The sequence below is a fragment of the Rhamphochromis longiceps genome, linkage group LG5 (assembly GCF_057381845.1).
Source record: "Rhamphochromis longiceps isolate RC_006_pf linkage group LG5, R_longiceps_female_GT1.1, whole genome shotgun sequence".
Lineage (NCBI taxonomy): Eukaryota > Metazoa > Chordata > Actinopteri > Cichliformes > Cichlidae > Rhamphochromis > Rhamphochromis longiceps.
The window spans coordinates 29,045,401-29,189,579 of NC_140561.1; the positions used below are offsets into that span (position 1 = coordinate 29,045,401).

General features: G+C 40.0%; 2 protein-coding genes across 2 annotated transcripts; one reads left to right on the plus strand and one right to left on the minus strand.

The window, feature by feature from the left end:
• The first annotated feature begins 32,227 nt into the window (after positions 1–32,227).
• On the plus strand, positions 32,228–93,414 carry rims4 (regulating synaptic membrane exocytosis 4). Its single transcript, XM_085407108.1, has 8 exons — positions 32,228–33,043; positions 36,054–36,251; positions 40,300–41,474; positions 76,534–76,678; positions 83,728–83,840; positions 85,511–85,612; positions 87,941–88,080; positions 92,059–93,414. Exons 3-8 carry the CDS (start codon positions 41,378–41,380, stop codon positions 92,275–92,277), a joined length of 816 nt encoding a protein of 271 aa, XP_085263234.1. The 5' UTR covers positions 32,228–33,043; positions 36,054–36,251; positions 40,300–41,377; the 3' UTR covers positions 92,278–93,414.
• A 15,517-nt stretch (positions 93,415–108,931) lies between these two features.
• Positions 108,932–114,129, minus strand: abraa (actin binding Rho activating protein a). The gene is made up of 2 exons (XM_085407109.1): positions 113,079–114,129; positions 108,932–110,617 (listed from the first exon to the last, which is right to left on the minus strand). Exons 1-2 carry the CDS (start codon positions 113,709–113,711, stop codon positions 110,180–110,182), a joined length of 1,071 nt encoding a protein of 356 aa, XP_085263235.1. The 5' UTR covers positions 113,712–114,129; the 3' UTR covers positions 108,932–110,179.
• Positions 114,130–144,179: the final 30,050 nt, after the last annotated feature.

Here is a 144,179-nt window from a genome sequence, read left to right on the forward strand (position 1 = left end):
GGACCTAGTTTATGCTCTTTGTAGCCATATTATTTGTCTTATGTAAACTGAATAATTTATGAAATAGAAAGAAAACATTGGTGCTGAACACAATCCAACTACACCAAAAAGCATACTTGGCACAATAACTTTGTTTATATAAACTGAAGGTACTGTTGCAATCTAATGGTCTACATCAGCTGCAGAAGAAAAAGCTTTGATGATTACTTCAGACAATAAAAAGTCTTCAGCACATCTGAGACTCTGGAACTCTTGTGTGACAAAAGAGAGATAAAAAAACTTCTCGCATCTCTTATACCTTAGGTAAAATTAAAACAGGTCCACAGCTTATGGTTTCTGCAAAATTCATATACTTTGTGAAAGCCACGTAGGCTATTTCAACTAATTCAGTTACAGCAGGGAAAAAGGTCTTACTTAGCTACTGCTTGGCACAGTTTTTAGACCTTATAAGGTAAACATGAAAATCTCAGTCTTGTAGGCCTTAATTTGCATTCCTGTGTTTATAGAATTCACAGCGTCTCTAAGTGATGACTAAATAAAGCAATATTCAGGTTCTGTGACCGCTTCCCTACAAAATATGTCATGGCGAGATTCTTAATATCAAAACAGTGTCAGTGGCCTTCTGGGAAATCAGAATATAGAGCCGATATCCTGTTGATTCAGCAGAAAACACAATGGACCCCTGAGATGAGGAGCATACGGAGCAGTGGGACAGTCATCTAAAGATTGTGTGGGAGTTATGATTTGACTACTTCCCAGGGCAAAAAAAAATTTACTCTGCTTTTCCAAGCAACCTACAGGTAGTTTAAGGGTACATGCTCCCCCAAGCACCAGCTATGTGTCAGTGACACCTATAGTAGTGACAGGGTCGAGGTAGTAAAAGTAGCCTATACTTTGTGTTAGTGAAGTCATTCTTCTTTTTCTTCTTATTGTTCACAGTTATCGTTATTGTGATTATGATAACATATTAAACATATATATATATATGCATATATAAGATGGAGGATAGCACTGACCTCAAAGCAAAGCAGGAGCCACTCTCAGTGTAGCTTTTATCTCCTGTCTGTTTGGAAGGAAACTGATGAAGCTTAAAGGCATGCTTTTTCTTAATTGGCAGTTGGTATGGATGTGAGAGTGTGTGGCCGTGTGTCTTGCTGTGTTGGATTGATTGTAGCTTGACTTTTATACTGTGACAGCTGGGATAAACTCCAACTGTACCTGACAAAATATTGATGACTCATTGATTTGTGCATGAAGCCATGCATATGGGTCATTATTGAGGGCAACTACATTTATTTCACCTCCATTTATTTTGTTTACTTTGCCATAATTTTCAGAAGTCTACTATCACCATCAGCCTCAGCTGTACTTTTTGTTTTGTGTAAATCAGCAAGTTGAGCACTGCTAGCAACAGCATATTTGCTTTATAAGTGTGAACATGTTAGCATTTAGCTCAAAGCACTTGTGCCCACTCTTATGTTCATTTTAAACTCGACCCAGTTCTTCATGTGTGAAAAAGCTTCAGCCAGTATCATATTTTAATAGCAGATAGAAACTATTTTTTCCTTATCTTCCTTGCAGGGACGTTTGTTCCAAGGTCAGGGCTAAAAACTAAAGGTGACCCTCCTTCAGTTATGCCCCATGGCCTCTGAAAACCCCCCAGTAATACCAAATGAGGACAAGCAAATGAAGCCTCACTTTTTTAGTGGCTTTAAAAAAAAAAAAAAAAAAAAAAAAAAATCTTATAACAGTTTTTCTTTTTGAGGCATTTAGAGCATTACTATGTGAAAATTACAAAATCTATTCAATAAATGTTACAGTGTTAGAAATGATCTTGTATATAAATGGCAATTGGTAAAATTCATTATGTGGTAATAAAAAAAAGTAAATGGAAAGTTTATTTATTTTACATACATTATATTGTAAAAAAAATGCAGATTATGTAAGTTAACAGACTTGTCAATACTCTATCATTAACACAAAGGAGAATCCGATGGATTATACATCCATGAAATACACATTTAAAGGACAGTTTTAGTTCTTATTTTTTTCAGTTTCAGCCTTCTGGGCTCTAAACGCAAAGAGGGTCAATGCAGGATAAAAACTACATGTACAGAGTTCCTCAAATTCAAGAACAAAAGTTTGAAGAGTTTGTTGACTTTGCCTGAAAATAAGGATGAAAAGCAAGTTAGTTAGCTACAAGTTACAAATGGGATCTGATCAGCTGAGAGCCCAAGCAAAAAAACAAAAAACAAAAACAAGGAGCACCAGAGTCCAAAAAACGCAGGAAAGCTCACCAAGAGTCTACAAAAAGTCCAGGGGGCCGACCGTGCACACGGCAACGGTGGCGACGTGCGAACAGTTCTGGAGGCCGACCGTGCGGACGGCAACGGCGGCGAGGAAGCAGTTCTGGGGGCCGACCGTGCGGACGGCAACGGCGGCGAGGAAGCAGTTCTGGGGGCCGACCGTGCGGACGGCAACGGCGGCGGGAATGCAAGCCTGGGGGCCGGCCACGCGGAAGGCAGTGGCGGCAACAGAAGTCCGGAGGGCGGCCACGGTGGTGATGATGCCCAACAAGCGGCCTGGCAGATGACCGACAATGTGGAGGTGGTAGGAGGGGACCTGAAGGCTGCGTGGCCCCTGCAGCCCCAGGCGAAGCGGAGGTTGGATCAGATGAGGCAGAGGCTGAAGCCGAAGCTGGGCCAGGCGACGCTGAAGCGAATGCGGAGGCTGAACCAGGTGAGGCTGATGCAGAGGCGGGGCCAAACGAAGCTGGTGATGCGGGAGCTGGACCAGACGAGGATGAGGACGCGGGAGCTGGACCAGACGACGCTGAAGCGGATGCGGAGGCTGGACCCGGCGAAGCTGAAGGCGAAGCTGAAGGCGGAGCCGGACCAGGTGACGGCGTGGGTGGAGACGCGGAGGCTGCAGCTGGCGTGGGTGGAGACGCGGAGGCTGCAGCTGGCGTGGGTGGAGACGCGGAGGCTGCAGCTGGCGTGGGTGGAGACGCGGAGGCTGCAGCTGGCGTGGGTGGAGACGCGGAGGCTGCAGCTGGCGTGGGTGGAGACGCGGAGGCTGGGCCAGGCGAAGCAGGTGATGAGGATGCTGACACGGAGGCTGGACCAGACGAAGATGAAGACGCGGAGGCTGGACCAGACGAGGATGAAGACGCGGAGGCTGGACCAGGCGAAGCAGGTGATGAGGATGCTGACATGGAGGCTGGACCAGACGAAGATGATGATGCTGATGATGAGACCGCAGCGGGCGAGGATGATGAGACCGCAGCGGGCGAGGATGATGAGACCGCAGCGGGCGAGGATGATGAGACCGCAGCTGAAGGCTGGACGGGCTCCTCGGGCCCCCCAGCTGACGAGGGAGGAGGCTGGACGGGCTCCTCGGGCCCCCCAGCGAGAACAGTCTCAGGACCAGTGGGCACAGGGGCCCCTGGAACACACAGGACAAAACCAGCAGGCGCACGGGCCTCTGGCAGGGACAGAACAGGACCAGCGGGCGCACGGGCCTCTGGCAGGGACAGATCAGAACCAGCGGGCGCACGGGCCTCTGGCAAACACATAGCAGACTTCAGCCGCCCAGAGCATTGACTCTGCTCAGGCAGTGACAGCCGGGTGCAGTCCTCAGCTGGGTTCCTAGCCTCCAGGGGTCCAGAGTAGGCTGAGGCCCAAACTCAGCCTCTGGGGAGGCCCTGGAGCGCGTCACAGTCTCTGAACTGGCCAGCTTTTTAGGAATGATTACATTATCATGAGGTTTGTTGCTCTGCTTAGAACAAACTGATGAAACACAGTTCCTTTTAGATTGATTTGACTGAGCTTGTTGTACCGGGGTAGCAAGTGACACAGGGTGCAGGGCTAGTGGCTGCTGAACAGGAGGCTGAACTGAGGGTGACTGAAACAATGGTTGGGATGACGACGGTGGTGGAATTGGAGACTGAGCTTGAGGCCGGGCGGCTAACTGAGCTTGAGGCGAAAGTGGTGGTGGTGGAGTTGGTGTCTGAGCTACAGACGGCTGCCGAGCAGGGGACACTGGAGACTGAGCTACAGACGGCTGCCGAGCAGGGGACACTGGAGACTGAGCTACAGACGGCTGCCGAGCAGGGGACACTGGAGACTGAGCTACAGACGGCTGCCGAGCAGGGGACACTGGAGACTGAGCTACAGACGGCTGCCGAGCAGGGGACACTGGAGACTGAGCTACAGACGGCTGCCGAGCAGGGGACACTGGAGACTGAGCTACAGACGGCTGCCGAGCAGGGGACACTGGAGACTGAGCTACAGACGGCTGCCGAGCAGGGGACACTGGAGACTGAGCTACAGACTGCTGCCGAGCAGGGGACACTGGAGACTGAGCTACAGACTGCTGCCGAGCAGGGGACACTGGAGACTGAGCTACAGACGGCTGCCGAGCAGGGGACACTGGAGACTGAGCTACAGACGGCTGCCGAGCAGGGGACACTGGAGACTGAGCTACAGACTGCTGCCGAGCAGGGGACACTGGAGACTGAGCTACAGACGGCTGCCGAGCAGGGGACACTGGAGACTGAGCTACAGACTGCTGCCGAGCAGGGGACACTGGAGACTGAGCTACAGACTGCTGCCGAGCAGGGGACACTGGAGACTGAGCTACAGACGGCTGCCGAGCAGGGGACACTGGAGACTGAGCTACAGACGGCTGCCGAGCAGGGGACACTGGAGACTGAGCTACAGACGGCTGCCGAGCAGGGGACACTGGAGACTGAGCTACAGACGGCTGCTGAGCAGGGGACTGAGCTGAAAGTGGACGGGCAGCTGACTGAATAAACATAGCTCCAGAATAAACAGATCCAGACGGAACAGTCTTAACTCCTGGATCTAAAAAAAAAACATCAGGCGCACAGTCTTCTGAACCAATGGGAAAATAGTCATTCTTAAAATGAAAACTCTTATTTTCCCGAACCGGAGAAACACGAGCTGTAGTGTTCATGTAGCTGGCGTTCGCAGCTTTGGGGGAAACAGTCTGTCTATCCCTTGACAAAAAAGGCGAATGAAGGGAGACTCTGTCACTCACCCTAGGCGGTTGTTTAAGCTGAATCCCAGGCTCCTGCTGGAGCTGTGAGTGCTGGCTGCGTGTTCGCTGCCTCCCTGTTGAAGAGGGAGCGGCGCTGGCGGAATGTGACGAGGGAGGACTCTGCTGTGGCTGCTCCTGCTGTGATGTGGAAATGCTGGGTGAGTCAGGTGGCACGATAATAATCCCTAACATCTTGTAAAAGGCTTGTGCAGGCGTGAGCTGATTGCTTGCAGGCTCGTAGTAATCCTCCCGGGACCGGCTGGAGCGTTTTCTGCGAGACCTGGGCGTCCGCGGGGAGGAAGCAGACGAGTGGGCCGAAGGGTAGGCTGCCAGCGAGGAACGGCAGCACGGAGGCCCTCCAAGCGCTAGCCGAGTCCCGTCAAAACGGGAGCTGCGCTTCCACGGTGAGTCCGCTGGATCCATTACTGGTCGCGTCGTTCTGTCAGGGCTCTGTGTGCGGGCAGGCAGAGATGAGGATCCAAATGCAGGACTCGAACACAGAATTGAAACTCAAAAAAACCTCAGCTTTATTGCTGGCAGAAAAACAAACATGGAGTGAGGATGGAACACTGAGACCAAGGACACACAGGCATAATTCTGAGGGTACGACATGACACTGAGCATGGGAAAACACAGGGCTTATATACACAGGGTAGTAACGGGGGAATCGGCAACAGGAGGGAGACACAGCTGGGAGAGATCAGGGCTAACGAGACGGGGGAGCTAAGCTGCACACACTAACATAAGACAAAGACTTTCACAATAAAACAGGAAACATGAATTACTAAACAAGCATGCAGACTTTACACTGAGAGACAGACAGAATGACACATGGAATCTGAACTAAACTAAACGTGAGATATAACTGAGAACAAATCCTTAAGCACGGATAAACAGAAACAAGAAATAATAATCATCATCATCACTACGAGAAGAAAACAATCCATGAAGCAGAAATAAACCAAAACATAATAAACTCAAAATACTGGGTCCAACGGACCCAGAACCGTGACATAAACCGATCCAAGAAAAAGCTCAAAGCTTTACAACAACAAGGAGGGGGATATGTGCAGGCTCACACAGTTAAGATCTAGATAATCAGATTGATAACCTCTTTGAGGGCAGGCCTCATTCAGGATTATTTGCGTGCCATGTCTCCTCCTTATATGTCTGCCTAAGAATATTAAACAAAGCTAAACTGACCAATCTAAAAGAATGTCCCAGCGCATGAAGAGTTAAAGAGTCCTTTCAAGTGCTCACAATGGACACTCAATGCAAGAAAGTGAACTGAACTTCCCGTGAAACAGTCTTGGAGAAATGTTGATACTTGACCAAGGCACTCATCCATCCATCCATCCATCCATCCATCCATCCATCCATCCATCCATCCATTCTCTCCCGCTTATCTTTTTTTGCTTATCCTTATAGCTCAAGTGACTACTAAAGCCTTTTTGTTTGTGGTGGTTTTTTTGAGAGAAGATAAAAAACTCAAATTATACGTTTTCAAAATGTATTAAACGGATGACGGTTCAAGTTAACACGGCGTCATGGATCTTCCTCTGTCCATCAAACCAGACAAAGGGTGCCACAAAGGGTGAGTTTTTATATGATGGTACGAACATGATAGGACTGGTTAAAAAGTTTGGGAGGAGCCGCAGCTTAGGCTTGGCTCTCCCGTATTTACTTCACTTGGTCTGGCTCCTAGCTCATCTTCCATCTTCACTCTAGTCTTCCTGTGAAGAGAAAAAGATAAAAAACTCCCTACTTACACACACCAGTACACCCTATGGTACACTGTACAGGCTCCACTACAGGCTTGTGTTGTGGGTTTATATACTGCCTATTTAACAAAATGTTTCTTACTTTTGCACGAAGAGAGCAAGCTGAACCAGAGTTAAATTTCTTGTTTGTCTGATTCAGATCTCCATAAATCGTGTTCACATCTTCCAAATAATCTATCCTTGCACTTTTAGCTCGATTCATAAACATAAATCACTTTCTCAAGCACATTAGACAAAATGATGGCCAAATATGTGGACAGAGGGAGGAGATTCTGAAGAACGGAAAAAGATGAAGGGACACAGTCAGAGATAGAGAGGGGAAGAAGCAGCAGTAATTGTGAGTCTCAGTTCTAGTTTCTATATAAATGCTGTCTGAGGCCGCGCCCCACTTTTTCTCCAAACTAGGCTAAAACGTCCTAAAAGGAATTGACTGCTGCACTTCATGAGGTCATCCTGGCACACACATACTCATGTTTACTTCAAGACTTCTAAGAATCTTTACTGACAACCCAACTTAAAGTTCAGTGTAACCTGACTTAGATTTGTTTGAGGAATAACTGCTTTTCTTTCCAAACTAATATATGATGAACGTAACCTGGCTACATAATTGAAATGCTTGATAGTGTAATTATATCTCAAATAGCTAATATTTGTATACACAGAAATAAAACCAAAGGGGACACTACCTAATGAGCACTTTTGATACTTTAATGTGTTGTTTTTTAAAAGTTTTTATTATCATTACTAGTGTTTCTGCAGTGTGGTTCATTTTATGGTTACACTCATCACTGACAAGCACATAGAAACAAACAAGCGACAAGTCAGAATATTAATATTTGTTCTCTATCATTCTTTATTCTTGTATCCTTTCATGTACATTATTTACAATGGTGAATGTTTATTTCAATTTCACACAGCCAAAATTGCAAAACATAGTGTTTAACCCTTGAGCAAGGCTTCAGGCAATGGTTTTTGCTCCTAGACCTGTACGTTGAGAGAGGAGAGGATATCTCTGTTATATTTGTGTTTATATGGTGCAGCCGGAGAGAGATTTTAAAGGAAGACGAGCTAAAACATTTTGTTTCAGACACAGGCTAAACTGACGGTCTGCATCAAGGCTCAGTACAAGATACAATAAAGATGTTTTAAAAACTCTGAATCATGCAAACCTACTTTAGTAGAGTCCATGAAAAACATATGAATCTGGAAATTTACATAATATAATTTTGTCCCTATTTGAATCAAGAATCTAAGGACATAGGATATTGTAAAGATTTAAAACCCTCTCGAGGTAAATGTATGATATTCAGCCATATAAAAAAAAAAAGATTTTTCCCAGTGATAAACCATTTACTGTGTCCTTAGGAGTCTTCAGCTGTCACACCTGCATCAGTGCTAGTTTTTCTAGTATGACTGTTAAAAGCATATGGAGTTTATTCCATAAGATATAACTTTGCATTAAAGTCCATTCTGACACCTCAAACAAAATAACAGCATATTCAGGAGCACAACTCGGTTAAAACTTTTGAATATCTGCGTGAAGGCATGTAAACTGCAGCGTACCTCACAGAGTAATCCATCTCAGAGAGAAGCCGCCTGCAGGCACAAAAGATTTTAATGGGCTAGAGCTGCTTGTCCAAAATTAGAAATACCTCATGATCAAAATCCTGAGGCAGCAGTTCCACAGACTGCAACCTTTTGTTTAGACTGAAAAATATCCAGTTTGCACAGTACTGAGGTACTTGTACTTTAGGTATTTCCTTAGCTGCAAATTTATACTTATGTATGATACTATTTTACTTGAAAATTATTTCAAGGTGTTAAAATAAACTAGACGACTGAGTTTCCATAATTCCTTAATGCTGAATCATTTAAAGAATTCAGACAAAGTATAGGATTTGTTTAATACTGTACTTGTTGTGTCCTTGTCCAGGACATATATTGTGACAATGCTTCACTCCAGGACACATTAGGTAACAGGTCAAATGATGCATAGTCTGGCTGTCTTCTATCAGCATTACATAACTTGTACATGTGGACTACAGCAAAGATCAAAGATTTAAACAAATAATGACAACAGCATTATGAAAACCATTTTCAATCGAAGCGAGGACAACCGGAGACATAATTCAAGTCTTATCGCCACTGCCACATCTCACAAATCACACTGGAATGAAAAGCATTACCACAAGAACACAGGAGAGCAGAGAGAAGAGCTATGAGACGAATGCATTCTACAACATCTGCAACATCTAACCTTTACGATGAAAATGTCACGCCAACAAACGACAACGACCTGCGAGTTATTTGTGGTGTGGTGCCGAAGCCACCTGCACTGTTTCACCCACTGGGGGATGATTCTCCTCTGCAAAGATCATGTTTTATATTCACAAAGAAGCACTGACATAAAGGAGCGGTGGATACTAGAGAGCGACTTCAGAGAAGTGTTAAAACCTGAGCTCGATGCTTTGCAAAAATGTAAAAGATTTTACGATTAAAGGGATTATCTGAGGATAAGAAACTGGAAGTTGCCCGGTGGGAGACAAGGCCCTTGAGTAACTTGTGCAAGCTCTTGCTATGAACTATGATTAAACTTAAAACTTAATGTTTGTGTTAATAAGTGCATGTCAAATGTTCAGTGGTGTCATCACCTTTAGATCAGGTGGACCTCGTCCCCGCCAACCTGACAGCCCGGGAATTGAAGCTTTGTAAAATATTTTTTAAAGCTGTAAGATGATGTATGTTAACCCAAGCCGTGGCCTTTTGTCAACCCTTGCTAATTAGTGTCAGCGACTACACCAAACCACCAGTTAGTAATAACAAAGCCCTCAACTACCTCCTATCTTTCCCCTTTTGCTCTTTTGAAGCTTTTGTTTCAGGAAAGGGTTTATTCTGCCTTGTTTGTCAATTAAAATATTTAAACAGACAGTAAGAATGAGTGAGTATTTTTGGTTTTTATTCAGCAAATGTAGTTTTACAAAACTCAGTGACACAAAGGTGGTGAGAGAGATTTCTGTTTATGATTCTTTGCTGAATCTTTTGGCTCTCAGCCTGTCCGCGGTGAAAGCAAATTCTTTGACTAAGCCAGAGTAGGAGGAATATTGTATCCTGAAAGGATGATGGTGATGAATTATTTAGGTGTAAGCTTTCTATACTTAAGTGAAGTGGAGAGAAAAACTTCTAAAATTAATAAATCTATCTGAACTTATTCTTTAAGCTTCTGTGGGACGAAATTTTAACATCAGCTTCGTGGGTACAAGATTTACCAAGTTTATGATCTTTGTTTTTTTAAATTTTTCACATTTTGATGATTCAAATGGTAAATGGCCTTTATTTATATAGCGCTTTTAATAGTCCCTAAGGATCCCAAAGCGCTTTACATATGCAGTCATCCACCCATTCACACACACATTCTCACACTGGTGATGGCAAGCTACATTGTAGCCACAGCCACCCTGGGGAGCACTGACAGAGGCGAGGCTGCCGGACACTGGCGCCACCGGGCCCTCTGACCACCACCAGTAGGCAACGGGTGAAGTGTCTTGCCCAAGGACACAACGACCAAGACTGTCCGAGCCGGGGCTCAAACCGGCAACCTTCCGATTACAAGGCGAACTCCTAACTCTTGAGCCACAATCGCCCCGAATGCTTTGGTTTAACACTAAAGTGAAAATCTGATAGGTGTTTAGTCATTTTGAAACACAATCACAAATGAGAACCTAACAAAAGTCAAAAAGGATGATAAAGCAGGCTATGCTTTAGGTCAGGCCAACTTTGTGCTTGACAAGTTAGCTTTGGGTACCTGTACCTTCCATTTCCAAAAGATGTCGGTGTAAACGATCCCTGAGATGTAAAACCTAAACAAATAATGTAATAATTTTCTTAATCCCCTTGAATTAAGCTGAAAGTCTGCACTTCAATCACAGCTTAATTGCTTGATTTGAAATCCACTGTGGGGGTATCTGGAAGCAAAACTACAAAAAATAATAATGCATAATTTACTGGAAACATATGGAACTAATTATATACAGCCTATGGTCTGTACTGATAGATCTTACAGTAGCTATACTGCTACCATGACTAAAATTAGACAGACAGTAAGCAGTCAAACATCGTTAAAGGCTGGAATGCCATGATGGTTCATCATACACTCTGGCAGGGAACTAAGTGACTGACAGGAATGAGGGACAGGTGTGCTGTCTGGCTAAAATGCAGTGAATGGGGAATGATGGAATAACTGGGCCTGAAATTACAGAAAATATTAGAAACAGGCATGCATGGGAGATGGACCAAAACATGTAGAAACGTTACGATGGAGCCGTCACCATGACAATGTCTCATTGTGATGTTAAAGGCGTCTGCGCTCTTCTTGCTCCCTCACATTCGGTACCTGAATCACACAGCTACACAGCACAGTGTGGCTCTGAGCCTCTGTAAGCTCCCAGAGATCATCAGTCATCTGCTGTCCAACCTGCTCATTCTGTGCTTCACACAGATTCATCCCGCAGCCCTGTGTGCAAGCGCCTGTGTGTTTGGCGGGAAATACATTAAGCCGAAACCAACTTTACAGATTTATGTTGTGTTAGGGACACTAGATCACAGTAATGCTTCTAACACACACACACAAATCATGCTGCTCTGGGTCTTTCTCTGCTTTGTTTTCTCCTTTTATTGTATCTTTTGTCTACTCCACATGTCCTAACTCCACCCTGTGCCACTTCAATTCACAAAGTGTCATTGGTGCAAATGAACTTTTACAAGACACAGGTAAGTTAATCATGAAAATCAATTGATGATGTAATGTTACTGCTACGCTACTTATTGACAAAAAATAAAGGATGGTCTTTGTCATACTCCTTTCTCATGTGCTTCCTTTAGGTTTGTGCAGATGTGAACTCTTCCACTGGAAACAAATGCTTTTTCCATAATATTTTGGGTCAGTTTGACGCCGAAGTTTTCTCTCAGCACAAATCTGAGGTCTGTAAGTATGTGCAAGTGGAATTGTATTGTATGTGCAAAGGAGTGATCCAAATGAAGAAGGAAGTTGTTCACAAGGTGTGATGCTAAGTGAGACTGTGACCAATTTATAATCTGGTATGGCCAAAACTAATTATAATAACTACTTCTGGTACTTCTGTACTTCACTTTTTAAAAGTTTGCTAATTGGTTAATAACTGATAACCATCTATCAATTATTAACCATCTAACTCATAATCATCTATGAACATTAGGTGGGCGATATTATTAATAAATAATATGCAGTGTACCTATAAACATTATTTGGATGGTTATTTTTTATCAAAACTATTTGGTTAGGTTCAGGCAACGTTGCTGTTAATGGATGTTAACAACATTAATCCTGCACATTAACCATGTGAAGGCAAATGATCCTGTGACATTAGTCTTACTACTGTTACAACTGAAGAGTCAAAACACCAACACCAAAGGACATTTGGTAAAAAGAATGGGCTTACTGATCAGTAACAAAACCTTTATTAGAAAACTACCTTTAGTAGTTTAACACTTTAGTAAAAAAAAAAAACCTTTAGTAGCTATTAGGGCTCGAGGTGCAGTAGGCATCTGCAAGGCATGGTGGTCTTGGAAAATCAAAATCAGTATGGTTTTAATTCAGCATGACAGTCTTTTCCATAAGTACTCCTGACATTCTTTGGTATCATGCTCTCATCTGGTGGTGAGATAGGAGTGATCTCTTCAGGGCGCAGGCCTGGGTGGTGTAGCATAGAGGCTTTGTGCTGACCAGACAACAGGAATCCCTCTTGGGCCAACCAACAAGATCATTAAAAGAATACAAATATTACACTTGGGGTCGACTTAGCAGCAGAAATCGCTGCCAAGTTGACCCCGAGGGTAAAGAAAGATCTTTACAAATTGCGTTCCCTGGATGACTAGCTCCATCTCCCCATTAGGGTTGTTCAGATTAAAGTATATGAATGGTTGTGTGTGCCAGTGTCATTGTAAATGCAGTTGTTTCTTATCGAACATAATATAATATGTAAAACAATGCATATTTAATTTACTAATTTCGAGTGCACCTTGCGTATGTAGGGCTGCTGGACCTGGAGATCTATCATCCAGCTTGTAATCAAGCCTTAAACTGGAGGAACCTGAGCATTTTCCACTACTGCTGATTCAGCACCACTGATGTATGTCTCGCTTTCCCGGGTGAGATGTTTCGACCTCTTGATATCTGGTTGTATAAATTGTAATCACATCTTCACTTGAGTAGAAAAAAAAAATGCTTGCCCCCCCTGCCTTATAAGTTAGTAAGACATTGTGATTTTCTGTATTTTTCATTTGATGAATATAATGGCCTTCCTTCAGTTACTAAAAAAACCTGTCTGAGGTAAGTGGCACATTTCAGTCGCTTCATTTCAGTCACAGTTCTTGGCAATTCAAGACTGGCGTGTTAGTCATTAGTAGTAAAATTCCCAGTATTGGTCACATGCTGTTCTGAGTATGGATTTTGCATCAAAAGATCACTGGACAGGTCATCTGCTCCATGACATGGTAAAAGTTGAAAAAAAGGACAAGAAAAAAAGGCTTTAACAGTTTGTTTGTGTGCGTGTGTGTGCGTGTGTGTGCGTGCTCGTGTTCCAACATAAGTGGAACAGCTGGGTAGCATCTGTGTCCTTGACAAGAAGGTATGTTCCTCTGCCCCTATAGGACCTGCTGTCCCTTTGTACCTGCAGTACAGTAGACAGACTCATTAACTGAACAAAAGGACACACACACACATATATACACAGAGAAACACACACATTGTACTCCACCTGGAACATCTGTTAATTAATGACGGTTGCACTGACATGTGAGTGGATCAGGTTGAAAACGTGCGTTGGTGCGTGCATGCCTAGACACTCTTACACACTGAGTTATCGTGTGATGTGTATTCAGATAATTTTGTACAAAATATCACTTCTCAGTGTTTGAACATTGTGCAAGTTGTCCATTTTTTGTAAGTTTCTCTCTTTTTATTTTTGCACAAAGGTGACTAAGTGACTTTGTGTGTGGATCCAGTCGGTATTTGCTGGGTTCAGGAGAGAAAATCTGTTTGTATCCTTTGCCAGCTACAGAATTAGACCAACAGACAATGCACAAGTCTGCCAAGCACCAGAGAGGCTGACACACTTTTCTGCTTCTTATCTTCACATCCCAATACTCTTTATAAACAGCATTTCTATTTCATTATGAAACAGTTTATAACAAATACATTATGCAAATAACTTGCCTACTTAATCTCTTGTATCCAAAGCAAAGTTAATTAATCAGTCTGACCAGCTCTCTTGTGCACATAAAAATGTTTCAACATGAACAGTTTTGGCTGCTATTAAAGTTGCCACCACATGAGTGGGCAGTGTCCCTTGACTTCCTAGTCAGGGCCACTCTACCCGAACACTAACACTAACTAACAGTCAAAATGTTCAGTTCCAAAATACTAAATGGGATTTCACTAACCAATGAGTGACATAAAAGACTGTAATTGTACCAGGAGCATGCTTGTTGTGTTTTGACATTCACAGAGTTACGCACCATGAAGTTTGTGAATTTTCGTGGTTTATGAGGGAGAACATTTACTCACACGCTGCTCATCAAAGTTCTTTGGCTACACAAAAAGCATCAAATCTGCCCCATCTGCCAGAATAGGCTCCCTGTGACTTGGCCCTCTTCTCCAAAATAAAATTAAAGTGTCAAAGTATTGATAGAGAGAAGCAGCTGTCCCATGTCAAATCTACAAATGCAAGGAGTCATAATGAGACTTGGAGTGGTCCAAACTTAGCAGGAGGGCTAAGCAGTAAACAGTAAACTGTTTAGCAGTAAACACATAACACTTCACAAAATGTTACTGACATGATAAACTGCTTAACATGTTCCCATTACAGGTAACCAAACCTGTGAAGGGAGCGCTGATGCCACTCGCTCCACAACCTTAAAAGGACTGTTTACCAAAAGAAGACTTATCTTTAGACTTCCTTGCTGTTGCACATTTTACTCACCAGGCTGAATTTTTAGCTCTGATAAAGTCTGTTGGTATTTAATGTTTGCCAAATATACAAAAGAAAAAAGCACATCCTGTCACGTACCAACAAAGCAAACAAACGGTGCTCTCTTTCTCTACTCCATCTGTGCCTGCGTCTCCTCTGTCTCCTATTGACTGAAAAGAGGCAACACACAATCTTGCTATTTTTTTTAATGTCTCTCTCACACATTTTTTACAACAGCCATGTTTGCGCATCATAGCCTTTGATGGCGTCTCAGTGATGTCAGACATTCGATGTGTGGGCCGTTACAAGCTGCCACATTGGAGGTGTCATGTTTGCTTGCTGTTATGTTTTCACCCTCTTTAGAGGATCAGATGAGCTCAGAGTGAAAATAATAATGACCTAACAGGAAATTGGCAGATTTCTTTTTGTTTCTGATCATTTAATGTGGTATGATTTATTAATTCTAATGTATTGTATCTGATCATAAATGTGAGTTAAAATATAAGAATAATTCTGCTTATTTTATGCTAAGACATTTTATTTTCATTTTTGAATAATGAGTAGCAAATTTGAATGAAAACAACAGAATTTGAATGAAAACAATGGAAGTTTAAAACAAACAACAGAATTAGAATGAAAACAACGGAATTAACATGAAAACGACGGAATTTTAATGAAAACAACAGAATTTTAACAAAAAGAGTAGAATTAGAATGAAATGAATAGAATGTACAGAACAGAGTTTGAATGAAAACAACAGAATTAGAATGAACAGAACAGAATTTGAATCAAAACAATGGAATTTGAATGAAAAAACAGAATTAGAATGTACAGAACAGAGTTTGAATGAAAACAACAGAATTAGAATGAACAGAACAGAATTTGAATCAAAACAATGGAATTTGAATGAAAAAACAGAATTAGAATGAACAGAAAAGAGTTTGAATGAAAACAACAGAATTAGAATGTACAGAACAGAGTTTGAATGAAAACAATGGAATTTGAATGAAAACAACAGAATTTGAATGTACAGAACAGAGTTTGAATGAAAACAACGGAATTAGAATGTACAGAACAGAATTTGAACCAAAACAATGGAATTTGAATGAAAACAACAGAATTTGAATGAAAACAATGGAATTTGAATGAAAACAACAGAATTTGAATGAAAACAATGGAAGTTTAAAACAAACAACAGAATTAGAATGAAAACAACGGAATTAACATGAAAACGACGGAATTTTAATGAAAACAACAGAATTTTAACAAAAAGAGTAGAATTAGAATGAAATGAATAGAATGTACAGAACAGAGTTTGAATGAAAACAACAGAATTAGAATGAACAGAACAGAATTTGAATCAAAACAATGGAATTTGAATGAAAAAACAGAATTAGAATGAACAGAAAAGAGTTTGAATGAAAACAACAGAATTAGAATGTACAGAACAGAGTTTGAATGAAAACAACAGAATTAGAATGAAAACAACAGAATTAGAATGTACAGAACAGAGTTTGAATGAAAACAACGGAATTAGAATGTACAGAACAGAATTTGAACCAAAACAATGGAATTTGAATGAAAACAACAGAATTTGAATGAAAACAATGGAATTTGAATGAAAACAACAGAATTTGAATGTACAGAACAGAGTTTGAATGAAAACAACGGAATTAGAATGTACAGAACAGAATTTGAATGAAAACAATGGAATTTGAATGAAAACAACAGAATTTGAATGTACAGAACAGAGTTTGAATGAAAACAACGGAATTAGAATGTACAGAACAGAGTTTGAATGAAAACAACGGAATTAGAATGTACAGAACAGAGTTTGAATGAAAACAACGGAATTAGAATGTACAGAACAGAGTTTGAATGAAAACAACGGAATTAGAATGTACAGAACAGAGTTTGAATGAAAACAACAGAATTTGAATGTACAGAACAGAGTTTGAATGAAAACAACGGAATTAGAATGTACAGAACAGAGTTTGAATGAAAACAACGGAATTAGAATGTACAGAACAGAATTTGAATGAAAACAATGGAATTTGAATGAAAACAACAGAATTTGAATGAAAACAATGGAAGTTTAAAACAAACAACAGAATTAGAATGAAAACAACGGAATTAGAATGTACAGAACAGAATTTGAATCAAAACAATGGAATTTGAATGAAAACAACAGAATTAGAATGAACAGAACAGAATTTGAATCAAAACAATGGAATTTGAATGAAAACAACAGAATTAGAATGTACAGAAAAGAGTTTGAATGAAAACAACAGAAATAGAATGTACAGAACAGAATTTAAATTAAAACAACAGAATTAGAATGTACAGAACAGAGTTTGAATCAAAACAATGGAATTAGAATGTACAGAACAGAATTTGAATGAAAACAATGGAATTTGAATGAAAACAACAGAATTTGAATGAAAACAATGGAAGTTTAAAACAAACAACAGAATTAGAATGAAAACAACGGAATTAGAATGTACAGAACAGAATTTGAATCAAAACAATGGAATTTGAATGAAAACAACAGAATTAGAATGAACAGAACAGAATTTGAATCAAAACAATGGAATTTGAATGAAAACAACAGAATTAGAATGTACAGAAAAGAGTTTGAATGAAAACAACAGAAATAGAATGTACAGAACAGAATTTAAATTAAAACAACAGAATTAGAATGTACAGAACAGAGTTTGAATCAAAACAATGGAATTTGAATGAAAACAACAGAATTAGAATGAACAGAACAGAATTTAAATTAAAACAACAGAATTAGAATGTACAGAACAGAGTTTGAATGAAAACAACAGAATTAGAATGAACAGAACAGAATTTGAATCAAAACAATGGAATTTGAATGAAAACAATGGAAGTTTAAAACAAAAAACAGAATTAGAATGAAAACAACGGAATTAGAATGTACAGTGTAGTAGCAAAAGCACAAAACGGCCAAAACAGTTTTGTTACAATTAATATATTAATTGTATATATTAATATATTAACATGGTTTACATTTATTTGATTTCCCACCAAGAAAAAGTTTGTGTTCAATTGTTTCATGTTACCCTTTATAAGTTTTGCATGGTGAGGCTGTACAGTACATTATAGTATATTATAGCAGTGTTCTGCTATAATGTCCTAAGTGTCATTGGTGGAAGTGATAGAAGTTGTGGCCGGTGCCAGCATGCTAGCTCACTGCATTGAAAATCCAGATGTTTCTTGTCACATTAACACAATCTTTGCACTCGCTACATTAAACTCCCTGCAACTTTGTTCTTTTTCCAAAAATGAAAAACAAGTTGAGGTCGTCTTTTTGACACACTGGAGGACATCCAGCGTTCTCCTTCAGAGCTACAGTGCAAGGGCATATGAGAGGCCTTTCAGTGAGCAATGTAAAAATAGTAATGGTGCTGAAAATTGTTCAGGAATATAGAGAAAATTACCTTGGTGCTGAGAATGGCCACATTTAAATCAGGTGTAGCTTTTCATTTTCATGGGACTGGTCACAGAACAAGAGACACAGGCAGAGGTTAACAACTATGCTAACAAGATGCTGGAAATACAAAGCCAGGTGTGTGGATCGCACATTGTTGATAAAAGATAGACATCAGTTTCAGATGGATGTGTAGTAGTGCAAAGTCCATTTGTGTAAATGTGTTACTGAGCATGTGTATTTATTGCATTACTTAGCGAGTATAATTCTGTGCCATAGTACTCGTGTCTGTGGCACAGTGTGATGAACATTTGCGCAACCAATAGAAATGCAGAATGTCAAATACACGAAGATCGTGAGGAACTGCAAAAAATTACATATTATTGGCAATGTTCTAGGTTTTTTTTTACTTGTTGAAGAAGAAGGAGGCATGGTACAGAAAAAACTACTATTGTGTTTGGAAAGTGGCCATTGTTTGCAATGGCTAATATTAAATGCTTATGCTAATAAAATGTTACTGTAACAGTAGTAGGCTACTCGCTAACTTAACATTTCAGTCTATGTCTCATCAGCAAAATCTCTGATTTTTGTTGTTAATTAAAGTCAACACTTTAATGAAGTTTATACTTAAGTATGTGGGCTGATTACTTTGTTTTGGTTTCAAACTGGATAAACTAAATTAAATTTCATCTGCTGATGACAGGAATGAATTACATCGTCTGTTTGTGCTGTTGTCTTACATTAAGTTTTTAGGCAGTATTGCACCTTTTTCTACAGTCAGTGCAGCTTATGTGTTTGTGTAAGAGCCTAGCTGAGCAGCACCCGTGGTGAGTGGTGATGGCATTAGTTATTCACAGAGGGAACCGGCTGCTCTCGCCAAATGTAGTTCTTTGACATTTTGTGAAATAATTACATACACAGAGGCAGAGATTCAGCATGTATGTACAAACCCTGAACATGATGTACTTTTTATTCAGTGTACAAATTCAACTGACCATTTCACATATTATTGATGAAAAACTTTGCGTGTGTCTGCAAATAGTTGACTAGATGATTAAATCAGTAGTCAGTGTTGGAAATACTGGTCATTTAAATGAATTATTCATTTGTTTAAATTGAACCATAACAGCAGTCAGCAGTTCTGCATCACTAGAACATTGGCGGCATGTCTCCCTGTGATTGTTAGTTGTGAAAGGTGAAAAGTAAGATAGGTGACAGCTGTGCTAACCAGCGCTAACCAGCACAGTTCTGCAGTATTTTGATGTAGAAAATCGGTGCTTCTGTGTTGGTTGTGTCAGAGAAAACTGGCATGTAATCACTGTGCTGCACAAATATCCAAATGTTAACCTGCAGGTAAAAAGGACTGCTGCTGTAGCACTGCTAACCTTAACTTGGTAAACTAATCTAAAACTGTATGTGTTTGCAATGCTGCACTCATACTCTAAAGATTTCAGTTTGAGTCACACAGCGTCACTAAATTATTTTACAAGATTTTCAGTTTGGGTCGATCTATAGAAGAACCATAAAGGCAATTTTTGGATGGCTTGAAAAACAACTCTTAATGGAAATGTGAGAACCCATTACTCTTTAGAAGCAACTCTTCTTTTTGCTATCTCACGTTCCTACTCAAGTCTTTCTTTACCGTTCTGTTTTTCACTTGCACTGTTTTCTTCCATTTACTCTTTATCCTGCTATTCTTCTTTTTCCCTTGCCTTTGGATGCATACATACACTTGCAGAGACACAATATCGTTATTAACATACCTCGGAAAACACACACACACACACAGGTACACACAGTGAGTGATGGAGTAGATAAAAGGCTGGAAGGAGGAATTGAACCTGCAGTCTCTTGAGAATGTCTGATTGGTATTCTGTGCGCAGAAAGGAAGACCAGAACTATTTACTAACATTTCCAAATACACATGTACACCCACTGACATGGGCAGTCAAATACCCACGTAAACCATCTCATATATTCTCTATTAAGGCACAAACATGGCTACACAACAAAGATGTGTTTGAGTTTAACAAATAAACACATTAGAGGTGCTGAAGGGTCACTACTCTGGTTACTGGCGACAGCAAACAATGGTGAGGGTGCTGCTGGCTGACATGTCCAGGACCTTTGATAGAATGGACTGTGCCCAGCTGCTGCAACATCTGGCCAGCATGGAACTGTGCCATACACATTTGGCCTGCAAACACAGCTACATAACCAAAAAAACAGAGGATGATGGCAAATGGCACTTGACATCCTTGGTCAGAGATGACATCTAGAGTCCTCCAGGGGCCAGTGATCTCACTTTCCTTTGTCACTGGGCATACAGATGATGAAGGGCTTTTTTTTTTGTTTTGTTTAGATTATCCCTTTAATAAATATATGGTGTGAGACTTCAATAGTGAGGAAAGCTCAAAAGGGACAGGATTTCTGGTAATTCAGTCTCTCAAGAAAATGTGCTTTCCAAGTACATTCACCCAAATGAACTCCACACAAAACTCAAGAGAAACAGTTGATAAATAAGGTTTCACCAGTTGATTTTGGTCAGAGTGCTACATGGCCGAAACATTAGCATTGCCAAATTATATTACATATTGGTGAGACTGAACTTTGTCAGCTGTTTTCCTGATGTTTTATGCTGGTGCTACCTTTTTACTTTTGGGGACTTGATAGTGGATTTTGAGTATCAGACAGTTTCTTTGGGTTTCTGATTGTAGTCTATTTGTAGTTCAAGCAGGTTTTGTAAATTGTGATCATGGTGACTTTGGTTCCCTACAAACAGTCCATGTGGAGAGCAAAAGAGAAACACATTTGATTGAAATGCAATCTTGACACCGTAACAAAGATTTCATATCTCATGAGCCACTTGGGGAAAAAGTTCATTAATCAGACACTGACCGATGGAAAGGAAACAAACTCATAGCCGCAATGCAACAACAGAATATATTATCAATTCAACCTTGAAAATGTTAGCTGTTGCCCCAAGAGACTGGTTCAGCAGATGATAGCTTAAGGATTTTTTTTTAATTGTTCCCCATATGATGCTAAGTCATTAGTTAACTCTGTAGCAGTAGATTGAAATTTGGCCCATTTATTAATGATTATGATTTTGAATAATCACTGATAGCCATATCGCCAGGTAAGCTCTGTGTATATTTTTACTGTGTAAACAGCACATTGCATTTTGGAATTGATAGCTAAAGTGCATACATTAAACAAAATGCATCAGATAGTACATAGAGAACAATACTTGCATTTCTCTGAGGCAACAGTTTGCCATCATCTGACCCGATGAGGAGAGTGGAAGAAAAGTCTCAAAATTCAAGTCAAAAGAGTCAGAAGAATCATCCTGAGATGGATGTGATTGTGTTTAACAGGCAATCTAATGATCATTGCGCTAGTTCACTAAAAGCAGGTGAGCTCATTGAAGTATTAGCATTGTGTTTCATTCTGGGATGAAATACAACTAGCTCCATTTTTCTTAGATGCCACATGTCTCTTTCCTTTGCAGACAATTTGCTCTTGTGCATCAGTTTGTGTTGCGCAGGGAGAATTTGCCAGCGAGAGTTAACTTTCTCATTTTAAAGATGTCCACAGCCTGTGTAATACACCACAGTTTTGTCATCCTGAAGACTGTTGATGGCATCTGGGTGGGATTTCTTGTTCATTTTCTGATTTGTTGATTCTTGTACTCACTTTCTACTTTAACTTTTACTTGGTGGTTATATTTAGGCACTAATAATAACAAAGACGTTGGTTTAGGGTAAAATATAGTGCTTCACAACAATTACCCTGCATGGTGAAAAATGACAAGTTGTGAGACAGACCTCACTATGGCATAACCCTTCAAGTCAAGCTCCACTGCCAAAGGACATGTTGTGCATAAATGATGCACAGAAGTGGCTTTCATGAAACAGCATTAATTGACACCTGGAGAATGACTACAGGCTAGTGCTAGAGGAAAACTCATCAACTTGGAACCTACAAATATCTAAATTTTCCAAATGTTGCTAGTAGATGTTAATTTATTCAACAGAATGAATGAGCAATTCAGGTTGTCACTAGAGGAAAGTCAGGGGAAACCTGAGGGGAAAATTTAAGCAGGCATCAAATCTAACAGCTAGCCTGGACCAATGGATCAACTCAGCTCCTAAGAATTTTCATCTGCAACAATTTTTGCTGTATATCGCACACATAAAAGCATTTGACCCCTTCCTGGTTTCCCAGGGTTTTTCTTTTCTTTTACAATTACATCTAAATGTTTCAGATCATCAAACAAATTTTAATAGTAGTAAGGTAACCCAAGTAAAAACAAATTTAGTTCTAAAACTGTGATTTCATTTATTAAGGGAACAAGCTATTCAAACCTACTTTATAGAGGCCCTGAGTGGTCACCATAATACCAGCAAATAGAAAAAACACTGAGAAAGTGCTGAAGTTGAATACAATGCAAAGAATGTTGAAAAAAACCCCAAAACATGTTAAAGGGAACCCCGACTATTATGACAAGTTACTCTAAATATGTTACAAATTATCTCCACTAGGCCTATCTCCGCCCACCACCACTTCCCCTGCCAGTGGCGGACTCCCTCAGGTGTCGGTGCGTTGGTGGTTCTTTGTGTCTGGGGATGGGCGTCCAGGTACACACCGGCTCACTCCTTGGCGGCTGCTTATCGGGGCCTGGAGCCTAGGGCTCGCTTGGGCCCCTTCGGAGGTTGGGTGCCCCCGGCCTCTCGGCCTGGGGCTCGGTCACTCAGGCACAGCTGGGGGCCAGCGGAGCTCATGGGCGCGTCACTGCAACTCCCCCTGGCTTCTGCTCCGCGGCTGCTGAGTGAGCCCTCATCGGGGACTCTCCTCAGCTCTTACTGGAACAGTGGCGCGGCTGCCCCTCTGTTGGTCTTCCATGGTTTCTTGTGTTCTGGGGGCCTCTGGATGTCTGGAGTTTTGATCTCCTCCATACCCGCTTCACACCCCGGAGGACGGGGCTGTGGCCCCCACACACTCCCTAGCAGATCATTACATGGAGAAACCTTTGGAATGCAAGCGCGCTGATCCACACAGGTATGCACACGGGTGTTCACTGCTCGTAGACCCAAATTACACCTTTCTTGGCTGCTACTTCGAAGCACATCTGTCCTGCGTGCTGCACAACAACATTGAATATTTAGTATTTACTGCTGTTTACACTTAGCTAGATTAATGCGATGGTGTTGTGTTTAGTATGTTGCTTTGTTTTTTTTTTCTGCTTGTTTTCTATTCTTCTCTCAACAGGTGATCCAGGAGATTTTTATTTTTTTTCTCCCCCCCTTTCTCACTGTCCCTCTCCCCTTCTGTTTTTCCTTTCCTTCCTCTTTCTTTCTCCCTTTCCTATCCCTCACTCATGTCTGTCCCGTCTGTAACATCTGAAAATAAAATATAATAAATAATAAAAACAAAGATCGACCAAATGGACCAATACGGCAATGCCACGATGATCCATTTGGCAAAGTAAATCCATTGGGTATCCTTGTTGGTCTTCAGACAACAATTCTGATGGCTAAAGAACCAAATGGGACAGGCAAAAAAACAAAAACAAAAAAAAAACCAAAAAAACAAATTATCTCCACTAAAAACATACTTTAGAATAACTAAAATTTTTTGTTATTTATTAAATCTTTGTTGTTTAAAACTATTTTGGATCCGTCGGAGCAGCCATGTTTTTTCGCACACAATGCATTCTGGGACGATGACGTGTATTGGTTGTCGGTAGTATAGGTGCTTTCGTTCAGCTAACCTGTGTTGTTTTTTAAAGTGTAGCAAGCGTATTAATTAACTTGCCTATTAGTGACCTGGTTACGAATTGGTAGACCAGCACTATCCGTCTTTGAGTCTGATGTTATTAGCCATGTCTGGGCCCAAACTCTGCTGCAAAAGTCAAATGATCACTGCAGCATTACTCAGAGTTTAAAAACTGACTAAATTTGTTCATCTGTAATAAAATGATCAGTGTGGCTGCTCTGCCAGGTGTAACAATTAAGTTTAACATCCAGGCATCCATGAAAATGGAATTTATGACATTTAACTGAGTTAGAAGTTAGCAGGGATTTACCTCGCTAGCTTCAATCTATCAATTTATCAAATGAAAATGTACAGCTCTGCTATCACTTCCAACATAAATGACGACAGGAATGTAAACAGCAGTGACGTTTGTAGGGTTACTGAAGTTGGGCTAGCTGGTATGTAATGAAGTGCTACGTGATCGCTAGTGCGACAAGCCATGTTAGCATAACATAAACAGTAAAGCTGGAGGACGAATGCTAACGTAGGGAGGACTTTTTTCCACTTGATAAAAGTTAATATGAGGGTTTCCAATGGTTAGGGGCAAATGCAATCGCATGGTAGGATCCTGTAAACCAGCGGTCTCCAACCTTTTTTGCGCCACGGACCGGTTTATGCCCGACAATATTTTCATGGACCGGCCTTTAAGGTGTCGCGGATAAATACAACAAAATAAAACTAGTACCGGTACCGAAAAAAAGAAAATTTATTCATAACACACGTGAAAAGACCCAGGAAAACCGAGTAAACGATAAAAACGATAACAAAATAACGCTGAAAACCGATAAAACCCCTGAAAACTATACATTTCACACCTGAGCCTCAACTCTCGCGGCCCGGTACCAAACGACTCACGGACCGGTACCAGTCCGAGGCCCGGGGGCTGGGGCCCAATGCTGTAAACGGACCAAGCGTCAGTCAGGAGAACCACCGAGATAATCCATCCACAATACAAGGTTAGTCATTAATATACTGCTGCTGCATGGGCTGGGCTAGTTACATCGTAAGGGTTTAAAAACTGAGCTTTAAACTGATTAGCGGTAATAAAAACCGTGAGAAGCTGACAGTGATCACTGACTGTTTTTAGGGGATTGTTGACATTAAATCGAACAAGATACAAAGCATTGAAACATGTTAAAAACACAACAGTCTTATTAAATGCAGATTACTTTGGCAGCCATTTTAAGCCTCATGGAGGCTAACAAGGGCTGCTCAGAGAACATCTGGATTAAGACATACGGCTTCAAAAACTTTTGGTGCTTTACATATTGGTATCAATGCGGCTACTGCCTAAACTTTCAAGAAAGTTCAGGCCCTGTTAAAACTAACACCAGCATTTCATAAAAAGAACATCATACCAGCAGTCAAACATGGTGGTGGTAGTGGGATGGTCTGGGGCTGCTTTACGGTTTCAGCACACTGAATGACTTGCTGTAATTGGTGGAACCAGGAATTCTGCCCTCTACCAGAAAATCCCGAAGGAGAATGTCCGGCCATCAGTTTGTGTCCTGAAGCTCAAGTGCACTTTGATCATGCAGCAGGAAATTACCCAAAACACAAAAAAATCAAAACTTCCAGTGGTTAGGTCAAAGTTCAGACTCAAATTAGATTGTGATGGTTTAGAATTGCTTTAAAATAAAGTTCATCCATGCTTGAAAACCCTCAAATATGGCTGAATTAATAACAATCTGCAAAGAGTGGGCCAAAATTCCTCCACATCAATCTGAAATACCCATTGCCAGTTATCACAAACACCTTGATTGCAGTTCTTATTGCTGAGGGTGCCACAAGCAGTTATTAGGTTTGTAGGGCAATTACTTTTTTACAGCCAAGTAGGGTTTAGATATATCTGGTGGAGGGGGGTGTGTGTGTTCATAATCAATAAAATCATCATTTAAAACAGGATTACTTATTTACTCTGATTTTCTTTGTCTGATATTAAAATTACGCTAACGGCCTTAAAAGTTGAAATCTGACAAATATGTAAAAACTAAGTAATCAGGAAGGTGGCAGATGATTTTTCAAGGCACTGTGTGTGCTGAGCCAAAGTGGTAAATTTGCCTGGATAATGATGGGATGCTGCCCCAAGTGAACAGTCAATTACCAGTAGCTACAACATAATCTCCATCATCCATTAAAAACTCTAATTTCTCTTCCTTCCCTTGAACTAAATCAATACAGTAATCACACGCTTCTGAACAATCCCCACCCTTTGCCTTTCCCATTACCCACAACGGCCTCCCCGCCCGGACTGATTAACAATTGATTTGCCATCCTGCTGTTGCTAACTCCTGCGTCAATCTCCGGTTTCACAGGGAGGTACATCACACCCAGGAGGGGCCATTTTGTTTGGACTCATAGCCAAATTACCCATCTCATGTTTTTGTGAGATTGAACACATCACTTTTATTGTGATGAGGGATAAGATGGAATGAGGAAGACAAGAGTCACAAAGATATTAGTGGAAGAAAAGGTAAGAATATGTAGGTGGGAGAGAGGAAGGGGAAAGGAAAAAAGGAGAGGAAGAAGGAGAGATTAAAAACAGGAAATGTAAAGGTTAGAGACGAGGGATGAGAAATAAAGATACAGCCATGTGGGAAGGAATGCCTTATCCTCAAAGACAAATCAGTGTCACCTCTATTTTTGCACACCCACTGGGACACACACACACACACGCGACAAACAGCTGCACACATCACATGCTGGTACAAAGCTGCTCAGCTCCCATGGTTCAATGCTCCATCAAAGATGCAGTGATAACACAATTTACAGATTCTCCATAACTCAGTCATATTCTCTCATTTTCTCTCTGGTTTATCATTGTCTCTGTGTGTGTGTGTAGAATAGAGGGGGTCAGATTGATCCAAATATCAATAGTATTGATACCAGTGCCAGCATTGATATTAATAATAAATTCAGTATGTAGCCCACTGAATTGTGTTAATTTTATTTATTTATTGTTTTAATGGAAAAAAAACCCTCAAACATGCACTATGAAAACTGTCTGTGATGACAGTCGCATCGATTTTATTTGTTTGTTAACTGTAAATCTCTAACAATAGCCTACAAAACATTTAAACAGCAGAAGCTGACCCAAAGTGATTTAGAGACAGGCACATTTACATTCTAGGTCCCCAAAACACACTGTTTCGAAATACAGTAAAAACTTAAAAAGTCACAGTTTAGTGGTCATTAAAATATGTTCAGAATTTACAAATTGATGATTGTTAATCTCATAAATCATGACACACTGCTTTCCACTACATAAGCTGCCTTTAAAGGATAAAAGTATCAGTATCGACAATACTGGCAATACTGTATTTAATTATCGACTTGATGAATTTGCAGTTGTGGACACAAAAGTTATTTTAAATCTATTGAGCGATGTTGTGGGAACAATTAGTTTATTAAATAAAAATTGTAGGAGCAGTTTATTATCTTGTACACGCAGGTTATTTTTTTATTCATCATATAAAAGAATGAGATTCTTGCTGCTCTTACACAACGGTACTGGATTAACATCAGCAGGAATAAGTTCTACTCCAAACAATACAAGAGATGAATTTCATTATTAGAGTTGGCAAAGACAAATTTACCATATTTGGAGGATGGAGTGCTAAATGATCAGATAACACTAGCATGGTTAGCGATCTGCACCCATAAACTGAATGGGTGCAATGCTTACAAAATAGCAGAACTTTACTTCACAAAGAAAATCAATTTAAAGAGTTGACTCCAATAAGCAGAGGTGAAGGCTTGCAGATGCTGATTGGCTCCAGCAGCCTGTCTATCAAAGTGTCCATACCCTAAATTACACTCTTTTGACCTACTAAAGGGGGAAACTCTATAAAGAGTTTTGCACCAGTTTGTAAAGATGCTATTTTAAATTATAATGTTAGTTATTTTAACAGATGAGTCGATGGGGACTGACTTTCTTTTGGAAACAGCTTCAAGGAAAAAGAAAAAACGTGCATGGAATAGATGGAGAATACGGTGGACAGAGAGAGGACTGTTAGAGTTAAGTTCTCAATTCTCATCTCACAAAGAGTGTGTTTTCAAAGGAGTAATTTGGTTTAAAATTATTTATTTGCATTTATGCTCTTGCTTATTTATTAAAAGTGGACATTTAGTAAAAGGTGAAGAGGATCATAATCAACATACAGATTACTGATCAACATAATACTGATTATGTTGATGATTATCCAAAACCTTTCATGCTAACAAAATAAATACACCAGAATAAGTGTTTCAGCCTATTGTTTTTAACGTCATGAGGAAATACTGAAAAATCCTGAGATTAAAATAAATGCCTGTAAAACTGAAGCCTGGGCTTTCTGATGTAATGGAGGACAGTAGTGTGGTTTTACTTTCTGAGCATGTAGATGTATTTGCCCCCCTTTGAGCTTACAATAACAAAGGTACGCACACATGAACAGAGTACTACCTGGTGATCCATCATGACACGGTTATGTAACATCTTTATCTCTCTTCCCTTTGCCTGCGCATGAACACACACACACACACACACACACACACACACACACACACACACACACACACACACACACACACACAGACAAGCATGGTGTGACAGGAAGAGAAGGATAAACACAGCCTTCTGCGGATCTTTGTCTCACACTCGTGAATTCTCATTATCACAGACACACACAAAGACACACACGCTCACGGCAGCAGCTCAGTGGAGGTCTTTACCGCTCACTGCGAGGCCTTCTGTCTCTTCGTGGATGAACCCCAGGGACACAGCAAGACCGACAGACTGACGTCAGTGCATGTGTGTGTGTGTGTGTGTGTGTGTCACCCAGATTCTCATAGCTCACATGTTGTTCTTTTAATCCATAAACTTTAAAAGAAGGGGCACAGTCAAAGTCCATTCCTGTCCATACAGGTAAAGTCTCCACTACGGTATGCCCTAGGTCTAACTACTGGACCTGAAGGTGACTGTGTGTCTTTTTGTAGGCCAACAAGATATGTATGTTGCAAAGCAGTAATACCCATTTGCAGTATTTGCACTTTCTTCTAGATTGTAAGATGTGTTAACAGGTCAAACATTATGTGTTTTCACAAAAGCAAAAATAAAATAGTTAAAAAACAATTTATATTTATAATGCTTTTACACAAAATTCTCAATTTTTCAGATGCAAAATTGTTTGTTAATGTATAAACACACTAAATGTGTTTTTGCAAAAAAAAACAAACAAAAAATTGTCCTCAAAAAATGCACTGCGGAAGAATGTAGTGATGATTGCTGTTGATGATGTTTTTGAATAAGACAAAAGAGTTGAAGTTGTCTTGCGACCAATTTCGAAGATATTTAGTGAGTTTTGGCAGAGTTGGGAACACATTTGAGGAGGCAGAGACGGTCTCAGTCGCACAGGCCTAGGAACCAGAATTTACCCGGTGACTGGCTGGTTGCAGAAAAGACGTATATTTTCCAGCCGGTTGGCAAGTGGTTGCTACAGGTTGCTGGCTGTCATTAGGTGTAATTGATGACAAAGAGGTTGATGGTCCAAAAACCTCCTTGTGATTGCTTTGGTTGCTAGCAAATTTCTGCTGCTGTCCAAAGTGTGCATGGAAAGAAACCTAGAATCACTGGACTAAATGACTACAGACCCGTGGCTCTGACATCTGTGGTCATGAAGTCATTTGAGCGCCTAGTTCTCTCCCATCTCAAGACCCTCACGGCCCCCCTCCTGGACCCCCTGCAGTTTGCATATAGAGCCAACAGGTCTGTAGACGACGCCATCAACATGGCCCTACACTTCATCCTGCAGCATCTGGACTCCCCAGGAACCTACGCCAGGATCCTGTTTGTGGACTTCAGCTCTGCCTTCAACACCATCCTTCCAGACCATCTCCGAGGCAAGCTTTCCCAGATGAATGTGCCTGACCCCATCTGCCGGTGGATCACTGACTTCCTGACGGACAGGAAGCAGCATGTGAGGCTGGGAAAGAATGTCTTGGACTCCCGGACCATCAGCACCGGCTCCCCTCAGGGCTGTGTTCTTTCTCCTCTGCTCTTCTCCCTGTACACCAACTGCTGCACCTCCACCCACCAGTCTGTCAAGCTAATCAAGTTTGCAGATGACACCACCGTTATTGGACTCATCTCGGACGGGGATGAGTCTGCCTACAGGAGGGAGGTTGAACGTCTGGTGTCCTGGTGCAGCCACAACAACCTGGTGCTGAATGCCCAGAAGACAGTGGAGATTATTGTGGACTTCAGGAAGCACACAGCCCCACTCCCCCCCATCATCCTGACTGACACCCCCATCACCTCCGTCATCAAGAAAGCCCAGCAGAGGATGTACTTCCTGAGGCAGCTGAAGAAATTCAACCTGCCAACACAGACGATGATGCAGTTCTACACTGCAATCATCGAGTCCATCCTCACCTCCTCCATCACCGTGTGGTACGCTGGAGCCACTATCAGGGACAAACAGAGACTGCAGCGTGTTGTGCACTCTGCCGAGAAGGTGATTGGCTGCAGACTCCCATCTTTGCAGGACCTGTACACCTCCAGGACATTGCGGCGTGCAGCTCGGATCTCAGCTGACCCTTCTCACCCTGGACACAGTCTGTTTGACCTGCTCCCCTCAGGCAGGAGGCTCCGGTCCATTCGCACCAGAACCTCTCGCCATAAGAACAGTTTCTTCCCCTCTGCTGTTGGACACATGAACAACAACCTTATGACTGTTCCCGCCACTAACACATGACCCTACGCTGTGTTCACTGCATCATTCCATGATTGGCACTGATCACCATCTGCACTCATGTATATATCTTTCAACGTAGCACTCTTAATTCTTATTCTCATGTATATATCTCATGTATATCTCATGCACATATCTTTCTACGTAGCACTTTTAATTCTTATCCCTACTTTTATTTTTTCATGTCTATTTAAGTGCTATTTATGACACTATGTTTGCACTGAAGCACCGCAGCAATTTCCTAATGTTGTAAACCTGCTCAACATTTGGCAATAAACCCCTTTCTGATTCTGATTCTGATTCGGAAGGTGCAACCCGTCTACAAATACTTGCCATTTACTCTCCAAGCTTTTTTTAAATTTGGAAAAATCTCACTCAAAGTGGAAATGGAGCCTGTTTCCCTTTAAATTCTAAGCATTCCCATACCAGTGCAATCAACACATTTTCAAAAGGCTTGACTTTTACTATTGCTCTGTGAGTTGGTCATGAATTCTTACATACAAACTACTGGTGACCAGTGCAATTGTAAAGAGGTTTTCAGTGCAGCACTGTACCTCTTTGTGACCAATTTCTTGCTAGTGACGAGCAACAACCATTCGCCAACTGAACATGGACTATAGTAGTTGGTTACCAGGGGGTTATTGGCTGGTCTCTAGGAATTAATGGGTCTTTAGCAATCGATTCAACAGCAACAGCCAAAACCCATTAGCAACCAGCCAGGGATTACATATTTTTCTTTTGCGTTTATTGGTTGCCAGATGACTGCTGACAGGCCTGCGTGACTGATGCCTTAAATCAGGGTGGACCGAGAAAAAACCCCAATCTGGCCCACTGGACAGCTTTAAAAAATGGGAAGGAGGATGTAGATTTTTGACTTTTAATTGTATTTTCATACGTTTTACAGTTTTTCCTACTGTTTAAGACCTCCACCATTGCTTTTAGTGCTATGATCCTAGGGTGGACTAATCTCAATTTCCCAGTCAGATAAGCCCTTTGTGCTTCAAATCCAGTTTCAAAACAGTACAAAGGCAAAGACAAAAGCAATCAGTATTAGACTTCATAACTTAGGACTAGACAAACCAATCGTTGACTTCACTTGTATGCCACCCATGAACACGGGAAAAAGCTGCGATTCTCTTAAGATGGGCATTTGTGCCCTTTAAAACTAGAAGTAGTTGTATTTGTGTCCTTGAACATGGATCAATAGATTAAATTTCAAGAATGTTTTCTGAACTGCCACGAGGCATTCTCGTTCCCACTGACCAGATGCCTTTTGAGAACCATTTCACAGGTTCTCAAAAGGCAGGTTTGAGAACCAAATTTACAAAGCTTTAAATTAAAGTAAAACTGGAGAATTTCCATGGGGACAAAAAAAGAAAAAAACATCAGCGTTCGCATCTGTGACTCATCTGTGAATTTCTTGCAGCAGCTGCTCGTTTAACCACTGAAATTATTGGGTTCAACTCTGCAGCAAGTCCAAGTTTTGGAAGTTCCTGTTTTCATATGTTTGTTGCATGTCTCATGGTACAATTCTCCAAAGTACCACCCGCAAACGTCCTGTCCTGTTTAACTGTTAATTCCCGTAATGTAAAGAAGCATTCCTGATGATGATATTCCCAAGCTTAATCAGTAAAAGTTAGTCAGTAAAATGAGGGAAACTTGGTATAATCTTGCGTTTACATGTGGAGCAAGATACCTAAATGTGAATGTGTGACAGAGAAACGAACAAAATCATAAAAAGAATAGAAGGGTTTTAATCCTGGTTTGCATAACTTTTAAACATTTCAGTGTTAATATCCACTGAGAAAGTATTATTATGGAGCACTTTTAAAATAACCAATTAGAACAATAACAAGACCCTTCCTGTGATTTTTCATCTCTCGTCTCCTGTCTCTCTCTCCCTCCAGTTCCATCTTTTCCCATCAGCTTTTCTCTCATCTTGCAGCATGACATTATGAATATACGCCGATAGGTATTGTCATCATCTGCTCAATTTTTTGTTTAAAGATTTTCCCTTTTTCATTCAGTCTCTCTTCCTCTCAGGGTGGTCTTGTCATCTCACATCACTGTCAGCTGATCCTGACGTGGTTGCTGCAACTCGCAGTTGCCTTGGCAACGTCCTGGTTGGGTCGGGCATGCAGCCAAGCAGTGGGGATGGATGTGACCTTCATGCCCTAATAAGATCACATTGTCCAGGTCAAGGTTCAGTCAGGGTGGATTATGAAGTCTTTTCATTGGCCCATGGTATCTTTAGTACTTTTGCATGTTCTTTCTTAACCAGAGTAGAAATTGAGAAATCTGACCAGTACTGGTGCCTATGGAAAAGAAATGAAAAATTCTAATGTTTATGTTGTATATATGTATCAAAGGTGGACAGAGAATATTTCTGACAGAAGGGAAGTGTGGATAAATTTACTAACAACAAACCAGGTTTTGGATTTTTTGCTCAGGACATGGTCTTTGACTGTGCGCTTCTCTAGTTCCAAGATATTAACACGTTTTTTTTTTTTAAATAATACATTTTACAATTTTATTATTTAACAAAAAATGGTTACATCCACACATACAATGGTAATTTTTAAAACTGGGATTTTCCAAGTTAGTTTTTGAAAATGATCTGAATCTATATGAAAATGCAAACAATGATCTCGTTCATTTGGACATTTGGGACTTAGAGAAGGCATTCGACCGTGTCCCTCGGGGTGTCCTGTGGGAGGTGTTGCGGGAATATGGGGTGTCTGGCCCATTGCTACGGGCCATTCGATCCCTATACAACCGTTGCAAGAGCTTGGTTCGCATTGCTGCCAATAAGTCGGACTCGTTCCCGGTGGGTGATGGGCTCCGCCAGGGCTGCCCTTTGTCTCCGGTTCTGTTCATAATTTTTATGGACAGAATTTCTAGGCGCAGCCAAGTGGCAGAGGGCTTTCGCTTTGGTGGCCTCAGAATCTCATCTCTGATTTTTGCAGATGATGTGGTTCTGTTGGCTTCATCGGGTGAGGGCCTCCAGCTCGCACTGGAACGGTTCGCAGCCGAGTGTGAAGCAGCGGGAATGAGGATCAGCACCTCCAAATCTGAGGCCATGGTTCTCAGCCGGAAAAAAGGGTGGAGTGCCCACTCCGGGTCGGGGATGAGTTCCTGCCCCAAGTGGAGGAGTTCAAGTATCTCGGGGTCTTGTTCGCGAGTGATGGGAGAAGGGAGCCGGAGATCGACAGACGGATTGGGGCTGCAGCTGCAGTAATGCGGACGCTGCACCGGTCCGTCGTGGTGAAGAGGGAGCTGAGTGTAAAAGCGAAGCTCTCAATTTACCGGTCGATCTACGTCCCTACCCTCACCTATGGCCACGAGCTGTGGGTAGTGACCGAAAGAACGAGATCGCGGATACAAGCGGCAGAAATGAGCTTCCTCCGAAGGGTGGCTGGCCTCTCCCTTAGAGATAGGGTGAGAAGTTCGGCCATCCGGGAGGGGCTCAGAGTAGAGCAGCTGCTGCTCCACATCGAAAGGAGCCAGCTGAGGTGGTTCGGGCATCTGACAAGGATGCCCCCTGGGCGCCTCCTGGGTGAGGTGTTCCAGGCATGTCCCACCGGGAGGAGGCCCCGGGGCAGACCCAGGACACGCTGGAGAGATTATATCTCTCGGCTGGCCTGGGAACGCCTTGGTATTCCCCCGGATAAGCTGGAGGAGGTGGCTGGGGAGAGGGAGGTCTGGGCCTCTTTGCTTAGGCTGCTGCCCCCGCGACCCGGCCCCGGACAAAGCGGAGGAAAATGGATGGATGGATGGATGATCTCGTTCACAAGAGCATGCCAAAGCAACAGATAGAGATGACGCCTTAAACCACCCTGAGTACTGAAACAGGCTAGAAATGCTCTGTATATGAATCAGTTCATGTACCATAACTGCCCATACCTTTGATGTTGTGAGACTAAATGCAGTTAAATCTTCACCCTGGCAGAAGTTAAATTTTAAAACTCAGTTTTCAGTGATCCAAAATGCTGTTTGTGTGTGGACGGAAGGCAAAAACTCATAGAAAAGCCAAAAATCCCCCAGAATAAAATATGTCTGGATGTAGCCTGATCTTTGATTATTTCATTATAGCAAAGTCCAGCTGAAATCAAATTGAGTCATTCTTTTTATAAATGTTTCTTTAACTTGGTCTTCTCAGATAATTTGATAATCTGTTTTAGACAAGATAGTGATATTTAAAAAAAACATAATAATACTAAGAATAGTAAAGCTATTTGCATGTATATACATCTTAACTCAAAGTGATACAAGTAAACACAGCTGATGATAGCTGCAAACAAATAGAAATGCAGAAAGGAAGGCAGAGGGTCTGACAGAGGAGCAGATGGAGGGAAAAGGCAGGGAGGCAGAGAGACAGGCACTGACATGAAAAAGGCGGGCACAGACGCTGAGGCAGGTACTCGTAGTAAAAGGTCAATGCTCCTGTGATAAGGCGTGCTTGGACAGCATGCTCACAGCGAGCTGCCGAGTGCTTGTCAACATGATACCAGTGCACTTCACTGGACACAATACACTCAGCAGAGCACACAAGGACAGAGACATCTTACAGTAAAGAGGCCTTTATAAAGTGAGAAGTGACTGATGAGAATGAAAACATGAATGAAGACCTGAAAAAATGCAGTGAAAAAAAAAGTTTAATACAGGGTTGGTGAGGTTGTTTATGATCACTTACCACAGTAATTTGACTCTCTATTTTTCTGGCATGTCTTGGCTAAATAAACAAAGTTAAATTTAAGTTAAAATAAACAAGTTGAATTTGGAGAGAGTTACAATGCAAAACTGCACATGCCAGCTTTTCCTAATGTGAAAATAAGTTCACACAAACTGACCAACAGTATTATGACATCAGCAGCTAAAAATCAAAGAGTGCCTCCCACTGGATCCCCTCAGAATCAGTAGATTGTGTCACACTGGGGCCCGGAGACCAGAGTGTGGACGCAGACTCATGAGCAGATTCAGTCACAGGTGGCCGGGTACAGTTCTCAATGATACAAGGAAACAATGATACAAGGAAAGGTGCCTCGACATGGAGGGCTCAACTAAGGCTCAAGGGGAATCTACTTAAGAATGGAGGTCTCGAACGGGCGGCACTGTGAACAGAGGGAGAGGAGATATTATTAAAGGCATGGCAGGGAGAAGGCTAACGAGGTAGTGGCAATTCTCAAACTGATCTCTTACTTGGCAGGCGGAGTGGAGGGGAGCTTCGGGGGGAAAATACTGTTGGCCGGGTGAGTGTCCAGTGATCCAGAGCAGTGAAGGCAGGCAGGTGACGTGAGATCCATAGAACCGGAAGCAGAGGTGGCCAGCGTCCAGTTAGAGGTGCAAGCTGTTGGTGGTGGGCATGATGGAATCCAGGAACTACTGAGGGCACAAGGAAGAAGAGGTAAGTAATTGTAGGGATGAAAAGTAAGGCGCAAAGAGAGACCTGTTACTAACAGAGATTAGGTATTGGATGAGGACGCTGGTCCTAAATACTGTCTGTTGACAGCTCTTGATCACTGCCAGGTGAGCAAGCAGATGCAATGACAATGCTCCGCCCAAAGGCGTGAACTACAGCCAACTCACCTGGACCATGACAGATTGTTTATGCTTTATGATATCCAATTAAGTAATACAACATACTATCTTCAGATAGCCACATGACAGTTTCAGGACTTCAGTCAAATCTATTCTTTCCCTACTCCAGGCCAGCCTCCACAGCCTGCACCAGTGCAAAACCGTTTGTTTGTTTGTTGACTTATAAAAACAATGGTCAGGATTTAATAAAGAGGCACACTTTCAGCTCTGTGAAAAGGCTAAAAAGTGTGGGCAGATGTTTTATTTTTTTGGAGCTGGCCTTGTTACATTTGTATTTGCAGGAATTTCCCTGAAAAAAAAAAAGGGAGGATGGTATTTAAATGAATCACAGAAATGTAATTTACCAAGGTTTGCCATACAGAATGAATGAATTGAAAAGATATAAAGATGGATCATAAATACGAAAAATGAAGCATGCCTATTTGCTATTGAAATCATAAATTGAGAAATAGATGTTTAGAGAAAACACTGGCAAAAGAATAAGGTCAATGAAGAATAAGAAGAGTATATCAAAGTATATATCAAAGAATAGAATTTGATTAAAGTACAAAAAAATGAGCGAAGAATCATCATCCTTATTTGGAAAGACCTACAAACATTTACTAAAAACATATAAGTTGACTCGGGACACTGTAATGTTTGTTTATCTACTCGGCCAAGATTTACCGACTGCATGAAATTCACTTTTAGCAAATAGTTTACTCTCCAGAAAGTAGGTGTTTTTCCTTTAATCAGTGTGTTTACAGGAGCTGTTCGGATCAGAGTTGCCACTTCTGACATTTTCATGAATGTGGTGTAATAAATTAGTGACCCTTGTTCTCTGACCAGTCATTTGTCTGACTGACATTGTGGAATGAACTCTGGTGTCTTTTGCATAAACAACTTGATCATTTCTGCCAGCCACTGGCTGCATGTGTGTATGTACTGTATTCGTGTTTGTGTGCACATCTGTGTATCGTTTCAGTTTTTTATGTTTCTACACATAAAAAAGATGACTCACCACATTTTGCCTTTGTGGAGTTGTGTACTTGTGTGACTCAGTCACTGCAGTGTGTTGTTTGTTTTCATTATGGGTGTGTGTCCCCTATGGCTTTTAACTATAGGAGCACAGAGATGAATGGAGCTCTGTGAAGCAACATGGATTTCACATCCTATTGCCTCCTTCCTTTGTCTTTCTGCTGCACAGGAAGAGGGAAAAGGTGCACAGTATGGAGACAAAGACGGGCAGAGTGAAGGGACAGATGAAAAAGAAGGAGGAATAAAACAAGGACAAAAGCAGGAAGAAAACACAGCGAGAGGAACAAAAATAAAAAAAAAGATTTAAAAAAAGAAAGCCCATACAAGGGGTTTGGATCTGGTTGATATCGACTGACCTGTCCATTTCAATTTTCGCCTGGCAGATGTGAATGCTCACCTTTATATTGGAGCTTCATGCTGTCTTTTTACTTCATGCTACGTGAAAAACATTCTTGTTGCTGTTTTTCCACAATAAACTCTTTATTTGTAGCATCATTAAGTGCAATGTATTTTTCCCTCCCATAGGTTGCACTTTAGTATCCAATATCTTTAGATTGGTTTTTGTCCCTGTCTCCTTTGAATGGATTCGTTTAAAAACTCTACAAGCTCCGAAAGGGCTCATTTCATTAGTGTTTTAGACATGTCTGTCAATTGTAGCCTGTCCAATTTTAATTTACATGTGGAGAAAAAAAACAATATTTAAATTGTTCACATTAAACATTTATTGTCAGTGCAATTGATTCTTCAGGTGACTTCAGCTGGACAGATTGCATGTCTTATTGACATATTGGCAAACTAATGTAATAAATAAAATGTGGAGGACAACAGCAATGAAATCTATGCTAACAGGATAGCCACAATAAGGAAGCTTGTGAAAGCACTGTCTAGAGATCTCTACAGAAAGAATGTAAAAAACAGCATTAAATTTTGATAATTATTTTCAGTCCCTATAGATAACTCAGTTAACTGTTAACAGTTGTAATTTCAAAATAAAAAATAGCACATCACACATACACAGGTGTGTATGTGTTTTTTGGAACTGGGATTTTCCAGTCGTATACACATGAAAATGCAAGAAGGGAAATAGAATTTAATTAAGCACTGTCAAGACCAACTTGCAGAGATATTACTCCAATCTTATATTAACATTAGCCTATTAGAAGCATAGAAACAATAACCCATTCTGAAATTTAAAAAAAGTATGTATATGCCCAGAAAGTACATAGTTGCATACTTTTGCCATTGCATGATACATTCTTGTAGTTTCTCCATACATTTAGTTTGTGCAAAGTTCCCTTTTAAATTTGTCCAAAGCACATAGAACATGCTGTGCTGTGTGTGGACCTTCATGTATTTCGGAATAGGTTTTTTTTGTTGTTGTTATTATTTTCTTTTTTGTTTTTTAGCTGTACGAAGTCCTTCTGGGAAAAACTACAAACCTGTCATACAAACAAATATTACAGAATATGATTCTAATGTTTTTAAAGTTAGCTTAGCTTTTACAATCTGCAGCAGTCATACTGATCCACATAATAGTGACAGGAAACATTTTTCTGCAAAATAATAACAGTCGCCCAAAGGAGGCTATTAATACACAGTACTGAGGTGTTTAGTGTGGTTTTGCTTCTTTTACAGCTCTTAAACAGTTCCTTTCTTTTGAGTCCTTGTCATGAAACGGTAAATATATTGTTTTTATTATCACTATAGTCATTTTCAACATTTTGATTTTTTTTTGGAGACAGGTTGCCTCCCAATAGTTGACCTATGCAATTGTCGTGTGATTGAAAGTGATCCCCAGAGGTTTAAAGTGTTGCATAGTCAACTTCTTCATGACAAGTTAGTCACAGTAACTAATGAAAACTGCATGGCTAGGTTTAGATAATATAGCCTACTTGGTTACACAATATCAAAAAAACTCTTACTCTTACTCAGTTGTGCTGAGTGTAAATAAAAAGCAGGGCAGTCATTTGCGTTTTTGTGACTATTTTATGTGCAACAGTTTACAACTTCTTTAACATCAAATTAATTTCCAAGAAATACCATAAACAGCAGTTTTCATAGTTGCATCTTATTTTTTTTGACCACAGTGCACATTAAACATTATATTTATAATTTTTTTTCTAAATTATGTTTTTGATCAATAGATTGAAAGCAACATCCATATTAAGCTTAATTAAATCTTATTAGTGTGTCCAGCTGGTTAGATAGAAATGCCTAAGGGTTTCTCCGGATATGAAAACACTAAGGGAAAATAAAAGTACAACCACTGACCCATTTTGAAGTTGTGTTTTTGTGGATTACTTTAGGAGGGTTGAGATCCTAAATAATATCATACCTCAGCTTCATCTTTCAGTATGGAAATTAAAGAAAGATGTATTTTTTTTACCATTGTAAAAGTGACTGCTGGCTTCTTTTATGCATTTGTGATATTTTCTCAAAAAAAAAGGTTAATGGTTACTGAAACATAAGGAGAACGAGTGAGAGACGATGTGCACTTGTACTGCCCTACATCTCCTCGACAATCCCCAAGCCACACCCATATTCCCTCATCCACATTTTGATTGGTTGGGCTGCAGGCAACAGTCTGCACTCTGTCCCCTCTCCCACCGCCTTTTCCCTGCCTTCTTGCTCTCTGTCTCTCCCCCCCGTTTCTGCTTTCCCCTCTCATCCATCCTCCCTCCCCCTCCAATTCCCCCCGCTCCATCTCCCTCTCCATGCAGCTTGCCAGTGAATGAGTCCAGTCAGACACAAGCTGTTTAACAGTGCAGTCTCTCTCTCTCTTTCGCTCACACATCTCTTTTACTCTCTCTCTCTGTCCTCTCCCGTCTCTGGAGCAGACAGTCAGTGGAGCATCGGCACGGCATCAGAGCGGCACAGGACTGACGGAGGAGGACGAAGTCGACAACTGCTGACAGAAAACAATTAAGAACATTTACGGCAGAACATCAATTGTAATACAGTTGAAAGCAGAGCAGAAGCAACAGATTGCCCTCACTTGCAATTGCTGCTACAACTGATGTTCTGGGCTTGGAAATGAAGCAGACTGGGAACAGCTCCTGGCATCTCGTGGTCAGTTTCTCTGTCTGAAAGAAATGCTTTTGCTCTGTACAAAGAGGAAGGAATTAACAGTGCTGAGCGACAGGAACCAAAAGCTTTGATTCAGTCGTAAAGCAACACGTTGCTGGGCGTCAGCACCACCTCCACCATCAGTGTCTCCTCACATCCACATCTTCCTTTCTACACTGGGATCTAAGGAAGAAATTCGAGCTTTGAATGCACAAACAGGAGGATGTTAGACTGGCATGCAGAGTGCAGAGTTTAGGGAGTTTTGCTGTGAATCAAAGAGCAAGATCTCGTTTTAACGGTGCAGGTGAGATCGGGTGCCGTCAGTAGTTCCACCTGACTCTCATTTTGACTTCTGATGACATGAGAGACATGAAAAGGACAATGCACATGAGGATCAACAAACCAGAAGCCAATAACTAGAGGAGAGATGACAGGAAAAGAGAGACCTAACCCTGGAGCACACGGTCACAGATAGATCCATAATTATTCTTTGAAACTATTTACCTGATCAAAAGTGAGCAACCTTGACGTATATCTTTCCACATTTCAGATTTCTATCATGTTTTTGCACCAGAGGACATTAATTTCACATACAGAGAAAGACGAACAGCAAAAACTTTATTTCATGTCAACTTGTGCCACCAGTCAGTGCAAGTAACTTTCTGCACCGATTCAAGTCGGTGTGAGTGCCTTGGGGCTCTCATTTGACTGTTCTTTTTGGAGTGAAGTGGATCTGCCGTGGGGGGCAGCTGACAACCATCCAAGACGCCGCGAGCCGTACTCCGCGTGAAAAATGCCCAGCCGCGCTTGGCCAAGCCGGCCGACCCGGGCCCGACGACGGGCCTCTACATGGAGAGGTCGCAGAGCCGCATCAGCCTGTCAGCGTCCTTTGAGGCCCTCGCTATCTACTTCCCCTGCATGAACTCCTTTGATGAGGATGATGGAGGTAAGTGGTAATGAAACACACACACATATGCGCAAACCTGCAAAGGACATCAACATGACTGATGGATTAATTCATAAAACACAGGCCTCCAAGATACATTATTTGTGTCTGTTAGGCAGTGAGTTATGTAAAACCTGCCAGAACTTGAAGGACAATCTCCTTTCAGCATGGGTTCATTGATCTAAAACCTAATAGGTAGTTTTTTCCTTTTTTTTTTTCAATTTTTAATATTCAATATTTTATCAGTCATTTTTTTTATAGTGGATGGAGGTCATTTAAAAATACCACATAAGAGAGCAGTGCCTAGCACTACAACCACAAAGACAGTAATATATTACTTTAATAGGAACTATTATCTATCAATATTTTACTGAAACAAAGTGAACAACAACTAAAAATAAAAGCAATCATGCTCTGAGTCTGTCTGTCTATATCTGCCCCACTAGAGGCGCTAAAGTTATAAATATGGATATGTCATGTCTGCAGAGACTCTTGTGGCTTTGGTTGTCATTGTCAGTTTAAGCATTCTGTCAGGTATGAGAGTAAGCTGGTATTACTGTGTTGGACTTTTAGCAGAACTGTGGGTAGATAATGTGCATTTTCTACTATTCTAACACTTTGAAGAGCAGATATGTTAAGTGCATAAAAAGAAGTGAAAATCTTTACCAGTGATATCGACATTACATCTCTGTATGTGTGTCTATGACTGAGCGTGGCGCTGTGGTATATCATGTGTTGCATATGTTTGTCTCTGCGCTGTATACCACATATACTGTACGTTCATGCCTCTGTGGTTTCATTGTCAGGTTCTCATTGTTCAGATTGTCATTGCAACTATGCAGAGGGAGAAAGACAGCAAAGCCTATGCACACTTATATCCACTTTCATTGATGAGATTGCTGGTAGGATAAAGTAATTCCTCAAACTGGATGCATTAGATGATGTAATGTATTTTGCTCCTGAACTGGTATTATTGCAAACTACGTAACCTCTGATTCACTGTCGTATTAATCCTGCCTAGAAAACTGCATTACTAGTATCTTTTCTAGAGCCCAATTCATACTGGATTATTTGGCAGAGTATGCATTTTTTTCTGTTTCCTGTTGTTTGTTTGTTAAGTAACATTGGAGGACAATGAGCTGTGGTGGATAAACTGTGTTATGACTGTCTTTCCAAAGGAAACCACGCATCGTATCAAGGTTAACAACATATGTGGAAACGAATTGACATAAAGGGCAAAAGTGCTTTTAATCCATCTAAAGAGATATATATATATATAAAAAATCCTGGTAAATTGGCTTCACCAGGGTTTTTATTTTTGGTATAAAGAATGTAAATGGGGAACACAATGTTCATGTATAAAAAAATTTATAAGAAACTTTTCATTGTAATTGAAAAAAAACAAATTCCACACAGTTAACATGAAAACAACAGTGAAAAACACACAAACACCTTCCTTACAATCCACTTGTTGTGGCTGTTTGATTGACTTGATTACCTTTATGAAATTACCTTTGTTTGGTTATAATGCATGTTTTTACCACACTATTAAGAAAAGTCATGTTAAAATGTATCCCATATGTTCATACAGTATATATTGCCAAATGATTTTGAAAATCTACACAAGTTTGGTGCATATCATTCTTAAAACACAGAAGATCAAAATTAAAACAAGTCTTAAATTATTTATGTGTTACTCTGTTTTGAAGACTTGGTCTATTTGTTAAAATGTAACTCTAAAACCAATAACTTTTAGAGTTACATTTTATGACAAACTCTTATTAATGTTGTCCACACACATGCAGAAGTGCTTTTTATTGTTTTTGCGGAAACCTACACATTGCAGAGATAGCCATAGATCTAAAAGCTGTGAGATCAAATAACAGGCTGGCCCATATACAGAGATGTGTATAAAATGTTCATCCTTAAGGACATTTTAACTGTGAATTTAAAAGTGTAAATGCTGCTCTTGTGTCACAGACATTTCTAAATCATACAGGAGAGATAAAAGGCCCAAACGGCAGCAGTCTGCATTTTTCTTATTTTAAAGACAGTTAGAAGTATTGGAATAGTTGGAACATGAGCCATTATTGGCTGAGACCACCTGTTATAATTATTTACATAGTAAATCATAGCAGTTTTCAAACCAACACATGCAGCAACTGTGTCTAACCAAACCAGCGCTTAGAGGACTGTTTTTAGAAATATTGTGTACACCTGCGCCTGCTCAAGAGCACACAGACACACACACATTAGTGTGGTTATCTCTGTTGACTTCACCTGGACCCACAACACCAACACCCTGGAGAAGGACCAGCAGTGGCTGTACTTCCTCCGTGGGCTGAGGAAGAATAACCTGGACCGGAAGCTGCTGCTGGCCTTCTTCCCCTCCTCAGTGGAGAGCGTGCTCTCCTGCTGCCTGGGTGTTTGGTATACAGGGGCCACAACTGAGAACAGGAAGGCTACGCAGAGGGTAACTAACACCACCCAAAAAAAAAAAATTGGCTGCCCTCTGCTACCTCATGAGGCCATAGCCAAATCCTCGTGTGTCAGGAAAACCAGTGCCAAAATCACAGGTGAACCCTTACACCCCGCCCACCACCCGTTTGACCAGCTGCCCTCTGGTCAATCAGGTCCCACACCTCCAGGATCACAAACAGGTTCTTCCCCTGGGGCATTCAGACTGTTAACAAACACTATCCCCCCACATCCCACCCACCTCACCAATCTGAGCCATGGTATGAGTAACCCCATGACTCAGGCCTCTGACATAGGGACTCTATTCAGACTTTTCTTTGCACTACTTTTAAGAACTTTGCAACTATTTTTTGTTCTCTAATGTCTGTCTTTCTCCTATTTTTTTGTATATATTCCTCTTGATTGTTTATCTTTCTCCTGTTTGTTATTTATTCCTGCTGTCTACTTTTTATATTTTATTCAGGCACAGTTGGTGTGGAGCACCCACAATCTCATTGTACATGTAGAATGGTATTCAGGATGAATCAAAACTAATACTCAAGCAGTCATTTCATGGTGTAAGCACTGCACGGGAAAGCTCAGTCTCTTACCAGCACAAGCACGCTCTTCTATGAGCACTCATGCATTGACAAATAGACGTATTCCCATGTCTAGACAAACAAATTTATATGTACAGGCATTTGTGATCGTAGGTATGCTGTATGAGCAAATACGCAGGTAAGCCTCAAGACACAAGCGCGCACACACAGGAACATGAAAGCAGTGTGTGAGGTAATCAGAGCGAAGCGACAGGCCGTGGTTTGTGGCTCTCCATCTAATTAAATGCTAATATGGCTGCTGATTGTGGCTGACTGCAGCTAAATAGAGGCCTGATTGCAGGTTAATTCTCTCTCTCCCGTTTTCTGTCTCATTGTCTCTCTCACATGCTCTCTCAAGCCTTCACTCCCTCCCTGAGCCATTTTCACTCTGCAGTTTTGAAATCCTGTTTGCAGGTTAGCTCTGTCTTTCCACCTTAAATTGCCTTTTAATCGCTTGACTTCTTGTTTCCCTTCCCCTTCCTTTTTCCCCTTCCCTTGCTCTCTTTGTTTCATTTGTCCTCTCTCTCTCGCTTCATTTCAGCTCAATTCAAATATGCTTCTCTGACAGCACAGGAAGGAGAGTACTGTTCTAACAACAATAAGAAAGAACAGGTGAAAAAGTAGAAGCAAGGCAAGACAGTAGCCCTATCTGCAAGGGTACATCTCACTGATGTGCTGGATTTAAATTTACTTTAAAAGAACTGCTAAAAGCAATTGTAGGATTTTAGAAGCCATCACAACTACTTGTTTTGACGGTCAGATGAGGAGAAGAAATTGCTTGGCTTGAGTGTGTTTTATAGCTAAAACACATCCATTTTATTCATGGAAGTATTTCTTAACACTTCTGCAAATTGACCTGTGTCCTGCTTGTTTGTTTGCTTAGCTTGGTCACTGACAGCACACCGCTGCCTTGTTTTGGAGTATATTTGCACTCTGTATTTGGTCAGTAATGTTTATCCTGTGTGTAATATTAAAAATGTAATTTATTATATTGGGATTAGATTGAGCTCTGAATAAGTATTACATATGACAGATATAATATTTACCTTTTACTGTCAAATAGAGGTGACACAATATGGAAACCTCAAAATTACATCACATGATTAAGGTGACAATCAGTGGGCAGCAGCATGGCTTCATGCCAGGAAGGAGCAGCGATGATGATGTTTGCTTTGAGAATGCTGATAGGGAAATATGCAGAAGGTCAGATGGAGCTACACTGTGTCTTTGTGGATCTACAAAAAGCATAAGAGAGAGGAAGAGTGGCATTTTATGAGGAAGTCAGGAATTACAGATAAGTATGTGAGGCTGTAGCAGGTCATGAGGACAGTGCGACAGTGGTGAGGTGTGTGTAGTAGGAGTGACAGATGGGTCAGAGGAGGGAGGGGTGGGATTACATTTGGGACTGGCTCTGAGCATCTTCGTGTTTGCAGTGTTGATGGACAGGTTGATAAATGAGGTCAAGCAGGAGTTTCTGTGGACTAGGATCACAGTGTGATCTGCAGTGAGAGTAGGGAGAAGGTGAAAGAGAGCCTGGAAAAGTGGAGGTATGCACTCAAGAGAAGAGGAGTAAAGGTGACTAATGCAAGACAGAATATGTGTATGAGTGAGAGGGAGACAGATGTAGCAGTGAAACTGAAAGGAAAACAGGTAGTAAGGGTGACTGCGTTTAAATACCTGGAGTTCACCACCTAAAGCAGTAGACAGTGCACAAGAGAGGTGAAAAAGAGAGTGTAGACAGGGTGACGAGGGTAGAGATGAGTATCAGGAGTGATTTGTTCCAGAAGGATCGCAGCAGGAATAACCGGGAAATTTACAAGATGGTAGTGAGACCTGCTATGACTTACAGTTTGGAGACGGTGGCACTAACAGGAAGACAGGAGGCACAGCTGGAGATTTTTCTTGTGACTGATAAGAATGGACAGGATTAGAAATGAGCATATTTTAGAGGGGCGAGTCTAGGGCACGTTGACTTGGACCTGTGCAGAGGAGAAATAGTGGATATGTTGCACAAAGGATGTTGAATATGGAGCTGCCAGGCAGGAGAATAGGACAACCACTGAGAAGGACATTTGGAGGGTTGGTGTGACAGAGGAGGATTCTGAGAGAAATGGAAGGTGTGCAAACCCCTAAAAGGAGTAGCTGAACAAATAGAAGACGGACATATACAATATACTGATAAAATGGTGGTGTAAACATGGGGAAGGTTTAAGTACTGAGCTCAGGGTATGTACAAGTAATCCCTGGATTCACACTTTTCTAAATGTTCTGTTTGAGACAGTTTTTTCTGCTCACTCAGGAGAAAAAACAGCTTTAAAAGAAAGTGGTCTTAACAGGAAATGAGCTAAAGCACCTCCAGACTGGCAAACCAACTCAGGGACCACACTACAACCCAGTATAAGATAAATAAGGATTATTTTCAACTCCATAATAATAGGTCCCCGTTAAAATGAAACAGCCACCACATAATTGGGAAAAGCAGAACAGTTGTAGGTTGGTAAAAAAAAAAGGACGACTGATCCTTAATTGTAAGCCTTTTAATTGACCAAATAAGTGGGAAATGAGCTGTGATTCATGTAAATAGAGTTTATGTACTCCCTGATAGTTAAAAAATAAACAACAATAAATGAATTCATGCTTACAGTACATGCCCCAGCTGATGACACACAGCCTTATGTAGGCCATGCATGTGTTATTAGCAATTCAGGTGTCAGGTTTCACCATTTAGGTGACAGACTGACAGCTGAGTTGATTCTCCAGGATTACGTTAATGTAAAATATGAAAGCCAGTCATCAGTGCATGCATTTTTTCCCCTATCATCTGTTTGAACCAACGTCCCAGGGAACAGTGAATCTCACAGTAATGGAGTTTATTCCAGAAGTAACTTTATGCCGTAAAGCGCAAATGCCACTTTCTTATTTTCTCCTTCTGGTTCTGACTTTACACACTTTGCTGCCGAATGTCCTCTTGTTGCACTCAGCTGTGCTTTTTAAAGGAAAGTGACGAGAGTGATAACATAGTGAGAAATGCTCCAATTTAGCGATGTAATTAATGAAAGCTTCTCAGTATGCGTTGCTGCATTTTATTCTGAGCTGATTCCCCCTTCAGTGGATGCAGAAACTAATTGTTGTGCCTCTTCTATGATATGTTTTTGTCAAATCTTCCTACAAAACTGCACCTGAGTGTCTACCATAAGTGGGATAAGTATCATCACTGGAAAGTAAAAGTAAAGGCATTCATAGCAGCACTCGATATTATTCCATGAAAAATGCTTCATGCAAAAAGCTGAACAATTGAGCCTAAAGAACTTGTGAGATGGTTGAATTGAAATGGAAAGCCTCATATCTTTACTTTATTGGATGAGTGATGTGTCTGAGCTTATTTATTTATTTATTTTCCAACAAGCTTTAATTTGTGTCAGTTGCAAATATGATCTCATATAACACAACATCCTATCCATCAGCACGGGACAGGGTCCAAAACCCAGAGACGCACACTGGTAATGTGTGAAAGATACAGAGAAACACAATCAGTAAAAAAAAATCAATGTAAGGTCCTTAAATTGTAAGTAAAAAATATTAGTCTTATTGTCAGTAAATTATTTAAATTACATTTGTGGATTTTTAGAAATCATCTGTATAAAGTAAACATCATCTAAATATCCATAGCTGTGGCTGGTGTTTCTGAGTGATCTACTTTATATAGACGACCTATGAGGTCACTAGTCTGGTGCTATTGCATGTTTTTCTTATTCTATAATACATTGTGTGATACTGTATTGTATTTTGCCATTCCCCAAGTTGAGCCATTTTATCTTATTTGAAATTGCATGTTATTGTGTTCTCTACACTGTTGTGTTGTTCAGCCCCTGATTGATCCTGCAAATTTCATTGTACTAGCCCTGCTTGTCCAATTAACAGCTGCAAGTACTTTAAGTAGTAAATAAGGCTAGGACAATACTATATGAATGCGGTCCAGTTTTATTTTCCAGAGTCCAAAACTAGATTTTTTTTGTCTATCTGATTTAAAAAAAAATGCTGTGTACAAAAAATACAACCAGCAGAGACAAGTTCTCTTTTTCTTTGAATGTAAAATGAAAATGAAAACAATAATGTTTAAGTGTTTTAGGGAGAACACTTTTTTTCCTCTCAGACTTGTTCTCGTTCACTCTAATCCTGCCATTAATCAGATAGAGAAAAAAAAACTCTAATAGAAACAGAACAGGCGCTCCTGGTGCTGCTGTACTGGGAGATTAATTGACTTTATATTTCATTGTGTGAGTGTGTGTGCTGCAGTAATTCTTTGCTTGTGGGAACAAAATGTTCTCATAAGGAGAAGGAAATTAGGAAAATCTTCCAAAGTGGTGATTTTATCCCTTACTTAGCTAATTTAGGATGAAATCTGAAGATCAACAGCAGGATTATGTACAGGTTTACACTTGGACTGCTCCTCTGCGAGGACACGTGTTAGTGTCTATTTATTTAAACTGCAGAATCCAGATTTCCTATAGAAACATTAAAAGAACTACCTTTTAGTTAGAAATGAAAGTGTTAAATGTGTGTGTGTGTGAAGTACGAATGTGCATCAGGTATTATGGCTTCATAAAGCAGCTAGACGAGATGTCACTTATAAAAGGAGGATCTGGGACATTAGCCTTCTGCAAATCAGGAGAGAGAGAGTGAGCAGAATGACATGAAGGGAAATTGAGAGGAAGGGAGTTGGGACTTATGTATGATGAGCATAAGTGGAGCGAGTAAAGAAAAGAAGCAGGATGGAAAAATGACATGAAGAAAGAGGATATCAGTCAAACATCAGCTGGCGATAGATACGGAGGAATAGGACAAAAGTGGTAAAGGTGAAAAGAAGAGCATGAGGAGGGACGAAGAAGGTAAGACTGAAAAAAAGTACAATAGCACAATAGGTCTCCTTTTCCCTTCTTGCTTTAAAAAGAAGTTAAATCTTTCATGCTCTCTTCCTTCTTGCATCTCTTGTTTTTTTCTTTTCCTCCTTCCCCTGCTCCCCTTCATTGAATAACAACTCGTTTTCCTCTTCTGTTCTGCTGTGAAGTCACACAGAGGCCAAGTGTATGAAGAGAAGGCAGTGGAGAGATTAAGGAAAAGAGCAAAATATTTCCAAGTCAAAATAAGGCAAAGTCTGTGCAGTAGTGTTCTTTATGAAAATAACTGAAAGAAAGATGCCAAAGATATGAATTAGTAGCGGAAGAACTGAGGAGAAGAACAGAAAAAGCAGAGAGGTCTCTGGTGTGCTTCTAAGCTAGAGAGACGACCCAGAAAAGTCAAGAGTAAAAAAAATGGACTGCCAGGAAAGGAGGTCTATTCTATAGGGAGGGCAAGGAGGAGGGGCTGGAGGGAGGGAGGTAAAGGCTGCAGGTGTTCATTTGTTATACTGAGCAATATGGCAGCAGGGAGTGTGTTCTTAGGTGTGTTTTAGTCTGATGCGGGAACAGAGATCAAGTTGTTGCTTTAACACAGTGTTTTTCTCCACGGGGTACAAAAGCACGTCAGCAGCGCCACATGGCAGGGGAAGGTTTGATGAATTTCTTACCCGGAGATTATAATGCAATATGACATCCTCTTTAACAAACCAGCAGCTCGTCTCTTTTCACACCAATGGGAATGAAAGAGCTGCGAGGAGACGAAGATCTAATGTTGGCAAATTCTCTGTGCCGAATGTCGCTCACTGCTTTGTAGAAGACAGTTTGAATTTCTTTGAAGCCTTATTCAGATTGAACACAAAGCAAAATGGAAATCAAGGAAATGGCAAGGTCCTTTTAGAGACGATTGTTACTGCTTGAAAGACATTAATGAAATGCCTAAGAGTAATTATTTGGGCAGTAAAGGGGACCTCGGATCACCAGTTCAGTCTGAGTGAAAGATTTTTTTAAATATTAAATAAAAAAGGGGGAAAAAAGCTTAAAAAGGATGGTAAGTTTTTTCCTACAGCTCACGCTAGTACTACTCAGCTGCACAGCATTATGGTTTCTTTATTTTCACATCACGATCAGCATCCAAAGCACAAAACAAATGCAATTCTAATTGAAAATAAAAGAAAAAGCACACACCACCATCTTTACTATAATAACGAATAGCTATGCCAACCACCACAGAACAGAGCCCCCTACTGTGCGCATGTGTTGCATTATTGGCAAAGGTTTCCTGTTTCAGCCATTTACCAGCTCTTACTCCGCATCCTTTGTGTGTCCTTCTTGCTTCCTTATGTTGTGTTACTGGCAGTATTGTCTGGTTGTGTAGATCCAAACAGAAACCAACATCCATTCAAAAACAAAAACATTTTTTGTTTGTTATTTTGTGTTTTAATGGACTCCAAAAGACCTAACAGCACTCATATTCAATCTGTGTGACATAAGCACAAGCTCAGATCAAGTCAAGCATTTGTTACGTGTGCAGATGCATAGTGTTGATACTGAATTTGCTAGCAATGGGTTCACTGAAAATGTGTCCTGCTACTACTAAGTTATCCACCTGCACAGTTCAACCTTTGTAAAAATCACACCCAAAATAAAAAATCTTTTCATTTAATTCACCCAGTGATTAAAATTATCCCAAGTGTAAATGGAAACTTAGTTGTGTAGAAATGTAAAAGATTTTGTCATATCAGTGCATCTGGCCAAGAGCAGCTCTGTATTTGCATGCATTCTGCGAATTGTAGCATAAAATGTAGTTTAAACAGCTGCCCGATTCCTCATTCAGCAGTATGTTAGGCAAATGTGATGTGAATGCAGCTGACCTTTAAAGCAGGCAGCAACTCATGAGGTTCTAATAAAACATGAGCGACTAGCTATCAGATATTGCGGCTTATATCTATTGCAAAAAGCATTCTCTTGGTGTAGCAGGCCTGCAAATGAATGGATTACTTGCTGACAGCGAGCTAGAACCATCTGGCACTCTGAAGCGTTCTTGCTTTCAGTGATACTAGATAATTGATGAAATAAATCGATTTCTATGCTGGACCCTATTGTAGAATTTGTGCTTTCCAGACACCATTTACACTGGCAACTAACTCACTGGGGGTGCTTAAAATAACTGATCTCCTTTTAAATACCCCTTCAGATTTCAGACTGACATAGTTCCAAATAGGGGCTGGACTCAGACACTAGGACGAGATGCAGGGATCCAAGCAAGGACTAAAAATAACAAGAAAGCCAAAGAATTAGGGAAAGGTAGAAAAACAAAAATACGTAAGATGAGTACAGAAATGAAATGAAGGTCTGAATGATGCCTGACTGTCTTGACAGGCTGCATTGTGACAGCCTGAGAGCAGGAAGTCAAGTTGACGTGGGTTTCAAGTGGAGACAAAGCCAGACGAGACAGCCTCTGCGATTCCTCTCCAAACATACCGTTACATAATGAATGAGAGTGAGATTTCATTCTTAATGCCACAGCCTGTTAACAGCCGTGCTTTGTGTGGTAATGACAGGAAGCCACCGAGAGGCAATTTGAATGTGTTGATCCGACGAGCTTTGACAGCCACCTCCCATTGTCTCTCATGACAGGTTAAAATCACCACTTCCTGCTCAGGCTCCTGGTAAACTGCTGTGATTACTAGAACCTTTAATGAGTTAAATAGAAATATTAAGTAAAAAAAAAACTTTTCCTACTTCATAGTTTCCCCCTTTGTCCAATTTGTTTTTGGACTCTTCTTCCTTTCGTTCTTCTCTTTTATCATCATGTTTCATTGTCTTCCCTCACCTCTTTTCAGCCATCATTGCCTCTAATTTTCTGCTGTCTCCTTCACCTCCTGCTCTCACCTGTCATAATTTTTTCCCGCTCCTTTTCCTCTTTTGGCAGTCCTTTCTTCCTGTGCAGTGACCTGACTCTTCACCTCTCTGTTTTCTGACATTATGCCCATCTTCCGTGCTGTCAAAAACTAGCTATGAGTTATAGCAACTTGGATTTTATTTTTGTTGCTTGAACATCATTTTTGCGAGATGTTGCAGACACCACAGTCAGTGCTTAGACCCATTCTGGGTCTAAATAAAACCTCTCACTCAAATAATTCAATATATTGTAGAAAAAGAAAAGGAATTAATGACAGATTTATTATTTTAAAGCATCTTAGTGAGTGGAAATCTTGATTTCCCATACCCTTGTTTCCCTTCCTTACCCCTGGTTACTGGTTACAGCAAATGAGCCGGGTTTGTCAGAGGTTTCTTCCTGTTAAAAAGGGTTTTTTCCTTTCCACCTTTGCCAAGTGCTTGCTTACTGATGCTTGGTGTTTTCCCTTTATTATTGTAGGGTGTCTACCTCACAATGAAGCACAATGACATGACTGTTGTTATGATTTGGCGATATATATATAAATAAAACTGAATTTGAATTAGAAACTAAATTAGTCCAACATCTGTATATTTTTTTTCACTACAGCTGTATTTTGTTGTGTTTTCTGTGTTATTATCATATTTCCAAAGAGATTTTTGGAAGACAAATACATTAAATGTGTCAGCAAAATATATTTTACACTATGTCCTTTTTCTGGCAAATAAAACAGCTCTTGTGTATACACTTAAGCAGCTTTTTAAGGGAGGACAACAATTGATATCTGAAAATTCATAATTTTTGAGAAAACATGCACTTTTTCTGTCCTCATAGAAAAAGTTTCAGTCCTTGTCCTTTCTTAGCTCGGCTAAAGGAAACATAACACTGTAAAGCGAAGAACAATAAAATGGTAATGGCTACTAAAAAGAAGAGACAAAACTGCAAAAGTAAAAACAAGGGTCCTGAAATCTGAATAAATTGGCAGTAATATGATTCAATGAAACAAACTCTTTAGAAAAACAACCAGTTAAACAGCTTTGAACTACATCTGCATAGTGTTAACTCACTTCAAATTACTACCAAACAGAATCTGCACAGTAAAGACGAATACACAGTGAACTACAGGAGACTCAGAGGCAGGCTGCTCACATTATATCACAGCACTGCCCGAATGACATCAGTGCTTCCCTTAAATTAGATGTCAGCAACAAGGTGAGTTTGCTGATTGGTGAGCTGGATGGGTTGCCTTTCCAATCAGGGTCGAATGAATCCTGGAAGCAGACTAATTGGCACTTGGGTCCAATCATGGTTCAAGGACTGCACAGCAGGATCTACATATCATGAAAACACAGAAGAGGTTAAGCAGATGGGTGGGTGACAGTGGTCAAGGCCATAACATTTGGCAAATGTTCTTATTTGAGTGCTAGATGAGATTTATTGCCACTCTCGTATCTGATAAATTTAAATTAAGGCTACAGCTAGCAGCACAACCACCCCACCTCCCCTCCTCATGACCTCCCCCTTCTGATGCTTTAATTTGTGAACACTTAAGAGAAAATATATCACAGCCACCGCTTTCATTTAGTTTTACTCGAATTTCTTAAATTTGAAATGCTCGCGAAAGAGCCCTTTTCATGAAACCGCATGAAGATAAACACGTGCTCCACCTACTGATGTCTCAGAATTTTAGCAGTAACATTTACAATCCGTTTGTTTGGTATCATAATGCTAATAAAATCAAGCTACATAGCGAAAAGCTTAGAAAATTATCTGATGCTATTATTGGATCAACTAAGCTCAGATTATCCAACGCTTTTTGTCTCTGTTCTTGCAGAAGTGTTGCATCTACACTAAGTAACTGAGTGTAAAGATGTTCACTGGCTCTAACTGAATTTTCTATGGAACATGTTTCTGTAATGAATATTAGGAGTTGCTGTAAAGATGTATGTAACATGCACTGAATCTAATATGATGTCCTCTCATTGGGAGAGATTTTGTGAGTAGAAAATAGTCCATCACTGTACAAAGATATGCTCATGGATATTTTCTCAGTAGTGTTCCAAATTCTGTTTGCAGCTCTGGGGATTTGTGGTCTCTTTTCATATAATTGAAAGCATTCATTTCAAAATTAATTAATTATATTTTAACATCTATTAATCGCCATTTACAATCCCCCAAGAATCAGTTTACCACCAAGAATTTTCTCTCCAACAGCACCTTAAGGACACGAAGACTTTTGTAGTGATATTTCGCTAGTTTATCAGAACAAAAAGTATCCATAATTCTTTTTTATCCACATTTCTGTCAAAATGTTGAAAGATAATTCATTTTACTGTGATAGAGGACTAACTAAAGAAAAGAAAGTAACACAGATGTTAGGCTTTTTGTTTAATGATAACATATGCAACCTGTCTTTTTCTATACATCCTTATTTACTGGGTCCTTTTTTATTTTTAGACAAACCAGGGGTGCACACAGTAGATTATCAATAATCCATTAAAAACAAGACAATTTGTCATCTGGCGTTATGAAATTTTAAAACTGTAACAGCTGTTAGAATATCAGAGTGAGCTTGGATTAGCTGGTACAAGAAAATATACTTTGAAAATAAGTTTTGGGATTGTTACTACTTGTAAAAAAGGAAATGTGCTTTTTCAGGTCAACTCTAAGTTATGATGTGTAAAATATTTTATAATATTTTGGAGAAGGTTTCCTTAAAAATGACCTCTAGTGTCCGTATAAAATAATTCTAATATAGATCTAACTCAACTTTGGACCATTTCTTTCTAATTTCATTGTTATACTTGATTCTTCAGAGTCTATTTTCAAAAGTCCTTGCTCAGGCATTTTCTTGCTTTTAAAAAAAGTGCTTGTTGGAGCCTCTGCTTCCATTCTGGACCAGTTATTCCTCTTCACTGCCCTGCGGTTCTAATATAGACCTTGGCGGGAACAAATCACCATAGTGCCAGCTGTAATAGAGGTTAGAGGACTCTCTTGTGTGGATGTGAGAGTGAGTGCTTACACAAGGGCTTTTTGTGTGCACGTGTGAGTCCTTTATCAAAGAACTAGCCAAAATCATGTTAAATTTATTTCATTGAAAGGACCAACAAAATTGGTGCTCCTTAAAGTGATTTATTCTCCCTGCAGCAACACAAGAAAACTGTCCAGTCATCGCTTGTAAGTAGAAAAAGGGTTCTTGCACTGCCATTGATTTGATCAAGATATTATCACTGATAATGTGCTGGATAGAAATGTTATACTGGTTCAGACACTAGTCTGATAAGATAATCCTACACCATATCTGACTTTATTATGCTTCCTTTTCAGATTGTACAGGGACCTGTTTGATTACCTGAAACTAATCAGTTTTTTAAACTTAAAAAGTTGTCTTTTTAACTTTTTATCTTAATGAGGACAATATTTTTTGGTTTCTGAACATGTATTGTTCTGCATTGTACTGTACCTCAGGTCCAGTACAGTCTTTAGCACTGAACATCCACTTTTCTACCAATTAGCAAATGCTGGGATGCTAATACACTAAACTCCAATGGTACTTACTGCATGTTTTGCCTTATGGTAACTTTGCAAGTCAAAAATCTTTAAACTGCTAATCATTAGAGTAACAGTCAGAACATGTTGGGATGCTGATGTTAACACTAGTACAGTGGCTACAAGACTGCAAAGTTTTGCATGTAGTAAACTGCGAGATTTTTTTCCTTTTTGATCCGTTAAAAAAATAAAAAAAAAAACTATCAGGTTAGAGTCAAAACAGATGTACTAGATGAAAAAACACTGATAGGACAAAGTATTTTCATAAAAAAAAAAAACAATAAAAAACCCAAAAAGTAAATAGTTATGAATTTGTTTGCCTGCAATTGAGTGAAATAAGTATTTGAATTCTGGCTCCAGTGGGCAAGAATCCAGTCTGTGCCCACATGGCACACAGATTGCAATTAATCAGTCATTAAATTACAGATCCTCCTGATCCTCCTGAAGTCTTGGGTGGTGGAGCAGGTCACCTACTAATCAGAAGGTTGGTGGTTCGATACCTGTCTGCTCCAGTCTACATGCCAAATATCCTTGGCAAGAAACTAACTCCAAGTTGCTCTCCAATGCATGAATGCGTGTGAACCAGTCCATTTACCATGTGTATGAAGCACACCTGTCCACAGAATCAGTTTCTTCCAGTCCAACCTCTCCATCACCATGGGCACAACCAAAGTCAAATGATGTCAGAAACAAAATTATAGACCTATACAAGGGTTAAATAGGCTACGAGGCCATCAGCAAGGAGCTTAGTGAGAACGTGACAACTGTTGGTGCGAATATTTGGAAATGGAAGAACTATAAAATGACCATCAAATGCTCTAAGTCTGGAGCTCTATGCAAGATCTTGCCTCATGGGGTGAGGATGATCATGAGAAGGGGTTGTGGATCAGCCCAAAACTACACAGGAGGAGCCTTGTTCGTGTGTAGTGTGTCACCATTGGTAACACACTACACCGGTAATGGCGCCCAAGGTCCCCTATGCTTGCAAGCATAGGGAACATGTACAGGCAAATGATACAGAGATGGTTTGGGATAAAGTTCTGTGGTCACATGAAATCAAAATCAAACTCTTTGGCATTAACTCAACCAGCAGTGTTTGGATTAAGTGAATACTATCTACCTCCACAGTCACACGTGGAGGTGGAAATATTATACTTTGAGGCTGTTTTCCCGGTAAGGGTACAGGTTGACCTCACTGCATTAAGGGGCCAATGGATGGGACTTGTTTTCATTCATAGGGCTTGTTTTGTAAAAACAACAGAACTGTAATTAAAAAAACATATTTTATGATAAACTCTCACCCTATCATAGCTGGCATAGGCTCCGCCCCCAATGACCCGGAACTGTAAGAGCAGACAAAAACGAATGGATGAATCTTCCCATATGGAAAAGAAATAGTAAAAACTTTCATGAGTAAATCATATAAGGCTTACATGATTTACTCATGAAAGTGGCCACTTTCTCATTACTTTCATATATTGTTTTAGTAAGTATCCAAAACATACAAGTTTCATTATATGATTTTTCAAGGGATCTTATATCTGTTTTCACTCTTGTATGCTTTTCATACAAGTTTCACACAAGACAGATACAAACTTTATAAGATTTATATATATCTTTTCCATATCAGTTTTTACCACCATAGGGATTTCATAAAATAACAAACTCTGCCGTTCTTTGCATTTTACACAAAATTATGTAAATATTGAAAAAAAGTTTTAATGGTGATCAAACATGCTTTGCATTACATAAAATTGTAAAAAATAATTAAAAACTGAGTATTTTACATTTCTTTCTATCATGTGAGTGTCTTATAAACTTCCTTTAGCTGCTTTGGCTTGTATCAAAGAGTAAAAAAAAGAGTTAAGTGTATGGGGTCTGTCAGACAACGAGGATAAATATGAGTTGTGTAATTCTCTGGAAAGCTGTTTATCACTTTGTTAAATTGCTTCAGTGGCAGAGTACTTACAGTATGGAGGAGCAGAAATAAATCATCTTTCTTTTTTTCTCCCTTTCATTATCACATTTCATCGATGCTGCCAACCCTTCATTTTATCTCTATCTTTTCTGTAGCTCTCGATCCTGCCACTCAAACTCTGTCTTGTTCTTTTTAATTTGGGCTTCTTCTCTTTTGTAACTCGCCATCTTGACAGATATTTTTCTTCTTCCAAGAGGCCCTGCCTCTTTACATTATTTTTTCTTCCTGTCTCTCTTTGTCTTTCTATCGGAAAATAACTAGCCTTTTGCTGAATATAACATCGCTTGTTCTTCTAACACAATAAATGTTTTATAGATGAGAAACAGTCATCCAGTATGTTCAAATCAGAGCAATGAGAATCTTAGATTTGTGTGGAAGTGGTATTCAAGTAAATAATGCATACGTATGCTGACGTCAGTGTCCTCATATCTTCCTGAGCACTTTTTCTCAGAAGCCACAGGGATGGAAAGAAATGATTCAATGAGGTTCTGTTAGTATTTTTATCCAGTGAGTGTTTAGCTGGTCTTACAGAGGGATTTGGGCTGGCTGTAGCTCAGGAGGTAGAGCAGGTTATACACTGGTAGATGGTTCGATCCCTGGTTGCTCCAGTTTGCATGCTAAAGTATCCTTGGGCAACATACTGAACGCCAAGTTTCTTTCTGGAATGTGTGTGAATGTTAGACAGGAAGCACTTGGGTAGAAAAAGCATAGAAAAAAGTTCTGGTATGAATGATTCAATGAGGCATGTTATATAAAGCGTTTTGAGTGCACGATCGTGGCTCAAAGAGTTGGCAGTTCGTCTTGTAACCGGAAGGTTGCCGGTTCAAGCCCTGGCTCGGACAGTCTCGGTCGTTGTGTCCTTGGGCAAGACACTTCACCTACCGCCTACTGGTGTTGGCCAGAGGGGCCAATGGCGCGATATGGCAGCATCGCCTCTGTCAGTCTGCCCCAGGGCAGCTGTGGCTACAACTGTAGTGTGTGAATGTGAGAGTGAATGAATGGTGGAATTGTACAGTGCTTTGAGGGCTCCGAAAGCGCTATATAAATGCAATCCACTATTATTATTATTAAGTGTTTGTAGTATATGATGTTCGCCCACATTAGAAGATCTTAACAACAAATATAATCAAATTGCTCATGACAGCATGAATTGTATTACTTTGTTGATTACGTGACCTTATAACTTCGTAATAATCCCCTTAATTAAAAGTCAATACTTTCCTTTATTAAATACAACATACACTGTGTTTGGTACTACTTTGTGCATGCCAATATAAAAATTTAGTGTAGACATTAAATGGTATTTGATACTGTCCCTGCTGTTTTCTTATGCACAATAGTATAGAACTTCAAATTTTCAGCTTCCTTTGAAATGCATGCACAGTTCATGGAACAAAAAGCTGCATAAATATACATGAGCGAGTGAATGAGTAGTGAATCATGACTGAGTTTAAAGCTTAAAAGAATTATTCACTAGTGAAAATGCTAACTAGTACAATGCCCATGTGACTTCTGAAGCTGCCGATGTGAGAATACTTCCTGCTTCTGATTGCCTTACCCAGGCAGCTCCTTTGGTTTAACTCTGTTAACAGTAGCAAAACCACTTGAGAAGTGTGTACTGTACATGAGACAGAATAACTTACCAAGATGGCCTGACCTGTTTCACAATATTGTCACATTTAACGGCTGATGACAAATGCCAACTTATTTCTAAAAAGCACGGCTTGAGGTTTGCTCGTAGCCATAAGTGTTGGGCACTTATTAAAAGTGATTTAAGGAAACAAGAAAAAAAGATACAGTAACTGGATGCTGGGAGATGTGCTAGACCAAGTCTGATACAGATGATTACACCATGTAGCTTACATAACCTAGAGGCACAGGACATTATTGGAAAAATAAAATTAAAAAAAATCTCCTGGTTAAGTAAAAGTTAACACAAAACAATTTATTGCTGATTTTTTGGTGCCAAAGTGTACCACTGTAAATCTTGTAGAATCCATAGATTAGCATATTTGGCAGCTCATAAATGACCAAACAGGTATTCGGCAAGTCTTGCAAAAACGATATGGCTTTTCATCATGTTGGAGGAGGAGGAGGTCAACCAGAGTGCAGCAAGTTCACTAATGAACCAATGACAAATGAAGATCTTTGTAACTGAGATTTTCAATCAATATAAAGGGTTAATCAGAATATTGGCAGCTCATCAATAACTTTTTCACAGGTCACAGGGACATTTCATTTCACCTGAGAGGAGATAACAGATAAGGCATGTACATAGAAGAGAAAGCTTTGATTTCATTCTCCTTAACTGCACCTATATTTCTCCCTCTGAAAGGAGTTTGTTAGCAGTCTAGTGTGCACAGTTTTCAATATATAATTTTCAGGTTTTGTGTGATGGCACCAATATAAATGTGAGCTGATTTAATCTTCTTGAAAATCGGGTAAAGATCACATCAAATCTGAAAATCTGTAAAAATGTTATATTACCCACAGTTTTTCATGGAGCGTCTTCAAACTTCACAGCAATATACTAGGCCTCGGGGAACATGAGTACCTAGTTTGGCTAAGCATTTGACCTTGACTAACATTGTTAGCACTCAAGGTCAATGATGACATTGAAATTTTTTTTTAAGAATCAAGTAATCAAGGTATCAAGTAATATGTCATATTAGAGGGCTTGGTGAGAACAGCAAAATGCACTTTTTATGTTTCCAATATGATGCCCTACAAAGTCACAATGACATCATAAAGTTTCACAAAACCACTCTAGATCTTAAAATCTCTGTCAATATGGATTTCCATATTACCAATTAGTGCTCTCTGAGAGCTGTTGTTGTATACAGTATTGATTTAAATATACAGTATATATGCTAAAACAGAGATTGCATGATGCATGATCAACATGCTCCCCTGGCCAACATCAATAGACTGGGCTGACCTGGGAGGATGGTCAGCTAATGAGGCCCAACGAACACCATAAAAGCCTGCGAATATACTCACTCAGTCACTCCCTTAAATTCACCTTGCACCTCCACATTACATCTATCTTCTGCTTAAATTGCTAATATGAATATAAAAAAATTCCCTACTTTGTTGAGTGTACAAGTTTTATTTTTATTTTGAAAAACTGAGACACACTTTACAAGCACATACTACTGTACATACTGTGAGAATCTGTACTTACATACTGTAGCTAATAATACAACTTTATATGGGAAATGCAGAAATAAGTACGTATGGTACACTTAATTAGTAGTGCCTGCTCATACTAATTAAATACCTCTCAGCTGTGACTACATGCATGATCTGATGGATGTCTAGTTTGATGTCAGATAATCTTTGGCCTCAGTCACATCCTCGTTTAAAGTGAGATGAGGGGTGGCTACCACTTTATCACCCCATCTTGTTCCGTTTCATGTGCAAACTAGTGTAACAAGACTGTTACTGCGAGTGTCCTCTAACTACAAACACGATCTTGTGTTAGTGAGGCAGCTTTACTTTTTTATGCACATACACTAACTGTACAAAGACCATCTTACCAAACAGTCATGTATCTTGGTGTTAGGTTAGATAGCCTGTAAACAGGGAGCACCAATCACTGTGGTAGAGGCATGTGTACAAGGGACCCAGGTGCCATCACACTGCTGCTTAAATGAGAAGAAACTGATTAATTCACGGGCAGCAGCTGTGCCAATAAACTCCTGCAGCTGAGCAAAACTATCCTGATACTATAATCAGTCTGAAACATTGTTTGTCAGTTAATCTATCCTAATATCTTTGAGCAAGGCATTCAAACTGGGGTATCTCCTGGCCAAACACATAAGACTGTGACAGTACTCCCCAGTGTTCAAAAATAGTATAGCACACTCAGCAAAACCCTCAATTTCTAGGAAGGTTAAAAAAATGCTTATCTACCAATAAAGTAATTAGCGCTGACTCCTTCTTCCGGCGTTCAGTGTTCTGCTTTGCCCATCATATGTGGTGCCAAAGCTTTGAAAAGGCAGCTTCTTTTTCATCTCCAGCCTTAGTCATCGCTCGTCATCGTCTGTAGTACCGCTACCAGGAAAGTCATTTTTTAAATAAATGCAACTCTCTCAGCGCCTCCCAGAATCCTCTCAATCTGACAGGCACCTTATGCCAAATCATCTCTTTCTGTAATGAATAGTCTACTGGTGACAAAGTAATTTCACTCACTGGATATTGCTGTACATCCATTTAGTTTCATTTAACCACTGATTCATCCACAGAGGTTCAGACATGCAGCGATGACTGTCCCTTTTCCAACAAAGTATGCATTAACACATTTTTGCATATGTCATGTTATGAAGAATGGAAACAATAACCTGATTGACAAATTACATATAGATAATTGCTAAAAAAAATTTATCTGCAGAACTAAAATAAGCAGGGAGTCTGCTTTTAAATTGGCTATAATATGTACAGTACAATTTAGGAGGAGGACCTCAGAAGTGTGTGAAGTTGAGTTTTTAAACTTTATAAAGGGTTTCTCAGAAAAAAAGGTCCTTCCTGAGAAAAGAGGGAAGTTATATGATGCTACAGTTCACTCTATGGCAGTAACACTGACAGGGCTTTGACATGATAACACCCCACTGTGCAAGAAGGGGATGTATTTGTGATGCTGTTTGGAAAGTTGGAGAGATGTTGTCTGTAGCTGTACATAGAAAATTTGACCACACTGCCAAGATTATATTTGGCAGTGTCTCCTAAGTTGTGAATCATGAAGTGATTTTTAAAAAACAGTTTTCTTAAGTACTTTAGATACATTAATGATTCATAATGCTGGTGACTTTGCAAGTGCAAAACTTCTATAGAGCATGCTATTTAAGCTGCTTTAAGCTGCCTGAGACTGCTGTCTACAGTATCTGCAAGCCACATTGCAACCCACCTCTAACACAGCTGCTCCTTTCATGTCATATTTGTCTTAATTAAGGACATATTTGACATATATTCATGAATATTATTTGTATATGGGATTCTCGCTACTGCTGTCAAAGTGCCTTAAACTAACTTACACTCTATCATAAACATTCACACATATTTGCACAACACAAGCAAATACTTATTTTGTCATTTTTAGACATTTTACCAGTAAAAGTCTGAAATCAATTTTGGGAGATTTATGTTAAGGCAGATCCCAATTCACTGCAGAAATATCTGCCTATTGAGTGAGTTAGGCCACAAGGTATGACCTACCTTGTCTACAAGTCTCCCTGTCTGTATGTTGGTCAGATAAGTTGTCTGAATGGAGAGCGACTATTTTTGTATCTGCTCTGCTTTCATTAATATCTCTCTGCTGGGAGACAAACTAATGAGTCCTGGCTCACTGATTGCTACATCACAACTTTTGTGCGTCACCTCAGACACTTTTTGTGCTACATCACAGCAGGCACACTTCATCACACACTGTGAACTACATTCACCAGAAATGCAGGAGGCTATTTTAGATTGGAGTGAGATTTTATTTTTATTCTTTTTTCCCCCTCTTTCAGAGGTGGAGAACAGAGAGGAGAAAAGACTGGGAGAAATGCCCTTGCTGATATTTATATAGAGATGACATTTAGGATAGTGGGGAAATGGTATTCACCTTTCAAGAGCATTAGGTAAACCTTATCATGTCTGAGGGGAATAATACCCAATTCTGATATTAATTCTTCACTTTTACAAAGATTTACTTTTTTCAGACATTTGATTACTTTAAAAACTTTTTAAGGTGAAAGGAAGGACAGGTCACTTGCACTTGGACCAGGGTTGGGGATGCAGTGAAAGAAAGGAGAGAATTCAAGTTGACAGAAGGAACCTTTGCAGTGAGCTTCCAGATTTCAAATGACTGCACCAGACTTAAGACCCGAGGCATCTGGAAACAAATAAACAACAGCAGCTGGTCTCAGAAGGAAAAGTGGCCGGGCTTGGCTTTCTAAGCAGATGCTGGCTGACCAACATCTGTCATCGTCATATCAGTAAACATTTGTATTTTAGGGTGATTATATCTGAATTGAATCAAAACAAACACATTTTTAGACAATATGTATATGTGTATATTAGGGGTGCAACGATATTCGTATCGATATTGAACCGTTCGATACAGTGCTTTCGGTTCGGTACGCATATGTATCGAACAATACAACATTTGTAATTTATTTTATCAATTTTCCTTCTGACGATGCTGTCTGTGTTGAGCGCTCAGTGAATCTGTGTTCGACTACTCCGCCTAGGCTGCACTGTCGCAGATCCACTGAGCGCTCAACACAGACAGCATAGTCAGAAGGAAGAGCGCAGGGCAAGCTAGCAAGACAGAAGTTAAGCTCTACTTGCAACAGGCAAATTGAACCTCATTCAGATCTGGCGTTTGGAATTATTTTGGTTTTCATGTGACGTATGACCCTGAAGGTAAGCGAGTCATGGACTAAAGTAAAACAGTATGTTGGATGTGCCATGCAATGCTCAATTACATTGGTGTGAACTAGTGTGTTAGCGCAGTTAGCTCGTTAACGTGTTGGCCGTCTAGCCCCATGCACGGAGCGATCGGCGGTAGCTCGTTAAGGAGATTTGCCGTGTTGTGGCGTTAAGGTCATTTCAACGAGATTAACCTGAAAGCACTAGTGGGAACACAACGAATATGACTGCACATTTACGCCGACATCATCCTAGTGCAAAGACAAGTGGAAGCAGACAAAAAAAAGCAAGCATGCTACTAACTTTAGCCGAGTCATTTAGACAGCTGTTAGCACATGATTCTCCTTATGCTGCTGAGAATATAGCCCAGAAGAAGCGGATAGTATAGCTTTTATTTTGGAAAGAGCCATTTCTCTGTAATAAACTCTCTTTTCCAAAGATGAGTGATTCCTCAATCAGATACAGGGCTTGCAATATCGCTAGCCCGACGTCCTGGAGCTAGCGATTTTTTTCAGTCGGGCTACCAAAATCTATCTCTGCCCTGCCCGTCGGGCTATTGTAGGAAAAATATATGTCAATGCTTTTGCATTCTTTCAGAAATGTAGCTGGGTAATTATGTCATTGGCATCGGTGAGCCACTGTCAATATGTGACATATTGAAGTCGCGTTTGAATTTGCGCTTGTTTTTTTGCTTTCACTTTGCAATCGTGCGAACTGTGTATAGAGAGCGACAGCACTGATCTGTGAGTGATGATAATTTGTGCACCAATTCCTCTGACATCGTCTTATTAATCGTTAGTTTACTATGCTGTTACGACTGTGACCGTAATTGTGTGTGGATTTGAGTATCTAGGTGCTCCTCCGGGATTGGTGCATCCAGGGTGGATGGCTCACACCGATTGGCTGAGGACTGGGAGACAGCGGATAAGAAGAGCCCGCCAGGGACTGCCCAGTCATTCATCCTCGGCCCAACCCAGCCGGCAGACCGGTCACTGTATCGACGTATTATGTAATGTAAGAGCATGTAGGGGTGGACCGCCTTTTTGGTTAATCAGTTTTCTCCTGTTTTTGTTAGGTAGGGAGGAAAGTGATTGTCGTTTTGTTTAGTTCCTTTGAGTAGGTAAGTTTCGTTTATTTTTGAGATAGGCTGCTTATGTTTGTTGTTTTGGCCTTGGGTTCACCCTGAAGCTATGATATGCTCCCTTCCTTTGTTTAACCGCACCTATTGTAAATAAATCACTGTCACAAAATAGTAAGTGTGTGACGTGCTGCTTGGGGTTGGACGGGGATGGATCACCCTTTATGTTGTGGTCTGGCCGCGCCTAGACGGGCCATAACATAATTGGGGGCTCGTTCCGTTTCTTTTCTCGCTTGTTGGTTTGTGGGGTTGGCGTGTTTTTTTTTCTGGTTGGCGGTTTTGTTTTTGTGTGGGGGTGTGTGTGTGTGAGTATGGAGTTTTCGCTGGACGGTTTTGTGGGGGCACCTTCATGGGAAAGAATTGACAAGTGTAAGAAAGCGGACCTGCTCATTGTGGCTAACTCTTACGGTGTGGAAGTGTCTTACAGTGCTCGCAAGGCAGAGTTGAAGGATGCCCTGGCTGAAAGGCTAGTGGAAAGAGGTGTGCTTCTACCACGGGGAGGTGATGCGGAAATCAAGCCAGTGACGGGCACAGATGACACTGCATTTGAAGCGGCTGCTGACGCTGGTGATGCGTCTGCTGCTGGCACGGAGGCTGATCGGATTTTTGAATCCGGTGAAGGTTCGTCCACTGAGGATCTGCGCCTCACGCTCCGCATAAAGGAGGTGGAGACCCGCAACAGGCAGCTGGAAGTGCAGGCTATGCATCTTCGTATCAGGGCTCTTGAGCTCGAAAGGGGCTCAGCGGGTGTTTCCCCAACGTTGTCAAGCACAAGTGCTTCTTCTGCTGGGTTTGACATAAGTAAACACATCAAGTTGGTTCCCCCGTTTCGCGAGTCTGAGGTGGACTCCTATTTTAGTGCATTTGAGCGCATAGCTGCTGCTTTGAAGTGGCCGAAGGAGTTTTGGTCCCTCCTACTCCAATGTAAGCTTGTGGGGAAAGCCCAAGAGGTGTGTTCAAGCCTGTCTATGGAGCAGAGTTTAGACTATGAAACTCTTAAGAAAACTGTGCTGCAGGCGTATGAACTTGTCCCTGAAGCATATCGCCAGAAATTTAGGATTCTTAATAAAGCTGCTAACCAGACTTTTGTTGAGTTTGCGCGAGAAAAGAATGTGTTGTTTGAGAAATGGTGTTGTTCATGTAAAGTTAAAACCGTGGAAGAGTTGAAAACTCTTGTTTTGCTGGAGGAGTTTAAAAAGTGTCTGCCGGAACGCATCGTGACTTATTTAAATGAACAAAAGGTGTCGTCTCTCACTAACGCGGCTCTCCTGGCTGACGAGTTTGTTTTAACACACAAAAGTGTGTTCCGTGCACAGAATTCGTTTCAGGAAAATTTATCTGAACGAAAATGGTCACCAAGTGCGGTGCGTAAAAACGTACCACAGTTTAGTGCTAAATCAAACGGTCGGGAATGTTTTTATTGTCACGATTCAGGGCATCTGATTGCTGCGTGTCCAGTATTAAAAAGAAAAGAAGCGAGGGGCACTAAATTTCCCGCAGGCGTGGGTTTGATTAAAACCGCTTGCTCGCCAAAAGTGCACGTGGAGGCTGAACAAAACCCGAAAACTGACGTTGATCCGCAGTTTCTACCATTTGTGTCATGTGGCTTTGTTTCGTTGACAGGTGAAGAACATGATAAAGTGCCAGTCACGATTCTTAGAGATACGGGTGCGTACCACTCGTTTCTACTAGAGTCTGTGCTGCCTTTGTCTGAAAAAACATCCTGTGGTTCCGACATACTAGTATGGGGAATAAAAATGAGCGTCACCAAAGCCCCTCTGCATATGGTGCACCTGCACTCGCCGTTAGTGTCGGGCTACGTTAAAGTCGCCGTGCGCCAGCGATTACCAATCGAAGGAGTTTCCTTCATTCTTGGTAATGATCTAGCTGGTGGGCATGTTTTTCCCCCGCCAGAAGTTGTTGATATTCCTGCCCTTGCTGCTGACTCAAGCTCCACTGCTTCAGAGGTGTTTCCTGCGTGTGCAATTACTCGTGCTCAGGCTCGTAAGATGGGTGAGATTGTGGATTTGTCGGGGTCGTTTATGGCTACGCTTGATGAAGACGACTCTTTCGTGTCACCCATTGATTCTGTGAAACTCTCCACATGTGACGTCCCTGAAATGATACCTGAGGACATTAATCAGAGCTTGAATATTACCAGAGAGCTGTTGATCAAAGCACAGCAGGGTGATCCTTCACTGGTGCCTTGTTTTTCCTCTGTTGTGGACAGAGAGGGATCTAAAGCTCCCGTAAAATATTTCATTGAGAATGGTGTACTGTTGCGATCTTGGTCTCCTGATTCAACTGATTTGCATCGGGTAAACCAGGTTTTGGTGCCAAAGGAATATAGACCCCAGATTCTCAGTCTCGCGCATGATGCCTGCTTAGCTGGACATCTTGGGGTCAAAAAGACGTATCATCGTGTATTACGTAACTTCTTTTGGCCTGGTTTAAAATCAGATGTGGTGAAATATTGTCGTTTGTGTCATACATGCCAAGTGGTGGGAAAGCCAAATAAACCGATTCCGCCAGCGCCTCTTCACCCGATTCCAGCGCTGGGTGAGCCGTTTGAGAGAGTTCTATTGGACTGTGTGGGCCCGTTGCCAAGAACAAAATCAGGCCACCAGTACATGTTAACGGTAATGTGCGCTGCCACTCGTTTTCCGGAGGCAATTCCATTACGTACCTTAAAGGCAAAGAACGTTGTGAAAGCCCTCACGAAGTTCTTTTCGACTTTTGGGTTACCCAGGGTTGTTCAAACTGATCAGGGAACAAACTTTATGTCAAAAGTGTTTGCCCAGGTTTTAAAGGAGTTAAAAGTTAAACATCAAACGTCCAGCCCTTATCACCCAGAGAGTCAAGGTGCACTGGAACGATTTCATCAAACCCTAAAGACCATGTTGCGCAAATACTGCCTTGAATCAGGTAAAGACTGGGATGAGGGACTTCCGCTTTTGCTTTTTGCTGTTAGAGAAACCACCCAGGAATCCCTTGGATTTAGTCCGGCTGACCTGGTTTTTGGACACACTGTACGCGGTCCCCTGCGACTGCTTAAAGAAAAGTGGTTATCTGAGTCGCAGCGAGCCGAGCATAACGTGTTAGATTATGTTTGCAGTTTTAGAGAGCGTCTTTTCCGGGCATGTCAGTTGGCCCGTGACAATTTGGAGCAAACACAAGGCAACATGAAAGCCCGGTATGACAAAAAGACAGTGGTCCGACATTTCGCTCCTGGTGAAAAGGTTCTAGTGTTGCTTCCTTTAGTTGGGTCTAGCCTCCATGCGCGGTTTTCTGGTCCCTATGAGGTGGACAAAAGGATAAGTGACACTAGCTATGCAGTAAAAACCCCTGATCGAAAGAGAAAACTGAGGGTTTGCCACGTTAACATGCTTAAACGCTATGTTTCTGGAGAGGACGTGGCAGCTGACAAAACCACACCCATAACGCCTGTCTCTGTGTGTTCGGCACCCCCATTGTATGTTTTGCAAGATGATGACTTGACTGACAAGAGCAGTTGTATGCCGTTGGCCCGTTTGCGAAACTCAGAAGCGTTAGAAAACTTAGACTCTTTCCTGTCGCATCTGTCAGATTCCGCCCGCAAAGATATCCTTGATCTGATTGAAGCTAATTTGCTGCTTTTCTCTGACCATCCGCGGCAGACGTCTGTGCTCTCTCATGATATCGTTGTGGAAGTTGATAAGCCAATAAAGCAACATGCTTATCGAGTAAATCCAACCAAGCGGAATTTAATGCAACAGGAAGTCGAATACCTGGTTAAACATGGGTTAGCTGAGCCCAGTAACAGTGCGTGGAGTTCACCCTGTATTTTGGTGCCTAAACCAGATGACACCCCACGTTTCTGTACCGATTTCAGAAAGGTTAATGCTGTCACAAAACCGGATTCTTTCCCTCTCCCCAGAATGGTGGACTGCATTGATCGTGTCGGCTCAGCTACATACGTCACTAAATTAGACCTGTTAAAAGGATATTGGCAAGTCCCGTTAACCCCCAGAGCTTCTGAAGTCTCCGCGTTTGTAACTCCAGATCATTTCCTCCAATACACGGTAATGCCCTTTGGGTTGCGAAACGCACCCGCAACATTTCAACGTCTAATGCGGAAGGTATTGTTTGGAGTGAGAAACTGTGAGGCATACTTGGATGACATTGTCATTTATTCTCCAACATGGTCAGAACATCTGGAAACGCTCTCTGAGGTGTTCAGACGTTTTTGTGAATCTTCTCTCACACTAAACCTCTCTAAGTGTGAGTTTGGTAAAGCCACCATTACTTATCTAGGGAAACAGGTCGGACAGGGGCAAGTGCGCCCTGTTGCTGCGAAAGTACAGGCCATTGTTGATTTTCCTGTCCCGCAGACAAAAAGAGCACTGCGTCGTTTTTTAGGAATGGCCGGGTTTTATCGAGGGTTTTGCGGAAATTTTTCTGATGTGGTTAGTCCCCTAACTGATCTTGTTAGCCCCTTAAAACCTTTTATTTGGTCTCCAGCATGTCAGGTGGCATTCGAATCTGCCAAAGCATTGTTGTGCAGTGCACCAGTGCTAGCTGCGCCGAATTTTGAGCGCCCTTTTAAACTAGACGTTGACGCCAGCTCGTGTGGCGCAGGCGCTGTTCTGTTACAGGAAGATGATCACGGCGTAGATCATCCCGTCTGCTACTTTTCAAGAAAGTTTAACAGACACCAGACCCATTATAGCACCATTGAAAAAGAGGCCCTTGCTTTACTCCTTGCGTTACAGCATTTTGAGGTCTATGCTGGGTCAAGTGTGCTGCCTGTGCAGGTGTTTACCGATCACAACCCACTGGTGTTCTTTTCCCAAATGTGCAACTCCAATCAAAGACTTATGCGCTGGTCCTTGTTGTTGCAAGATTTTAACTTGGAGATCAGTTACAAGAAAGGGAAGGATAACGTATTGGCTGACACCCTGTCTAGAGCACTGTCTCCTTGAATTAAACATTTTGGGGTTAATGTTAATTCTTGGGTAAGGGGGTGTTACGACTGTGACCGTAATTGTGTGTGGATTTGAGTATCTAGGTGCTCCTCCGGGATTGGTGCATCCAGGGTGGATGGCTCACACCGATTGGCTGAGGACTGGGAGACAGCGGATAAGAAGAGCCCGCCAGGGACTGCCCAGTCATTCATCCTCGGCCCAACCCAGCCGGCAGACCGGTCACTGTATCGACGTATTATGTAATGTAAGAGCATGTAGGGGTGGACCGCCTTTTTGGTTAATCAGTTTTCTCCTGTTTTTGTTAGGTAGGGAGGAAAGTGATTGTCGTTTTGTTTAGTTCCTTTGAGTAGGTAAGTTTCGTTTATTTTTGAGATAGGCTGCTTATGTTTGTTGTTTTGGCCTTGGGTTCACCCTGAAGCTATGATATGCTCCCTTCCTTTGTTTAACCGCACCTATTGTAAATAAATCACTGTCACAAAATAGTAAGTGTGTGACGTGCTGCTTGGGGTTGGACGGGGATGGATCACCCTTTATGTTGTGGTCTGGCCGCGCCTAGACGGGCCATAACATATGCAAACATGACAAGTGAAATCTCCCGCAGCTTACACATGTGAGAGGTTGATCGCACAGAGAATCGCTGAGCTTATGTGAGTGCGTGTGTAAAAGCATTTCAGTTCTGCTGAGCCAAATAAGACAGGTCAGGGTGAAGAAGTGACAGCCAAAGAAAAGCTTACCACAAAACGGAGAAGTTATGACAAATCAGACTATAAGGCAAAAAGAAAGTGCAGCTTTATGGTTTCATGGACAAAAGAATTTCTGTGGCTGCAATATGATGAGCTAAATAACCAGGGCTGCACATAAGTGGTCCGCAGGTGCGCATTCGCTGTCAAAATAAAAAACATGCACAAGGGTTAGGGTTAAATTTAAAAACTGTACTTTTGAGTTAAAATATATATATATTTATAATTTTAATAAATGACAAATTAAAAATGCATGAACATTTTTTTTGTATCGAAAAAATATCGAACCGTTGCACCCCGTGTACGTACGTACGTACGTACATACGTACGTACATACATACATACATACATACACATACATACATACACACACACACACACACACAGAGATCCTATTGGCTCTGTACCAGAACTATTAAATGTCAAATGTGACCACATGGTTGTGGCACAGCTGGGCCATATAAGGCAGACCTGTGAGTGAGTTTTGGTCGCCGGACTGATTGTCAAAAAATAGGAAAAACTGCATACAGCTAAAAGTTTCCTGTCGTTCAGTTACAGGCCATGTTTAGTCTTGACTGGTGGTGTTGCCTGTATATATGTAGCAAGGTTTTCTGTCATTTTTATGACTTGTTAGCATGCAGTAACTGATGTGACTTCACTGAAAGCACTGAAAGAGATGCAAAGATGCGGGCAGGCAGGAGAAAGGAGAAAACATCGCAGGCCTAATGTTTTGTGCAAAGTGTTGGGGACAAATCAGTGGAGAAATGCTGCAAATAAAAAAAACTGTCAGTCCTCTAAATTTTAATCTTTTATCTTGATTGCCTGGCAAGATTGCCTTTCACTCTGCTGCAGATAAAGCATGTTCAATTGGATTGAAGTGAACAGAGATAATATCCCATCAGTGGCATGAAAAGGGTTGCAGCAAACCAGAGTGGTAGATGTGTCTCCGGCCATTACCCACCTGTTGTATTAGTTATGTAACTCTACTCTACCTCAATACACCACCCGTGACAAGAGGTGACAGGAGGCTACACACACACACACACACACACTCTAGTTTCCATTACTTCAGAGGACCTAACATGAACTTAAATGCATTTTCGGTAGACTCACTTTAAGCATAACCATATTTAGCCCATAATGTTAACCTCAAACCAAAGCTAATATTTTCTTTAACCAAGTTTTTATCCTAAAAACAAAGAATTTCTACCAACAGAATTTTATTCTCAAGTAGAAGTTGTTTCCACAAGTTTTGTGTCTACATAACATAACAACATAATGGAAACATGCACACAAACACTGAAGCAAGCTAATAATATGCCCCTGTGTTAAAATGCTCACAGAACATCCTCACCGCTGTCTCTGGTTTGACTGCAGTCTCCATAGTAATGGCATCTGTGTCCATGGCAACCATATCCGTGTCACTGCTGGTGACACAAGCTGTGCCCAAATCACTTCCTCATTGACTTGTGCATCACTGTTCATGTAAATAATAAGCAGTAAAGCAGTAAATTAAGAGATGAGAAAGACAAAGAAAACTTGTTCATTGTAACTGTTTTTCTTGGCTTAATGATCTATAACATGAATTAACACGAGACTTGTCATGAATAAAGCTCTATAAATATGCTCATGTAAAACAGAATTCAAACTTGTACAGAAAAAGAGACAAAAAACCTTCCTAAACCTTTTCTACGACAAACTAAGAGAACTTTTGAGTTACTTTTTTCATTTTACAAGATGGCTGCTAAGTGGCAGGAGTTGCTTCTTGCCCTATTTTTTTGTTAGAATCTTTTTAGAACACAAATTCAAACACAAGCAAAGTGAATGTCTTTGCTTAGCCGTCAATATCTTACAAAGAGTGCCACTGTCCAATAAGAGGATTTAGCCAGAAGTGAACTAATGGAAAGGACTTATTTTCCAGAAACGACAGGTAGATTTGGTTAAAAGCACTTGTTGTGAGTAAAGCTGCCTAGCTAAAACATAGCAATACTGTCATGAATCGCTGTGCGGCAGGCAGGAGTTGGACCCAAAGTGCAGGACTCACAGACTCAGGGAGGTGAACTCAAAACTCAGCTTTATTTGCTGGCAGGGAAAAAACATTCAAACTAATCTAAACTGGGAACTTGGAAAACTCACAGAGAGACACACAGGGAGATCCACACAGCATGAGGGACGACGCGACACTGACTCAGAGAAATACAGGGTTTAAATACACTGGGAAGTAACGAGGGGAATGAGACACAGAAGGAGGGCACAGCTGGGAGAAATCAGGACTGACGAGACAAGCAAAGCAGGACGCATTCACATGAGACACGGACCATCAAAGTAAAACAGGAAGTATCACACAGAGACGCGAACTTGACACAGTGGAGACAGCAACTAAGAAATACAGAGACATAAACCATAAGGCAGAGGTCTAAGAACCAAAATACACAGGGAAATACTCAGCTGGGAACACAAGAGACTAGACTAGAGAGAGTAACAAAAAACCAACCATGAGAACATAATGCACAATGCAGAGTGACAGAAAACAAGAAACTCAAACATGCAAAGACACACAATTACACAGAACAGAGGGGACACAGAGAGACATGAAGGGCAAGGGATCAAAACTAGAAGCCATAGAATAAATCACACACAAGTACAATAATACAAAAATCACAAAGAACTAAAAACGCTGGGTCAGGAGACCCAGGACCGTGACAAATACAAGTAAAGTCAGCAAATGTAACACTGCTCAGCCAGCAAATATTAGCAGACTAACATTCAAATACTCTTATTGCTCTATCTACTATAAAACACAATGAGGACCTGTGTTGAACATTAGCAGTTAGCAAAGTTGTGCGAACAGCAAATAATACAAATTGTTTGTGTTACACAGCATTTGAAAGGCATTGCAACCATAAACTATTCAGCAATATTTTGCTAGAAGTCTGAAACTTCATAAAGGCCTTTTAATGTTAAGGAGATACTAGTAAAGACTGGCAAGACTTGTGACTCTTGTTACCACAATAGTTTGGCAGGAGGATTGGGAGTAAAGCAGATTTGTTTGCTCGTAAATCCAGATGCCGGGTAAGATTAGGATTAGGAAACTTATTTTACAACTCTAAAGGTTTTTATGTGGATATTCAGGTTGCTCACCATGTCACACGCATTACATCTGCATTCTGACCCAATTTTCTGTCGCTCATTATCTTTATAACCTTGGAGCTTTAAGCTTGTATTATAATATAAATCTCTCTGAATGGAAACATTACATAAATGCTTGAGATATGAATTGCAGCAGATGCATATTACTGACTTGTGCCTGTATATGTTTATGATATTGAAGGATTATTGCTGCTACACATTGTTGCACTCAGTCCACAGGGCTATATGTGAACTGGCCTTGGTCCACACTCGGCTGTCCTGTTTGTTTGCTTTGGTTCGGGTATAGTTTGATCAGTTTGGCTAAGAATCAGGTTCAGTTGCTGTAACTTTAGTTACTGAGAATTGTGTTCAATTTGTGTAGCTTTTAGGCAATTGGTGGCACTAGAAATTTGGTTCATCGGTTAATAGAAGTTTGTGCTGTGTAAAGCATGGTATTGGTATCAAATTCCTGGCTTACTGTATGTCAGGTGTGAGGTTTTGGAGCAGCATTTTCAAAGTGTTACCCAGTTCTCTGTAGTTACACTTTTTCCTTTAGCCACCATACCACACTCAAGACTTTTTCAACTTTTATACAAGGAACGAACCCAGGAATCAGCCATAGACTTAAGATAGAAATTATTCTGAAAGGGATGTGTGACAATGACTGATTCAGTCAAACCTTTTAAAGACTGTCTGTGACCTGTTTGTCGTCTGGAGTAGAGTTTAAGTTCCCAAGTAACATCGTCTAGTTTCTGAAAATATGCTTGTTTAACATGTAGATACATCTTAATTAGATAGTAGGAAAAATCAATGTCCCATGTTTAGTCATGCAAAGAACATATTACGTTTCTTTTTCTCTAAACAGTTGTTGGATGTCAGTATCAAATCCAAAATGGTTATATGGAAACAGCAAAATTCTAGGAAGTGCTGTGTGAATGCAGGAAAAAAAGGGATCTTACACATCAAAAACTTAAAAGCAACATGAATTATGCTAAGTAAGTGGAACAGTATTAAAGCTTTCTTCTGTCTACCAGTACTATGTTTTATTTTTCTTAAAAATTTCTTTCACTGCCTTGAATTTTTACCTTCACTGGTTTTCTGGACTGCACGCTATACTGACTTTGGTATTAATGGATGACAGTGCATCTGTGGACCAACACAGGAGATAACTGATCATACGAAACCAGACAGCAAGAAGAAGCAAGTAACCCAAATCTGCCAGCGTCCCGTCCCACTTGAACACGATAGAAATAGCACCATTCTAGGTCGCTCTTTAATAATTGCAGAACTAACTTTCACAGTACTGTGCCCATGTAGTTGTGTGTGAGAGTGTGACTGTGGGTGCCTTTTTGTTGACATGTATTTCATTTGGGGGATTTTACCCTTTATTCAGTTATTTAATCACGTTTGGCATTTATTTGAAAAACACTCAGCTTCACAAAATTAATGTGGCATGGTCTAGAATGTGTTTTAGGCTGATGTATTCGAGCGACTGTGGTGAATGTGTGTTGTCTTAGTGTGTTTTCCTTGCGGGTGTCCTGACCATTAAAAGGAAAACATCTTTCCTGTCCTGTTCTAAAAACAAGGTCGAAAGACCTCCTGCTAAAACACTTCATTATGAACTAAACCAACATGAACACCATCAACACACAAACACACACACAGGACACCTTGAAGCCAGAGAGTGGTCCCATAAAGTGCTCCACACATCGATTTTGTGGGCTACTTTGCAACAAGATGTATGTCCCTGCTTTAAGGAGTAATCGAGTGCTTTTGTCCTTGGCCTTGTTAAATTTCTCATCTCTCTGGTCGTCTTTCGTGTGATACTGATGAGGTCACAGCGGGACACAAACAAACCTGACATCCTCTCCTGTTTATATTTTCCAAACTACAAATGAAATATTAAAAACGGAAACTAGAGGAAAATCCTGCCACAACAAATGCCAGTCGCATGCAGTCACTCGCTTACTTTAAAGTTGATTTGAGTGTTTTATTGTACTCAGCTTATGTGATGAGATGTATAATAGTTGAAGGTTATTTATTTTAGTGACTTTTTGTCAATTTTTAATTAGAAGCTGATTTACTGCAAGAAAAGGGTAAATATCAATCTGTACTAAAACTGAACATCCTTACGTAGTAACGGCATTAGCAACACTGTAGACATTTCGAAACAAGGGATTGTATAAACTAAAACAACTGTAAGAATTTTAAAGCTAGCAGACATACACAACACTGTACTCTATTCACATGTAGCTGAATTCAGGTTTTATTTTTGTGTGTTTGCTTACTTGCAGTGGATACAGATGGCAGGAAGTTGAAGGGAGCTATCCAGAGGAGCACAGAGACGGGGCTGGCTGTGGAGATGCCCAGTCGAACTGTTCGCCAGGCTAGCCACGAGTCCATAGAAGACAGCATGAACAGCTATGGCTCCGAAGGGAAGTAAGTAACAAATACTGCTTTAATTAAATACCATTTTAACCACAAATACAGCATTCTGAGTCTGAAAAAACTAAACTAAACAAAAGCCAACACAAAAAATCCACATTTTGGTAAAATTACAAAAAGCCTGCTACAAACTTATTACATTAGGTCCTCTGCAATATGTTTTTACAGCTGTTTTTCTTTTTGTTTTACCCTCCTTCGATGGTAGTTTTTGTTGCTGTTACTTGGCTTTCTTTATTTTAGTTGTTTAGGAACAATTTCCCGTAAACTTTAGGCTGTAGATTGGATTTTTGTTTCAGTAAAAAGGACTAGGTGTTACAGTCCCTGATAATGCATTGCTTTAAATGGAGAAAATCTTGAGGGATGGCTGTTATGAGGAAAGGCAGCCCAGACACTTTACCAGTTTGGGACACATAGTCAGTAGTGGACCTTGGATTCATTGGGTGTTTCGGCCATTATCACTAGACACCCGCATCCAAGGAGGCCCTACCAGGGTTGATCAGGCCCTGGAGTGTGTCACTGGTTTATGTTAACTCGTTATTTCTCTTCTTCTTTCTTCTGAATTCATTTTGGATGTTGGACAATCTATTTGCACTTTAAACTATATCAGTAAAACTACTGAGACTATTTTGAAAATAGCACATTTTTGCAAGGATTCAAATTCAGTTCATTCAAACTTAAAATGAAAAAAGGAATATATTTTAGTGTATTGGAATTTCAGAGATTTGATTCCTTTGGTTGAGGTTTTGCAATCAGAAGATGCTGTCACGCCTTTGTGTTTTCAGGTTATTTTCTTCCTCGTGTTGCTGTGTTTCTATTACCTGTCATACAGGAAAAACATCAGCAATGTCTTTGATGCACAGGGGGAGAGAGAGAGAGAGAGAGAGAGAGAGAGAGAGAGAGAGAGAGAGAGAGCATACAGAGCACCTATGACATCAGCAGTAATAGTGTAGTACTACTGAACACGCTCATACACACACACACGGACACATGCAGATAACTGCCAACCTGGCTACCAGCTTGAATTCCTACTGTTACATAACAAGACAAGTCAGACAGACTGATGTAGGCTGGGAGGGTTTACAGAGGAACAGAGGAGGAACGAAAATAACGAGAGGATGATTGCATCATTGAGTGTGTTTGTGTGCATATTAATATTCCATTTATATTTGGAATATGCAAATACGTTGTTTATGAGCTTCTGCTTAAAAACATGGATTACTTTGCATAGTATGGGAAAAAAAACGAATTCATTAGCTAGATTTTAATGATGCTAGCTTATTTATTCTTTAGTAGCAGAAGCAAATCCTTTTTTAATGATGAATAAATCAAACAGAAGATGTCAGTCAGAGCCAACATACACAACTATATGAAAAGAAGAAGAAGACAACCTAATTGATTGTTTCCTAGAAGTCCACAGTGAAGCCTTAATAACTGTGAGGTAAAAAAAAAATTAATGAAGGCATTACAGGCACAGATAAAAAAAAAAAATGACAAAGAGAGTTTTAGAAGGAGAAAGAGTGCAAGAAAATCTGTGTTCACACGAGGCTCTTTGATTTAGCTTATTCAAACTCTGCAGTCTTTACTGCTCTTCCACATCCAAGTCACTTTAGCTGAAAACACAGCACACATCGCATCACGTCATATGTTGTCTAGCTTACCTAAATGGAGCTCTGCCTTTTACCACTTATACCACACACTATTAATTTAAAAATAGTTTAAAAAGCAATGCCACCTGGGTCACAGACATTGCTGATATGTATTTCTATTGAAGTGATTGTCCGACATAAAAATGTCGACATGCACCACCAAAATGTATTTGAATTGTTTTGCAAAAACAATTAAAAAAAAACCCCTCAAAAATAGTGGGTCACAGACCCAGTTCCCTGACAAATGTGACATGAAACATGGTTAATATTAGATAAAATTTGTTATCCTATGAAAACACTCAGAATGTTCTTCATGGTCCCAAAGTGCTGTGCCTTGCAGACTCACCAGGCTCCATTACCATCTTTGTTCATACTATACATGGTTGATATGACAAATGTAAACAAAAGATAACTTACACAATAGCTCAGAACAACTCAGGTCGCCCAGGACTTTTTTCCATTTAGTGTAAGTGTCGTCATATTGAGGTAAGTTCAAGTGTTTTTTTTAATGTTCAATATTGATTATTTTGTGCAAGATAAAAAGGTGTATGTTGTGACAGAAATCTAAAGAATTTTACCTTCTCTGTATTTTGTTATTTGGTTTAATATAGATAAACAGACAAGCTCCATAGTAATACGTTTTTACTTTATATTATCTCCCATTTTAAGATTTCCAAAACAATGTCAATATGCTTGACATCCCTAATTCTACACAAGAACAAGGAAGATATATTTCTATCTTAAATCCTGTGACTGATCATTCTTTTTCAAACTGAAATGAACATAATTTGTACATATTTGTGTTAATGAAAAATAATTCTTGTAAACATAACCCACATGGAAAATACATTGGGGAAATCAATGCTATCAATGTTCAAAAGATACCAGATCACATAGATTGTGTAACTAACTGGTGTTCCAGTATGTTCAGCTCTATTCTCCATGATTGTCTCATTTAGTTTTTTCTTTCAGTTCTTTTTTTTATATATATTAAAAGCACATTAAAAATTATATAAAACCAGAAACAGAAGGGGCCTTTAAAATCTGTGCATGCACCATGCTGCAAGCAACAAAACATTAAAGGGAACAACAGTTGACTCATTAAGCTGGCAACAGTTGACTCACTGCATCATTTAAATCATCCGCAGCAAACCACTGCTCATCTTCCTGTCTGTATTTCAGTCTTTACGTCAGCTGTCTGGCTCAGTCTGCTGATTGAAAAGCTCCATCATTCTCTATGCACAGTCATGAATAAGCACTTTGTTAGCTAACACCATCCAGTCACACTTATGAGCTTATTGATTTATGGTGGGAGCCATTCAGGATCCAATGCACGCACACATTCACTGTGGAAACTGAGGTAAATGGAAATGCGTGTCTTTGTGTAAGAGAGACACACAACTGTGACTCTTTCTAAAAGGAGACATCATTTTAAAAAATATCCAGGAAAAAACATGTTGACATTTTACTGGGTTCATGTTGTAAAATTATAATGTACTCCTGACAACCAATCCTTTGTCAGCGGTGCAAAGCAGTGCTTCAGCTGCACTGTGACGCTTTAAATTTTAGTGCAGTATGTGTGGAGCTTATGACAATGATGACAGAAAACATAAATGTAGTTCTGTTCAAATGATATTTTAACAACAGAAAGACAGATTTTTTTTTACCAATATATTTGTAAAATCTGCAAATATATTTCCATATTTATTTAACTTTAATGAAAGGTTGTTGTTGTTCTAAATTCCAGTGCATTACAAAAAACTGAGTAGTATGAGATCTTATATTTATGCAAAGTTCCCATCGGTTTCCCACTTGCGGTTTGCATTGAACGTCATATTTCTGCGAAACAGCAGTGTAATCCCCAGATGTGCCCCACACACTAACATAATCTAAAGCTCAGGAATTTATCACCCAGTAATACCCACTCAGCTAATGTTGTTTGACTAATATCTTTGCATGCGTACTCATGATACACATATACAAAGGTTTTTACCTCATTAGGAATGTAATTTCTTCAGTATACAAACATATTAATTGATGTATTATGTTAATTGCATATATGCAGCACTTTAATACTTTGCATATTACATTCATGCATTATGGTCACAGAAACAAAACAAAAGAAGAAAAAAAAACATGCTGTGATATACATAGACCAGCATGCTACCACATAAAACCACTGACACTCGAAGTGAATAATGTTGATCATTACATGATAATGCAAGGTTCTGTTTGGAAACCTCCTGGTATTTGTGCATGTTACTTAAAACCCACTTAAATATTTTTTTTCAGATGCAATTTCTCCAAGAAGGACAATGCACCACATAAGCTGTCCAAGAATGACTTGAAGTTACACAACAAAAAGCTCAAGATCCTGATCTGGTGTCCAAACTTCCCAGATCCCAAGCGTCCATGGGATGTATACAAACAACACAGGGGAAAAGATAAAGTAACGAGATGCAAATGAGAGTTTGGGATTATCTTTCATCCCCTAAAATTGACATGTCATTACTTATTATATGCTGCCACCTGAATGTAAATTACTAATTTAAATAATTGCTTTCCTTTATTGCACTGAACGACTTCTAAATTATTTTGTAATGAAGCATTTGCATACTTGGTTTGCAGTTAGTATTAAAGGTTAGACTTTGTGCTTTTGTATGACTTTGCTCGAACAATCTAATAACTGAAGACAAAGTCAGCATTGAGTGTCTAGTTTAAAAAAAATATATAATGATTTGTTCCTTATATGTGCACCCAAGCACTCTTGTGAGAGTGGGGATAATTTAAAATTGAGCAACCATAAAGTATGATAAAATATCAAAGTGAAGGCAAGGTGGAAAAACATGTAGGTTAAAGAGGGGAAGAAGAAGAAGAGAGGGGTATGGAAAAGAGATAAAAGTAGAGACAAGGAGAGAATGTTATCTCGTGGGGCTCGAAACAGCTGCAAACTGCATAATCTGAGAAAAAGGAGGAAAGAAAGAGACTAATGAGAGCTCTGGAGAGAAGGAGGAGAGGTGAAAGGAAAAGAAATGACAGTGAGAGAGGGATGTGTGTAGTTAATCTTTCCTGTCTTTCTTTGCTCAGTCTCTGGTTGGGAACATGGCTAATGACTTTATTTAGAACCAACATGTCCTCGTAACTAAACGACAGAATGGGTTGACTGCCACTGGCTCCAAGTGGCTGTTAGAGAATGGTGAATTATGTGACATATACTACTTTCCCCACTCTCTTAAATGTTTTTTGAGTAATGAATAAATTCTCTACAGAACCAGTAGTCACATTGCACATTTGTCGTTAAATTAAATTATTGCCACCGTCCAAGTTACGAAAAGTTCATTGTTCAATTTTATGCATGCTTCAAGGTTGTGTTACCCTCACAATTGTCACTCACACCTCAGATACAGATACAATATATATACAGTATGTCTGTGTGACCTTTTACATCATGTACAGTGTCATTCAAAGGCATACAAACACTGCCTGCCTCATAGGCCTCTTTTTAAACATACCAAGTTCCTACAGATTTAAATGAATTCTTCAAAAATGCATGCATGCATTTTACTACAAATATAGTGCCAGGCAAAAGTTTGCAGTGTGTCCCAACTTTTGGCCAGTGTTTTACAAGCGACAGAGTTGGATTGTCAAGTGTTGAGGGGCATAGTGCGTAAAAGTCACCAACACTCAACTGACTCAGTAACTGGAGAGCTCCAAACTTCCTCTGGAATTAAAATCAACACAGAAATCTGCACAAGGCGCTTCCAGTTCCTGAGGGTGTAATGCCATTTCTAGGTGGTCCAGTGTGGTCCAGTCACTTTGCTTTCATTGGAAATTTCTTCAGTCGCTTAACTCTAAGTTGGAAAAGTTTAACCAGGGACCTGTCTACTCCAATGTCACCATTGTGTTTTTCTCCTTGTCATTTGTTAAAATTACTGTACCCTGTATAGACGCCACGTTACTGCTATTCACTTTCTGCATAAATGGCCCTTTAGAGGTACAGCAGTTTGTCATCATGGTAGAGGTGGGTAGAGCGATCTAAATATCGATAGTACCGATACCATCGCTGGTATTGGTATTGGATCGATACCAGCATAAACACTTCTCCTGTCATGCAGGCACACTGTGCTCCACCTCCTCCTCCCTTCTCTGCTGTGTTTAGTTTTCCTGTGATCACGTGGCTCACCACTGAGCAGCGACATGCTGCAGTGAGTGAGAAGTACATTACAGCTGTAAATGAAAACACTGCAAACAGTGATGCATGCAGGCTATTCTCTACTGTGGCAAAACCATCAACTTGTACAAAGACACGAAAGTCCATGAAAAGAGAGCTTTGTCCTGGAACAAGCAGCAAAAGAAATGAAGAGAGGAGGAAGTAAATCCCTGACCCTGACCCCCAGCACAGAGACAGAGGTCACTGTCTCAGTCCTTTCATAGAAGCAAGGATAACCTCTATGAAAATAAGCTGGTAGCTCAGACAGGGTTGAAAGTAATAATTTACTCATGACTCATGTTGGTTCTTCAGCATTACATAATGTTGTTTCTTTAGTAGACTGATTACTTATCAAATATATTCAGATATTCAAATAATATATCCACAACACTGAATTTAGCTAAAGAAGTTATTCTGTTAGTGAACTATAGTAATGTTTTTTTTAAAAATACAAGATAGCTGAAAGGTGTCCTTTTTATTGTGTTAACTAACTACAAGGTGAAAGTCACAGTGATTAGGCCATTAAAATGTATAAATCATGACACATCACTGCTGCCTGGGATGTTTTTGGTACACAGTGGAGGTCCAGCTTTTAGCCTTGAGGGGTATATCTGTGTAGACTTAAACTATAGGGACGAAAACTGACTTTTACTATGCTCCTACTTTTGAGAGTGCATTGGTATGTTTTTATTTACACATCATGTTAGACTCGTAGAGCAATGGAAGAAAAGTGCTGTCGTCTATTGCTCATAGAACAAATAAACCCACACACTCACACACATATTTACTACCTGGCTGTTTGCCACCAAAGCACTTTGAGCTGATTTGTATACACATAAAAACCACACAAAATAAGGACACATGGGGTCAAACTCTAGAGCCAACATCTGAGCCTAGTTTCAGGAAGCCAATTAAAATTTTGTGAGTTTAACTAACCTGAAAGGGGAGTGATAAATGGTATTCGGTTATCAGCCTTTTCTTTCTTTCTTTCTTTCTTTCTTTTTTTCAGTCCCTATCTCGTTATTCCTCTGGATTGCTTTTGTCCCTATTCTGTTACTCCTCTCTTCCATTGTCTCATTATCTTTCAGTCACTCACTTTCTTCTGCTAATTGAACTGCATTAAGCACTGTCTGGTCATGTTTAACCATCCGTGTCTTTGTCTGCCTGCTTTTTTGTTCCCTCTGCAGTCTTAACTACAGTGGCATGTGTCTGGCATCCGATGCTCAGTTCAGTGACTTCCTGGATGGGATGGGACCAGCCCAGTTTGTTGGGCGACAGACACTGGCGACAACATCCATGGGTAAGAGAAGACTGGAGTTTTAATTATTTTGCTACAGCCAATTCAATTTCTTACATTTCTGTTTCTGTAGAATAAAAATGTGTTTTCCATTTTTGATATACAGGCTGGGTCAGAAAATTAAAAAGAAAAAAAAAAAGCTTTATACTCATAAAACTGAACCAAATGGTTCCTTAAAATCATTTTACATTGGCAAAGAAAGTGCCTCACAAATCAGCAGTCTTACTGTTTTTCTCATCATCTCCAGCACTTCACTTATTCATTTCCAGGCTGTATATACTGGATATATTGCATGAAGTCTGTCCTCTACAGCAGTGATGTACTGTAAGTGGGTCAGTTTCCTCACTGGCAGCCAGATAGTGTCCTTGGCCCAACAACAGTGACACTGACTGGACCAGCTCCACTCCAAACCTGCTGCCTGGTCCAACATTATATAATGTCAGAGAACCCAGAATAACTTGGCTTTCATCTGAGCTGTGTCACTTTCAAAGGAATACATTTGTCATTTTGGGGACATTTAGTTAAAACTTTTATTCCAAAGTTACTTCTAATGAGAGAAATTATTGCAATGTGCACGCAATTTTAATATAAAAAATGCAGATCATTATTGGAAGAAAACGCAGACAGAGCTATGATTAGAGAGTACATATGAATGATATATTTACTTATTTAGCAGTAAAAGCTTTGTCTCTTACATGTTTTACTGTCTTTATGGCTTTTTTCTGTGAGGAGCCAGCTGACTGGGATAAATTATAGTGTTAAGACTGAACCAAAACCATGACTTATTAAAAAGAAAGCTTCAGAGATGCTTGTATTGAAGTTCACACCATTTTGCTTAACATAATTCAAGGAGCTTGATGTTGGGAGACCAACAAGATATTTCAGAATCTCTAAATAGTTTTTATATTAAGCCTTTATATTATTACTCTATTAATAAGTAACTTACCATGATTTTTATTGTTGGTTGGGTTTATTGCTACAGAAAACATAATATGCAGAACGTTTGGACAGAGAGAAGTGTGCTCTATGTGATGCAGTATTTTGCTCTTACAGTAAACTGAACTTGCTTTGGGACCGTCTTTTCCTTGGCTCCAAGATTTGGTTTGGAAGTTGGATCGTATATAAAAAATGGATTTGGGTTCTGGGTCTGAAAAGGAATGCTAATGTGTCAAGTACTTTTATTCTTTCTAATGGTCAACCAGAGCCATTTCTCTGGTTCTCTGGTTGTGCAAAGAAGTCAAACTGAACTGAGGTCTAGAGAGTGTTTGAGAAAACAATAAGTGAAACTACGGTCTTGTACTCTAGTTTCACTTATTTGATGCAGTCAGATATTAATTTAGTAGGATATGGTCCCATGCAAAGTAAAATAGGACATAAGTCAAAGGATCCTTCTGTGATTGCTCATACAGTGTGACTGGCTTCTCATTCAGAATCACCTTCATAATATGACACGGCCATGGTCACAATGTGTAAAAGGCATTTGACAAACCAGTGCAGGATGTACATTTTTATACATGATGGATAGTTTGGACATGTCTAGCAACTGACTTGAAGTTACCAAGTGATCTTACACGATTATGTCTCACATCCATTTTAGTATCTTCTTCTAAAACTATTTACTAATTGTTGGGCTAATATTCACCTCCTTTAATCTCATTTTTTCACCCAATCAGGTGATGTAGAGATTGGACTGATGGAGCGGAATGGGAGACTGGAGGTGGAGGTCGTCCAGGCCAGAGGCCTCACCATGAAACCAGGTTCAAAGGGACCTCCAGGTTTGTCTGTGATCAGTCTTTGAGCTCTGTTTTTCAGAGAATACCATTTATACCATAACGTGAGGTGTTTTGAGTCGAAATTTAACATTTATAAAGCTGCTTTACTTCTGTTTGTACTCCACATGAATGCTTTACAAGCCAGCAAATAGTTTCACATACACAACAGCCTGTAGGGCATATTTAATACTAATGGGATATAGCTTCCAAAAACATACTTTTTGTGCTTGACAATATAAAAAATGGACGAGTGAAGGGGGGAATGGAGCAGAAGCAGGCGATGCACTAAATAAGTAAAAACTGCATTTGTCTTTGCTCATGCAGTAGTGAAATGTGCATCTTGATGCTCTGACTTCAGATTTTAATCCATAGATACAGTCCAGTATTAAATGCCTCCTCTGGTCAGAATGATCATATTGTTGACTTTGATTGTAGCGCCTCGCCGCTGCACAATACTAAAGCAGGCATCAATCCCAACTGGATAAGAGCTAAACACCTTCACCGAAATGGAACAAAAAGTATCTGGGAAAAAAACTATGAAGGAGAGATAAAAGAGAATAGGAAAATAAACAGAGGAAAGCAAACAAATCAGCATAGACCACTATATTGTAACTGAAAGAAAAACATGGTCATGACAAGGGAGGTATAGAGATAAAAGGAACTCCGTGTACAGTGTAAAGACAAGTGAGGTTTTGCCTGCAGATTTTAGTGAGCCAGTGTCTGAATTATTTCTATCCTGTTATCAGCACACTAGACAGAAAGCTGTGACCTGTGTGTAAGCTCCAGTACTGTAAACTTACATTAGAATGCTGTTAGCGAAACCATATGTTATTATTAGCCAATATTTCTTCTTTAAACCTGTACAAACAGTAGTAGATGCTTTTATTCTGACAGCTGGTCAAGTGATCATGAATGATCATAAATCATAGTTTTCAGTTTTTATCATTTTTCTTTTCAAAATATACAGATGATTGGAACTTTCTCCTTACTTTCTGGTCACTGTGAACAGCAAAATTTTGAACAATAAGCTTGTTCCCTAGCCTGTATTTTGCAAGGTTAGATGGGAGCATCACCACAGGTATCTTAGAACATTCGAGGGTTACACATTCATGTGTTGTGCTTTCATCTTAGGCTTGTTGATGTGATTATACAACATTACAGCTTCATTCACAATTCAGTACTGACACGATTAACTGTTTGGTTCATCTCAGTTCAGCCTCCAAATTCCATTTGTACATTATAAGGAGTATTCAATTCAATTCAATTCAATCTTTATTGGCAGACTTCATGTCCATAGAAACAAGACAGAGACACACACACACAAGCCCTCCCCCTCCCCAAAACACAAGGTATAAACTTTAAAAAAAAATATATATATATATATATATTTATATATATAAATATATATATATATATATATATATATATATATATATATATATATATATATATATATATATATATATATATATTTATATATATATATATATTTATATATATAAATAAATATATAACATATAAAACATTTGTAAAAATATAAAACCGTAATATACCTAAAACACAATTACTTAAAAGAAATCAATAAATACACAAACACTTCAACCAGTGCTTTCTGAGACTGGATGAGTAACGGGAACCACTCACTGTCGGATCTGCGAGTGCTAAAATTATACTGTTACTCGAACCATCCAGTCATTCTCTAAAATTGAACATTAACTTTCTTAAAAGTGCTTTAAAAGTCCAAACACCCACAGCTGCAAACATCTGGCTGGCACTACCCCTTCTAGGTATCCTGCAAAGGATTCTCATCGCATCATTATATGCAACATGCAGCTTCTGCATGCTACATTGTTTGTAGGATGACCACAAGGGGGGCAGTATATAGCAGTGTACAATATGCTTTAACAAAGCCACTTTAACTGGAAGTGAACAAAAGCTGAATTTGCGTGCAATAGTATTTGCCTGCACATAGAGCTTACACCGTTGTCTCTATATGTCATCATCATCATTCATTTGCTCAGTAATAAAGTGACCAAGGTAGTTCACCTTTTTTTGGGCCACTTTAAACAAAGGGAAATTTAGCTGTTTATCCTGCTTAGTTCTACATATCAAAACAGCACTTTTAACAGCATTGTACTTTATGTCATATTGCACACCATTATTTGTTAGTCATTATTTTATAGCATCTGTTCAAAACACACTGTATGTGACAAATGCCCAGACAGTGTGTTGGAAGATCTTTTAGTCTCAACAAGATGAGCATATTTTTTTATCATATACTGAAAAACTAGAAATTAATCAGTCAAATCTATGTGTTTGCTGTCATTCTAGCAGCCTACATTAAAGTTTATCTTCTGGAGAATGGAATCTGTGTGGCCAAGAAGAAGACGAAATCAGTGAGAAAATCTCTGGATCCTCTCTACAACCAGGTCCTGGTCTTCTCTGAGAGTCCACAGGGGAAAGTGGTCCAGGTAAGATACACCTAACTTGACGTGCCATGCAGTTCGTTACACAGAACATTCAATTTGGGCATCAGCAGAAAATACAGAGAATGCTGATTCTATTGCAGGCTAATCATATCATGGAACCATTCAATATTTTATGAAAGTGCTAAATAAGAAGTACAGTGGGCCAAAGTTGGAGGTGCTTCGAAAGTTAGCATCCATAGACATTTTGTGTCATCTTTGTGAGGAAAATATATCTATTAAAGAAACATGAATTCTGTATGAGAGCATCAGCTTGCAGTGTCCTTACACCTAAAACACCCTCATGGCTTCCAATGACTGTCAACTGTGGAACAATCATTGGTACAGATCACTTTGATTTGTCAACAAGTTAACAACAAAGCTTAATGCGCAGCAAAAGGATTCCTGACGAATACAAAAAATAAGCTGTGAATTTACGTGTCTAATCTACAATATTGTGAAAAACCTGTAACTGTGAATAGATCCAAAATTTGGATTTTTTTTTTAAAGAAAATGCGTTTTGTTTTGTTTTTTACATAAAATTGTGACTTTATTTTTCACACTATTTTTACAAGGGTTTTGTTATGTGTGATTCTAAGTTTCAGGTGCCCTAAGTTTAATTGATAGATATTTTTGTTTTTTGTTTTGTTTTGGTTGCGTGGCTCCCTAAAAGCTATTTGGCACAGAGCACTTTCATTTGTCTAAAATGTAACACATAATTTCAAGTTTTGTCATCAAAAATGTTGAAAGAAGAGCAATTGGTTTTTTTTGTAAAGGTCTATTTGTAAACAGAATTGAATATTAAACAGGAATTAAATATGTCATTGGTGTTTCAGAGTTCACATTTTCATCATTCTGTAATATAATATCCATTAATATCCAGTACACTCTTCTTACATGATAGGATTGTTAATTAAATGGAAATTAACAGTATAATTTACATGTAATAACACTTTCTGAAATTTAAAAAAAAGGTAAGACACAAATCCTTTTGGGATTTCATCAGAAAATGCATCTAGCATAAAAAAAATGTCAATACCTTTTTAAAAAGTCAAATCTATTATAAGTATTTGTGGGAGCACAGATTTACTAAATATTCAAGAGTTATACATGTATGTAAAATTACATGTAAAGACCAGGCCATTGCTGTTATGATAAATCCACTTAATAGTTTTTATAAAAGTGTTTTCAATTCTATTTATGCATAGTATATCTTTTTCCTAACATTTAATAGGGATTAAATGTACACGATTTTGAAAAAAATTCCAACTAATAACAATAATATTCTGTCATTTTTGGCCTGGGTATTTATATTATAGCAGTGTTTGGCTATATTATTAGGTAACTGTTTTAACAAGTAAATACCGCTATTTAACATAAAACAGACAAAAAATACACAAGAGCTCATGTAACTTAAAGCTAAAAACTACATTTTAATTACAGAAAGTTGATGTGAGTTAATGCAATGATACATTTCTGTTATTTTAGAGCATTTTTTCTGGCGTCTCAACTGCCAGAATATTACCCTTTTATGTATTTTTTTCCCATCAGTAATCAGCAGGTAAAAATAGTATAGTGTTCAGTGGAGAGACTTGCAGCTCTTGCTCTGGCTGCTCTGCTGCTCCCGTCACTGTGTAATTAGCCACTAAACGCCTCCCTCTTAATTAGCTGCTGTCATGTCGCTGTCCTTCGAGTTTCATCAAACTCATTCACACTGGATAATGAAAATCGCTGAAATCAGCAGCACTTTTCAATTTGTCACTTACTGATCTAGCAAAGCAAAAAGCTGCTTAAGTCTACACTGAAAAGTCACTGAGAAACTTACTACTTGTGCCCAAAACCAACTCTCAGCTTTTTCAGCTATTTTTCCAGCCTTTCCAAAACATATCAAGTGCGAAATCTAACTAACAGCTGTTTGTCAACTTTTATTTTGACATCATAAAAAAACATTCTCCCATGTCCCCATTCTGAACATTTTATAAATGAGGCATGGCTATAAGGGGTAAATTAAGATTTTATATGGCGCATGACGACAAAGTGTGTAATGATTCACCAAATTCATGGTTAGGGGGTGGGCATAAAAGTTGTTAAATAGAGTACCACCCTGCATGATCACTTTATAATGATTTGTTAATTAACTAAAATGAGACTTCATTTGTCACACTGCCAAAAATAACTTGAAGTGAACACCAAGGGCCTGCGTGGGTGACAGAATGAAATTGTGCTTTATTTATTTACAGTGATACTAATATAAAACACTGCACAGTGAGGTAGATGAGTCCAACATGGTGAAAAAAATTGAAAGCAATGAGCTCAAGAAAAGATATAGTCAGGAGGAGAAAACAACCAGGGAGACTCAGAAACATGAGGGTATTACAAGGAAGAAGGCTGAGGGGGAATAGACTCAAGACAGTAATGTAAAAGGGAAACAATGAGGTGATGCACAGCACAGAAAGCCACGATGAACTAATGTTCACAACAAGGCACAAAGTAAAATAACACAGAATACAACCGGAAGCAGAGGATGCAACACAACAAGCATTTTGGAATCTGAAATGAAGTCGTTAAAGGCAGATGATGTTTTACTCGGTGTCAATAAACAACAAAACAACAAAAATGAGTGGCAGCTGTTACTGAATTCCTAAATTTATACTACAGTTATTTTCTTCTTTCTTTGATTATTATTAAAAACAGATCCAGGGTTTACTTTGTGTATGTTTCCAGTATGTGTCTTTTATCTGACTCTTTTCAATCATTTATTATTAAGCTGTCTCTTCAAACTAGGGGGAGGTTCTGCTGTCAAACTGTCAGCGGATTAGAAAATGACATGCTGGCTATTTGGAATAATCTCACTAGGTTATATGTGACTTTTATATGCTAGACCACAGACATGTAAATATTTATTGTAACATACCCTTACTTAACAAGGTGAGGTAATTCTGTCCAGTGCCATTGCTTATAGATCAACGTCAACCTGGCATCAGTGTTCAAATTCAGCCTGTCTTAACCTAATCTCTTCTGACACGACCCTCAAACAGTTATTAAACTTAGTGGTTATTCCAAAATAATGGGTATTAATCTTTCTGTTTACGCTGCCTAAGAAAGCTTCCCACTGGAGGGATTTGCTCCCATTCGGGCCCAGAAACATTAGTGAGATCTAGCACTGATTCTGCCTTGTTCTCCGAGCATTTCTCTTATTCCTAGAGAGTGCAAACTTTGGATCTTGGACACTGCAGATGTCATCCTCCATAGCTAACAAACAACTGGTTTCTGCTGTTTTAACTCTCACTTCTCCCATTACCAATGTCTCTTTCCTAATTTGTAGAGGTTAAGGTTAAGATCTTTTTTGAAGAAAAATCAGAAAAAGAAATAGATTATCCTTCTTTGAAAAGCAGAAGACTAGGTTGAAATAGATTTGACCATTGAGTCTCTGTGGAAATCACTTGCAGACACACACTAACATATATCAAGGAAATCAGTGTGCTGGGATGTACAGACACACAAGACCAAAACATGAGTGGACACATTTGCTGAAGGATATTGATTATTTTGTCCACTCCTTGACAAGCTGCTGGGTGGTCTGAGATGAGTCCTGATGTTATCAGGATGTCAGGAGGCAGAGGACAACAAAAGTACAAACACACACAGGATTCCAAACACTACCATCATCCCTCTCTCTCGTGCACAGCACCTCTTTATTTAGTTTTATTGACACCTAACTCTTCTCTCTGCTGCTGTACCAGAGAGAATAACTATCAAGACTGATGGGTTTAGTACAGATGAGCAAGGCAACTTATTAACCTTATTCCTTTATTTTGTTTTCAGTCTTGAAGTAGGCTCTGTAAACATGCATTCTATCCCTTCCTGAGTCTATATGTAATTACAAATGCAGGAAATAAACATTCTGGTTTTTATTATAGGAATATATTTTAGTATATTTTAGAGTCTTACCTTCTAACTCTATATTACGACTCTCTTCCACAGGTTATTGTTTGGGGCAACTATGGACGGATGGACCGCAAATGCTTCATGGGTGTAGCTCGAATCCTACTGGAGGAGCTGGACCTCAGCACAATGGTTATCGGCTGGTACAAGCTTTTCCCTACCTCCTCCATGGTGGATCCAACAATGGCACCGCTCATCCGCCATTCATCCCAGATGTCATTGGAGAGCACCATTGGGCCCTGTTGTGAGCGATCATAAGACTCACGCAGAAATGTATAGTTTTGATGTTGCGGCTAAGTTTCCATTGCTTCAACCAAGTACAGAGTTTTTGTAAACCCTGCATTGCTGCACCTGGGTCAGCCAGGCAGTGCTGTCCCTGGAGCAGGTAGATGTAAAGTATCTCACTCAAGGCTACTTCGACAGGCCCAGCTACACTGGGGAATGAATCACTTCCCTAATTTGGAAATCAATTTACAAACCAGTTGGTCATGCTGGTTCTCATTGGAAATGTGTTATAATTCTTTGATATTGTATCAGACTATTTCCCGAGACTCATGGGAAGTACATTTCTTTTGTTGTTGCAACCGACCGCCCCTCAGACTTGAAGGAATTTTTTTTTCTCTTCAGAGCTCTATAAAGAAAAAACAAAAACCTTCTTAATGAGGATACTTCAAAGAAGGGTTTGGTTGCCGACATTGATTACATCCTATTGGGACCACGATAGACTCCAGGCTCAGCTCGCTTCAGCTACAGCCCTTCTTTACAGCCTACATTCAATTCCCCATCCCAGGACTGCTTGTTGTCTTTCTGTGTCTTCATTAAGGGGCTGGGCAGCTTCTGAGTGTTATTGTCTACCCACGAGTCCTAGGAGAAAGTGAGACTGTCCTCAAATTGTTTGACAAACCACCATCTCATTTTGAGGGAGCATTGATGGCGAATGAATGTGTGCATAGCAACTTGAGAGGCTTTCAAAGAATATATAAAGTTAAGTGTTGTAACTGACCAAGACATTACCTGGTTTTTAGCACTTGACCTGTATTACATTTCTTGTGTCACACGTTTGGCCCATCATTGTTCACTTTATTTGGTAAAATGTAGAGAATCTGAGAGGTAGAAATATGAATGAAACCCCCATCATCTACTGGAAGGATGAAGATTTGGAACTGATTTTGTGGGTCAGGGCTAGTCCTGGCTTTCTCTCCTGTTAACTACATTTACCTGGAATACAAGGTATAAAGTGGTCAAAGAGTGAATTTATATGGCTTAGAAGAAGAACTACCACATTATGAGTTTAAAAAAAAAACGTGTCTCATTATAACCCCAAAGCATGTACTTTTTAAATTGCAATGAATCTTGGTATTAGCTGATTTTGCAGATTGTTTTGTCACCATTTTTGGAAGGTGCTTTTCAATCACATCAGTTACTGTTGTGTTTGGAATCAAGCACATAAAAACATGTATCCTTTGGGTTTAAAAAAAATAGCTGGGTGTTTCTTGAATCAACAGCACACCGATTATGTTCAATTAGAGATTTCCAGAGTATGGCACCAGATGTAATCAAAGTCCACCAACCTGAATCACTTCAGGCGGTGTGATATGTGAAAACATTTGACTCCTTCCTCTTGAATATCATTATGAAAATGCTAGTTTGATAGTTTCACAACCACACTAAATTGGATTTTATGCATGCATTATATCGTATTAGATTAGATTAGAATTAGAATTCAAACCAAATAACCATAAATGCATGATCTTAGCATGATTAAATTATGTTAACCTTTATGAGGACACCGTCTACATCCGCCTGGCAAGAAACAACCAGGGTTTAATGGGCTCATGTTGAAGGTGTTTTACTCTTATTTAGTTTAATATAGTTTTCACATTCCACATTCACATGGAATACAGGAGGTAGTTTTGTATCTGAGCTGTAGCACTGACAAACAACAAGCAAATGCAATAGCAATCTGACGTCACTGACTTAACACATTGCTGTACATCCCAGTTTAAGTGTAGTTTCTTTTTAGCTAATACTGTAGAAATAGATTCCTCCCCGCTATTTTTAAAGCGTTGGCTAACAGTTCTCTAATAACAGTTTATACTGTGCCAATTTTTACCAGCAAGTGTCTTCTTCTTCCTTTTCTTCAATTACCTTGCGGCATGTGCCATTATGAGGGAGGCACAAAAACAACCACTTATAACATCTGACAGCAACATTCAGGCTGTGCAGAGAATCACCCCCTTTATTCTAAATTACAGTCCTAATCCACAGAACGTCAAGGCACCTGGTGATTAGCCATGCTACCACTCAGTACAGAGGAAAAAAGGAAAGAGAGGAAGGAAGCATGAAATGTACTTTGCATCATCCAAACAAAGGATCTGAGTGGACTGGCGTCAGGTTTTGTGGACTTCAGAAAAGGACACAAAAATAGGTGGAATTAAAGGAAACACAATGTGCACACTGTAGAGAAATTCATAGTTTATTGAAACGCAAAAGCATATGTATTTCATTTGGGCACTTTATGATTCTTAATGTCTTTTTATGTGTAAATATTGTTAGTGTCTTCTGGAGTGAGCCAAAGTTAACTTATCATGGCTGAGGTGGTTAATGTCAAAGCTCTGAAAGAGGGAAGTGATATTCTTGTTAGTTACTGTAAGATTGTAGCATTAGCTGGTAGCATTCGCATGACTAATTTAAACTTCTAATTAACAAACAACTTGATAAGACTAAGCATGAACTACATGCTACACAGCAGGAAGACTAGTGAAATACAGTACATTGGGTTAAGACCCAATGATAGTGGGGGTCAAAATATGTAGCAAATGTATTTAGATAATGATAAAGGTGACTAATTGTTTTTTTTCTAAATTAATAAAACATTCTAATATGAAGATTTTAAGCCAGTTTATTTCATTAATTAATTGATTGTTTTTGGGTTTTTTTTACTTTGAATGAAAATTTCAGAACCAAATTTTTATTAAATCTGCTTTTAATTTAATCAAATCACCCAATTTGGAGCAATTTTACTCTAAAAAGGGGCCTCTAAAATTGCCTCTCTTTTGCCAGTAGCAGTGTTGCAGGGATATTAATGCTGCATTTAGTTCCAAACTGTTTAACAAAATTCTGTAAAGCAATAATCAGAAAGCATCCACTCACTGTATTTGTCTGTTACTTGACAGAAAAATGACATGAGTAAGTAGTGATTTTCGCTGTGGTAAGATTCATCATTGAAAACAAAACAATTGAATTCATCATGAGGCATAAAGGGACTTTTTTTTTTTAAAATGTGCAATTCCAAACTTTTACTTTGAAAAAAAATGTCTTAACGTGTCCATTTGTTGCATGTGCAGACAAATGACATTGAATGCAGAAACTGAAAATCACTTCCATAAAAATGTCATTTTATTTTTTTCAATGTTTTTTCAACAAAACTGTCATGTAGTGTCTTATATCTGTAAAAAAGTGTTAGAACTCTGTATGTACCATACATACATATATACAAATATATAAAATTAATATATAATTAGATATAAAATAATGAACTCCCCTTACTTTCACTCAAGGAATGTGTTTGTATTAGTGCTTTTTGTGCCAAAACAGAGATTAGATTAGATATTTGATGGGTAATGGGTTGTTTTCCCAGTTTTGATTCAATGAAAGCCAGTTTCACAAAACTGGGATTCAGTCGTTCACCAAGCCATAAGCAGGATACATGCATCCAAATGATTTAGATTTATCTAATGGCAGCCAGGAGTGATGTAAAAAAACATCACTGAAGTTTCCCACCTCTCTATCTCTAACCTGCAGCCGCTCCCTGTGCAACATAAAGGAACAGATGTTTATAAAGCATTTATCAAAGAGACAATTGTTAACTGTACCATATTAAACTTTAAACAAGTTTCCCAAAATTTCCCCTCTCCAGTGGAGAAACATGACAGCAGTAGTGTGCGATGCATGCAGGAAATAATGGGGTTTTTATGACGTCTACAGATGCAGTCATTTGTGTGAATTTGGGGTATGATTTATTATTCGAATAATATTAATATTAATAATAATATTGTTAATAATAATAATAATAATTCTGTAAGTGTCTGAGAGACAGTTTATATGCCAGCCTTCTTACCAGGATTAAGAGTAACTGTTAATAATCATTGTGTAAATTTTCTCATGCAATGATTCGCCTTCATCACTTTGAGTTAGTCAGTGACACTGTGTAATTTTGAAGGCAAATGATTGACCTGATGAAGTCTGTTAATGTTATTGTTGACATGTTCAGGACCAAAAATGTATGTTTTTGCATTCCTCCATGTTTTGATTGTGTCTGCCACTTGGATGTTAATTGTGTACTTCTATCAAATGTAATGTAAGTAGAGGCCTTAAACACACAATACACATTTTTGCCAGGGCTAAGGAATGAGAATTGGCACACTAAGTGATCAACGCAGGGCAAGAAAAGAGAGAAAAAGACATTTCAATCCATTATTTAAAACAACTTTAGTGTCATCTATGGAAATAGAAATCTGTGCATATGTTCTTAATGAATTTCTGATATACTGAACAAATGAACAAATTGAGCAAAAAAACTACTAATAATAAAACAATAAAAACATATTTTACAGGATAGATTCAACCATTTTGACCCATTTCTTATCAAAACATATTTTCTAAACTGTGCTGTTGTTTATCTGTTGATGTTTGGATGCACCTCGTTTTACTTTTATGTTTCAAATGAGGTGTTTAAACAAAACAAAAAGCCCCCACTAATCCTATCTTGCCGAGGTCCTTTTACACTGTTAAGGTTGTAATTCTGCAAAACCAGACCTTACTTTTTATATATTAGTGGTACTTGATTGTATACATGGTGCCATTTGGGACCAATGCCCAAGAAATGAAGAAAACTGTAGGGGAACGATTTTGTTACATGTATTAAGCTTCTTGTGTGTTTTTGCTCATATTTTTTAGGGTGTAATTTTTACATACCTGCTCCTTTGGCTGCTGCTGGCTTTTACACATTATAAACTGCCATTCACCTGGTTATAGCAAACAGTAGTATATTAAGATGAGTCATGTGCTCCTTCGGTCTTTATTTATATTAACTTTAAAAATAAATCAATGAAGAGCAGATATGTCGAGACAGTTGAAAATCAAATTCTTAAAAAAAATCACATTCTTTAAAATAAAATAGTCAAATATGAATATTATGCTTCCTGGCAGGCCAGACTTTCTGCTGCTAAGCAGCTGATAAGATTAGTGATGATATAATGTACAAGCACAGCTTGTGGCACTGAATATTAAGTACATTCAATAATACAATTCATTTGGGGATATTTTGGACTGTCAGAAAAATGCATACTTTCTAAAGACTCAGCACAGAATGCTAGTCTGGTGTGGTTAAGTGTGCTGTGTCAGCGATAAATGACCACTATGCCAAAAGTCTTTTAGGCCCAACACCAAGTTGTAGTGATAAAACGTATATGCCTAGGGTTTATGACCTCAGGGGAATCCTCCAAAATTTTGAGGTAAACAAAACATCCTTAATAATGACAAATATCTCTTACTTAAATTGTAAATTAAAATAGGCCAAAAGATAGTTAATGTTTTGCCCCATTTTGACAGAGATTATGTAGTTTGTGTTTAAATGTCAGCAAATAGCTTCAATATGTGTAAACTGGAGAAGTACTTTTTCATGTAGTAGTCAATAAAACACCGAGCTAACCTTGGTGTACAATGGGTTAAGTCTGTGTCTGTTTTTGCAGATCAACCTAAAAGTGACACTGGAAAGATTTACCTTTGAAGAAGAAAAGAAAAAAATTTCTGTTATCTGCTAAAATCAGCCATATCTTTCCCCTCTGAAGTACATGAGATTTTACTCATTAGAAAGAAAGCAAGCACTCCTTGAATCGTTTTCTTTAGAGTGACAGTGTGTATGTTTCTCGACATATCAAATTATGTTCTCTCACAGGGAAGAGGTGGATGAGTGGGTGGATGAAAGGGAAGATGCTGCTCCTCTGTGGCTATTATGAAACAGTGGCTGGTGGATCCCAAAAGCAGCACATCTCCTCCAGTCCGCTGTGCTGCAGAGACAGCGATCCACAAGCTTTATTTCTTTCCTTCTTAGAGCCCCCAACTGCCTCACAGCCCAAAACTAACCCTCATAAATGTTTTCCCTCACACACCATCTGGTAGATTATCGCGTTCAAAGCATTTCATATTACCATGACTTAATACATTACACAGTTCAGTGAACCAAGTGAGAATCAAAGTGCCATGAGAAATCATAACTTTGTTTTTTTCTTTTCTTTTGGTTTTGTTTTGCTTTTTTTTTTGTTCTATTTTGTTGTTACTGTTTTTATTTTATGACTGTTTGGTGTAGATTTAGCTCTCATCTTTCTAGATTATATCTCAGTCATTCAGTTCTACACAAGTCTTAACTCACTGTTTTGCAAACATGGTTGTTTTATTTCCTCAGTGATACAAAGCCATCATATTAAAAAATTCACAGCCTTAAATTCTATTCTTTAAATCATGTGGTGATGTCTTCTAAAGGCATATGAGAATTGTCTAAACCATACATATTCCCAAGACCCCTAACATAATAAGGGAAGGCGATGTTTTGGTTTTAAGATGCGTAGTATAAAATAGTTTTACAGGCCTTCTTATGTTTTCAAGGACATGTAATATGGGCAACGTCTGGAAGCAATGTTACTGGAAAAGTTTTCCTTAGTGATGAGCATTTATCCAGGGAAAAATTGTTTTTGTCAGCTACACTTTCATTAGATAAATAAACCTATCCATTTTCTTTCTTCATTGTCTTTATTGTTGCACTTGCAATTTTTGCTACTAGAACATTAACAGCAGTAACAGTAAGGTATTTTGCCAGGTATCTGTTTAAACGCCATATTTTAAGAATTGCCAATCTGTTTAAATATTTGAAATACTGATTTGTAAGTATATTGCATTTTTTTTATTTACTTTATTCCAGTAGAATAGCATTAACAATCGTTAGCATTAAAGTACAAAAAAGCTGCAAAAGTCCATATGCATTGCTTTCCATTTGTTGCTCATGTTTTACTGACTTGAAGTCCTGAATGTTATCAGAAGAGTGACAAAATGTTGTAACTTTAGTTTTAGTCACTGCGCTGTCATTTAAAACACATATATTTGCAGATTCTTTGGGAAACCGTTATATTGTTGAGTAAATGCACAATTTGGTGTATTGTTATTCTATTCCAGCTGTCAATAAAATAGTTTAACTCCATCATTAAATGCTTTATCTGTTTTTTTTATCTATTTGTTTAATTTAAGGTGGTCATATAAAAAGCAGCAGAAAGACGTTCTATGCTTACAAAACATTGCTTATTGATTATTTGTACAATGTCGATATTATATTGCTTTATTTTTAAACAGCCTTTTTAAGATCTGGCCAAGCGCTACAGAAGAAAACAAGCCTATGGTTAACTCTGGGACATTTACTGCAATGTTTATTAATGCACATCATCCCTGTTAGAAAGAAAAAAACAAATACATCAAAATCCTGGAAAAGGAATGTCACATCCACTCAAAGGGAGACAATCAGACACATACTTGTCATACCAGCTAAGAAGTACTTTTGAATTATACTTGAATTTTTATTTTTCAGAAGGGGGCACAGTTAGCCCATAAGCAACATAACACTGACAAGCTACATAAGGGTGAGAGTCTGGTTTGGATGGACAGAGGACTACAGCTTTACAACAAAAGACACTTCGAGGTCACAGACTAAGCACTTAATTGTAACCTATATGTCATTTGATAAGTAATCTGCATCATTCAACATCAGTAATCATTATTTCACCTGTTGTTGGTTTATGTCACTCTATTTGACATTCTGTGCCTTTATGGAGCCCTTTTAGCCATTCATCGTGACTTTATTGATAACTATTTTATAAAACATAAATCCACAGTGACCTTGAACTTGGTGGTGTTGGTTCTTGTCAATGTATATGATTTTATTATTAGTTATTAGTTATCTTTCTCTGTGCTGAGTGACATTAATGCTTAGGTTTTTAGTAACTGCAAGTTCTTGGTTCCTTTCTGCCTCTCTGCCTGTGTGATTTTGCTCCTGTCCCTCTTCGAAAACACTTTATTTTGAAGGTTAGGGCCTCATGTAGGTTTCCATGCTTTTACTTCCCTTAAAGCCTGAACCATAAAATAATTGCCAGAAAATTCAGATTTCTTTAAAAAATTAAGTGTTTAGTCACCCATCTGATGAAAAAAAAATGAATTTGCATATTTGACTTTAAATTTGTATCATATGTGCTACATCAGGAATGCAATGTATTTATTTATTTATTTATTTTATGTATTTTTTGGGGGTGGTGGTGACTATGTAGATCTCTACCTGTAAATGCAATGTGTGTGTGGGTGTGTGTGTGCAGTTAGGAATTATTGGTGCTCTGTTATCATCACTGTAGACTGATCATCAACTAAAGCTCCTGGGAAGATTTTCTGTGAAGACTTGAGAAGGGAAAACAGAAATACAGAGAAAGACACAAGAGAAGAAAAAAATAAGTAAAATGTAGACGAAGAGAATGAGATGAGAATGAGTTGGAGATAAAACAGAAGGGAGGAAGGATTCATTTTGCTAGATAGAGTCGCTAAGGATGACCAAGTCTGAAGCTTTAGTCTGTCTGTCTCTCCATATATATATATTCTCTTTTTCTCTAGTTCTCATCTTTTACTTACATCTACTATATTTTCTAACTTGTTTCCTTTTTTACTCTTTCATTGTGTCTTTTAATCTCGTATTTCCTCTATCACTATTTTCCCTGTCGTTCCCTGTCCCTGGCAGATGTCCAGACTCCCTGGTGAACAAACTGATCAGCTTATATTAATGTCTCTCTTTCCTTTTTTCTCTCTCTTGCAGTCTCTTTCTCTCTGTAATGCACACACAAAGCAGTTGCGTGACAGGAAGGCAGGTCATTCTAGGCAGGCACCCTCGCACACACACGCAAAGGCATGACTTGCATGCACATGCGCAGAGTGACAGAAAGAAAAAGACACAGACACACGTTTGTGCATGCAAGTGTACAGTAAGTGTGACTTGCATTGCAAAGACAGGAAATTAAACTCACACACTAAAATGGGATGAACCAGCAGGGGGCCTCTGATGGTGCAAATGTAAATTGAGACATAAATCATTCTGTCCATGCGGGAAATTACAGATCCAAACAAAAACAACATGTTTCATATGAGTAAAACATTGATTCTGTACAGGAAGGAACTGGCCGTTGAACAAGACGCTCCTTCGACTTACTCTGGCACCTCCTCTCACATCACTGTTGTGTAATGTAACAGATTCAGGGACTGCTTCTTGATCAAAATTACAAAAAAATTAATTTCGACTTGTCTCCTTGTGTTACTTTTTGCTTCCATTAACTTTTTGGTTTTTGTAAGTAATTTTGGTTTAAATGCCCCCAATTCTCTTTTTTACTACCTCATTTCTGCTTTTCTGTCTTCCATGGGATATCCTTTCCTGCCTCATATTGACAAAGTTATGTTAGGAAAAGACTGTGAACTATAAATAAAGTAAGCAAATAGAGATTGCTTTGCAAATGGTAATCTAAGGCTCTCTCTTTCAGAGCAAATAATATAGACTATATTTTTATAGTAAATATCTGTGTTGTTGTTTTTTTTATCAACCTTTGTTATTAAATAGTTGTGATTTGGAAGTAATATAAAGTTCAGTCTATGTGCACAGACTTATAAAACCTATTTAATGGATATAAGTTAAATGAGTGTATTCACTGGTAAGATTGGTAACTTCCTCATGGGGAACTGACCATTTCGTACTCTTACTAAAAGTGAATTTTGTTTCATTTTGTTTCAATTAATAACAAAATAATATCAAAAAACACAAACTTGTTAGAAAGCCTAAGTAGGATGACCAAACAGTCATGTAACATCACAGACTATCTGGTCTTTAAGTGATGACGTGATGAATCCTGCTTCTGGGCCCAATCTTTGTGTTTTTAACATGTTTTAATGCTTTGTATAAATAAATAAATAAATAAATTCAAATTTTATTTGTCATGTACACAGTCATACACAGTACGATATGTAGTGAAATGCTTGGACAACTGCTCGTGACCTAAAGAAAACAAAAAAGGAAAAGGCTATGAATAAGATAGGAAATAAATATGAAAAATTAAAAAGGGTAAATTTAACTAGGAAGGAATAAAATATAAATTAAGGTTAAAAATGAAATAACTGTACAACACAAATTAGAATGAAGGGTAAATTTAACTGGGAAGAATAAGATAAAGATAAATATATAAATTAAAGTTGAAAATTAAATAACTGTACAACAAAATACACAATACACAATATAGAACTATATAAGAATGTATGAAGAAATCTAAATATAAATAAATATATACACAATAACAGCAGCTGTACAAGCATTAACCGGAAATGAAGAATACAGTGACCAGTGTTGTGCAAAACCAAAGTCCAGAAAGTCCAGTGTGTGTGTAAGAACTGTATGTGTGGGTCAGTACTGTGTGGTGGTGTGATTGAGAGACCGTATCGCCTGCGGGAAGAAGCTCCTCCTCAGTCTCTCTGTGTTGGTCTTCAGGGAGCGGAATCGCTTTCCTGACCTCAGCAGAGAGAACAGTCTGTTGTTGGGATGGCTGAGGTCCTTCACGATCTTCCTGGCCTTGGTCCAGCACCGCCTGCTGTAGATTGAGTGCAGGTCAGGGAGCTCGGAGCGGATGGTGCGCTCAGCTGACCGCACAACCCTCTGTAGAGCTCGTCTGTCCTGCATGGTGCTGTTCCCGAACCAGGTTAAGATGTTTCCCGCCAGGATGCTCTCTATGGTGCACGAGTAAAAGTTCCTGAGCACCTTGGAGGGCAGTTGGAAGTCTCTCAAGCGTCTGAGGTGGTAGAGACGCTGTCGGGCCTTTTTCACCACGGTGTTGATGTGACAGGACCATGACAGGTCCTGCGTGATGTGAACTCCGAGGTATTTGAAGCTGTCCACTCTCTCCACTGGGCACTCGTTGATGACGGGGGTCTGGTAGTTCCTCTCCTGCTTAGTGCTGAAGTCCACTATCAGCTCCTTTGTCTTACTGACGTTTAGAAGGAGGTTGTTCCTCTGGCACCAGTTCTCCAGATTCCTAATCTCCTTCAGGTAGGCCGTCTCGTTGTTATCAGAGATCAGGCCCACCACGACGGTGTCGTCAGCAAACTTGATGATGGTGGTGGAGCTGGTAGTGGCCACACAGTCATATGTGTACAAAGAGTACAGCAGGGGGCTCAGAACACACCCCTGGGGGGCTCCAGTGCTGAGAGTGGTGGAGGCTGAGACATGTCCGCCCATCCTTACTGCCTGTGGTCTGCCAGTTAGGAAGTTGGAGATCCACTGACACATAGATGAGCTGAGTCCCAGATGCTCCAGCTTGGTGGTGAGTGTGGAGGGAATTATGGTGTTAAATGCAGAGCTGTAGTCTATGAAGAGCATTTTAACATAATTCCCCCTTCTAGTGTCCAAGTGAGTGAGTGATGTGTGGAGGAGATGAGAGATGGCATCGTCTGTGGAACGATTTGGACGGTAAGCGAACTGTAGTGGGTCCAGTGTGTCTGGTAGTGAAGAAATGATGAAGTCTCTGACCAGGCGTTCAAAGCACTTCATCACTACTGAGGTGAGGGCTACAGGGCGATAGTCATTGAGAGAAGCAGGGTGGGGTTTCTTCGGGACAGGAACAATGATGGACTCTTTGAAGCATGTGGGGATCACCGACTGAGATAAAGAGATGTTGAATATCTCAGTGAACACAGGAGCTAGCTGGTATGCGCAGTCTCTTAGGATACGACCTGGGATGCCGTCTGGTCCTGCTGCTTTCCTGGTGTTCACTCTCTTGAAGGCTCTCCTTACTTCATGCTCGGAGATGACGAGCACGTTTCCGGTGCTGGCAGTATCTTCCTGTCTGCAGCCGTTAGCGCCGCTAACACTAGCATTGTTGGAGTCCTTAGCTGCAGCCTCGAAGCGAGCATAGAAAGTGTTCAGCTCGTCTGCCAGAGTCACGGCCGCGTTCGTCATACCGGTTGTTGGTGCTTTATAGTCCGTTATTGTCCTTAGTCCCCGCCACAGGCTCCTAGAGTCACTCTGTTGGAGTTGTGACTCTAGTTTCCTCCCGTAGCGCTGCTTCGCCTCTTTCACCGCCCTCCGCACATTATATGACGCGGCTTTGTACGGGTCCATGTCCCCCGTCATGAGTCCCGTGTTGTAGGCAGCGGTGCGGGATCTCAGAGCGTCGCAGATGGTTTTATCCACCCACGGCTTCTGGTTGGGAAACGTTGTGATAGTCTTTGTCTCCACGGTATCATCCGCTAGTTTCCCGATGAATCCCACAACCGCTTCCGTAAACACGTTGACGTCATCGTCGGAGCTGTTTCTGAACATGCCCCAGTCTGCGTCATCGAGTGCGTCCTGTAACGCGGCCACCGATTGATCCGTCCAGCGCGCGACCTTCCTCTGAACCGGAACTTCCTGTTTCAGCCTTTGTTTGTATTTTGGCATGAGGAAGATGGCGGCGTGATCAGATTTGCCAAACGGGGGGCGGGATTGTGCCTTGTAGCCGTCCTTGACCGTAGTGTAGCAGTGGTCCAGTGTCCTTTCACCCCTGGTGTGGCAGGTGATGTGTTGATAAAAGTTCGGCGCTGCGCGTTTGAGGTTGGCGCTATTAAAGTCCCCCGTCACAATAAGCGCAGCGTCCCGGTGTTGTGTCTGGTGCTGTGTGAGTGCCTCATGCAGCTCGCATAAGGCGGTGACCGTGTCCGCTTGTGGTGGAATATAAACGGCACTTACAATGACCGATGTAAATTCCCGAGGTAGATAAAAAGGACGACACATGATGGACAGTAGTTCCAGATTTGGTGTGCAGGAGCGTGTGAGAGGAACAACGTTCGCACTGTTGCACCAGTTGTTGTTCACCATTAAACACACGCCGCCTCCCCTTGACTTCCCCGAGTCCCGTGTCCTGTCCATGCGGTGAACCGAGAAGAACTCGGCCGGCTGAATGGCGTGGTCCGGCACCGCTGGGTTCAGCCATGTCTCGGTGAAGCAGAGGAGATTGCAGTCCCGAATGTCTCTCTGGTTCTGAATGTATCTGGTTCTGTTTATTCTCAAAAAGCCCCTAAAAACAGTCAGTGATCACTGTCGCCCTCTCTCGGTTTTTATTACCGCTATTTATTTTAAAGCTCGGTTTTTAAAACCTTACGACGCAACTACAGCCCAGCTCATGCAGCAGTATATTAATGAATAACCTCGGATTGTGGATGAATTATCTCAGTTGTTCTCCTGACTTAAGTTCGGTCCGTTTACAGCATCGTGCCATGCGATTACATTTGTCCCTGACCATCGAGATTCCTCACAGCAACTTTTATTGAGTGGAAAGAAATTAGCGTTCATCCTCCACCTTCACTGTTTATATTATGCTAACATAGCTGTGTCACTAGCGATCACGTAGCACATCATTATATATCAGCTAGCCAAACTAAAGTAACCCTACAAACGCCACTGCTATTTACTTTCCTGTCTTCATTTATGTCGGAAGTGATAGCAGAGCTGTACGTCTTAATTTGTTTCAGAAACCTCTCTGTCAGGACAGGCTATATTATATTTAGATGGAAACTAGCGAGCTAACTCCTTGCTAACTTCTAACTGCGTTCAGTTTAATAAATTCCGTTTTCATGGATGCCTGGATGTTTAACTTAATTGTTACACCTGGTAGAGCAGCCACACTGATCATTTTATTACAGATGAAAGAATTTAGACACTTAACTCTCAGTGATGCCGCTGTGATCGTTTGGCTTATGGACCTGCAGCGGAGTTTGGGCCCAGACACAGCTAATGATGTTAGACTTAAAGACTGGATAAGTATTTTTCAATCAAGACAAGGCTATGAAAAAACAATTATAAAGTGAGCACTTCAAAACCAAAGTCCAGAGGGGCTTAAAATTGTCTCACTACAAAATCAGCAAGTGTGGGCTTTGCCATGAACTTCTACAAAAGGAACTTTTGTAACTTTTGTAGCAGTTATAAACTCACACATGTTATAAATGTCAATACTGACACAAGCTTATAAGCCTGCCAAGTATTGTCATGTTTTATTAATTTATTTTCCTGTGTAACAGTGGTAGTCTATAGTATAACTATATCTGTAGCATTTGATGCCATACAACTTTCTATATATCAAAAACATCCTAAAAAGAAAATATCATCTGGCCTCCAGCTTGTATTCAGTATTAAGGCTGCTGTGGTGACTAGCCTGTTTGGTTCGGTACCAAAAAGCGTGTGTCATTTTATTTCACTCTGAAAGTCCGATGCAAGAGAATGTGTCTGTTTTGTATTGCAGAGAAAGTAAGGAACCTTTTTGATAAGTTATTATCAGTTTTGACAGGTGATTGTGCATGCAATGTGTATGTCTGACTAAGTGGTAATAAAAGTTCATTTAGATACCTTAGATAACTCTTCAACACGTAGACATTCAAGTTCTTACTTACAAGAACAAAATTTTGTATAAATAACTTCTAAATGTTAAATAATTGTTCAGTTCCTGATGAAATTATAGAAGGTAAATGCACATATACAGGGAGTGCAGAATTATTAGGCAAATGAGTATTTTGTCCACTTCCTTCTCTCCATGCATGTTGTCTTACTCCAAGCTGTATAGGCTCGAAAGCCTACTACCAATTAAGCATATTAGGTGATGTGCATCGCTGTAATGAGAAGGGGTGTGGTCTAATGACATCAACACCCTATATCAGGTGTGCATAATTATTAGGCAACGTCCTTTCCTTTGGCAAAATGGGTCAAAAGAAGGACTTGACAGGCTCAGAAAAGTCAAAAATAGTGAGATGTCTTGCAGAGGGATGCAGCAGTCTCAAAATTGCAAAGCTTCTGAAGCGTGATCATCGAACAATCAAGCGTTTCATTCAAAATAGTCAACAGGGTCGCAAGAAGTGTGTGGAAAAACCAAGGCACCAAATAACTGCCCATGAACTGAGAAAAGTCAAGCGTGCAGCTGCCAAGATGCCACTTGCCACCAGTTTGGCCATATTTCAGAGCTGCAACATCACTGGAGTGCCCAAAAGCACAAGGTGTGCAATACTCAGAGACATGGCCAAGGTAAGAAAGGCTGAAAGACGACCACCACTGAACAAGACACACAAGCTGAAACGTCAAGACTGGGCCAAGAAATATCTCAAGACTGGTTTTTCTAAGGTTTTATGGACTGATGAAATGAGAGTGAGTCTTGATGGGCCAGATGGATGGGCCCGTGGCTGGATTGGTAAAGGGCAGAGAGCTCCAGTCCGACTCAGACGCCAGCAAGGTGGAGGTGGAGTACTGGTTTGGGCTGGTATCATCAAAGATGAGCTTGTGGGGCCTTTTCGGGTTGAGGATGGAGTCAAGCTCAACTCCCAGTCCTACTGCCAGTTTCTGGAAGACACCTTCTTCTAGGGCGATTGTGGCTCAAGAGTTGGGAGTTCGCCTTGTAATCGGAAGGTTGCTGGTTCGAGCCCCGGCTCGGACAGTCTCGGTCGTTGTGTCCTTGGGCAAGACACTTCACCCGTAGCCTACTGGTGGTGGTCAGAGGGCCCGGTGGCGCCAGTGTCCGGCAGCCTCGCCTCTGTCAGTGCGCCCCAGGGTGGCTGTGGCTACAATGTAACTTGCCATCACCACTGTGTGAATGTGTGTGTGAATGGGTGGATGACTGGATATGTAAAGCGCTTTGGGGTCCTTAGGGAGTAGTAAAGTTCTATATAAATACAGGCCATTTACCATTCAAGCAGTGGTACAGGAAGAAGTCTGCATCCTTCAAGAAAAACATGATTTTCATGCAGGACAATGCTCCATCACACGCGTCCAAGTACTCCACAGCGTGGCTGGCAAGAAAGGGTATAAAAGAAGAAAAACTAATGACATGGCCACCTTGTTCACCTGATCTGAACCCCATTGAGAACCTGTGGTCCATCATCAAATGTGAGATTTACAAGGAGGGAAAACAGTACACCTCTCTGAACAGTGTCTGTGGGAGGCTGTGGTTGCTGCTGCACGCAATGTTGATGGTGAACAGATCAAAACACTGACAGAATCCATGGATGGCAGGCTTTTGAGTGTCCTTGCAAAGAAAGGTGGCTATATTGGTCGCTGATTTGTTCTTGTTTTGTTTTTGAATGTCAGAAATGTATATTTGTGAATGTGGAGATGTTATATTGGTTTCACTGGTAAAAATAAATAATTGAAATGGGTATATATTTGTTTTTTGTTAAGTTGCCTAATAATTATGCACAGCAATAGTCACCTGCACACACAGATATCCCCCTAAAATAGCTAAAACTAAAAACAAACTAAAAACTACTTCCAAAAACATTCAGCTTTGATATTAATGAGTTTTTTGGGTTCATTGAGAACATGGTTGTTGTTCAATAATAAAATTATTCCTCAAAAATACAACTTGCCTAATAATTCTGCACTCCCTGTAAAAGCGCCGTTGTGCGCAACATAACCACTTTAAATGCAACATTTAATTTCTCTCCTTGGGTTAAGGTGATCATGTAGGATATTTGATGTTCAAGTGCAGTTAACCAGTTTGCCTGGGTTTATTTATTTTTTAAATATTATTTTAGTTTGATGTAAAACATATATCTTTTATCTTAAAGCTTATGCTCTGCAGACTGTTGTTTTCACGCAAGCAAAAAGGTTTTTGTCAGAAACATACAACACACAACTCAACAATGACATACTAGCCTTGTCAGCTAGAGTGACCTAATGCAACACCACAGTCAGTAAACAAACTGAAATAAGCTTAGTATGCAACACAGTTTGAGTATATATATAGAAAAACAAAAGCAGCATTTAATTTTTATTCTTTGTTTGCTTCCACATAGCATGTGTCACCACTCTGACCACAACAATACTGAAAATAAACTAATTAACTAAAAACTAACTAAAAAACTGTACACATTATACAAATGCTTACAGTTTTTGTAATACATATATAAAGAACATCCACGCTTTCACTTTGAAAGAAGCAAACATTTGACATTTAAAGCACCTCTTTCATTTAATTTTAATATGAGATGATCCCATTTTAACATTTAAATGTTTGCTCTAAAATGATTTATTTCAAAAAAATCTCGCCTTACACAAACTTAACATGCAGAAGTTTTTCAAACTCATTCACATTATTCACATTACTGCATGTAAGCTTCTTTTTATTGTCATTTTCCCTTGTTTAAATATAATTACATTATTTTGCAATTAATTTTTGTTGTGTATGTCAACCAAATAAGAAAGCCATTTTGACCAAACATTTTACTGGAGATTAAATCTTTGAAAGTGAGCATGGTCCAGAGTAAACATGGTTGTAGTCCTGTAAGAAAGACTGGTGTAGTGTGCTTTTAAGTACTTTAGTTGAAAACTGAGGTTTAAGGTACATTTATATCCATTATTTCTATTTCTAAAGATGTCACATATTCCTACATAAAAATAAATGTTAGCTTAGCTTAATTTAACTATTTAGTCTTAAACTGTCATTCCAAAGAAGACGAAAAACAAAACAAATAAAAACAAACTAAGGAAACGCAGACATTGGTCTCATTAAAGTACTTTTTAACTATTTAAGAAAACAAACAAACAATAAACAAGACTAGTAAGTTGCTACCACTGCTTGCATGTTTTTAGCAAAATTAGCTAAACGAACATAAACTTCCCTTGTCAATTCTGTCATGAATTATTAGATGAAATTAACTCAAAGTCCTTGTTTGTTTAGTTGGAGACTCAGTAAAGCCTTCTACCATGACTGACATTGCGATGGATTCTTAAGGCTTCTAGCATGTAGCATAGTTAGCAAGTTGAGCATGGTTTGCAAGCTAAAGATAGCTTCCCTTCACCCCATAATCTGTCAGGTATATGAGAAGAACTAATGACTCTAGCGTGTGTGTCTGTGTGTGTGTGTATGAAACATTAGATATGTATGCATGTTTAATTTTTAAACATTATAAAGATACTACATTTTCCTTACGTACATGACATTGCATGCTCAGAATGAGTAGTTGTTTCTACTGGAGCTCTGATGTATGAGATTTATAGGTACGTTTGCATACGCATAATATTTTTTCAATCCTTTAGCGTAATAATGACATCATCATCCTGCCCCTTCCACACCATCTCCCCCTCAAAGTCCAGCATCTTGTGTTTGCGGCAGCGAAGCAGAATGCCCACCACTTTGTCCGAGATTTTCACGTAGCGGTCAAAGAGACGGCCAAAAGTTATGATTGTTTTACCCTCTTTATCCTTGAAGCCCATGTCTCTTATAATCCAGGCCATCTCCTCCATCTCCCTGTAGATGTGTTTCTGGGCCCTGTCTCCCCTCTCTGCTGTCTTGGAGCCTTCTTTGGGTCGTCCATAGCCAGAGTCACCCTTGTGGAGGCGCTGGGCCATAGCATACTCATAGTCAAATTCCTCACTGAAGGGATTGAGCTTCTGGCCTTCAATGTGCTGTTCGGACCACTGTTGCCAGCGACTTCTGATGTCACCCGTGGTGGCAATTTTAATCTGTAGAAAGGTTAAAATCAAAACTGAAAAATCCATTGAAACCTTTTCAAGGAAACAAAAGCGCAAAGCAACACATGTCTTTTGAAATTTATTAAAGAGGAGTACATAGGTCGTCAAAACATTTGTGTATTGTTCATTTAGCGCTGGGTGAGCTTAAAGCAAAAGAAAAACCTGCAGTGTATTTCATCACTATAGGAATCTGTAGAGTTATTAACCCTTAGTCCTTTTAAAAACTATGTTTTAGTTGGTGAAATTGATCCCTAGTCTGTCGATAAATACAGTGAGACTGCACATGTGCAAATAAAGAAGCATGGATGTAAATAAATGAGTACTTGGAAATGAGAACCTTATATAAACCAAAGGAGAGGGTGTCCTAATCTTTCTTTAGTATATTTTTTTCAGAAAAACTTTTTCCACCCCCACAGTTCCCCACTCCACCCCGATTCCCCTGGTATGTGTCTTAGCTTTCCAGAGCTTCGGAAGAGTGTCATCAGATCTCTTTGGTATTTGATCTATGAAATCTTGAGATGTGTCACGGAGGGACCTTCCACAAAACTCTGTGAACTTTCAAGATGATAATGCTGCTATTCCTTATTTTTCTTTCTATTAATGTCTCACCTTAGACTTTAACGTTTTGTGAATTGAACTGATCTGAATTTGTAACATTTGTTTTTACTCTATGCTAATAAAACAGTGTTGGCATGGATTTGAGCAGTGGTAAACACTTATTTACAATTTTTTTTTCATTAACTGCAAATGGCATACTTTAACTCGCGTTTATTTTAGAGGGAAATATTTAACCATGAGCTTTTAAATTGCAGCGTCGGTGAAATTCAATAACGCATGCATATAATATTTTCTGAATTTAGTTTCTTTGATAGGTTACTTCATTTTCATTTAACGCCTGATATGCTGAAGTTAGTTAGCATTTATTACTAAAGTGCTACTACTATTGTTACTTTTTATGCTAATATATGTTTGCAGATAAATCATGGGTCATGTAAACTGGTTTAATTTGATAGGTGTTGTTTGCTGTCGGCACACACAGCCATTTTCAACAGTTCTACATTCTTTTAGCTTCTCTTTTGCCTTTTTACTAGCAGATAAAAGATTTATGAATAGCAGTGTTACCTTTTTGGTATGCCCATCACTTTTTTCTCTGTATTCCTTAAGTCTCGTTTAACTTGATAATGCACACCTTTGATGCTTTAACAGGATTTTTGAACAACACAAAGCAAAAATACACAGCAATAAAACAAAAATAATTTCAGAAACCATTTTTCTTCATATTTTGATTATAATTGCACTGTCTCTCTCAGTGTCTCATATTACCTCGAATTCATGTCCTTCATTGACCTCTCTCCCTTCACCCTGTTTTCCTCTCGCTGACTGTTCCACCTGAAGGTCAGGGTGTAACTATATTTATTTACATATATTCCACTGCACTGCATTCCAGCATGTGTTTTATGATCTGGACTTGCTCTCTGGCAACCCCTTTAACATGTCTAGAGGGCCACTAAAAAGCCTTTGCCTTTTATGGGAGAGATTTCAGTATTGCAGTTATGTAACTGTTATGATGTTTGGTGTCCATGAGGGAGTTGGATTTCTTCAGGTGACATCAAAGGCACTTCTGCTTAATCTTGTTTATTCACACTGTGTGACTTGTTCTATTTTAGGGGAATTTATTCTCCTTTGTGTCTTTGACTGGGGGACATTTAATATAGTTGTAAAAAGCCGACTTGTCAAAAACTCTGCAAAATACTCCGCCTCTTTTGTAAGGCTGTCATTACCAAAACATTCAGTGACAGTTACAAATAACCTCTAAAATAAAGAGTTGTGGAGCTTTTCTGCTATCAGTGTGCTTTCACGTGTCTTTCTACACTTTATAATAATAACTAAGAAAAAGTATCCCTGAATAGCTTTTCTTCTCTTTTATTTGACTTATTATTTGAAATTTTTTAAATAACAATATCAATGTTGGGTACAGGGAAACGTGACAGTTAAATCTAATGCAAGTGTATCTAAAGATATTTTGAAGAAACCTCTTATAAAGATGTTGTGGTTAGATATTATGTAAATATCCAATTGTCTCTGACTTATGTTATCATTCATGTTAATGTGTTTCACGTCATGCTAGTCCAACAATTACTTTTCTTTTATTTTAGTATTTTGCACTTATTTTGCACTTATTCCTCCTCCCGTAAACCATGCTATAAATATATTTTTTAAAATGATTGAAAGATGAAACAACACTTTATAAAACCAAAATAGTAAGAAGAAGAATGTTTTAAGGGTTAAAGAAAAACCTAAAATTTTGGATAAATCTCTATGGATTTGTCAATGTGATCAAAATGTTGATTGATCTACCTTTAAACCTGAATACATTTCTAACAGTTTTTTTAAAACTATATTGATATTGTTTAGACGTATCGTTAAAGATCTTTGTTATTAGCCACTCTACCTTTGGCCTGTTGGTCTGCTTTTTAGACTGGAGCTCGCCATTTTCGGTTTTAGATTCATTGTTGTCGCTGAGCCCATTTTCCTCTCCCAACCCGCTGTCATCTGTGTCCACGCTGCTGCTTCTTGACCCCAACTTCTTCTCCTGGAGCTTTAGTTTCCTGTTCTGTATCCTCCCGCCTCCTTCTCCACTTTGTAGTGCCCTCATCTGCCGCCGCCGTGTTGGTGATTCGTTGCCCATGAATGGCTTGGTCTCCTCAGGACCTGACTCCATCTTGCCACGAATGGCATTAACTACATCGCTGCTGCTGCACTCGCTGCGTTTTGGCTGAACGGTCTTGTTTACAGAACAGGTTCTGATCTTATTCTCACTATTGTCACTGGGATCTGCTAAGATTACACGTGGGGTAACTGTAAGTTTAACAACATGGTTGCATTCTTTTTTATCTTCCTCCTCCACAGATGAAGGCATCCAGCCACTTGGCATGGCTTCTTGCTTGCCAGCATGTTCTTTAGCCCATCCCTGCCAACTTTTAGCCAAATTGGCCACCATAGCAGCACATTTTATCTTCTTTACAGTCCGTTTGAAAGCCTGTGGATCCCGGGATGAAACTGTAGCGATCCCACTGCTACTCATGGTGAATTTCCAACGTATTCACTTTTATTGCCCGTATAATAATCTACTCTTGCAGGTGATGTCGTTATTTCTAGCTTCAGTTTTGATCAATTGGCTTAAGATGCCAAAAAGTCTTGAAAAAAAATTTCGTCACGTGAAAATTCTAGCGAGTTAACTTAACGCTTAAAAAAGGCTGAAGTGAATCTTAATGGATTCAGCTTCCTAAGGTTTCAGCTCAAATCTTAAAGACTTCAAACTTGTAAAGTGAATCTTTCCAAATGATCATCAGTGTTCCTCAGCCTTTATAGCCACGATGGATCTTTACGGAAATATCCACACCCTTCCAGATAAGTTGGTCAGTGGGTGAGCTGCTGGTGTGAAGAGTGCAAGGACTTTGACTTTAATCCCCTGCTGAAGCCCCTCTGGCTCCATACTGGCCTTTAAAAAGGGAAGGGTCATAAACGAAGTGATGGGCATCTAGTCCACGTGAGACAGGAAAAGTACGGTGTCACCATACTTGTTTCTAACACACACACACACACAAACATGTGCTGTGACTGTGGAGTGGAATTTCTCCCAGTGCTATCCAGAGAACAGGTGTCCACTTCTTTTTTAGTGTCTCTGTGGTTTCTGTCATCACACACACATACTTGCACAACACAAACAGGCCTTTGGTCTGAGTCAGCCAGTAATACATAGGTGACCCCACATATATGTGCCTGAGTTTATTGTTTATATATAGGCATGTTTTCATTCAAATGCTACCTAAATTTATTAGATGACAACATGTGCTTAGATCACTTGTGGTGGCTCACGTACATACGAAGCAATAGGCGTGATCGCCTGCGTGTCTGTGCATGTGTGGGTAACTATTTCAGTCTCTGAGTCTGTGAATATGTGAGTGGATGTGTTATGATTCTAATAAGGCACAAGCACTTTGGACACTGAAGTGAGGATTCTGTGAAAAGTTTAAACATATCTATTTGTAAATTAAAAAGAGAAGACACTTCAGTCCATTTTATCTTCTGTATACTTGCTTACATTTTAATTAAGGTCTGTGGCTGTTAAATCTGATTCAGTGTTTTCTGTCTGTTCATGTAATCCCAGAGTGGCACCGTGATGTTCAGACCAAGACTCTTCCAAAGCCACATCATCAACAGGACTCCTTGTTCTCACAACTGTCCCTGTTGCTCAGGATAGTTTATTGGAGTAATCTTGCTGGGTGTCCTGAGTTCAGATTTAAATGTTACATGATAGAAATTTTAAGTGCCTTAAATGTGCATACTACTGTAAACAATTTCAGTAAGTGAGGGAATTGTCCAAAATCTGTGTCTGATTGTACCTGGCAAAGTTAGTGTTTCCCAAGAAAATGTAAATTCACCAAAAGTTGAGTTTTTACGTTTATTAGCAACGCAATACCTATATTGTATTTACACAGCATAGAATTAATGTAGACATATGGAAATACACTTATGTCAAGAGTGTCACAAGAAAAAAGAAAAATCTGAGCAAATAATTTCATTTTACAGGTGCAGGAATGCATTGCCACTTGTGGAATTAAATTCCTTGCACATAAATTCAACAACCAGCCGGTGTAATACTCAGCAGCCACATGCAGAAAGAAGGCATCGTGCATGCAAGAGTCTGTGCTTTGCTGTTGCACTTTCATGCTTTTCACTGTTTGGGTTTGGAGTACAAAGGAAGAGGGGTTCTAATGTGATTTGTCACTTTAAATGGACAGTTACACCCAAGAAGCAGTGTAAATGCTGTTTTAAATCATATTTGTTTATCATTTTGAAAAAAAAGTCTATCCACCATCATTGTTTGCTATGTAGAAGTTGAAGAAATCTTTAAAATTAGAGCATTCAAAGACAAGTTCTGAAGCCTCTGCACTGCTGTCCCATTGATCTGTTGTACAATATCAGATACCTTTTATGATTAAAAAAATCATTGAAATGATTTGCACAAGTGCAAGCTTGCAGTCTTTCACTTTTTCAATTTATTTATCTAATGCCTGTTGTTGAGTATGTGTTAAATTCCATATGATGCACCAGAATGACTTTAAGCGTCCAGCAACATTTTTTTTATTAATTAATTTATTATTTATGTATTTGTATTTTTATATGTATACATGTAATAAGAATGATTTTGTCGGTCCTAGTTAAGGAAACAGGTGTCACACAGTCATAATAAGTAGAGAAATTGCAGAATCTACAATAAATAAAACTAAGTATATCATTTTTAAATATTTGGTACATTCAAAACAGTAGTAATAGAAATGCAGATCCTTAACTATCGTGCACATGCCACAAATAAACAGTAACTATTGAAGTGCATTGTAAAGGAAAATGTAAAACTGAGAATTATGTGCAAAATAGAAATTAAAAGTTGTAGTAGAAAATATTTCTTTTCTATCTATCTAACAGTAATTCTTTCTGCTTTGATATATGTGCCTGTAATCTACTGAGGGCCCTAAAAGAAATATTTATGCATGAACTTCTGTTACCTTGCTTTAAAATTTACATGACTTCAAAATAAATTTTCTTTAAAAAAAATGAACAAGTAAATTGACTCTTCAATTTAATTGATAAACCAAATAAAGAATAAAAATTTTGCATATGATGTTCATAATGCGTTTATGAAAATCAAAATTAATTCAGTCCTGCAAAAATATTTCTGTATCTGATACACAGCCAAACAAAGCTTCTGAGTGTCTGTCGACTAAAATAGCCAAATGAGGGGCCAAGCTGTCACCAGCTCCGGTTACTGGTGTGCATGTTTGTTTCTGTGTGTGTGTGTGTGTGTGCGTGCGTGCGTGCGTGCGTGCGTGCAGGCATTTAAGGTTCTCATCCTCATTCTAACAGCTGCTTCCTGTGCACACTCCCACCGTATGTTGTACACGGCAGGCTTGCACAGAAATAGACGTGCCTGGCACTAGAAAGCAATGAAAAAGGTTTGAGAGCTGGGTGTAATGAGTCACATATTTATACATGACTTAATCAGAGGAAAAGATTTTTATGCTGTTTGTGAACCATGAGTCACAGAATTATAATGTGATGTACTTTGTTGATCACTGTGGGAAAAACTTTTTGTGTTTCTGAATGTGAGACTCAGAACAGGTTCAGTGGATGAGCACACTTTATATATATATATATATATATATATATATATATATATATATATATATATATATGTGTGTGTAAATATATATATATATATATATAATAAACACCCAGCACGCCCCTGCGGGCGGTTTATCCTTCAAGCTCGGGTCCTCTACCAGAGGCCTGGGAGCTTGAGGGTCCTGCGCAGTATCTTAGCTGTTCCCAGGACTGCGCTCTTCTGGACAGAGATCTCCGATGTTATTCCCGGGATCTGCTGGAGCCACTCACCTAGCTTGGGAGTCACCGCACCTAGTGCTCCGATTACCACGGGGACCACCGTTACCTTCACCCTCCACATCCTCTCGAGCTCTTCTCTGAGCCCTTGGTATTTCTCCAGCTTCTCGTGTTCCTTCTTCCTGATATTGCTGTCATTCGGAACCGCTACATCGATCACTACGGCCGTCTTCTTCTGTTTGTCTACCACCACTATGTCCGGTTGGTTAGCCACCACCATTTTGTCCGTCTGTATCTGGAAGTCCCACAGGATCTTAGCTCGGTCATTCTCCACCACCCTTGGGGGCATCTCCCATTTTGACCTCGGGACTTCCAGGTTATACTCGGCACAGATGTTCCTGTACACTATGCCGGCCACTTGGTTATGGCGTTCCATGTATGCCTTGCCTGCTAGCATCTTGCACCCTGCTGTTATGTGCTGGATTGTCTCTGGGGCATCTTTACACAGCCTGCACCTGGGGTCTTGCCTGGTGTGATAGACCCCAGCCTCTATGGATCTTGTACTCAGAGCTTGTTCTTGTGCTGCCATGATTAGTGCCTCTGTGCTGTCTCTCAGTCCAGCTTTGTCCAGCCACTGGTAGGATTTCTGGATATCAGCCACCTCCTCTATCTGCCGGTGGTACATACCGTGCAGGGCCCTGTCCTTCCATGATGGTTCCTCGTCTACCTCCTCTTTCTTGGGTTTCTGCTGCCTGAGGTATTCACTGAGCACTCGGTCAGTTGGGGCCATCTTCCCAATGTATTCTTGGATGTTCGTTGTCTCATCCTGGACTGTGGTGCTGACACTCACCAGTCCCCGGCCCCCTTCCTTCCGCTTAGCGTATAGCCTCAGGGTGCTGGACTTGGGGTGAAACCCTCCATGCATGGTAAGGAGCTTTCTTGTCTTTATGTCAGTGGCTTCTATCTCCTCCTTTGGCCAGCCTATTACCCCAGCAGGGTACCTGATCACGGGCAGGGCGTACGTGTTGATGGCCCGGATCTTGTTCTTACCATTCAGCTGACTCCTCAGGACTTGCCTGACCCTCTGCAGGTACTTGGTGGTTGCAGCTTTTCTAGCGGCCTCTTCATGGTTCCCATTCGCCTGCGGGATCCCCAGGTACTTGTAACTGTCCTCTATGTCTGCAATGTTGCCTTCTGGTAGTTCAATCCCCTCAGTTCTGACTACCTTCCCTCTCTTTGTTACCATCCGACTACACTTCTCCAGTCCGAACGACATTCCAATGTCATTGCTGTATAGCCTGGTAGTGTGGATCAGTGAATCGATGTCTCGTTCACTCTTGGCATACAGCTTGATGTCATCCATGTACAGGAGGTGGCTGACAACTGCTCCGTTCGTAGTCGGTATCCGTAGCCAGTCTTGTTAATGATCTCACTGAGGGGGTTCAGGCCTATGCAGAACAGCAGTGGGGACAGAGCATCTCCTTGGTAGATCCCGCACTTGATGGTGACTTGTGCTATGGGCTTGGAGTTGGCCTCTAGTGTTGTACGCCACATCCCCATTGAGTTCCTGATGAAGGCTCTTAGGGTCCCATTGATCTTGTACAATTCTAGGCATTCCAGTATCCAGCTGTGGGGCATTGAGTCATAGGCCTTCTTGTAATCAATCCAGGCAGTGCACAGGTTGGTCAGTCTGGTCTTGCAGTCTCGGCTGACTGTTCTGTCTACCAGTAGCTGGTGTTTTGCGCCTCTGGTATTCTTGCCAATTCCTTTCTGTGTCCCGCTCATGTATTGACCCATGTGCCTGTTCATCTTAGCCGATATGATGCCTGACAGGAGCTTCCATGTAGTACTGAGGCAGGTTATTGGTCGGTAGTTGGAGGGGACCGGTCCCTTCTTGGGGTCCTTGGGGATCAGGACCGTCCGGCCTTCAGTTAGCCATTCCGGGTGTCTCTCGTTAACTAGCAGCTGGTTCATTTGTGCTGCCAGACGCTCGTGGAGTGCAGTCAGCTTCTTCAGCCAGTAGGCGTGAACCATGGTGCTGTCCAACTCTTCATACTGGAGACCCTTTCTTGGATATCTGCCACTGTGATGGTTACTGGACCCTGTTCAGGGAGGTCGCTGTGGTCTGCCCTCAGATCCACTAGCCACTGAGCATTGCCGTTATGGGTTGCGTCCTTCTCCCATATGCTCTTCCAGTATTGCTCCGTCTCCATATATATATATATATATATATATATATATATATATATTAGGGGTGCAACGATATTCGTATCGATATTGAACCGTTCGATACAGTGCTTTCGGTTCGGTACGCATATGTATCGAACAATACAACATTTGTAATTTATTTTATCAACTTTCCTTCCGACGATGCTGTCTGTGTTGAGCGCTCAGTGAATCTGCGTTCGACTACTCCGCCTAGGCTGCACTGTCGAGCGCAGATCCACTGAGCGCTCAACACAGACAGCATAGTCAGAAGGAAGACCGCAGGGCAAGCTAGCAAGACACATGGACCTCCCCCACCCTCATTCAGATCTGGCGTTTGGAATTATTTTGGTTTTCATGTGACGTATGACCCTGAAGGTAAGCGAGTCATGGACTAAAGTAAAACAGTATGTTGGATGTGCCATGCAATGCTCAATTACATGGGTGGGAGCTAGTGTGTTAGCGCAGTTAGCTCGTTAACGTGTTGGCCGTCTAGCCCCACACACGGGGCGATCGGCGGTAGCTCGTTAACGGAGATTTGCCGTGTTGTGGCGTTAAGGTCATTTCAACGAGATTAACCTGAAAGCACTAGTGGGAACACAACGAATATGACTGCACATTTACGCCGACATCATCCTAGTGCAAAGACCAAAACAACAAGCATGCTACTAACTTTAGCCGAGTCATTTAGACAGCTGTTAGCACATGATTCTCCTTATGCTGCTGAGAATATAGCCCAGAAGAAGCGGATAGTATAGCTTTTATTTTGGAAAGAGACATTTCTCTGTAATAAACTCTCTTTTCCAAAGATGAGTGATTCCTCAATCAGATACAGGGCTTGCAATATCGCTAGCCCGACGTCCTGGAGCTAGCGATTTTTTTCAGTCGGGCTACCAAAATCTATCTCTGCCCTGCCCGTCGGGCTATTGTAGGAAGGAAAAATATATGTCAATGCTTTTGCATTCTTTCAGAAATGTAGCTGGGTAATTATGTCATTGGCATCTGTGAGCCACTGTCAATATGTGACATATTGAAATCGGGTTTGAATTTGCGCTTGTTTTTTTGCTTTCACTTTGCAATCGTGCGAACTGTGTATAGAGAGCGACAGCACTGATCTGTGAGTGATGATAATTTGTGCACCAATTCCTCTGACATCGTCTTATTAATCGTTAGCTTACTATGCAAACATGACAAGTGAAATCTCGCGCAGCAAGCTTAAACATGTGAGAGGTTGATTGCGCAGAGAATCGCTGAGCTTATGTGAGTGCGTGTGTAAAAGCAGCAGGATTTATATTTGACTACGATGACCTTCACAGACAGATATATATTTTAGTTCTGCTGAGCCAAATAAGACAGGTCAGGGTGAAGAAGTGACAGCCAAAGAAAAGCTTACCACAAAACGGAGAAGTTATGACAAATCAGACTATAAGGCAAAAAGAAAGTGCAGCTTTATGGTTTCATGGACAAAATAATTTCTGTGGCTGCAATATGACAAGCTAAATAACCAGGGGTGCACATAAGTGGTCCGCAGGTGCGCATTCGCTGTCAAAATAAAAAACACGCACAAGGGTTAGGGTTAAATTTAAAAACTGTACTTTTGAGTTAAAATATATATTTATAATTTTAATAAATGACAAATTAAAAAGGCATGAACATTTTTTTGTATCGAAAAAATATCGAACCGTGACACCAAAGTATCGAACCGAACCGTGAATTTTGTGTATCGTTGCACCCCTAATATATATATATATATATATATATATATATATATATATATATATATATATATATATATATATATATATATATATATATATATATATAGAGAGAGAGAGAGAGAGAGAGAGAGAGAGAGATTTGTCTGGAACTTCTTTACTGAAGAGGTTCACATTTGATTTAAACATTTTGACTGAGCTGTTTTTGATTATAAAACATAGCAAAGGTTTTGGTCCTAAAAGTTTTGTATTTTGACCCATATCTCCCCTTATCTCACATTGTCAGGCCTCCCTGTTCATACACATTGTGATAAGCTATCATTTTACAGGAGTGAATAACAAGCTGTGGAATGCATGGAAAAAAGCAACACAAACATTAAAGGTGTAACTCTTTGGAATTTGCATAAATTAAAGTCTTTAGATACTAAGTGAACTGAATTATTTGGCAAAATGTTCTGAAAAGGTTAAAAGAGTTACAAAGAGAGAGGTTTTAAGAGCCACATTCAAAGTCTCCATGTTGAAAGGCACATACGTTTGTGATCTCTCAGCAATCTCTCAGTGCACAGCCTTTCCTTGTGATATCATTTCATCATATTAATTCATATAAGCAGTTTATCAGTGATAACTGGAGTGCTTTAAGTGTGATGTTGTGCTTTTTTTCTTCATCTAACCAGCCAAATGGCTGGCCAAACCAAACCAAAGCATAAATAGTAATTCTGCTTTTTAAGTCATTAACAGTCTGAAAAAAAATAAAAAAAATAAAAAGCCCTGGAGACCCTTCAGCTGGTTCACTGGTTACAGTCAGCAGCAGTAACATAAAAGCGCTCAACAACCTGCAGTCACACTGCATTTCAGGATGTCATTTCATTGCTTTCACTGTTGGAAATGAGATCCAAATTATTACTAATGCCAACTTAATGACTTTCAACTAGTTTTGTTGAAACTTACTCTCAGCACCGTCTCGTCTCAGATAATAAAGCACATACTAAGCAGCTGCTGTTTCAGAGTACTGTGTTTTGTTTCATTCAACATCTGCCAGATGTATTCTAGACTTCTTAACTCAATTGTGAAATTCTTCAGCTTCAACTATAACTGCAGGACACATGTCAATTGTTTTATTACAAAAACAATAAGATAACCTCAATAAACTGAGGTCATCTTTTGTAGCCATTCCCCTCATTATTTTATGAAGAAATACCATCTCTCAGTTTTGTTGTGTGAACTATTTTCTGATGTTTTACATTGTATTTAATTTAGAATAACATTTTTATAATATTTGATTTACATTTAATATGTTTAATGATGTGGCAGGCTAGTCCAATTTGGCAAAATGTTATTATAGCGACTCACAATGGTACTCAGTAGTTTGGATGACACCCACATGCTTGTATGCATGTCTGACAACATTGGGGCATGCTCCTAATAAGACAATGGATGGTTTTCTTGGGGATTCCCAGATCCAGACCAGGGCAACCCTGAACTCCTGCACAACAGCACTGGATGGATCGCAAAATAATTTTCTAGAGGTGTTCTAGTGGATACGTCAAGTGAGGGCCAGTCAATGGTATTTATTCCTTCATCCTCTAGGAACTGCCTGCATACTCTGGTCACATGAGACTGGGCATTGTGGTGGTCCAGGAGGAACCTAGGACCCACTGCACTACCCTGTAGAGCCTGACATTAGGTCCAAGGATTTATACCAATCACTAATATGAGTCAGGGTGTCATTGCCAAGTCTGTAGAGATCTGTGGATCCCTCTATCAATATGCCTCCCCAGACCCACCGTTTAAACTGGTGAAGCTGAACAGAAGAGCAGCAAAATCTCGATATCTCTACAACTTCTCCAGACACTTTCACATCTTTCACATGTGCTTAGAGCAAACCTGCTCTGATCTGTGTAAAGCAGAGGGCACCAGTGATGGACCTGCCAATTCTGGTATTCTATAGTAAATGCAAATCACTGCTGGTCACTTTCTGATTGTTTGATCAGAGACATTCACACAAGTAGCTTGCTGGAGGTCATTTTGTGGTGCTCTGGGAGTGCTCATCCCACTCATCCTTGCACAAAGGAGCAGATAAGAGTCCTGTTAATGGGTTAAGGACCCTCTACCACCCTGTCCAGCTCTCCCAGAGTAACTGGAATGTCCTCCCTGCTCTTGAGACACAAGAAACCATGTGGAAATGGTACATACTGATGTGCCATCCTGAGTGAGTTGACAATGTAGCTTCCTGGTGTCCTCTCATGCCACCAATTTTTTAAGTAAATAAATAAATACATAAAAGATGTGGTGGAAAAAATATGCCTTCTGTGAAAGAGATGTTCCCTCTAGTGCACCTCTAGTTAATTTCAGTAATACCAAGCAGCTGAAACAGATTATTAACAATATGTTCCAGTGTTCCCGAAGTTTAACTCACTTGATGCTTTATCTTTAATATCAAGAAAAGACCATTATTATACACAAACAGAGACACACACAGATACACACAATATTTTTTTTGGCCCACACGAACTTTGCTTTTGGTGCAATGGTCATATTTTTTCTAACTGGGTGTCTTTTTTGTGTCTGCTGACGACATTGCAGCAGAAAGGAATGCCAAAAGTGAGATCTCATTACTAGTTGGTTCCTCTGGCCAATTTGAGTGCCAATCCTGGCAAAGTGACACACACACACACACACACACACACACACACACACACACACACACACACACACACACACACACACACACACACACACACACAATGACTGCACAGACTGTGACACACACACACTTCTATACTTGTAGGGTCCCTCTGTGATATAATACAGTCCCTAACACGTAATCCACCACAGTCACATTTTTAACTTTAACCATGATCCTAATAACAAAGCTCATTTGAAAACCTTGAGGACAAAATGACCAGACTTTCTGACGCGATCCACATTGTCCAAGATTCAAAAGCAGTAGAGAAAGTAGAAAAACCCTTAAATACATACAGATTTTACAGGTCAACACACAGACACACACACACACACACACACACACACACACACACACACACACACACACACACACACACACACACACACACACACACACAAACGGATATCCTGTCCAAGTCTCACAGCAGAAAGACAGATTGGAGTCAGTGTGAGAAGAGTGTAAAGAACGTTTTTCTGGCTGCCCATTGTGGGGATGACATCATTGCACAGACTTGGTGATGAACAATGTGTTCTGAGCCAACTCTGGTGAAAAGTGCAACTGTCCCTGGCTCTGTTTCCCTTTCAGACTGGCAACTGTCACACTCTAACGGTTTTTCTGTGTAACAGCAAACAACTCACACACACCATTTGCCTTTTGTAATGAGTGATTGGAAAATCACTGTACTGCCACATTCCAGCAAACCCTTGCTTTCAGAGTTAAATTCATGCATGTCTTCTGTTTTTTTTTTATTATTATTATTTTATTAAATAATGATGGTGCCCAAGCATTTCAAAAAGGAGAGATTATTTGGAAGAACTGAACACGCTTTATTGTGATACAAAAATTCATTGATCTATTTGGCAATTAGTCTCCAATGACTCATCGTTGCAGAAAAGAATCCCCGGTGGTGATGAAGATGGAGATGGAGAATTGGATGGGCTCTGAGTGACCAGAGTGAGGTGGAAATGGGGGAGGAGGCAGGATGGAAGAATGAGAGACAGACTGACAAAAGAGCACTGAAATTAAAAGCACATTGGTTGGTGGCTGATTGGCTCACTTAAGGTAGGGAAGACGGTGATAATTCAGAATCAGAATCAGAATACTTTATTAATCCCGAAGGAAATTCGGGTTACAGCAGGCAGCACGCTAATGGCGCATGCGCACTTACAAAGGAATCTTCTGACCAACTTTACACAAACATCACATTGGGGAGACATGTCAGAAAGGTAGGCTGATAGGAAAAAAAACAACGAAAATACATAACATGAGGTAAGAGGAGGAGAAAAAAAACTCCACTCAGACTGAGCTCCTAGTGGGAGAACAGTTTGATAACAGATTAGAGGATGAAGATGTTAATTTTAGTTTGTGGAGGCTCATTTCCATACAGGGCAAGGATTTCTGTCACTTGTTTCTCCAATTTATCCTTTGGACTCTTTAATATTTTCAGAAGTAGATGGCAAAAAAATAAAAAGAAATAATAATAATTTAGAGGATTTGTGTCTTATTTGGTCTTTAGTTCGTTTTTGACTTTGCAACAAACATCGATTTGTACAAACAAAAAATATTACATTTTTATTTTGTTTTTTTGAGTCAAATTCTACTTTAATTTTAACTATGTGTTTTAAACACACAGTTTTAGTTCTGTTTCGTTTTGATGTTATAATAACCTTGTATAACCTGCCGTCCTGGAAATGCCTCCACGAGGTTAACTGTGAAGTTATTTTGAAGCCCCTTATTTAAATGAATGGGGTGGTGATCTATAACTTAACTCTTCAGCAATGGAGTCTTTAATGGTGAGTGTGCATACAGGTCATAGTAGTTCAACTGTCAATTGTTACCAGGTCTTTTTGTAGCTCTCCACAAGTGGGTCTTAGCTCTTGGACAACTCTTCTGATCATACTTCTCATTTCTCCATCGGAAATCTGTGAAGTAATCTGGTGAAATGGAGTTATGGCCCCAACAGTGCTCACTGGAAGCTCAACAAAAAACAAACGAACAAGAAAACAAACAAAAAAATCCCTGAAGCCACTCATTTTTATTTTGCCTCGAACAACCAAGTACTTCTAACACTGAGCACTAAATACTTTCTAAAACTTACTATATGGTTTATCAATAAGGAATGTTTTAAGCCTCCAAAATCCAAGCTGGGAACTGCCTCCTATTCTACTTTTACATGTAACCAGGTCTCTTTAACCCTTTAAAACCTCAAGCATGAAATAACTGCCAGAAATCTTTAAATAAATATATTAATCACATCACATTTTAATCTGCATATATATATGAGTTTTAATTTGTATCACATTTGCTACATAAGCCTTTTTTATTATTTAGTCATGTGTCATGCAATTTATATCATTTTTTGAGGGTAAAAAAAGTCACGCTGATGATGTAGAAGTCTCAAAAACTCACAAAACACCTGTATCAAATACAATACGCTGGTCTTGAAAGGGTTAAGGCAAAATAAATCAACATGTTAATCAGTTTTTATATTATTTTCTAACAGTGCGTTAGTAAACCTAATATTTTTGTGCGTAAGTTTTAATTTACTTGTTCGAACCAGCTTTCTGACTTGATCCATAAAAGTAATAAAAGTATTCTAAGCAGCACAGATAGTTGGTTTATTTGTTCAAAGTGCTTCTCCCATCTTGCAAGGAGTCCTAAAATAATCATTAGCCATAATGATATGCAGCGCCAGTTCTCAGTCGAAGCAGGACAAATAGTTGGTGTTCACTGTTGTTGCAGGTTTTGAATTTGTGCACAGTTCCTGTGAAGGACGATATGCATGCTGCAACACTTGAAGGTTGTTTATGTTTTTATTTTTGCCATTGTACTCAAGAGTAGACAAGGGGACCAGGAAGTGGGGCAGCAGCAGATCAGAGCATGAAGCTCCGTTGGTAACACAGGCAAGAGCCAGCCGGAGACAGAAATAAACCTGACAGGCGTTCTTTAGTTCTGCACTCCTCGCTCTGTTCCCTCTCAACTGTGAATATGACACAGCTGAGTCACATTGCGAATGGTGTGTGTGTGTCTGAGTGTGTGCAAGACAATTTGTTAATGTGCTGCTCAGTTGTATGTGCGCGTCTCTGTGTGCATGTGTATGCAGCTTTTTCAGATGTCTGTTGAAGCGTGTGTGCATCAACAGTAAAACCTAATAGGATCAGTCAACTTCAATCTTCTGCCTTGACAATACACCAACGCACCTATGCACAGCTCCTCTTTGAAGTGCGTGTGTGTGTGTGTCTGTGTGCATGTAAATCTAAAACCCTGCAGCTTGTTCTTATTCCCTGCTAAAGGCTAAGTAAAACAGATTAAAGTGGTTTATCATCTCGCCATTGTCATCTCTAATATAATCACACCACTGATGATTGAAGAGACAATATAACCAGCGATTTGCGTGACCCACTCATACAACTGTCATTAAATTCTTCAGTCACATTTAAACTACTCGAATAGTGTGTTAACAATTTTGTTTTAGGTTCCCAACCCTCTCTTTCTCTTCCTTCCATTTTTCCTCTCCCCATCATTTTCTTCTTTTAGACTTATTAAAGTCTTATTAAACATTTTTCTTATCAACATGCAACAATAAACTGCTGCATAACTCATTTTTTGTGCCACACTAAGCAATCAGTGCTTTTTCTTCTCTTTATACACTGGCCATTATTTTTGCATAGCTTGCTCTCCAGTGGACTTCAGCGATGTAGCTGATTTGTGATGCAGCTATAAAACTTCCCTGTTGTAGCACAGCGCTACATTTCTAGCACTCATTCCACTTATTTCTGTCCTCTTTCCTCCTCTGTCCATTTCTCTTCTCATTCCTGTGCATGAAGCACAGCAAAACGTATCAGTAAGTGGCAATTTATCATTACCTGACATTTTAAACTGTCAATTGTAAATATCAGCGTCAGCCTCAAAGATCCGATATCAGTCGGGCAATAAATATTTTTTAAAAGTAGGATGCATATTTGTGGAGTGTTAAATGTCACAGATATATTTACAAAGAATTTTAAGAAAAAAAAATCTCAGAACAGAATCAGTGAAAGCCTGATTATAAGGTGTGTATTTATTGAGAGACAACATTTGTAAATAGTCCAATATGTACTTAATTATCTGCTACTTCACATTTATTTGAGTCAAGAGGGAGGCAAAGCAACTCTCTGAGGAGGCAAAAGGTTAAAAATTGAAGTCAAATGTGTCAGTTTTCACTGAGAACTTTTGAAAAAGAAACCAACACATTAAGAGTAATATCTTCAGTTCCTTTGTTGGCCACTTCCGATTTTAAAATGCCCTAACAGTACAGCCTGGAACAAATCTAATGTATATCCCATGCTCCTCTTCATAACCACTGTATGAGGACAAATTGAGAACTCTTTAACCACTTTAAACAGGGTGGATGGATGGGCTGAGTATTTCAGAAATTGTTAATTTTCTAAGATTTCGCTGCACAACAATTTCTAGGGTTTGCATAGAGTTGGCTGAAAAAAAGAAAAAGTATATGTTGATGCCAGAGGTCAGAGAACAGCCAGACTCGTTGAGCTAATTAGGAGCCAAACTCAAGTAACACTATACAACAAAGTAGAGAAGAACATCTTTGACCTGTTAAACACACTAAACCTTGCACATGAGTACAGCAACAGAAGACCACGCTGGCTGCTACTCCTTTCAGCTAAGAACAGGAAACTGAGTCTGTAATTCACAGAGGGTCACCGAAACTGGATAAGAGAAGACTGGGAAGGATGTTACATGGTCTGATGCGTCTCCATTTCTGCTGCAACATTTGGACGGTAGAATCAGAATGAAAGCATGAAACCATCCTGTCTTGTATCAACAGTTCAAGCTGCTGGTGGTGAAATGGTGAAGGGAACATTTTCCTGGCACACTTTGGGTCCTCTAGTGCCAGCTGAGCATCATTTAAAGACATCTGAGTATTGTTCCTGACCATGCCCATCCACTTTGGTCAGAGTGTGCCCATTTGCTTATTGCTTCTTCCAGCAGTATAATGCACCCTGTCACAAAGCTCAAAATCATCTCAGACTCGTTTCTTGAACATGACAATTAATTCACTGTACTTAAATGACCCTCACAGTCATCAGATCTCAATCCAATAGAACATCTTTGGGATGTGGTGGAATGGGAGGTTTGCATTATGGATGTGGAGTCAGCAAATCTGCAGCAACATGCTATCATCTCAGTATGAATGAAAATAAAAATCTGAGTTTTTAAATCTACACCTTGAAGAATGAGTTCTGGAGGCAAAAAAGGGAAGTCTGGTTATTATTATAATTATTTATTCTGCAAAATTACAGAGAAGGTAGAAACGCATTGTCTACAAATCCACATAAGGAAAGATACTTTTGAAATCTCCAAAAGCCATTGAAGCCTTGGAAAAGAAACTTCAAAATGACTTCTGGGTCAGGAGGCTAAAGAGGAGGGAAGGTCAAAAAGTCACCATAGTCATTTGTGTTAATTTCTCTGGTGAAACTTCAGATATTTTAGATGAGAGGAAACCTTTTAGTGGTGTTGGACGTGAACTCATTATTATTCACACTGTGGAAACTGTGAATCTATGAACACACTTAATGAAAATTGTGCTGCTTTTGCAAGTTTACAACAGTAGAGTCATCCATTTTCTCTTCGATTTCCTCTTTTGTCATCACTCAAACGCTCTTTCTGTCACCTCTGTGATAACAATACAGTGAGTATGCATTTGTATTATGAAGATTAATAAAGAAAAAAATATTATTTGAGCTCCTCTTTCTTGTTTAATCCCTCCTTTGCAATAATCAATCAATTAAGGGAGTCTTTAAATGTGGAAAATATTCAATAACATGTATTGCTGCATGGTGTAAATTCACTGCTCTATTCATTACAATTTAGCAGACTTCCTCAAAGTGCAGCAGTGCATTTGTATCCAAACCCATTAGATGATTGAGCTAATATTGTGATGGAGCAGATAATGCCATCCTCAGCTCAATTTTCTTTACTCAAGGCATAAAAATGAAAGGTTTTTGGATAACAGCACTCAGTTGTAATTGTCCAAAAAGCTTGAATAATATTTCAGTGTTGCTACACCTATTTAATAGCCCCTATCGTTGCACATTCTTAGCAAATTTTCAATAGACAGAAATGAGTAAAAAGCATAAAAGAGTGCCAGCTCTTCTTCTTTACACAGGTCTGTTCTGCTTAAAATGTAATGAGAATTTTTTTTGGCAGGACAGGCAAAGGGCAAATACATAAAGGAGGATGTCTACACTAACTTCCATTATACATGATATATGAAGATTACATGCATGCCAAATAACAAGCTGCATTATAAATGATCCTCTCACTGTCTCTCACCAGACTCCAGTGCACAAAAAACTATTGCTGCTGCTGTCAAACGTGTTTTTAATATATTCATCACGTGCATCTAGCACAGTCATGTGCAGCTTCTTTGGTGCTTAGCAGTCACCGTCTCAGTTGTAATTAGGGACCTGTGAAAGAAATTGATGAATGCGTACTCTGGATCAGTGTTTGTCTGCGTTGTTTGTTTGCAAAAAAAGTGTGCACTAGCTAACAGGCTGTGAGATAAATGATGTGTCAGTTTATACACAGATGACTTCATAGATATTGCTGCTGTCATGAGTAATTTGATATATCGATGCTGTCAGATGAAAATCAAATACAAACAAACACTGTGCAATTCCATATTGCTTATATATCACCAGTTCACAACAACAGTCGTCTCAAGGTGCTGTATATTGTAAGGTAAAGACCTCACAAAGACAGCGAGAGTAGGAAAACTATCAGATGATTTTCAGTGAGCAAGCACTTCTGCAAAGTTTAGTGAAAGGAGGAAAGAGTGGAGGAAAATTACTCAGTGCATCATGGGAAGGTCCACAGCAGTTGGAGACTATAGCAACATGACTAAGGGATGGTTCAAGGTGAAATGATCCAGCCCTACTTTCTCACTTTGTGTTATGCACGTGAGCACAGTTGCACTGGAAACTGTTTTCATGCATTAATATTGTTATTTACCCTTAGTAACTAATGAAACAATGCAACTGCTGAAATCTAATTACAGTTACATAACTTCAGAACTAACAGTTAAGTCCTTCCATCTCACTCGCTTTTTTCAAGCCCTCTCCTCTAAAGAGAAGGTTGAAAAAGTTTATCTTCTAGGCATCATGGGAATCATGATCATCCGATGGATTTTGAGAAGTTGACTCTATGTGTGTCTTGACTTTATGTGTAAATCATCCCACACAAAAACCCTTGGCCAAACACAATAACTTCACTATAGTAGAAGTAGAGATTGTCCCTACATCTCAGTGTACCAGTGATTTGTAATTTGTTTTTATTTGTTACTTTTCTTGAGGAATAAAAGGTTTTTAGTTATTTTGTCTAAATACACCACTGCTGAGGTTAAAGCTGGAGCAGCATTGCTGAAAATTACTTGAGGTCAGAGCTCTACTTTATTTTTTGTATCAGTAAGGTTCCTATTATTAAAAGAAATATGTGTTTTTTACTATTAAATACTTGGTATTAATGGGCAGCTCGTCCAAATTATTTGATTCAATAAGCTACAGAGAAATTAACATATGCTGTTCAGGAAATATACAAAGATAAATATCTATGTATCTAAAGATGTAAGTGATTTATAAATAAGGTTTTTCTCTATTATTTCTCCATTGTTTGTCTGGTTGAAGCTCGGTGATGAATGAATGTGTTAGCAGAGTCAGTGCTCCAAGGAGACATAGCGCTTGTGCCCATTAGTTTTCATTGTGCCATCCTCCTGGCTAATAACACACAGCTCCTGCTCTCTGCTGTGAGGAGTTGGTCCACCAAGGCTGACACTCTGATTTATGAATTAATGAACCATTTGTTATTACGGACAATCTCCTCATTGTTTCTGACCCTCCTGGAGCTTTCTATATGTGTGTGTGTGTGTGTGTGTGTGTGTGTGTGTGTGTGTGTGTGTGTGTGTGTGTGTGTGTGTGTGTGTGTGTGTGTGTGTGTGTCCGGTGGAATAAAATAATTTTCACCCTCTGACTTACTTATTTGTGGTGTTTTGGTGCACTCCTCTTAGTGCTTGGTGTTGACATTGTTGGAGGAGGAGGAGCTAGTGACTTACTAACAAACATAATTAACTTACTGCTATAACGTGATGGAAAGTGACTTGTGTAGACCCAAATTTAAATATATATATATACACACACACACACACACATACATATATATGTATGTGTGTGTGTGTGTGTGTGTGTGTGTGTGTATATATGTATGTATATATGTGTAGATATATATATATATATTAGGGGTGCAACGATATTCGTATCGATATTGAACCGTTCGATACAGTGCTTTCGGTTCGGTACACATATGTATCGAACAATACAACATTTGTAATTTATTTTATCAATTTTCCTTCCGACGATGCTGTCTGTGTTGAGCGCTCAGTGAATCTGTGTTCGACTACTCCGCCTAGGCTGCACTGTCCAGCGCAGATCCACTGAGCGCTCAACACAGACAGCATAGTCAGAAGGAAGAGCGCAGGGCAAGCTAGCGAGACAGAAGTTAAGCTCTACTTGCAACAGGCAAATTGAACCTCATTCAGATCTGGCGTTTGGAATTATTTTGGTTTTCATGTGACGTATGACCCTGAAGGTAAGCGAGTCATGGACTAAAGTAAAACAGTATGTTGGATGTGCCATGCAATGCTCAATTACATTGGTGTGAACTAGTGTGTTAGCGCAGTTAGCTCGTTAACGTGTTGGCCGTCTAGCCCCATGCACGGAGCGATCGGCGGTAGCTCGTTAACGGAGATTTGCCGTGTTGTGGCGTTAAGGTCATTTCAACGAGATTAACCTGAAAGCACTAGTGGGAACACAACGAATATGACTGCACGTTTACGCCGACATCATCCTAGTGCAAAGACAAAAACAACAAGCATGCTACTAACTTTAGCCGAGTCATTTAGACAGCTGTTAGCACATGATTCTCCTTATGCTGCTGAGAATATAGCCCAGAAGAAGCGGATAGTATAGCTTTTATTTTGGAAAGAGACATTTCTCTGTAATAAACTCTCTTTTCCAAAGATGAGTGATTCCTCAATCAGATACAGGGCTTGCAATATCGCTAGCCCGACGTCCCGGAGCTAGCGATTTTTTCAGTCGGGCTACCAAAATCTATCTCTTCCCTGCCCGTCGGGCTATTGTACGAAAAATATATGTCAATGCTTTTGCATTCTTTCAGAAATGTAGCTGGGTAATTATGTCATTGGCATCGGTGAGCCACTGTCAATATGTGACATATTGAAGTCGCGTTTGAATTTGCGCTTGTTTTTTTGCTTTCACTTTGCAATCGTGCGAACTGTGTATGGAGAGCGACAGCACTGATCTGTGAGTGATGATAATTTGTGCACCAATTCCTCTGACATCGTCTTATCAATCGTTAGCTTACTATGCAAACATGACAAGTGAAATCTCCCGCAGCAAGCTTAAACATGTGAGAGGTTGGTCGCGCAGAGAATCGCTGAGCTTATGTGAGTGCGTGTGTAAAAGCATTTCAGTTCTGCTGAGCCAAATAAGACAGGTCAGGGTGAAGAAGTGACAGCCAAAGAAAAGCTTACCACAAAACGGAGAAGTTATGACAAATCAGACTATAAGGCAAAAAGAAAGTGCAGCTTTATGGTTTCATGGACAAAAGAATTTCTGTGGCTGCAATATGATGAGCTAAATAACCAGGGCTGCACATAAGTGGTCCGCAGGTGCGCATTCGCTGTCAAAATAAAAAACACGCACAAGGGTTAGGGTTAAATTTAAAAACTGTACTTTTGAGTTAAAATATATATTTATAATTTTAATAAATGACAAATTAAAAATGCATGAACATTTTTTTGTATCGAAAAAATATCGAACCGTGACACCAAAGTATCGAACCGAACCGAACCGTGAATTTTGTGTATCGTTGCACCCCTAATATATATATATATGTGTGTGTGTGTGTGTGTGTGTGTATGTATGTATATATGTGTAGATATATAGCTAAGTTGAGCTCTTGGAATACTTTAATCCTTCACAATTTTGTCATTTTATTTCAACACTATTCAATAACCTTTACCACAGTACTACTTGATCACTTAAATACTACATGTTGACTTCATATTACATAATGTTCAACAAAGTCTAGAGTCTGGTTAACATGAAAGTTGAATGGGTCTACAACAACTAACATCCTCCTATCTTTATCCTGGTTGCAGGGGGCTAGGTTACGAGGCATGGTACACACTGGACAGCTCACCAGTTAATCACATAGAGACAAACAACCATTTGCATTAACATTTATGGTGAATTTAGAATCACCAATCAACCTAAGCTAACTCTAGTAACTGCATGACTTTTAACTGTGGGAGGACACCAGAATACCCAGAGAGAAATCATTGTGGATTTGAACCCAGGACCGTCCTACTGTGAGGCAACAGCACTAACCACTATGTCACCAATCCAGGGATGACAAAAGTACGAAAGCTATGATTTCAAGTCTTGATGCAGAATTTTCTGTACGTTTTTGTCCTTGACAGGTTAAACCACAATAAAAAGCAATAGCATACACGTTGTGTGTGTGTAGTTGTCTGCCTCTTATAACTCTAGTGATTTTCTCCAAAAGTTGATTCTGTTCATCCGGACGTAGCGTTTTGTGGGAGAAACGTTTCGTCACTCATCCCACAAAATTCTACGCCCAGATGAACAGAATCAACTTTTGGAGATTTACTTTCCTGGATGACTGAGAATGCATCAAGACGTTCTAGTGATTTTCCTGCAGTTTGAAATCGGCGGCGGCCTAGAGGGAAGCGAGCCGGCGTCAGGAACAGGCTGAGAGCTCGTGCACACCGCACACCTCTGCCTAGCATCCTGCTCGCCAACGTCCAGTCACTGGAGAACAAGCTTGACGACCTCAGGGCCAGGATAAAGTTCCAGAGAGACATTCGGGACTGCGGGGGACTTTAATAGCGCCAACCTCAAACGCGCAGCGCCGAACTTTTATCAACACATCACCTGCCCCACCAGGGGTGAAAGGACACTGGACCACTGCTACACTACGGTCAAGGACGGCTACAAGGCACAATCCCGCCCCCCGTTTGGCAAATCTGATCACGCCGCCATCTTCCTCATGCCAAAATACAAACAAAGGCTGAAACAGGAAGTTCCGGTTCAGAGGAAGGTCGCGCGCTGGACGGATCAATCGGTGGCCGCGTTACAGGACGCACTCGATGACGCAGACTGGGGCATGTTCAGAAACAGCTCCGACGATGACGTCAACGTGTTTACGGAAGCGGTTGTGGGATTCATCGGGAAACTAGCGGATGATACCGTGGAGACAAAGACTATCACAACGTTTCCCAACCAGAAGCCGTGGGTGAATAAAACCATCCGCGACGCTCTGAGATCCCGCACCGCTGCCTACAACACGGGACTCATGACGGGGGACATGGACCCGTACAAAGCCGCGTCATATAACGTGCGGAGGGCGGTGAAAGAGGCGAAGCAGCGCTACGGGAGGAAACTAGAGTCACAACTCCAACAGAGTGACTCTAGGAGCCTGTGGCGGGGACTAAGGACAATAACGGACTATAAAGCACCAACAACCGGTATGACGAACGCGGCCGTGACTCTGGCAGACGAGCTGAACACTTTCTATGCTCGCTTCGAGGCTGCAGCTAAGGTCTCCAACAATGTTAGTGTTAGCGGCGCTAACGGCTGCAGACAGGAAGATACTGCCAGCACCGGAAACGTGCTCGTCATCTCCGAGCATGAAGTAAGGAGAGCCTTCAAGAGAGTGAACACCAGGAAAGCAGCAGGACCAGACGGCATCCCAGGTCATATCCTAAGAGACTGCGCATACCAGCTAGCTCCTGTGTTCACTGAGATATTCAACATCTCTTTATCTCAGTCGGTGATCCCCACATGCTTCAAAGAGTCCATCATTGTTCCTGTCCCGAAGAAACCCCACCCTGCTTCTCTCAATGACTATCGCCCTGTAGCCCTCACCTCAGTAGTGATGAAGTGCTTTGAACGCCTGGTCAGAGACTTCATCATTTCTTCACTACCAGACACACTGGACCCACTACAGTTCGCTTACCGTCCAAATCGTTCCACAGACGATGCCATCTCTCATCTCCTCCACACATCACTCACTCACTTGGACACTAGAAGGGGGAATTATGTTAAAATGCTCTTCATAGACTACAGCTCTGCATTTAACACCATAATTCCCTCCACACTCACCACCAAGCTGGAGCATCTGGGACTCAGCTCATCTATGTGTCAGTGGATCTCCAACTTCCTAACTGGCAGACCACAGGCAGTAAGGATGGGCGGACATGTCTCAGCCTCCACCACTCTCAGCACTGGAGCCCCCCAGGGGTGTGTTCTGAGCCCCCTGCTGTACTCTTTGTACACATATGACTGTGTGGCCACTACCAGCTCCACCACCATCATCAAGTTTGCTGACGACACCGTCGTGGTGGGCCTGATCTCTGATAACAACGAGACGGCCTACCTGAAGGAGATTAGGAATCTGGAGAACTGGTGCCAGAGGAACAACCTCCTTCTAAACGTCAGTAAGACAAAGGAGCTGATAGTGGACTTCAGCACTAAGCAGGAGAGGAACTACCAGACCCCCGTCATCAACGAGTGCCCAGTGGAGAGAGTGGACAGCTTCAAATACCTCGGAGTTCACATCACGCAGGACCTGTCATGGTCCTGTCACATCAACACCGTGGTGAAAAAGGCCCGACAGCGTCTCTACCACCTCAGACGCTTGAGAGACTTCCAACTGCCCTCCAAGGTGCTCAGGAACTTTTACTCGTGCACCATAGAGAGCATCCTGGCGGGAAACATCTTAACCTGGTTCGGGAACAGCACCATGCAGGACAGACGAGCTCTACAGAGGGTTGTGCGGTCAGCTGAGCGCACCATCCGCTCCGAGCTCCCTGACCTGCACTCAATCTACAGCAGGCGGTGCTGGACCAAGGCCAGGAAGATCGTGAAGGACCTCAGCCATCCCAACAACAGACTGTTCTCTCTGCTGAGGTCAGGAAAGCGATTCCGCTCCCTGAAGACCAACACAGAGAGACTGAGGAGGAGCTTCTTCCCGCAGGCGATACGGTCTCTCAATCACACCACCACACAGTACTGACCCACACATACAGTTCTTACACACACACTGGACTTTCTGGACTTTGGTTTTGCACAACACTGGTCACTATATTCTTCATTTCCGGTTAATACTTGTACAGCTGCTGTTATTGTGTATATATTTATTTATATTTAGATTTCTTCATACATTCTTATATAGTTCTATATTGTGTATTGTGTATTTTGTTGTACAGTTATTTTATTTTCAACTTTAATTTATATATTTATCTTTATCTTATTCTTCCCAGTTAAATTTACCCTTCATTCTAATTTGTGTTGTACAGTTATTTCATTTTTAACCTTAATTTATATTTTATTCCTTCCTAGTTAAATTTACCCTTTTTAATTTTTCATATTTATTTCCTATCTTATTCATAGCCTTTTCCTTTTTTGTTCTCTTTAGGTCACGAGCAGTTGTCCAAGCATTTCACTACATATCGTACTGTGTATGACTGTGTACGTGACAAATAAAATTTGAATTTGAAATCTCATGTGATCTTGTTAATTTCATGAGTCCAGCAACTAACCACTCTTACTAGATTGTAGCAGGTCATCTCAACAAGAACAAATTAAGTTGTTGAATTTTGTACAGATCCTACATGATTTAATTACGTTCAAGATAGAAACATGAAAATTTTGTGTTCAAATTACAAGGTAGACTTTTTTAATGTAACAACCACCCAATTTACTTCTTTCGGTTTACCAAAAAAAGCAGAGGTGGCTGTTCGACTTGACTGAGATGGATGCCTTCCTCAAACCACGATCCAAAGCGTGCAAGACGGAAATCCCTTGCAGTGTCGCAAGCTTTAACATTGCTATATTATTGACTTACTTCACTCGAACATTATATGAACAATTTAATCTACCCACTCTGCAAATTATGCAGTTTCTACACTATATAGTTACACTTAACTTTAAACCAAGAGGCAATTGTGTTAAATACACACAAGATGCTTACATAAATCCAAGAGCTGGCCAATCCCTTTTTTTCATTGTATGTGTGTGTGTATATATATATATATATATATATATATATATATATATATATATATAAGTAACTCCTCAACATTTGTAGAAGTGAAAACTAATGATTTGTTTTCATTCCCAGAAGGAGTAAAGGATGGGCGAAGAAAGAAACCATTAAACCTTGCTGTAGATCCAGATCACTTTCTCTCTCACAGTAGTCCACTGGATACACATGTGTGTGTGTCCAGTCTTCTACCACTTAAAAAAACTTACATGTTAATAATGAAAACCTTTCTTGGCCTTAAGACAACAATTCTGATGGCTAAAGATCCAAACGGGACACAATAAATAAATAAATAAATAAAAAATAATGAAAACCTCTAACCTTAAACAGAAAGAAAGGTTCCTTTATTTGTTTTTATGCTAATATTTTATCACATCAGTACATGCAGAAATACTTACAAAAGGTGATTTCAAGGTATTGTTCATAGAGCAATTTTTCGTTTTTCTCTCAAATGTAAATAATATCCCTCTGGCGAAAGGCCTTTAATATAAGCTGCCTGACATAGCCTTTCTCTGACACATGCACCATTTTCCTTTCCCATCTTCTCAGCTTTACTTTGATTTCCTTTTATTCGTCCTTAGTAGCATATAGGAGATGAGAGCAGCCTTCCCTCATGCTAGATAGCTATCGTTTCTGCCTGTTCTAATTCACGCTGCTCCAAATAGCCGGCAGTGGGTCGCAGCCCAGATTGCTGTAATTCCCTTCTCCATAATGAGTTAGTGTCATGGAAAGCAACTGGACACGTAGAGTTTCACCAAAGAAACTAGAATGTATTCTAGTGCAGGAAACTGTACAAGAAAACCTGAAACCAACAAGAAAAAAAGGAAAGCATTCACAACAAACATGACTACATCTGGGCTATATTTACATATACATCTTACTTACTTACTATATTTTACTTAGACAGATGTTACTTTTATGCATCTTGCCTGGAGAGGTACCTGGAAAGTAGCTGGATTATAGTCAGGTTCAAGATCTGATCGCAGGATCCATCCCAGTATCTGTGGCAGAAGTAATAATTATATCTTTATACATGTTGTGAAGTTTAACATTTGCATGCGCAGAAAATACGATTGACTGTAAATCAGCAAATAATGTTGGTACAACAACAGGTAGCACAAACATTTAAAAAATGCACAGGTGGATTTCTTTTTTCTTTTATATTTGGAGCCTGTGAAACAGCTCTCCCCTGTGTGGAAGAAGCACACAATCTGTGTTAGTTAAATCACTGTGTCATGTCAAGGACTTAAATAAGTAATAAAGATAAGAACTCTGTGTTAGCACTGTGCAATGTAAGAAGTACTCCGGAGAGGTCTCAGTGTCCTCTGCTAAAAAGTTGGTCTGAGAAGAAGATGCAAAGTCAATATAGAGGGTTTTTTTAATCGTGCTTTCCAGGTTAATATGTGACTGGACTGCATTTTAATTTCCTATCCCACATATTAATACAATGTCTCACATTTTCATTCAGTGTTTTTCTTGTTTCATTCTGCATGACAGACATTTTTCTGTAGCCTGGCCTAGAGCAGGGCGATATGACCAAAAATATTTATCACGATATACATTTGAAAATTTGCGATAATGATATAACTGACAATATAATTGACACTAGACAAAATTCTTTACAACTCCACAACTTTATTAGTGCAAAAAACCCCATCAATGTATTTTCACTTAAACAAGCAGCTGTTTTTTATGTGCATTAAAGTTATATAAAAATGTAACAGTGCAAATTCCTTGCTGACAGTTTAACCAAAAGGCATTTCCAGTGCTAATTGACCAACATGTCCTCAGCATAACCATGTATAATATCCACAAAACTTAAAAAGAGGTTATACACACACAATACGGTAATATTATGTTGAAGCACAGTACGTATCACTCCGCGAGGCTCCTGCCTACGATAGCCGTAATGCTCCGACAATCCATCAAGCTGTGCGGGTTCATAGCTTAGCAAAGTCGTACTAAAACATTTTGAAAGATTTCCGAGCACCGTGTACGACATAAAATCATTTCGAGGTCAGTAAACACAACCAGAATTTATACATAAAGCACACGGGATTATAAGGGGCACTGTCGATTTTCAGAAAAATCAAAGGATTGATTTTAAGTGTGCCGTATTTTCCAAACAACACGGTAATAACGACGGCCCGCTAGCATGCTCTACCAAAAATAGTGCTTTGTTGTGTATCTGATGGACGAAAGCTAAACCAGTTCCACACCACTCAAGTTGCAGCATTTTTACAAACCAATTCTGGTTCATCTGTTTCATTCAACGATCCACTTTCGCCCTTCTCATTCTGCGTCGCCGCCATGTGCGTATGTAAACATAGGCACTGCGCATGCGCGTTTTACCCATATTCTATCGCGATATTTCATTTTCCTATCGTTGCCCGTTACCGTGAACGGTATGATATAGCCCAGCCCTAGCCCGGCCTTTATCCACTGGCTATGCACAAGTAAGGAACAGCTTGTGCTGTGCTGGTTAACCTGTCAGCATCTCTGCTGCCAATGTTACTCCCCAAAATTATTAAAAGTCACCACAATGTCACCAGTTATGCAAATTTTGTTGAAACTTGATGAATGCCGTCATAAAGACTACTAAAGACTGTGGGGTTGGGGGTATTTTTTAAAGATATGATTAATTTTTCTAAAGGATAAATATGAAACAAGCTGTTTCAGTTTCACATTTTAGGTTGGATCAAATTTTTAGATATAATAAAATATCAAATTTCCGGTTTTTCAGATTTCCTTTTAGCACTTGTAAAGTGTCTGATGTGCTGAAAGGGCACTGTCTTCAGTGTCTTCTGCTTTGCCACACATTTATTATTTATTTATTATCCTTTTTTTTTATCCAGGTGAAAAGTCTAATTGAGATTTAAATTTAACTTCTTGGAATAAACAAATGCCAGAAGTCCTGACACTTCTTCTTTGAAAGCAACACAAGCTAGTTGGTTTGTTTTTCTGATCAAGTAATTAAGAGTGTTTCTGCAAAATTTCTAATGCTTTTGGATACATTTATAGCCTTTGCCTATCTTGTCTATATGTAAATGCTAAATGAGAATGATTGCAGCATTCATACGCAGAAGTCCATTTTATAATAAATCTAAAATTATCTACATTTAACATCAAAATTTGTTGACTAAAACAATCAATCCAGAATCCAAGAAACTTAAACTGAACCACAGCTGTACCTTTACCTTGATTTTATTGTATTTTGGCCATTTTTATAAAGAACATATCAACAGTGTTCACAGGATTTACCGTAAGCCATGTTCTAATGTGGCTCATTTCACAAAAGCGTGGAAGCAGTAACCTCCTTTATGTGTTAATATATGCAGTACATTTAGTTTAAATAAAAATTCATGGAAATGTACAGCATCCTGAATTACTTTTCACACTGTTTCTGCATGATTTGCTGCTGCTGATAGGATGCCCCTCATCAAGAGGCAGTGTTATTCATTGCTGGTTTTTTTCTATTATGGAATGAATAATGAAGACTAGATGTTAATGTCCTCAGCAGGCCCTGCCGTCCTCAGCTCCTTCTCAGCCTGTGTTTAAAATAGATCCCTTAGAAATAGCTACAGAAAAGATAAACTGCTCTGACAAAGCTGAATGTGTGTGCATGTGTGTGTGCCTGTGTTTGCATTTCTTTTCACCAGTGCATACATGTGCACGAGTAAATTCATGTGTTTCAGTCTCCCCCATTGGCTTTGTCTTCATCCATAATTAAGTTTATATAAATCAGCCTGTCAGTCACAGCTGTAATGTGAAGCTCTGAATGACATTTTAATGACTGCAGGGCTATTCTAGGGTCAGGCTGACCTAACAGGTAGGCACTTTCATCACTCATATTTAGTATTTCATTATTCTTCTACTATACCCTTCCTTCCTTCCATTTTTCGACTTTCATCTCTTGGTCTTTCCTTTTCTTGACACAGTGTATTTTTAGATACTTGCATGGAATATAAATGTCTTTTTTTTAAAGGACAGACATTATTTAATAAAGCACCGGAACATAGTGACCAGCTGTTACGGCCCTAGCTGGGCCTCCTGATACTGCCCTTGTGTGGGCGTGGTGTTTTTCTCCGCCTCCTCCTCTTTTGCTCCACCCCCCGTCTCTCTCTTGCTCTTCTCTCTCCCCAGGACACAGCTGCTGCTCATTGGACTCATTTACCACCTGGGCCCAGTCAGCAATCACCTCTCGGAGGTCATATAAGCTGGGGATGAGCTGTGAGCAGGGTGTGGGGTGTTCTCTGGTGTCTCTGCGTTGTGTGTGGTTAGCCTGCTCAAAGTGTGGAGTTGTGGAAACAGCATAGCTGCTTTGCGTGAGTAGTGTGGGCTTGTGGGCCTTGGCAGCAGTAAAGCCAGCTGCTGTTAGTGACAGGGTGAGCTTGTGGGCCCCTGGAAGTACCTCCTCGTGGTGTGGAGTTTTTGTTTGGTTGTTGTGTTCTTTGTTGTTGCAACCTTTTTTCTCTTTTTCCAAGTGTTATTGGTAAGACGGCGTTGCCGGCTCTTTATGTTAAGATGATCTATAATAAAGACTATTTTATTTACTGAAAACACTGGTCTGTTTTCCTTTCATTCTGTTCTGGACTCATTTGTTACTGGTCCCCTCACTCACATGCCTAGACCCTTTCGGGGGGAACGTAACAAAGTGGGGGCTCATCCGGGATATGACTGGAAGGAACAGCAATTGAGTTTTAGTGAGTTGTTTGCCGGTGGCTTGTTTAGTTGTATTGTATCTGCTGCGCTCTCTCTCCAGTTAGCAAAGGGGAGTGTCTAGCTGAGCGTAAGCTCCTCCTTCAGGCACTCATTTTTTATTTTTCCTTTATTATTTTCGGAGTCATCCCGGGTGGGGATTAGTTCCCTGTCGGGGGTAGGCTTGTCGGTGCTTTGTGCACTTGACGCTTAGCCTTTAAAGTTGCCTCGAGCCTGGTACACTCCAGAAGCTAACTAGGCTAAGATTTTAGTAGGCAGGTCTGGGGAGAGGGTTGGCGGTATTTTTATTTATTGGTTAACCTGTGGCCACACTTTTCCCGCCTGTTTCTCATTTGTGTATTGGAGGTGGTGCTTCTTTGTTGTTATTGTTAGCCTCAGGTAGTTTTTGTTTTAGAGTCAATGGCTACCTTTGATATTGCAGTGTTTAAGGGTGAGCGTGGTGCAGCGTCTCAGCCCGTTCTGCAGGTGCCAGCTCAAGCTGTAGGTCCATTGGTGTCGACACCTGTTGATCAGGGGCTGCCTGAGGGCAAACCCATGACAGTGCCTCGCTTCGAACCCCTCTCCATTGAATCAAGTGAAGGCTCGAAGCTGGATGCTAAGCTCCGTGTCCGTCTGGCTCGTCTCCAGCTGGAGAAGGAGCAGCGTGAGAGAGAGTTCCAGCTGAAAAGGGAGCTAGAGCTTAGGCGTTTGGACGCGGAACTGGCTAGGGCTAGGGAGGTTGAGCTGATGAAGGTGGAGGTGGAGGCAGAGACAGCTGTGAGATTGCGACAGCTGGAACTCCGGCAGGTTTCCCTTCCTCCGACTGCCTCCATTCGTCAGGCCGACACCTCGTTTGACGTAGGGAAAAACAGTCGTCTGGTTCCGATGTTCCGTGACACTGAGGTCGATAGCTACTTCGAGTCGTTTGAACGAATAGCCACGGCCTTGCACTGGCCACGGGATTCGTGGGCCATTTTGCTCCAATGTAAGCTGGCGGGTAAGGCTCAAGAAGTTTGTTCCTCGTTGTCAGCTGAGGACAGCTTGGACTATGACAAGCTGAAAAGGGCTATCCTGCTGGCCTATGAGCTGGTCCCGGAAGCCGATAGGCAGCGTTTCCGGGGGTTGAGAAGAGGTCAGGGTCAGTCCTATCTTGATTTCGCCAGGGAAAAAGGTGTTCTTTTCGATCGGTGGTGTGCGGCCTGCAAAGCCACTGACCTGGCTTCGTTCCGGGAACTAATGCTCATAGAGGAATTTAAGAACTGCATTGCTGAGCGCATCGCGGTATATATCAGTGAACAGAAGGTTTCCTCATTACAGCATGCTGCAACACTGGCTGATGAGTTTGCCCTCATCCATAAAACCGGTGTCATTAAGCACGACCGACGCGATGACCTAGTGAAGGTTAGTGATGTGCCAGCTACACAGTACCGAAAGGGTGAGGTACTTGTGTCCCATTCCAGTGTGAAACGAAAGTGTTTTTTTTGTTTAAAGTCTGGCCATTTAATAGCAAATTGTGGAGCCTACAAACAGAAACAGTCAGTCTTGAGAGTTAGGAGTGTGCCAGCTAACAAAGCCGATACAGGCGTGGTTTCAAGAGCCAAAACAAAGCTCTGTTTCTTCTGCCACAAACCTGGCCACCTGA

What these genes read in the sequence shown, in the direction of transcription:
- abraa (XM_085407109.1), bottom strand. Translation starts at nt 113,711, where the DNA reads ATGAGTAGCAGTGGGATCGCTACAGTTTCATCCCGGGATCCACAGGCT. An exon ending in AGCAGACCAACAGGCCAAAG is followed by an intron (nt 110,618 to 113,078) that starts GTAGAGTGGCTA and finishes ACCTTTCTACAG; the next exon opens with ATTAAAATTGCCACCACGGG.
- rims4 (XM_085407108.1), top strand. Translation starts at nt 41,378, where the DNA reads ATGGAGAGGTCGCAGAGCCGCATCAGCCTGTCAGCGTCCTTTGAGGCC. An exon ending in CTTTGATGAGGATGATGGAG is followed by an intron (nt 41,475 to 76,533) that starts GTAAGTGGTAAT and finishes GCTTACTTGCAG; the next exon opens with TGGATACAGATGGCAGGAAG. An exon ending in AGCTATGGCTCCGAAGGGAA is followed by an intron (nt 76,679 to 83,727) that starts GTAAGTAACAAA and finishes TTCCCTCTGCAG; the next exon opens with TCTTAACTACAGTGGCATGT.